Source organism: Coregonus clupeaformis, chromosome 29 (genome assembly GCF_020615455.1).
Source record: "Coregonus clupeaformis isolate EN_2021a chromosome 29, ASM2061545v1, whole genome shotgun sequence".
Taxonomy (NCBI): Eukaryota; Metazoa; Chordata; class Actinopteri; order Salmoniformes; family Salmonidae; genus Coregonus; species Coregonus clupeaformis.
In genome coordinates this window covers 34753018-34897196 of record NC_059220.1, presented here as the reverse complement: position 1 = coordinate 34897196, position 144179 = coordinate 34753018, and the positions used below count along the sequence as shown (strand labels likewise).

The following is a 144179-nucleotide window of genomic DNA, read 5'->3' as shown; positions in this document are numbered from 1 at the left end:
TAGAGTCCTTGGGCACGGGGACTATGGTGGTCTGCTTGAAACATGTTGGTATTACAGACTCAGTCAGGGACATGTTGAAAATGTCAGTGAAGACACTTGCCAGTTGGTCAGCACATGCTCGGAGTACACGTCCTGGTAATCCGTCTGGCCCTGCGGCCTTGTGAATGTTGACCTGCTTAAAAGTCTTACTCACATCGGCTACGGAGAGCGTGATCACATAGTCATCCGGAACAGATGGTGCTCTCATGCATGCTTCAGTGTTGCTTGCCTCGAGCGAGCATAGAAGTGGTTTAGCTCGTCTGGTAGGCTTGTGTCACTGGGCAGCTCGCGGCTGTGCTTCCCTTTGTAGTCTGTAATAGTTTTCAAGCCCTGCCACATCCGACGAGCCGTCAGAGCCAGTGTAGTACGATTCAATCTTAGTCCTGTATTGACTCTTTGCCTGTTTGATGGTTCGTCGGAGGTCATAGCGGGATTTCTTATAAGCGTCCGGGTTAGAGTCCCGTTCCTTGAAAGCGGCAGCTCTACCCTTTAGCTCAGTGCGGATGTTTCCTGTAATCCATGGCTTCTGGTTGGGGTATGTACGTACGGTCACTGTGGGGGACGACATCATTGATGCACTTATTGATGAAGCCAGTGACTGATGTGGTGTACTCCTCAATGCTGTCTGAAGAATCCCGAACATGTTCCAGTCTGTGCTAGCAAAACAGTCCTGTAGCTTAGCATCTGCGTCATCTGACCACTTTTTTATTAACCGAGTCACTGGTGCTTCCTGCTTTAGTTTTTGCTTATAAGCAGGAATCAGGAGGATAGAGTTATGGTCAGATTTGCCAAATGGAGGGCGAGGGAGAGCTTTGTATGCGTCTCTGTGTGTGGAAGGTGGTCTAGAGTTTTTTTTCCTCTGGTTGCACATTTAACATGCTGGTAGAAATTAGGTAGAACGGATTTAAGTTTCCCTGCATTAAAGTCCCCGGCCACTAGGAGCGCTGCATCTGGATGAGCGTTTTCCTGTTGATTTATGGCCTTGTACAACTCATTCAGTGCAATCTTAATGCCAGCATTGGTTTGTGGTGGTAAATAGACAGCTATGAAAAATATAGATGAAAACTCTCTTGGTAAATAGTGTGGTCTACAGCTTATCATAAGATACTCTACCTCAGGCGAGCAAAACCTCGAGACTTACTTAGTATTTGATTTTGTGCACCAGCTGTTGTTTACAAATATACACAGACCGCCACCCCTTGTCTTACCGGAGTCAGCCGTTCTATCCTGCCGATGTAGCGTATAGCCCGCTAGCTGTATGATATCCATGTCGTCGTTCAGCCACGACTCGGTGAAACATAAGATATTACAGTTTTTAATGTCCCGTTGGTAGGATAACCGTAATCTTAGGTCATCCAATTTATTTTCAAATGATTGAACGTTGGCTAATAGGATTGATGGAAGAGGCAGTTTACTCGCTCGCCGTCGGATCCTTACAAGGCACCCCGATCTACGTCCACGATATCTCTGTCTCTTCCTCACGCGAATGACGGGGATTTGGGCCTTGTCGGGTGTCTGTATGATATCCTTCGCGGCCGCCTCGTTGAAGAAAAAATCTTCGTCCAATACGAGGTGAGTAATCGCTGTCCTGATATCCAGAAGCTCTTTTTGGTTATAAGAGACGATGGCAGAAACATTATGTACAAAATAAATTACAAATAACGCGGAAAAACACACATAATAGTACAATTGGTTAGAGGGCTGTAAAACGGCAGCCATCTTCTCCGGCGCCATTAGCTGAGTCCAATGGTGTTTAAAACATAGGAAGTTCTGTCAGGGAGGTTCCCCTGGAGGTTTTTGTCTAGACCCCAGCTTGTTCCAGTAAACAAGTTTTTAGGACGTCGCCTGATGGTCCCAAAGAAACATTCAACGGAAAGTGTGTGTCTTTACACACCACCCCTTGTTATTGGTGCCGAGCCCATCAAGGCCCTGATTGGTGAACCACTCAGACGTGTTTGTCTGCTCACACAGGTGAGGGTCGGGATATCGTAGTACAGTAGTAATATTCCCCAGAAACATGCCTGGTGCATCAGTCTAAAGTGTCCCCCTCTGTGTTTCCCTCTCTCAGGATGGAAAGGAACCCAGATGGGCGTTGCCATGGCTACAGTAAACACCATGGTGACAGGGTTCGGCAGCAGCATGTGGGATGTCACCGTGGTGATCGGGCCGTCGGTGGGGGCCTGTTGCTTTACGCTGGAGAGAGAGCAGCCTGCAGAGTTCTACTCTTTCCACCCTGACTGTGTTCCTGGCATGGCCAAGACCAGGCCTCATGTCAACCTACGACTAGCCACCAGGTAAGTGTGGCCAACTGTGCAAAGTATAGACAAAGACTTACCATTGTCTTTCTGTGACGTATTGTCCTTTAATCACTGACAAAAAGCATTGACTCCCAGTTTTTAAAATAAAACCACAGGGTTAATAATGAGGTCACTGTGAGGTCAAACTATGATGTGGTTTTTATGATAGGTGCTGCTAGGCTGGAGAGTCCCCTGATTGATTTCCTACAGGCTGTCGCCTGGTTACCGCTCTCCATGATTCATTACCATAGCATGAGTTACCCCCCAGCCACTCATCTAATTGAATACACAAAGGTCATGACCTGGGAGCGATCCCTGTGATTGGATACTGGTTGTGTGGGGTGATACTGTTAGAGTGAAATTATCATTACTCCCATCAGGTCAATTGATTGCCAATCTAACCAGCAGAAGGATGGAGAGTTAAACTAAAGGGGCAGCATTTCTTCGGAACACATATTTCACCCTCGGGGCGTGCTGCTGACCATTGAATACAGAAAGTAGAATAATCTCCACATTATTTAGGTCAGGGTCTCCTTTCCTGTCCCCCGTGTTTTTAAACCTCCATGTTCTCCATTCCAGAATACTTCTCCAGAGGGGCGGGGTCTTGCCTGAGAGTATCCATGACGACACGGTGAATGACAGGCCGAGCGTGACCCTATGCACATCCTGTCACCCTGAGGCCTTCTTCTCCCACGTCAGGGACGTGCTTAACTTTGGAACGCAGGTGGGCTTCCTGTGGATGGACAAACCGGAACTACTGACTGTTGTGAACACTGAGTAAATGTATATTAGATCTTTATTAAATATACATTCAGCCATATCTGTCTGTTGCACCCAACACAAAAAGGGTATATTCCAGAATACAATGAATATTCACTTCATATTCATACACTTCATGTTCCCGTCATCGTGGAATACGGTAGCAGTAACTCTCAAAGGGTGGCGATAATGCTTTGCTTGTTTATCTTTGTCTCAATCTCTATATTTTAAAGATCTCAGGAATCACGTCATTATGAATAGCCTACGTGGCGTGCACATAAATGAAAACCCAATATAGAACGTTTGATTCAAAGAAACTGAATAGCAAGGCATATAAAGTCACTAGTTCATATCTTGTATCATTTTAGTGTGTGTTTTATGACGCAATGCTCTGTTAAAGCTACTGTTAAACACGTCTTAACTGCATTGTGTAAAATCTACACCAGCTACTTTAATTAAACCTGACTAATTAAGACCAACTGCTGGGCTTAATCTGTCCTAACATAATAACCACACAGAGAGAGAGGGGGGAGAGAGAGGTGGAGGGAGGGAGAAAGAAAGCGTGAGTGAGAGGAGAGAGAGAGCGAGAGAGAGGATGTACTACAGTGTCTACTATAGGTTGCGTTGTTGAAGACAATGGGCACTAGGGGGCAGTGTTAGCTGTGTTATAAGTCCACTAGGTGTGTTTTGCTGGGAGAATGAGACACTGGGAGAGAGAACGTTTTTGTAATGTCCAGTTCTATGTGTGTTGGCAAAAACCTCTTCCATCATTGTTCCAGTCCCGAAAAAACAAAAGGTGTCCTGCCTGAACGACTACAGACCTGTAGCGCTCACCTCGGTCCCATCTCAAAACCATCACTGATGCCTCCCTCCACCCACTGCAGTTTGCCTACAGAGCTAACAGGTCTGTGGACGACACTGTCAACATGGGCCTACACTACATCCTAAAACACTTAGATAACCCAAAGGAGAATTTGTGGACTTTAGCTCTGCGTTCAATACCATCATCCCAGAATTTCTACAAGACAAACTCTCCCAGCTGAACGTGTCCAGCTCCATCAGTCAGCGGATCGCTGACTTCCTGACCAACAGGACGCAACACGTGAAGCTGGGAAAATACCTTTCGAACTCTTTATCACTCTACACCAATGACTGCACCTCCAACAACGCATCTGTCAAACTACTCAAGTTTGCAGATGACACCACTCTGGTCAGTCTCATCACCGACGGCAATGAGTCCATGTACCAGGTTATTGCGACTGCACTAGGCCACTCCACTGGCCTAGTGCAGTCGCAATAACCTGGACCTCAACACAGACAAAACCGTGGAAACAGTGATTGACTTCAGAAAACGCCCCACCATCTCTCCCAAGTTTCTTCCCCCGGCTGTGGCCCTCACCAACCGGCCATCTGGCCCATAGAGACTAAAGGACTATGCACTCTATGCTGCACACTGCATCAAGCCATCTCTGAACTGTGCACAAAGTAACTGCACTATACTGCATTGCACTCTGTCCATCTCTCTGCATATAGATATATTGATACTGTAAATGTGTACATCCACTGTATATCAACCGTATGTATACCCACTGTACATGTGTACATCCACTGTATATTAACCGTATACCCACTGTACATGTGTACATCCACTGTATATCAACTGTATACCCACTGTACATGTGTACATCCACTGTATATCAACCATATACCCACTGTACATGTGTACATCCACTGTATATCAACTGTATACCCACTGTACATGTGTACATCCACTGTATATCAACCGTATACCCACTGTACATGTGTACATCCACTGTATATCAACCGTATACCCACTGTAAATGTGTACATCCACTGTATATCAACCGTATACCCACTGTCCATGTGTACATCCACTGTATATCAACCGTATACCCTACTGTACATGTGTACATCCACTGTATACGAACCGTATACCCACTGTACATGTGTATATCTGCTCATTCTCTTACACTGTAGCTCTATGCTCACTCTACCTAGTTGTGTCAACTTTGTTTAAACTCTGTTGTCTGTATTCTATCTTTAAATGTTGTTTATCACTAGCAGTACCATATCACCAAGTAAAGTTCAGAGTATATGTAAATTAATAAAGGTGATTCTGATTCTAATAACCTATTTAGCATGTTTTTGTGATAGTTAGGAGAGCATTCCCTTAATGTCAAACAGAATTTACCCAGAATGTGGTTACCATTTTCAAAAAATAGACAATATTAATGTTCTAGACATGTTTCATGGGACATTGCAAGAACATTTATGTGTCCAGTTTTCTGATGGTTAGAATATTCCATCAATGTCACACCAAACATACACAGAACATGTTTGCCATGTTCTCAGAATATACTGTAAGATATTAATGTTCTAGACACGTTTCATGGGACGTTGCAAGGATATTACTGTGTCCAAGAATGTTTAAAACATGGGACATTCTGTCATTGTCCCCTGTCTAGTTCCCGGCTTGTTCCAGGGATATCCCTCAACTCTATGAGTCCCGAGACCCCAGCAAAAATCAGCTTTTCATTTATCTGACATGAATTTATCTCCAGCCCTTATATTTAGCCTCACAATTAAGCGTTTTACCATTTTATTTTCAGGACAACCAGGACTAGAAGTAGAACACAAAACAATTTGACAAACAGTTGCATTCATGAGTTTTATTGACAAATGTCAATAAAAAAAAAAAGGTCAGCCAAATCAAAGATCAATGAATTTCTATGAATGCTGTTAGTACAGAAATTGTTTGCTCAGTGGGAAATGAATATCCAACTAGTCAGTGACAACTGTGTGGAGTTTGGAGTTTGTGACAGCAACTATGTGAGCTTATTACAGTATTATAGACACTATGTCCTTGGATTTCCTATGATCTTCTATGTAGAACAGGGATGGGCAACTGGCGGCCCCCCTTTTGAAGGCCCTCGGATGAATTCCCCCCAAAATGATTTTATAGTAGACTACACAAGGTGCAATTTCGAAATTTGGTTGTGCATCAGTTTTACTCTTGTTATGTCATTCACTGATAGTCAGTCAATTAGCCCATGTCTTTTACATTGCTAAGTTAGTTTAGCGGCCAGCTATCTAAACTTGTTATCATGGGGCCCCCCATTGATTTTGTCAGTCAGTCTCAGTCAGATATCATATTAAAAACCGCAAACATTTCTCTCCACCCTATGGCAAAATATGTAAAATTACAGGAAACTAGCTGTAAAACGTATGGAGGGGCATATGGATGTGGGTAAACAGACCCGGGAGCAGCTGCGGCCCCTCATGATGAGTTCAGATTTTTTGTGGCCCCACCTCCATCAAAGTTGCTTACCTTCTAATGACTTTTGGGTATCTTGTGAGCGTCATAGAGGAAAACATGTTACATGTGCGTGAGAGTCTCAGCATTTCATAGATACTGTAGCTTAATAGTTTGTAGCTCAAACCATTCGAACTCTACATACATTTTTGTAGAAAGACCCGGCACTTGTCTCACAAACACCGCTCTAGCTCAGCCCCCGTTAATTACACAGACTAATGGGTGGTCTATTAGGATGGAGAAGAAATAGACAAATCCAATAATACAACCCAGAAGTCTGTAGCTCAAACACAAGATGTTTAAAAAGGGTTAGAATTCCAAATCATGACGGTGTCACGATGGGACTCATTGAGTTAAGACGTTTTTAGGACGTCACTGTCTGTCACCATGTTTTCTCCAATTTGTCTCTCGACCTGTGCACCCACGTTATAAACTTTCATTTGTAGGCTAGGTTGTGGCAACCTCATGATGGGTATAGGGCAAATTGTAGTATTATGTAGTAGTAGCCTGCCTAAACCTATCGATATTACATTGAGCTGGGTGAATGGAATATGAATGACAATCATCCAATATGCTGTAATAGAAATAAGGCCATGCTCATAATTAAATTTTTGCCCTCCCTAATCTTAAACGGCACCGACCACCACTGACATATCTGCACATCTGGCAAAAAAATATAGAAAAGTACCAGAGAATCCCTTTAATATCTTACATTCTGAGAACATGGCAACCATGTTCTTTGTATGTTTGGTGTGACATTGATGAAATATTCTCCTTACCCTCAGAAAACTGGACACATGAATGTTCTTGCAACATTCCCATGAATCGTGTTTAGAACATTAATATCTTAAATTCCGAGAACATGGCAACCATGTTCTGTGTGTGTGTTTGGTGTGACATTGATTAAATATTTTTCTTACCCTCAGAAAACTGGACACATGAATGTTCTTGCAACGTTCCCATAAAATGTGTCTAGAACATTTTTAATATTCTGAAAACATGGTAAACACGTTCTGGTTAAGTTCTGTTTGACATTAAGGGACTGGTCTCTTGGAAACAGTCCTTGCACATCACAGGAACATTCCTATGAAAACGTTAAGTAATGACCTAATTAGACTCTATGGGAACGTTCTCTAAAGTTTTGGGAGCGTTGGTTGTTAGCTGGGATTGGCCTCTAAACATACTGTAGTGTCCTCACAACACCAGCAATCTTATGAACAGGTTCAGACCTTAATGGCTTAGGTGTTGGACTGATCTACGTTATAGGGTTATCACCATGTGATAAGTACCATGGGATCTCTAATAGTCTCTCTGAGAGCCAGGACGTATCTGTACTCACGGTTACACACAAACACACACACACACACGCACTCTGTCTCTCTTACACGCACACACATTGGAGCTGGCAGAAATCAGATGACAGTGTGTAAGTTGAGGTGTGTCAGTGTTAAAGGACCAATGCAGCCATTTTTATATTGATATCAAATCATTTCTGGGTAACAATTGAGTAGCCTACCTTACTGTAATAGATTTCCATTAAAATAGGCGAAAATAGCTTTTAACAAAAAAACTATTTCTCAAGCAAGAATTTTGCTAGGACTTTTTTGCCTGGACTGTCTGGGAGTGAGGAGGGGAAGATTGAAAATTAGGGTTTGGAACTCTTTTTGTTATTGGTCTATTAACCAATTTACCGTTTGTGATGTCACCATGGAAAGCAGAAACTCCCGTCCATGCAAACCTGCTGATTATTAGGTCCCGTGTAGATTGTATTTTCAACCAGCAACTATCAGGAAATAACACGTATCCAATGTTTAAAAAACTTTTACAGCGTTAGTTTCATCAACTGTTGTACAATATGATATAAAACACAGGACAACTGAATTTGACTGCACTGCCCCTTTAATGATATCAGAGTCTATCATACCATCATTCTGCCAGAACAGCATAGGATGCCGCTCTCTCACACAAACACATACAGAGCAGATCCCAGGAAGTGTGTGTGTGTGCGCGTGTGTGTGTATAATGTGCGTGTGACGTGCGAGTGCGACGTGTGTGTATGTGTGTGTGAGACCCGATCAGGCCTTAGCACCTGTGGTGTAATAGGACCTGTCCAGATCTTGAATCATTAATCTGCCAGTGTAATTACTGACTTCATCACCTCGTTCTGACTGACTGGACTAGTGTGTCGTGTATGTGTGTTTGTTGCATGTGTACGTGAATGCATGTAAATCTGTCTACTATAGGAAGAACACATTGTTGCAGTATTCTGCAGACATCAGTGTTAAATACTTGATAGTTAGCATTTAAATTAATAGAGGCCTTTCTTAGGAGAGCCCCTGCCAGGATTCCCCTGTCCTTGTCTCCCGATCTTCTCCTTTATGATTGAACGCTCCTTTCCACAGTGGTGTAAATGACTTAAGTAAAAATACTTTAAAGTACTACTTAAGTAGTTTTTTGGGGTATCTGTACTTTACTATTTATATTTTTGACAACTTTTACTTCACTACATCCCTAAAGAAAATAATGTACTTTTTCCCTGACAATACCTTTTCCCTGACACCCAAAAGTATTAGTTACATTTTAAATGCTTAGCAGGACAGGAAAATTGTCAAATTCACTTATCAAGAGATCATCCTTGGTCATCCCTACTGCCGCTGATCTGGCGGACTCACTAAACACACATGCTTGGTTTGTAAATGATGTCTGAGTGTTGGAGGGTGCCCCTGGCTATCCGTAAATACAGAAAATGGTGCCGTCTGGTTTGCTTAATATAAGGAATTTTAAATTATTTATACTTTAACTTTTACTTTTACTTAAGTATATTTTAGCAATTACATTTACTTTTGATACTTAAGTATATTTAAAACCAAACACTTTTAGACTTTTACTCAAGTAGTATTTTACTGGGTGACTTTCACTTTTACTTGAGTCATTTTCTATTAAGGTATCTTTACTTTTACTTAAGTATGACAATGGGGTACTTTTTCCACTGCTGCCTTTCCAATGCTACGTAGGGAACAAGCACTGACTGTCACGCCCTGACTCAAGGGACTTGTATTTGTTGAGTCAGGGTGTGTATTTTCTGTGTTGTGTTTGGCTATGTTGATTGTCTGTTAGATTCTAGTATGTCTAGATCTATGTTGGCCTGTGTGGTTCCCAATCAGAGGCAGCTGTCGCTCGTTGTCTCTGATTGGGGACAATACTTAGGCAGCCTTTTGGCACCTGTTAGTTGTGGGATCTTGTTCCGTGTAAGGTATGTTGTGTGTATGCTACCTTGGACTGCACGGTTGTTGTTTTGTCGTGGTGTTTATTTGTTAAATAAACATGTATGCTGATCACGCTGCGCCTTGGTCCTTCTCGTTCGTAAACGATCGTGACACTGACCTACAAATTAAACCATTGTTTTGATACAATTGATTGAGTCCAATTCGATCCAGCAACAAAACAATCGTTTTCTCAACCGTTTTTCTCTGATGTCTTGGACTTCACATCACATGGGGATGTAGGCCTACACCTCACCTCACTACTCGGTAGTCAAGTGTGTAGTGAACATTTCTGAGTAATGAAGAGATTACATATTTCTGCTGTGAGGATGTTCAATCTAGGATCTAGGGCGTTTTGGGTCTCTCTTCCTCTGTCTCGCTCTGTGTCTGCATATTTCTCTGTCTCTCTCTTCCTCTGTCTCTCTCTTCCTCTGTCTCTCGCTCTCTCTGTGTCTGCAGATGTCTCTCTCTCTTTGGGTCTGCAGATTTCTCTCTCTCACTCCCTGTCTGCAGATGTCTCTCTCTCTCTCTGTCTGCAGATCTGTCTCTCTCTCTCTCTCTGTCTGCAGATTTCTCTGTGTGGAGAGTAGGGAAAAGGAATATGAACTACCACTTCTAATGTGAACACAGTGATTCTGAATGACCAGTCTCAGTTTAGTTTAGTTTATTAGGATCCCCATTAGCTACTGCACATGCAGCAGCTACTCTTCCTGGGGTCCACATAAAACATACAAATACATGACAAAGTACAGAACAGTTATAGACAGCCAGAGAGCAGCAAGTTCAAGACAAATCCAAACCCTCTGTCTTTTGCTTCCTCTTTTCTCTTTCTCTTTACCTTTATCACACACTCTCTCTACTTTGCTTCCTCTCTCACTATCTCTATCTGTTTTGATCTAGTTTAGGCAGCCAGCAGGGTCGTAGTTGTGTGAGACGGTCAGAGTCTTCTCTTGTGTAAATCTCTCTGTTTCATAACCACCACATATGCACACGTTCTCTCTCCTCTGTTACTCCACACATACAGAGTGCACACACATACAAATAGACATTTACTTACGTACACCATCTTTCATAACCGCCTCCCTTCTCCCTCCTCATTTAATAGTCATAACCAATAAACACTCACAAACTCTGTATACTCTGTCTCCTCTATGGACCCTCAAACAGGCCTCCTGACCCTGGCCATTAGTTTTCAGTGTGTGGTGTGAGAGGACTTGGAAAACCACAAAGTGTTTCCTAAATACCAACCTAGCTGCTTTTGTTTTGGAAAGAATGTGGATTAGGAAGTTAGGATACACACTCACACACAGCCAGCATCTCACAGCACCGGCCTGTGACACGCAAGGCAACACATACACAGACACGCACACACACAAACATCTCAGTGTCACGCAACGCAACATTCATACACTTGAGTGTTTTACTGTAAACAGCCAAGGGGAAGGTCGAGGCCCCAGGGCTCTAATCAGAGGTGAAGGGAATAGGAAGTCCGGGTCATTGAACTGGAACTCAGTCCAGGGGGTTAGAGATTAGGGAATGAGTCTACACTACAGTATAGGTGATATGCATGATCAGGATTGTGCGTTAAGGTGTGCCCTAACCGCAGGAATGAAACAGACATGCCAAGTCTTAAATTAGAGTCTTCTTCTCTTGGTTTATCCCTCTCAGTTTGAGTCTGTTGAGGTGTCTCTCTGTCCCCAGGATCAGTTACATGTATCTTTAAACATACCGACGTGGCATGAGTTATTTATATAAAGATATACTCCCCTATGCCCAGCAACACCTATGTACTGTTTTATGGCTCTGTTCCTAGTACCCTGCTACCTCCCACCCCCTCACAATGTTCTTATTGCACAGCTTTATATAAATAACTCCATCTCCACTCCAACCTCCCACTGCAGTCACAATCACAACCACATAAATATTACTCACCATTTAATGTAACTCTGTCACCCGGTTTCCTGGGATTAGTCATAAACAATACACTACACTATGTGAACACTGCATGTTTGGATCTGTGTATTCAAACAACCCAGCTAGCACATAACATTCTGAGAACCATATGTTTCTTAGAGCTTGGCGAGAGCGTGGTTGTCCTATGTTATTTTGCATACAACCTTCCCACAACTTTCTGGGAAGGGTGCAGGATAGTTGGCTTTGGAACATTCTCAGCACATGTAAGTAATTATGAATTAAGGTCACTAATTAGTAAGGAACTCCCTTCACCTGGTTGTCTAGGGCTTAATTGAAAGGAAAAAACAAAACCCTGCAGACACTCAGCCCTCAGTGGAATAAGTTTGACAACCCTGCTTTAACACAAAGTTTCCTAAAAGTTAAAAAATTACATTTCATTTCAAATTTGGTAATCTTCTATCAACATTTTCCAACTGGTTTGACATTGTGAATGTTCTCAAGTAGTTTAGAGAACGCTAAGAAACAACGTTCTTCTGTGGGAATTTCAGTACTTCAGTGTAACGTTTCCTACAGGTTTCCTCATGGTCTATTTAAAGTCATGTTCTCAAATTGTTCCAAGAACATTAAGACAACTTTCCATGAAAACCACAAGAAAATGTTAGTAACGTTCAGAGAACGTTCTAAGAATGTTATTTAAAAACATATACAGTTGAAGTCGGAAGTTTACATACACTTAGGTTGGAGTCATTAAAACTCGTTTTTCAAACACTCCACAAATTTCTTGTTAACAAACTATAGTTTTGGCAAGTCGGTTAGGACATCTACTTTGTGCATGACACAAGTAATTTTTCCAACAATTGTTTACAGACAGATTATTTCACTTATAATTCACAATTCCAGTGGGTCAGAAGTTTACAAACACTAAGTTGACTGTGCCTTTAAACAGCTTGGAAAATTCCAGAAAATGATGTCATGGCTTTAGAAGCTTCTGATAGGCTAATTTACATCATTTGATTCAATTGGAGGTGTACCTGTGGATGTATTTCAAGGCCACCTTCAAACTCAGTGCCTCTTTGCTTGACATCATGGGAAAATCAAAAGAAATCAGCCAAGACCTCAGAAAAAAAATTGTAGACCTCCACAAGTCTGGTTCATCCTTGGGAGCAATTTCCAAACGCCTGAAGGTACCACGTTCATCTGTACAAACAATAGTACGCAAGTATAAACACCATGGGACCACGCAACCGTCATACCGCTCAGGAAGGAGAAGTGTTCTGTCTCCTAGAGATGAACGTACTTTGGTGCGAAAAGTGAAAATCAATCCCAGAACAACAGCAAAGGACCTTGTGAAGATGCTGGAGGAAACCGGTACAAAAGCATCTATATCCACAGTAAAACGAGTCCAATATCGACATAACCTGAAAGGCTGCTCAGCAAGGAAGAAGCCACTGCTCCAAAACCGCCATAAAAAAAGCCAGACTACAGTTTGCAACTGCACATGGGGACAAAGATCGTACTTTTTGTAGAAATGTCCTCTGGTCTGATGAAACAAAAATAGAACTGTTTGGCCATAATGACCATTGTTATGTTTGGAGGAAGAAGGGGGTTGCTTGCAAGCCGAAGAACACCATCCCAACCGTGAAGCACGGGGGTGGCAGCATCATGCTGTGGGGGTGCTTTGCTGCAGGAGGGACTGGTGCACTTCCCAAAATAGATGGCATCATGAGGAAGGAAAATTATGTAGATATATTGAAGCAACATCTCAAGACATCAGTCAGGAAGTTAAAGCTTGGTCGCAAATGGGTCTTCCAAATGGACAATGACCCCAAGCATACTTCCAAAGTTGTGACAAAATGGCTTAAGGACAACAAAGTCAAGGTATTGGAGTGGCCATCACAAAGCCCTGACCTCAATCCTATAGAAAATGTGTGGGCAGAACTGAAAAAGCGTGTGCGAGCAAGGAGGCATACAAACCTGACTCAGTCACACCAGCTCTGTCAGGAGGAATGGGCCAACATTCACCCAACTTATTGTGGGAAGCTTGTGGAAGGCTACCCAAAATGTTTGACCCAAGTTAAACAATTTAAAGGCAATGCTACGAAATACTAATAGAGTGTATGTAAACTTTTGACCCACTGGGAATGTGATGAAAGAAATAAAAGCTGAAATAAATAATTCTCTCTACTATTATTCTGACATTTCACATTCTGAAAATAAAGTGGTGATCCTAACTGAACTAAGACAGGGAATTTTCTACTAGGATTAAATGTCAGGAATTGTGAAAAACTGAGTTTAAATGTATTTGGCTAAGGTGTATGCAGGGACGGCCTGTTCAATAGGGCGATATGGGCGACGCACTGCCAAACGGGAAAAGGAAGGGATTTTTTTTCTAATCAATTATATCACGGCAACAGTAGTTATCAGTGTTGTAATCTGATCTGACTGCCACTAAATGTCAAATCAGGCTAAAGTCGTGCTTCAAATGGCCCCGCCCGTTTTTGGGGCGATTTCAGTCAGGTTGAAAATCGCCCAGAAGTCTCTCATAGCCTGTCATGTAAAATCTATTTTTTTCAAATTTCAAAGCTTTCAATACATTCTCTATGGGTGTCTGTGGGCTTGCACTTACGCGCTTTCGTCATACGTGACGTAACCATGAAACGTAACTAAGAAAATAGCGGCTAGCAGCGTCTCTGTTGCGACCTGCAGTGTGGCGTTATCTTATGTTTTTAATTTGTACACTTAGTGGCGTTATTTTATGTTTTTAATTTGTAGACTTAGTTTACAAACATTCTGCCAACCATGGATTTCCAGTGGTGGGTTTTGGACTGATCTTGTTGATCGTGTACATACCCGCTACGAACGGACTAAATAATGAAAAACGCTGCTGGCAGCGGAATCCAATACAGCTGGGAGACTTGGCTGGATGACAGAGTCCCGGACAGAGAAGTGGAGCCGGCCGGCTTCACCCTGGTCAGAGCGGACCGCGATCCTGGTAAGAGAGCGACTCTGTACCCCCGACATTGAACTGCTTTCTGTGTCACTGCGACCTTACTATCTGCCCCGTGAGTTCCCCCAATTGTTTGTTACCGTTGTGTACTGTTGATAATCACAAGTTTACTGGAGAACTGAGACCAAGTAGAGACTTTGGACAGGGTGGATATGGTATAATAAAGGCAGTTTATTCAGAGGTAAAGATATCTGGAATCGCGTGCACGGACTCGTTCGTCAAACTCTTAGGGAGCTATCTGAAGAGAGCCCCGAAAACATTGTGTGCAGACATTTTATACAATAAATGATGTAGGTTGAATCTAGTAGTTCTGATCTTCTGATTGGTCCTGATGAGTTGGGCGAGGTCCCCTCCACTGTTGCATTGGCTCTGAGTCGGGTTCTCTGTCTTCAAATGTTCAGCCTAAAGAGAGGGGATTTTTGTGTGTGTGTGTGTGTGTGTGTGTTTAACAGTGATGATGTGTGTGTGTGTGTGTGTTATCAGTGATGATGTGTGTGTGTGTGTGTGTGTGTGTGTCCTCAGAGCAAGAACTCGTGAGTTGGAAGAACTGAGAGACCTATGGCGTGGGTGTTGTCCTTGGCCACCTGCTGACAAGGCTGACAAGATAGGACTCTTTTGTCCATTGTTATAGGATAGGAACAGCATTGATTGAAAACAAACGCCCAACACAAAATGGGTCATGCACAAGATTTTAGTCAGACCAAGCTATAACATTATATATTTACTACGACAGTACATTCAACCAAAAGCTAATATAACAAAGGCATCAGAGATTATTTATAATCTGTCACAGAAACTGGAATCCATCTCCCAGATCAGTCAATAAATGCTTCTGGTATTGACTTATATGCTGCCCCTGTCTTCATGTTGTTGCTGGACATATCTTTTTTTAAATGTGTGTAGGTCACCTAAATCATCAGAAAAATTGCCCCTCCTGAGAATTTTTTCAGGAGCCGCCACTGGGTGTATGTAAACTTCCGACTTCAACTGTACATTCAATTCTCATCATCAACAAAACTCTATCTGTCCTCTATCTTCTTAAATGTGTTCAGATCTTAATGAGTGCTTGTTTCCTTTGAAATGGGGTCTGTTTGAATAGACTAAAATGAACAGCTGTGTACACTACCGGTCAAAAGTTTTAGAACACCTACTCATTCAAGGTCTTTTCTTTATTTTTACTATTTTCTACATTGTAGAATAGTAGGGAAGACATCACAACTATGAAATAACACATATGGAAACAAAAAAAGTGTTAAACAAATCAAAATATATTTTATATTTGAGATTCTTCAAATAGCCACCCTTTGCCTTGATGACAGCTTTGCACACTCTTGGCATTCTCTCAACCAGCTTCATGAGGTAGTCACCTGGAATGCATTTAAATTAACAGGTGTATCTTCTTAAAAGTTAATTTGTGGAATTTCTTTCCTTCTTAATGCATTTGAGCCAATCAATTTTGTTATCACAAGGTAGACAGAAGATAGCCCTATTTGGTGAAAGACCAAGTACATATTATGGCAAGAACAGCTCAAATAAGCAAAGAGAAATGACAGTCCATCATTACTTTAAGACATGAAGGTCAGTCAATACGGAAAATGTCAAGAACTTTGAAAGTTTCTTCAAGTGCAGTCGCAAAAACAATCAAACGCTATGATGAAACTGGCTCTAATGAGGACCGCCACAGGAATGGAAGACCCAGAGTTACCTCTGCTGCAGAGGATAAGTTCATTTGAGTTACCAGCCTCAGAAATTGCAGCCCAAATAAATGATTCACAGAGTTCAAGTAATAGACACATCTCAACATCAACTTTCAGAGGAGACTGTGTGAATCAGGCCTTCATGGTCGAATTGCTGCAAAGAAACCACTACTAAAGGACACCAATAATAAGAAGAGACTTGCTTGGGTCAAGAAACACGAGCAATGGACATTAGACCGGTGGAAATCTGTCCTTTGGTCTGGAGTCCAAATTGGAGATTTTTGGTTCCAACCGCAGTGTCATTGTGAGATGCGGTGTGGGTGAACGGATGATCTCCGCATGTGTATTTCCCACCGTAACGCATGGAGGAGGAGGCGTTATGGTGTGGGGGTGCATTGCTGGTGACACTGTCTGTGATTTATTTAGAATTCAAGGCACACTTAACCAGTATGGCTACCACAGCATTCTGCAGCGATATGCCATCCCATCTGGTTTGGGCTTAGTGGGACTATCATTTGTTTTTCAACAAGACAATGACCCAACACACCTCCAGGCAGTGAAAGGGCTATTTGACCAAGGAGAGTGATGGAGTGCTGCATCAACAATCCCGACCTCAACCAAATTGAGATGGTTTGGGATGAGTCGGACCGCAGAGTGAAGGAAAAGCAAAAAAGTGTTAAACAAATCAAGACCTTACAGTGAAATGCTTACTTACAAGCCTTTAACCAACAATGCAATTTTAAGAAAGACTACCAAAAGAAATACCAAAAAAACATTAAATAAAAAATCTGAAGAAATAAAAGTAACAAATAATTAAAGAGCAGCAGTAAAATAACAATAGCGAGGCTATATACAGGGTGTACCGGCACCGAGTCAATGTGCGGGGGCACCGGTTAGTTGAGGTAATTGAGGTAATAGGTACATGTAGGTAGAGTTATTAAAGAGTCTATGCATAGATAATAAACAGAGAGTAGCAGCGGGGGGGTAGATGTTCAGGATTCTTATGGCTTGGGGGTAGAAGCTGTTTAGAAGCCTCTTGGACCTAGACTTGCCGCTCTGGTACCGCTTGCCGTGCGGTAGAACAGTCTATGACTAGGGTGGCTGGAGTCTTTTACAATTTTTAGGGCCTTCCTCTGACACCGCCTGGTATAGAGGTCCTGGATGGCAGGAAACTTTGCCCCAGTGATGTACTGGGCCGTACGCACTACCCTCTGTAGTGCCTTGCGGTCGGAGGCTGAGCAGTTGCCATACCAGGCAGTGATGCAACCAGTCAGGATGCTCTCGATAGTGCAGCTGTAGAACCTTTTGAGGATCTAAGGACCCATGCCAAATCTTTTCAGTCTCCCTAGGGGAAATAGGTTTTGTCATGCCCTCTTCACGACTGTCTTGGTGTGCTTGGACCATGTTAGTTTGTTGGTGATGTGGACACCAAGAAACTTGAAGCTCACAACCTGCTCCACTACTGCCCCGTCGATGAGAATGGGGGCGTGCTAGGTCCTCTTCTTTTTCCTGTAGTTCACGATCATCTCCTTTGTCTTGATCACGTTGAGGGAGAGGTTGTTATCCTGGCACCATACGGCCAGGTCTCTGACGTCCTCCCTATAGGCTTTCTCGTCGTTGTCGGTGATCAGGCCTACCACTGTTGTGTCATCTGCAAACTTAATGATGGTGTTGGAGTCGTGCCTGGGCATGCAGTCATGAGTGAACAGGGAGTACAGGAGGGGACTGAGCATGCACCCCTGAGGGGCCCCCGTGTTGCGGATCAGCGTGGCGGATGTGTTGTTACCTACCCTTACCACCTGGGGGTGGCCCGTCAGGAAGTCCAGGATCCAGTTGCAGAGGGAGGTGTTTAGTCCCAGGGTCCTTAGCTTAGTGATGAGCTTTGAGGGCACTATGGTGTAGTCAATTAATACATTCTCATAAATATATTTTGATTTGTTTAACCCTTTTTTGGTTACTATATGATTCCATATGCGTTATCTCATAGTTTTGATGTCTTCACTGTTATTCTACAATGTAGAAAATAGTAAAAATAAAGAAAACCCCTTGAATGAGTTGGTGTTCTAAAACTTTTGACTAGTAGTGTATGTGTTGAAAAAACATGGCATACTAGCTCCATCCTGGTGGGGCAGTGGACGAAGTCCATGGATAAGGAACAGAAGATCATAGGTTCAAATCTTACTGACGCCGTGTGACAATAAAAGCAAATGAATTTCCGTGTGTCCTATCTGTGCTTGGAGTTCAAAACAGTTAACCCAAACTAAGCTAGCAGTCTCATTAAAACATGTTGCCAGAACAGGCAATATTTTCACTTCCGTTCTCAGAACTTGTTTTACCGGTCAGGGAACATGTCTTTGTTCCCAGAACCAATGGGAAATCGAAAACGTACGTTCCCACAACTGCCAAGGAACCAAATGTGCTAGCTCCGAAAGCAGTGTTCAAATAACAAAAATGGTCTCATGTAAGAAGTCGTGCCAATGCTGAAACAGATTAAAGAAGTTAGAACTCTTAGATGAAGTTCTAAATTCCTCAACATTCTGCCTGTCTGCACGGTGTAGCCAGGAAACAGTGTCTTTAGAGCATTAGGTATTGTTAGACTTTCAACTTCCTCTTATATAGAACATACTGTCTGCAGCCCTGACTCTATATCCTGGCTAGGCATCATACCCTGGGCTTGGCCTGGCTAGAGAGAGAAGGAGGACCTGGAGCCCAGGATAACACTGCAGTGTGGACCGGTAGAGTCTTGGACCGGGTACAATGGTACAGTGGTATGGATCTGTTGGCTGGGCTGCAGTGTGGATCTTTCCACTTCCCCTATCTAACTAATGCTGAGGCAGTAGCTAGCAGCTTCAACACAGAAGAGCTGTCCTAGTGACACACACACACACACACACACAGACTGAATGTATAGATGGAGAATTTGATGGAGAATTTGAATTTTACTGGCACAGATAAGGCACATATTTGTATTTTCTCTGGATGTCATATATTTAATTGAAGCGATGGCATGTGCTGTCTCTAGTAAGTAGACTATAAGATAAAACAGACACTCTGGCTCTGGTCCCAGAGAGACTCATCATCTATGCACTGCTCACTGTCCTTGTCGAGAAGAAGGAAGGAGAGAGAGGAGAGAAGGAAGGAGAGAGAGGAAAGAGGGAAGCAGAGAGAGGGGAGAAGGAAGGAGAGAGAGGAGAGAAGGAAGGAGAGAGAGAAGAAAGGAGAGAGAGAAGAGAGAAGGAAGGAGAGAGAGGAGAGAAGGAAGGAGAGCGGGGGTACAGGTCATCAAGTTCGTTTTGGCAGACACACACAGTTTGGTCGTAAGCCCAATAACTCAGCTATGTCTCCTCCCTCTAGACTGCAGATAGGAGAGATAGAAAGAGGTGAAGTGTGTAGAGAGAGAGGGAATGCTGAGGTGATGCTGCCAGGGCTTTAAACAGTACCATGCTCTGTTGTGAGAGACTGCAAAAGCGAGAGAGAGCGAGAGAGAAAAAGTGAGAGAGAGGGGGGGGAGAGAGAGAGAGAGAGAGAGAGAGAGAGAGAGAGAGAGAGAGAGAGAGAGAGAGAGAGAGAGAGAGAGAGAGAGAGAGAGAGAGAGAGAGAGAGAGACTGTCTGGTCCGACTCAGTGGCATGGCACACGTCAAACGCCAGGTCTGCAATGTTTTTCTCTCTTCCCTCTCTCCTACCTCTCCTTCTCTCTCCATCTCTCTCTCCATTTCTCTCTCTCTGTGTCAGCAGATCATGCAGCATGAGGCTGATGAAGGGATAAAGGGATGGATGGAGTGAGGCGGTGGTAGGTAGGGATGGAAGAGATGAAGGGACCACAGTGTTCCAGCTCTGTGACCCAGTTACCTGGCCTGACCACCTGGCACACGCTGACACCTGGCATGGCCACATCTGGGTTTGCCCATCTGGCCAGGCACATCCTGTCATCATGTCTCCTCCTTTTCCCCTCCTCATCCTGTCATCATGTCTCCTCTTTTTCCCCTCCTCATCCAGTCATCATGTCTCCTCCTTTTCCCCTCCTCATCCAGTCATCATGTCTCCTCCTTTTCCCCTCCTCATCCTGTCATCATGTCTCCTCCTTTTCCCCTCCTCATCCTGTCATCATGTCTCCTCCTTTTCCCCTCCTCATCCAGTCATCATGTCTCCTCCTTTTCCCCTCCTCATCCTGTCATCATGTCTCCTCCTTTTCCCCTCCTCATCCTGTCATCATGTCTCCTCCTTTTCCCCTCCTCATCCTGTCATCATGTCTCCTCCTTTTCCCCTCCTCATCCTGTCATCATGTCTCCTCCTTTTCCCCTCCTCATCCTGTCATCATGTCTCCTCCTTTTCCCTTCCTCTCTTCACCTCTTCACTTCACTTCCACGAAGAACCCTTTTAGGTTCTAGATAGCATCTTTTTTTCTAAGAGTGTATAATATCTATAAATAGAAGGCAATCTTATTCTTTCCATGATTTTCATTGCATGGATACACCAACAATAAATATGTAACTATTACATCCTTGCCCTACAATCTAAATATAGGATTCTTCTGCAAGGTCTTCAACTCAATTCAAACTGCCAATACATCATCACAGTAAAAACTTCAGAGTGGTACGTGTGCTGTAAACCCCAAAACAAACGTAATTTGGAAAGCAGACCCACACACTGTATTTTTCTTACAGGTGATGTTTTATTTTTGTAATGTAAGGTAAAGCAACTTGAGCCTCCACATTGAGGGTGGGGGTCTGCTCTTCTCTTTCCTGTCCCACGACCCTTATAGCTGCACCCCCTCTACCCCACGCGTGCATGTGTGCGTGTGTGCGTGTGTGTGTGTGTGTGTGTGTGTGTGTGTGTGTAGTGGTCTGTTTAGGAATGTGCAGGTCCAGGTCCCTCACAGAGGGTTGTGTGTGAACAGCACTGTTTGGTTTGGCCCTGCCCTGTATCTGATCTGTCAGTGATGGATGCTCTCCTCAACATACATACACAACACACAACACACAATACACAACACACAACACTCAACACACATACACAACACACAATACACAACACACAACACACAACACACAACACACAACACACAATACACAATACACAACACACAACACACAACACACAACACACATACACAACACACAACACACAACACACAATACACAACACACAACACACAACACACAACACACATACACAACGCACAACGCACAACACACACACACAACACACAATACACAATACACAACACACAACACACAATACACAATACACAATATACAATACACAACACACAACACACAATACACAACACACAACTGACCACAGGCTCTACAGTCAACAGTTCAGTTTGGGCTTTACAACCACCTCTTTCTGACATATGTGAGTGTGTGTGTGTGTGTGTGTGTGTGTGTGTGTGTGTGTGTGTGTGTGTGTGTGTGTGTGTGTGTGTGTGTGTGTGTGTGTGTGTGTGTGTGTGTGTGTGTGTGTGTGTGTGTGTGTGTGTGTGTGTGTGTGTGTGTGTGTGTGTGTGTGTGTGTGTGTGTGTGTGTGTGTGCGTGTGTGAATGTGAATGTGTGTGTGTGTGTGTGTTCGTGCATGTGTGTGTGTACGTTCCAGGGCAGGTCTATATCAATGTCATCTACTGTAATGAGTGAGAGTGTAACTGGAGGGAGAGCCTCTCTGATAAGAAGAGCAATCAGATTGATTCGATTCCACATCATATGAATCACTATCATTACCTTGTTAGAGTGTCCATCTGTCTGCCACACTGGGGAGAATAGCACAGTTACATCACAATTAATTTGGATGTGGAGGACAATAATGTACTTGTGTGTGTATATGTTTGTAAGAGTGAGATTGTATCTATGCAACCAAAGTCAAAACTGTACCAAGGAATTTGACTTTCGATGTAAAGACAAACACTAAATGATGTCATAGTCTCCACAGACACACAGTCCCTAATTTGAATGTTATCAGAGAGAGAAAGAGAGAAAGAGAGAAAGGAAGGAAGGAAGGCAGAGAAAAAGACAGAGAGACAGATAGGTAGGCATGGTTTGATAATGAGGCAAACTCTGCACATACTGTAGATGTAAATCATTGTCTAATGCAGGGAACACTGAATGATGTCACCATTAGTTATATAGTTACATCTACATTCTTCTTCTTAGGAACTCATTGACTACGATAACACCACTATCTCTGTGTAACGCCACAGAGAGGTTATTCACCTTTTCGTTGTGGGTACCAGTTTCTGTTCCAGCCAAAGGCTAACAGGCCTGATTCATCTGACCGTGGTCTAAATAGTGTTATGTACTTGGTTCTCTTCTCAGTAGCTAATATGGGATCCTGGCTATGCTTGTTGGAATCCTCCTCATGGAATTGTGTGTTTGCAGACACAGCAGGTAACAGTCAAGAAAAGGACTGGAAAAAACCTGGCAGAGAGAGGGAGGGAGAGAGGGAGAGAGAGATAGGGCCTTCTATGCCATCAAAAGGAACATAAAATTCGACATACCAATTAGGATCTGGCTAAAAATACTTGAATCAGTTATAGAACCCATTGCCTTTTATGGTTGTGAGGTCTGGGGTCAACTCACCAACCAAGAATTCACAAAATGGGACAAACACCAAATTGAGACTCTGCATGCAGAATTCTGCAAAAATATCCTCAGTGTACAACGAAAAACACCAAATAATGCATGCAGAGCAGAATTAGGCCGATACCCGCTAATTATCAAAATCCAGAAAAGAGCCGTTAAATTATATAACCACTTAAAAGGAAGCGATTCCCAAACCTTCCATAACAAAACCATCACCTACAGAGAGATGAACTTGGAGAAGAGTCCCCTAAGCAAGCTGGTCCTGGGGCTCTGTTCACAAACACAAACAGACAACACAGAGCCCCAGGACAACAACACAATTAGACCCAACCAAATCATGAGAAAACAAAAAGAGAATTACTTGACACATTGGAAAGAATTAACAAAAAAACTGTCAAAGGGGTGATGTGTACGCGGCAGTGAAGTCAGGCGCAGGACACAGAGAATCAGGATGACTACTTTACTTAATGCAAAAACGCACAAACAAAAGTCTCCACAACACTGGAGGAGAAAAACACTCTGTGCGTAAAAAGGCGAAATAGATATGCTGAACATCAACGAGACAAAATTACAATAACACACAAAGGCCAAACGTAAAATAAGGAACTTATATGTTACGCAATCAACACAAATAAGCAACAGGTGTATAAACTAGACAACACAAGACAAACACCGAAAACATCGATCGGCAGTAGCTAGTACTCCGGGGACGACGAACGCCGAAGCCTGCCCGAGCAAGGAGGAGGAGCAGCCTTGGCAGAATCCGTGACAAAAACAGCGCAAACTAGAATGCTATTTGGCCCTAAACAGAGAGTACACAGTGGCAGAATACCTGACCACTGTGACTGACCCAAACTTAAGGAAAGCTATGACTATGTACAGACTCAGTGAGCATAGCCTTGCTTTGAGAAAGGCAGAACTGGCTCTCAAGAGAAGACAGGCTATGTGCACACTGCCCACAAAATGAGGTGGAAACAGCTGCACTTCCTAACCTCCTGCTAAATGTATGACCATATTAGAGACACATATTTTTTATTTTTTTTACGTCATTTAGCAGACGCTCTTATCCAGAGCGACTTACAAATTGGTGCATTCACCTTATAGCCAGTGGGATAACCACTTTACTTTTTTTGGGGGGGGGTGGGGTGGGGTAAGGGGGGGGGGGTAGAAGGATTACTTTATCCTATCCCAGGTATTCCTTAAAGAGGTGGAGTTTCAAATGTCTCCGGAAGGTGGTGAGTGACTCTGCTGTCCTGGCGTCGTGAGGGAGCTTGTTCCACCATTGGGGTGCCAGAGCAGCGAACAGTTTTGACTGGGCTGAGCGGGAACTGTGCTTCAGCAGAGGTAGGGCCCTAACATATTTCCCTCAGATTACACAGATCCACAAAGAATTTGAAAACAAACCCAATTTTGATAAACTCCCTTATCTACTGGGTGAAATATAACAGTGTGCCATCACAGCAGCAAGATGTGTGACCTGTTGCCACAAGAAAAGGGGAACCAGTGAAGAACAAACACCATTGTAAATACAACCCATATTTATGTTGATTTATTTTCCCATTTGTACTTTAACTATTTGCACATTGTTACAACACTGTATATATACATAATATGACATTTGAAATGTATTTATTATTTTGGAACTTCTGAGTGTAATGTTTACTGTTAATATTTATTGTTTATTTCACTTTTGTTTACTATCTACTTCACTTGCTTTGGCAATGTTAACATACGTTTCCCATGCCAATAAAGCCCTTAAATTGAAATTGAAATTGATAGGGAGGAAGGGAGAGAGAGGGAGAGGGAGAGAGAGAGAGAGAGAGAGAGAGAGAGAGAGAGAGAGAGAGAGAGAGAGAGAGAGAGAGAGAGAGAGAGAGAGAGAGAGAGAGAGAGAGAGAGAGAGAGAGAGAGAGAGAGAGAGAGAGAGAGACAGATAGAGATTAGGAGAAAAAAAAGATCAGATGCTGAACAGAACACTTTGTGTTTTAGAAAGAAAGTGAAAGAGAGGGAAAGAGAGACGGATTTATAGAGTGTTTATGTGGGATGGAGATAAAAGAGAAAAAGAGAGAGTTGTAAAGCAGGACAGGTGTGTGGGGGGGTGTTAGTGTTAGTTAATCAGCTGTTCCCACGCACACACAAGCTGAGTCCCCAGGGACCACACATGCACATTATCCCTCACACGGTACTACACACACACCTACAATAGACTACACACACAAACACACACACACACACACTCACACACTATCCCATAAACACACACACAGTGCTACCTAACCCTTGGACTCAGGTGTCAGTAGTGCTACATGATAAGAGCAGTGTGTTGTTTGACTCTGTCACCTATATTGCTAATAACTTAGTAATGCCTTCAGCATTACGCTCCCTCCCAGAGACACATACAGTATATGTCTGGCTATATGGTCCCTCCCCAATCAAATCAAATCATAAATCACATTTTATTGGTCACATACACGTGTTTAGCAGATTTTATTGCGGGTGTAAGCGAAATGCTTGCGTTTCTAGCTCCGACAGTGCAGTAATATCTAACAAGTAATATCTAACAATTTCACAACATTTACCCAATACACACAAATCTAAGTAAAGCAATGAAATTAAGAATATATAAATAAATATATTGTCGAGCAATGTCAGAGTGGCATAGACTAAGATACAGTAGAATAGTATAGAATACAATATATACATATGAGATGAGTAATGCAAGATATGTAAACATTATTAAAGTGACTAATGTTCAATTTATTAAAGTGACCAGTGATTTTATAATCTATGTATATAGGCAGCAGCCTCTAATGTGCTAGGGAAGGCTATTTAACAGTCTGATGGCCTTGAGATTTAAGCTGTTTTTCATTCTCTCGGTCCCAGCTTTGATGCACCTGTACTGACCTCTCCTTCTGGATGATAGCGGGGTGAACAGGCAGTAGCTCGGGTAGTTGTTGTCCTTGATGATCTTTTTGGCCTTCCTGTGACATCGGGTGCTGTAGGTCTCCTGGAGGGCTGGTAGTTTGCCCCCGGTGATGCGTTGCGTTGGGCAGACCACACCAACCTCTGGAGAGCCCTGCGGTTGCGGGCAGTGCAGTTGCCGTACCAGGTGGTGATACAGCCCGACAGGGTGCTCTCAATTGTGTATCTGTAAAAGTGTGTGAGGGTTTTAGGTGCCAAGCCAAATTTCTTCAGCCTCCTGAGGTTGAAGAGGCGCAGTTGCGCCTTCTTCACCACACTGTCTGTGTGGGTGGACCATTTCAGTTTGTCAAGCTTTTCCACCTTCTCCACTGCGGTCCCGTCGACGTGGATAGGCGGGTGCTCCCTCTGCTGTTTCCTGAAGTCCACGATCATCTCCTTTGTTTTGTTGACGTTGAGGGAGAGGTTATTTTCCTGGCACCACACTCCCAGAGCCCTCACCTCCTCCCTGTAGGCGGTCTCGTCATTGTTGGTAATCAAGCCTACTACTGTTGTCGTCTGCAAACTTGTGATTGAGTTGGAGGCGTGCTTGGCCATGCAGTCATGGGTGAACAGGGAGTACAGGAGGGGGCTGAGCACGCACCCTTGTGGGGCCCCAGTGTTGAGGATCAGCGAAGTGGAGATGTTGTTTCCTACCTTCACCACCTGGGAGCGGCCCGTCAGGAAGTCCAGGACCCAGTTGCACAGGGCGGGGTTCAGACCCAGGGCCCCGAGCTTAATGATGAGCTTGGAGGGTACTATGGTGTTGAATGCTGAGCTATAGTCAATTAACAACATTCTTACATAGGTATTGCTCTTGTCCAGATGGGATAGGGCAGTGTGCAGTGTGATGGCGATTGCATCGTCTGTGGATCTATTGGGGCGGTAAGCAAAATTAAGTGGGTCTAGGGTGGCAGGTAAGATAGAGGTGATATGATCCTTGACTAGTCTCTCAAAGCAATTCACGATGATAGAAGTGAGTGCTACGGGGTGATAGTCATTTAGTTCAGTTACCTTTTCTTTCTTGGGTACAGTGACAATGGTGGCCATCTTGAAGCATTTGGGGACAGCAGACTGGGATAGGGAGAGATTGAATATGTCCGTAAACACACCAGCCAGCTGGAATCAATCCCCATTGGACTCCCCGTCTCTATGTGCTTTGTCAGTTAAAGTGAAACTAAAGAGCAGTGGCTGAGCAGGGCAGCGGGAGGGGGAGAGAGATAACTGAGCACAGCAGAGCACAGCAGCGCTACACATACTGCTACAGAGGAGACACACCCTGTAGGTCTGTCTTACCTCTAGGAGGATAATTAGCAGGAAAAAAGGTGTGTGTGTTGTAGCTGGTTGTCAACTGGTTGTCTAGTAATGTGAGTGACATCACCTTCCTGAGAACTATTGACTAGTCATTTACTCTCTAGAATAAACTTTGTTTATTGTGTTTTGAGAATGGTAATCCTGATATGGAATGGTGCATACATGCCACATGTGTGTTCAAGTAGATATATACTTGAATTGTTTTAAGTCTGGTTGTCAGAGAGTTAGGGTGCGGGTGATATGGTTAGAATTGTAGTGTCTGAAAGAGAGGGCTGTGTGAAAAGCCTCTCAGATGACTGAGCAGAGAAGACGATGTTCTGAGCACTCTTCCAGCTCACATACAATTACAATCAAATCCACACTTGGCTGTGTGTGTGTTCTGTTCTGGTTCTGCCTGATACAGCAGTCCATTAGCAGTTATAGCAGATGATGATTCCTTCTGAGGGGAACCAGCAGAGACAGCTCACCCTGTCTCTCCCTGCAGCCATATCAATCCCTGGTGAACATTACCTGGCCATTCATATTCTGGTACATTCCACTACTGTTCATGTGAAAATACTGTACATCACGGCCCTATCATGTATGGCATTCCAGGAGCTGGCAGGCAGGTGTGGGGAGGGGAGTATCACATACCTTTGTCATGTCCCATATACACACATTGGTGCACTGTGTATGGCTCCTCTCTCACACCCCAATGAGGAATGGCCAGTTCAAACATTTCAAACACACACACACATCAAGAGTGAGAGTGACAGAACCTGTCTGTTATGAGCCAGCCCGTGATCACAACCATCCAAACCATCTCATGACATCATCAAGATGAGATGCTGTTTCTCCTGGAGACGTTGTTTTCACACCAATTATTATTCAAAACATGTTTATCAGGTGGAAATAGAAATGTTTTCTTAGAAATGTAATATTGTTTCCAAAACATCTCAAACATGTTTCAGGCAGAAGGCACAGTGAAGAGAGGGTATAGTTCTGTGTTTATGATAGACTTGATTCGGGGAAGGTAAGCTGATCCTAGATCTGCCACTGCATCTACAGGCAACTTCTACCTAGGGCTCTCCGGTACGAAAGATCTGGTCGACTGGTCCAGCAGACAGGATGGTGTGTGTTTTTAAAACAGTCTCTGTTCAGTCTGTGTTACTGAGAATCCTTGAATACAGGGTTAATAAGGGATACCTTTGTAATCAGCTTCCCTTTGTATGTTCTATTTTTAACCCTTAGGCCGTCACAGTCTGTGGACTGTCTGCTTGGAGACATAGCGTGAGAAACCAGGAAAGGAGACAGTAGCCGTCTCACCTTGGCCTTACGTGCAGCAACACACACGGCATTAGGGGTCCGGGTGGGTGCTCCATTCTCCCATAAAACACTAAAGAAAGAAATGGTGGAATGTCGAAATAAACACATCATCTCTCCATGACAACTTCACTGGATGGACATCACCCACTACACACAAAACAGGGAGAATTTCTGCACCTCACCCGTGCAAGACAAGTGTGTATGTGTGTGTGTGTTTGGCCTGTCAGAGTGCGACCCAGTTTCCTTGCTGTGGGTTGGCACCAAGGGTCAGCACTAACGGAGGGACAGCGGGTCATTCACCAAGGCTGGCACACACACATGTGGAAACCTGCCTGGTGTGTTTGTGTATGTGTGTGTGTGTGTGTGTGTGTGTATGTGTGTGTGTGTGTGTGTGTGTGTGTGTGTGTGTGTGTGTGTGTGTGTGTGTGTGTGTGTGTGTGTGTGTGTGTGTGTGTGTGTGTGTGTGTGTGTGTGTGTGTGTGTGTGTGTGTGTGTTGTGGAAACCTGCCTGGTGTGTGCGTGTGTGTGTCTTGTGGAAAACTGCCTGGTGTGTGTGTGTTGACCTTGGCTGCTTGTAAGAGATCCAGCTGCCTTTGAACAGGCCTCAACGTTTTACAGCAGGGCCAGGCCGCGGAGGGAAGTCATTTACCAGCCTGTTTACCTATAACACACTGACACACACACACACACAGGGACTGATTGTAATTATATTGCTCCAATCTGATGCTAATTTTGTTATTGCTGCTATTTCTGCCAGTCTGGTAGAGAGGCTGCCTGTCTGATGTGTCTCTGTGCCAATCTAGGGTTTGTGTGTACTGCCTCATGGCTGCAGAATGATGAGCAGGGTCTTTGAGAACACACACACACGGTGACAAACTCAGACATGGTCACACACATCCATACACACACATACACACATAGAGATTAACTCAGATTTATACACACACACACACACACACACACACACACAGACACACACAGAGTGACAGGATACCGTTGCAGAAATAATGATATTGCTGGCTGCAAGAGAGGGGAGGGAGGTCTGTGTTGAGCTGTTACATATTCATAAGGTCATTAAGACTAGACCATGCCTATAAACAGTTAAGACCATCCATTAACACAGCACAGGAGGGCACTTTAATATCTCAATCAAAGCTTCTTCCTTTACCAGCCATGCCAATTAAGCATATTTGATACAAAATTATTATTAGTATTATTATTAACAGAAGGAATGTTAAACTGAATTCAGTCGTTGGATGCTACTACAGGAGGGAAGGGGGTGGGGTAGAGAGAGGGAAAGAGAGAAGGGATGAGAGATACAGTGAAAACAAAGAGAGGAATGCTGTTGTTAATACAGGTACAAAAGAGGCCATGTCTCGTCTTACTGAGGGAGGAACATCAAAGTAGCAGAGAGCATCCCAGTTATACAGCATTGTCCTGACACACACCCTGGATAGAGCGGAGAACGGCAGGGTGAGAAACGCACACAGTAAGGGCAAGCTTTCTCCTTCTATATAATGCTGCGTTTCAGCATTTAAGTATGTGTGTGTGTGTGTGTGTGTGTGTGTGTCACATCTTGCTGAACTCAGATATTCATATGTGTGTGTGTGTGTGTGTGTGTGTGTGTGTGTGTGTGTGTGTGTGTGTGTGTGCATCAGCGTGTGTGAGCCTTTGCCTATGCACGCTCTGGGCCTGCTACCCCTCATTCTTGCGTTCTCTGGGTTTTTCAGGCCTGTGGTCATTGTGGTTCTATTGTCCAGTGCTGCTTTGTCCCTGTAAAGGTTAGCAGCTAAAATAGAGACCGCAACGCTGGGGTTTTGTCATGCACTGCAGTGTGGACAATATGAGCTGAGCTGTGTGTGTGTGTGTGTGTGTGTGTGTGTGTGTGTGTGTGTGTGTGTGTGTGTGTGTGTGTGTGTGTGTGTGTGTGTGTGTGTGTGTGTGTGTGTGTGTAATCCGCAAAAAAAGCACTGTAGTAAATATTACAGTAATGTCCGCAAAAACACTACACCTTTTTAAATATAGAAAATATTACAGTATTTAATTTGCATATACCCTGCCCATTCCCCTCCCCCAAATCACAAATTGTGCCACCCATAAGTGAGAAACCTACATGCCAAGTATAGACCATACATTCTGTTCTTTACAGGTTATAGATAAAAGCAGAACCACTGAACTACTGTTCAGACCCCAGTCTTACCTACCTACCTACCTACCTACCTACCTACATGTTATGGAAGATTTGCTCTTTTAGTATTTCTCCATTATGTTTCCTGAAGGAGAAAACCTCCACTTCTATGTCAAAGATAATAAAACAAAAACACTATAGTAAATACTACAGTAATGTGTGCAAAAACACTACACTAAACACCACAGTATAGTAAAGTCTGCAAAAAACCTATGTTAATTACTGTAGTATATACTACAGTTTTCTTTTACTAGAGTGTTTATACTATAGTTAACTGTAAATACTACATTATACTACAGTATAGTATAAAAACACTAAAGTGAATACTACAAAAAAATATTTTAAGTATTTTTTCATGTGGGCAGAACAAAGAGAGAAGGGACTGTTAATCACTGGACAAAGAGAGTTAAGCAGAGACACAGGCCCCCCCAAAACCAGGGGGTACCTCTCTCTGTCCTCCTAGGATCCTCTATTTCTCTTCACCTCTGCTACTCTATGCTCTCTCTCTCTCACTCTCTCTGTTAGCTGATTATAGTATCTGAGCCCCTGTTGCTGCTCACATGGAGGACTGCTGCTGCTGCACATTTGAAGATCCTACTGATGCTAACCACTTTTTCTCACCCTCATCTCCTCTCTCTCTCTCTCGCTCTTTCTCTTTCTCTCTCTTTTAGTGGCAGTTTAAAAGCCATCAGTTATTCTGAGTAGCAGCTGCAGACTGAGGCAGTTTTCTCGCCAGTTATTCAATATTGATTCCAGCCGTGTGTGTGTGTGTGAGTTTTATGATCCACTGTGGTTTCACATGGATCATTACAAGCCTGTATTTACTCAGATCAGTTACATGTGAAGAGAAAGAGAGAAAGGGGGGAGAGAGCGAGAGAGAGAGAGAGAGAGAGAGAGAGAGGGAGGGAGAGGGCGGGAGAGAGAGAGACAGAGACAGAGACAGAGACAGAGACAGAGACAGGGACAGAGACAGAGACAGAGACAGAGACAGAGACAGAGACAGAGACAGAGACAGAGACAGAGACAGGGACAGAGACAGAGACAGAGACAGAGACAGAGACAGAGACAGAGACAGGGACAGGGACAGGGACAGGGACAGAGACAGGGACAGGGACAGAGACAGAGACAGAGACAGAGACAGAGACAGAGACAGGGACAGGGACAGGGACAGAGACAGAGACAGGGACAGGGACAGAGACATCTGTGTTGATTCAGCCTCTGACTGGGGGAAGATAGTGAATCAGTAACTTATTAATAAGTAACTGAATCTACTAGAACACTGATCTCCTCTACCCTGCCTGCCTCCATATCGCTGACCTCAATCACCCTCCTAAACACCCCATCCCTCTGTTCCCTCTTTCTCTCTCCCCCTTGTCACCTGCCCTAGGCCTTGTTGCCTGTACCCTCCTTAGTCTTTTTCTTTCTTTTTCCTACCATCTTTCTCCTTTCTCCCCCTTCTCCTCGCTCAAGTCCTTGTGTGACTGGTGTGTGAGCTGAGCTTCAGTCAAAACGTCTGGAGCCACTGGAGGACAAGGGTGTGTATGCATGCCTGTGTATGAGGGGAGGGGTGGCGAGGGGTAGGGTGGGGAAGGGTAGGGTGGGGAAGGGCGGGGTGGGGTGGGTAGGGGCGGGCGGCGAAGGGTAGGGTGGGGAGGGGCGGGGTTGGGTGGGGTGGGGTGGGGAGGGGGTGGCGAAGGGTAGGGTGGGGCGGGGTGGGGTGGGGTGGGGTGGGGTGGGGTGGGGAGGGGTGGGGTGGTGTGGTGTGTTGTGGGGAGGAGGTCTAACAGAAACGCTTGGCCCACTTTCCACTTCTGACCTAAATATCTGCTGCTTCTGCTTGTCTTCTCTTTACTAGCCTGCTGCGTCCCAGATGTAACTGTCAAGAGACAATGGGAGAGAGACTGTGGATTCTCTCTGACTATCTGGCTGTGCCCCTTACAAAAAAAAGAACACATGTTAATGTGAGAAAAAATATGCGGTTTTCGGACAAGCGTGAAGTTTCAAGTGGATTTTTCGCATGTTAATGTTTTCACGTGTACATTTTTCACATGAGAAAAAAGACATGTGGTTTTCAGACGTGTGAAGTTTTCATGTGTTATTTTTTTGTAAGGGCGCAGAAAGGTTTCTAGTTTTCAAGTTAGATGAATATTGAATCAAAGGATGGTGCCACAGTAGATGGCTGTGCCTGCAGGTGCAGAGCAATTAGAAGTGGTGGTCTAGCTCAGGATATTGTTGAGTGTCTTATGAAGAGGGATAATGACAGGTTGTGTCCTGTTCAGAAAGACTGCATGAAGAGAGCAGTAGAACTTCAAAAGCAGGCCCACACCAGAACCAAAACAGTCACTAGCTTCTGTCATACCTGACACACATACATTGTTCCTTTCCCCTTTCTCCCCTCACCTCTCTCTCTGTAGTTCTCTTCAATGCTTCCATGGGGTTAAGTCAGTTCTAAATTAAAAAAAAATCTGAAAATACACAAGTAATAAAAAAATGTGGCATAGTGGGATGCAAAGCCAGTGTGGTAGTGCGGCAGGTTGAACCCAGGACGCCAGAGTACTGAGAGACAGAATTGAACAGCAGCATGTAAAAGCTGGAGCTGCATTTATGTCATCTCTTATTCATCACTAGAGCAGAGTAGCCTACCATACAGGGTCTGGGGAGAGTGGCAGGGAGAGCAGCACACAGAAACATGAGGAAGAAGATTAGCTAAAACAGGACAGCAGGCAGAAGCTGAGAAAGCCTTTCTTCCTTCCCAATGGCAGTGTTGGATAGGAATTGGAAAAGTGAAGGAGAAAAAACCCATTCTCTCTCTCAGATCATCATATAGCGTGTGTGTAGGTGTGTAGGTGTGTGACTGTCACGTCTCCTCCCGTTGCTCCCCTCCAGTGCTCTGATTCGCCGGTCCACTGAGCCACCGGTCTGAGCGCACCACCTCGGCAACACCGGAATGGAAACCCAATGCACCCTGATCACCTCCAGCGCACCTGCACCTCATCTCATCACCACCCCTATTTAGCCCTGGAGTGGTCTGTATGATGTTGTGTGTGATTGTTAAGCTTCGTGTTGTTTACTCTATCGTTGTTATTTCTCTTGATCATTGTTAAGTAAACCTTGACCTTGTTAATTCCTGCGTCTGCGTCCTGCCTCTTCGTATACTCAATACTTGTCACAGTGACATTTAAAGCGGCAGCTGCTATTTACCTTCCTCTCTGATCCTGTACTAAAAACATAAACATGCCTGTAATGTGAACACCTGCGCTTTCCATGATATAGACTGACCAGGTTAATCCAGGTGAAAGCTATGATCCCTTATTGATGTCACTTGTTAAATCCACTTCAATCAGTGTAGATGATGGGGAGGAGACATGTTAAAGAAGGGTTTTTAAGCCTTGAGACAATTGAGACATGGATTGTGTATGTGTGCCATTCAGAGGATGAACGGGCAAGACAAAAGATTGAAGTGCCTTTAAACAGGGTATTGTAGTGCAAGACGCACCGGTTTGTGTCAAGAACTGCAACGCTGCTGGGTTTTTCATGCTCAACAGTTTCCTGTGTGTATCAAGAATGGCCCAAAGGACATCCAGCCAACTTGACACAACTGTGGGAAGCATTTGAGTCAACATGGTCCAGCATCCCTGTGGAATGCTTTTGACACCTTGTAGAGTCCATGCCCTGACAAATTGAGGCTATTCAGAGGGGATCTCAGTATTAGGAAGGTGTTCTTAATGTTTTGTACACTCAGTGTACATATACTGTGCATACATATACACACATGTCTGTAGAGTGGGGGGAGTAATAGCATAATTAGGGGGTAAGTTGGAGGTAAACAGGTCTGAAAGTAGGTCAGATATTCTCTCTGTTTCACTCCAGAAATAGATGGTGTACTGTAGAGGGTGGAATTGTCTTACAATGGACAGGGTTTTACTGTCACAAAGGATGGGGTTGCACTGGAGCCTGAACTGTATAGTGTGTTATTAGCACTGCATGTCAACATTCCTGTTAGTGTATGTGTCTATGGGTCTGGGTGAGTACACTATAATAGGTTACACCTCCTGTCCTGCAGGTATTTTGTTTTCTGTGACAAAGTACCATAACAGAGATGGCCTCATTCCATGGTGTTGAGGGGTTAGAATGGGGTTTAAGCAGTCATAGGGTAAATCAAAGGTCTGACCCTGTCACGTTCGTTGAATGACGGGCAGACCAAGGCGCAGCGTGATATACGTACATGTTTATTAACTGATAAACACCACGACAAAACAACAAATGAAACGAAACGTCCAAGGTAGCACACACAACATACCTTACACGGAACAAGATCCCACAACTCAATAGTGCCCACAGGCTGCCTAAGTATGGTCCCCAATCAGAGACAACGAGCGACAGCTGCCTCTGATTGGGAACCACACCGGCCAACATAGAAATACACATACTAGATAATAAACATAGAAAACGCACAACAAAGAATATACACACCCTGACTCAACATTTAAGCGTCCCCTGAGTCAGTGCGTGACAGTACCCCCCTCCCAAAGGTGCGGACTCCGACCGCACAACATAAACATAACAGGGTAGGGGCCGGGTGGGCATTCCGCCTCGGAGGCGGATCCGGCTCGGGGCGTGACGACCTCTCACTCTCCGCCTCCCTGTTGCGCCCCAGGTCTGGTCTGGACCTCGGCGCACTACTTCCCCTCTCCTTCCTCCCACGATACGCCAGGCCCTGTCTGGACCCTGGTGTGGGAGACCCCGAACCTGGAGAGGGGCTGACGTCATGGTCTGGACTGGAGCCGCTGACCGGAGCTGGACTAGGCACCGGTGGAGCTGCCTGCTCTGGCTCCGGAGTGGAGCCGCTGACCGGAGCTGGATCAGGCACCGGTGGAGCGGACTGCTCTGGCTCTGGAGTGGAGCCGCTGACCGGAGCTGGACTTGACCCCGGTGGAGCGGACTGCTCTGGCTCCAGAGTGGCGCAGCTGACCGAAGCTAGATCAGGCACCGGTGGAGCGGACTGCTCTGGCTCCGGAGTAGAGCAGCTGACCGGAGCTGGACTGGACCCCGGTGGAGCGGACTGCTCTGGCTCCGGAGTGGCGCAGCTGACCGGAGCTGGATCAGGCACCGGTGGAGCGGACTGCTCTGGCTCCGGACTGGACAAACGCACCACTGGTCTGGTATGAGGAGCAGGCACGGGCCGGACTAGGAACACGCACCACTGGCTTGGTGCGAGGGACAGGAACGGGCCGGGCCGGGCTGGCGACGCGCACCACTGGCTTGGTGCGAGGAGCAGGAACGTGCGGGGCCAGACTGTGGAGGCGGACTGGAGGTCTAGAGCGGAGAGCTGGCACAACCCGTCCTGGCTGGCTGCCCACTTTCGCACTACACGTGCGGAGTGCTGGCACAGGGCACACTGGGCTGTGCACGCGCACTGGCGATACAGTTCGTAGAACTGCCGCAGGATATGCGGGACCGAGGAGGCGTACTGGAGACCAGGAGCGTTGAGCCGGCACACCCCGTCCTGGCTGGATGCCCATCTTCGCACGGCACGTGCGTGGTGCAAGCACAGGACGTACAGGACTGTGCCGGCGCACTGGCGACTTGCCCAGTCATACGCCTCTTCGCGTGAGTACGGGGAGTTGGCTCTGCTCTAACCCTAGGCTCCGCCAACCACCCCGTGTGCCCCCCCCCAAAATGTTATTGGGGCTGCTTCTCGGGCTTCCTCCTCGACTGGCCTCCTCCGTGTTGCCGTTGCTCCTCTCCTGCCTGGGCATTTACCTTAGCCCATGGTCCTCTCCCCGCAAATATCTCTTCCCATGACCACGAATTGCCCATCTGTGACATGGCTACTCGCTCCGCCTGGGCACGCTGCTTGGTCCTCGTTTGGTGGGATCTTCTGTCACGTTTGTTGAATGACGGGTCAGACCAAGGCACAGCGTGATATGCGTACATGTTTATTGAACTTAATAAACACACGACAAAACAACAAAGGAAACGAAACGTGAAGTCCAAGGTAGCACACACAACATACCTTACACGGAACAAGATCCCACAACTCAATAGTGCCCATAGGCTACCTAAGTATGGTCCCCAATCAGAGACAACGATTGACAGCTGCCTCTGATTGGGAACCACACCGACCAACATAGAAATACACATACTAGATAATAAACATAGAAAACGCACAACAAAGAATATACACACCCTGACTCAACATTTAAGCGTCCCCTGAGTCAGGGCGTGACAGACCCAGCCATGGATCAGAGACAACAAAGGCTACAGGGAACTACAGGGTGAAAGACGACTCCACTGACTACTAATGAAACTGTCCCAAAACCAGGGTTGAGTTTCTTTTCGCCAACATACCATCAAGCGTTGACAATGTTCAGACTGCCATTGAGATGATTTCCCCAGGCAATGACTCTACTGTATTGTGTGAGTCTGTTAAACCAGGTGAGAGTGTCCTACTAGCACTACAACAACCCAGTATGTTACTGTGAAATCCATCCTCATTCCCATTGATTAGAGCCCAGGGACACAGATATGATGACTTCCCGCCAAAGCATGTTGAATTCATATGGTTCACACTCACAAGCTAAACTCAGAGGGGTCACATTCAGCCTCTCTGTACATGAGAGGAGTCATTGACATGCTCCTCATTGCTGAGGTAGGCTGGGACATGCCTGAGTAGAATAAGCAATATAGTCATGGATCCTCAATAGGAGCAGGCAGGTAGGACCCCAATCTCCAATATTTATCTCTCTCTCTCTCTCTCTCTCTCTCTCTCTCTCTCTCTCTCTCTCTCTCTCTCTCTCTCTCTCTCTCTCTCTCTCTCTCTCTCTCTCTCTCTCTCTCTCGCTTTCTCGCTCTCATCTCTCATTGCTGCCTTTTCTCCTCTACCTTTCCTTGCTCCCTCCTCTCCTCCCCTCTCCTCTCTCTTCCCCTCCCTCCTTTCCCCTGATCTCCTCACCTCTTGTCTCCTGCTCTCCTCTCCTTTTACCCTGTCTTCTGCTTTATGTGTGTCCTTGGGCTGAGACTGCCCTACACATGGTGTGAAGCTTTGAAACACATACAGGAGCAAGGCAGACCACACACACTCATCGCATAGTCACAATAAACACACACAAACACACAAGTGTGTCAAAGCTGAGTTATTCCTACTGGAGGTTGTTGTACTGCAATTTGGCTGAATATAGGCCTAGATACTGTGGGGAAAAGGAGCCAAACTGTTGTTGCAAAGTGAACTGATGTGTTTGGCTTCACAATGTTCAGTGCTGTGCAACGCCAGAACAACACAATTAGTAAAACACTTGCATGAAGTCAACATTACACACTGTGAACACAGAACACACAATTCATTGGTTGAAATTACTGGAAATCTTACATAGGCTGTAACAGACTTTTAATAGATAAAACAATGCTATTAGATGTTTATTAATTGTATATAAATAAAGTAAAGTAAAGAGAATGGAATCCATTCATGGGTTGAGCTTTGTCTGAAGTCCTCCCTGCCCAGTCACAGTGCTGCTGTGAAACGCTGGCTGGCCCACCCCTAGATGCAGTTGCTAGGCAACCACTCATTGCACCATGGGTCCAATTGTAGCAATGCTGACTACACTGAGTTATCTTCTACCCTCTCATCTTCTTCTTCTTCTTCTTCTTCTTCTTCTTCTTCTTCTTCTTCTTCTTCTTCTTCTTCTCTCTCCTCTCTTTCTCAGTACTTAAGCTAATCACATCTAAAGATATTATATAATTTTGTGAGTATTAAAACCCCCAGAAGCTGATAGTTATAAGTGGTGGAGGCAGTTGAAATTCAGACTTAAACTATTCTGTATTTAAAATAAAAAAACAGGTCACTCAAATGTTTCTAACCTAATTTTGCATCATTTTCTAGACCACCACAGTCACTGTCCTGTATGTAAGGTTTGTTCAGATAAACACATGATGCTGTTTCTCCAGACACCCCAGGCATGTGCAGCACATAGGTAAGGCCCTGACAACAGCTTCTTTATGAGAAAGGTAGAAGAACTTAATAGCCCACTGATTGTGTATTGGTGACAACTGAGACTACAGTTAAATGTGTGTTTCTCTGGCAAATGTCATAACTATTAATCCATTACATTTTTAAGAATAAATAGTTTGACTAAATGGCTGGTTAGATTGAGAGATGAGGAAGAAAAAAATCAGTTTAGCAGCGCGCGCGCTCCCCGCTCCATGGAAGCGCACTTCCGTCCACGCATGCGTCAGCAGGTGCAGACAGAGAGAAGTGGGGTCTCGCGGCTTCATCATCACTGCATCAAAATAACGCCAGTGTATAATACTTTTAAATCAATATAACATTCTCAGAAGATGGTAGCAAAACAAAGGATCCGTATGGCAAACGAAAAGCACAGCAAAAACATCACGCAGAGAGGCAACGTTGCAAAGACCCTGGTGAGGCTAAGCTTTTCTTCAGGCTGTGTGGGTTCCATCATCAGACGAAAGGAGGTGCAAGTATGATGACATCGATTCAGTTAATCATCACTGAGAATGGCATAATTTCAATAAATGTGACCCATCCATTTCATAAATGATTGATTGTGTATCTATATCTGATGTTGTTATGTATGTTATGGCTCAAATTGGCTATCGATAACGCCGCTCCATCTCTCTCATCACATCAGACTCGGCATGTTGCTTTTCATATGATTAATTTTAAATCGTTCAGATCAATCACACGACACAGGGCGCAATGAATGAGTGTTCAAGCCTTTCTCCATGTATTGTTATTCATGAGCAATTGGTTAACGTGTTGGCTTGTTGATCATTGAATGCTGTATGTTTCCTTTATGGTCTGGTGGTCTTCATGGTCAAACAGGCGATTTGCCACAAGGTTTACAGCCCGGGATTCTCCTGATCAATAATTTATGAGAAATCAATGCCACGTAGATAACGGTCTAGATTGTCAATATGGATGGTGTCATCATCTGGCTGTTCAGTCCATAAAGAGAGCCTGAGGTTGTTGATGAACTCTATGGTCCATCTGTATCCTGCCCAGGTCCCCCCCCCACACACACACACACATACACATACACACACACACACACACACACACACACAGGATATATGACAGGTAGTGATACTGATTATTATGTAACCCTGGAATGTAGGTTTCACTTCCTCATATGAATAGGTTACACTGGCCTGTATTAGTTTAGATAGAGATACTGTACAGTCGTGGTCAAAGGTTTTGAGAATGACACAAATATTAATTTTCACAGTCTGCTGCCTCAGTTTTTATGATGGCAATTTGCATATACTCCAGAATGTTATGAAGAGTGATCAGATGAATTGCAATTAATTGCAAAGTCCCTCTTTGCCATGAAAATGAACTTAATCCCAAAAAAACATTTCCACTGCATTTCAGCCCTGCCACAAAAGGACCAGCTGACATCATGTCAGTGATTCTCTCGTTAACACAGGTGAGAGTGTTGACGAGGACAAGGCTGGAGATCACTCTGTCATGCTGATTGAGTTAGAATAACAGACTGGAAGTTTTAAAAGGAGGGTGGTGCTTGAAATCATTGTTCTTCCACTGTTAACCATGATTACCTGCAAGGAAACACGTGCCGTCATCATTGCTTTGCACAAAAAGGGCTTCACAGGCAAGGATATTGCTGCTAGTAAGATTGCACCTAAATCAACCATTTATCGGATCATCAAGAACTTCAAGGAGAGAGGTTCAATTGTTGTGAAGAAGGCTTCAGGGCGCCCAAGAAAGCACCAGGACCGTCTCCTAAAGTTGATTCAGCTGCGGGATCAGGGCACCACCAGTGCAGAGCTTGCTCAGGAATGGCAGCAGGCAGGTGTGAGTGCATCTGCACGCACAGTGAGGCGAAGACTTTTGGAGGATGGCCTGGTGTCAAGAAGGGCAGCGAGGAAGCCACTTCTTTCAAGGAAAAACATCAGGGACAGACTGATATTCTGCAAAAGGTACAGGGATTGGACTGCTGAGGACTGGGGTAAAGTCATTTTCTCTGATGAATCCCCTTTCCGATTGTTTGGAGCATCCGGAAAAAAGCTTGTCCGGAGAAGACAAGGTGAGCGCTACCATCAGTCCTGTGTCATGCCAACAGTAAAGCATCCTGAGACCATTCATGTGTGGGGTTGATTCTCAGCCAAGGGAGTGGGCTCACTCACAATTTTGCCTAAGAACACAGCCATGAATAAAGAATGGTACCAACACATCCTCAGAGAGTGTCACGATCGTCGTAATGAACAGACCAAGGCGCAGCGTGATGAACGAACATGTTTAACTTTATTATCTTTAGTGATAATAGAACACAATCAACAAAACAAGAAACGACTCGTGAAGTCCACGGTAACAATGACCGAACACGGAACAAGAACCCACAAACACAAAGGGAAAATAGACAGTATAAATATGGCTCTCAATCAGAGACAACCAACGACAGCTGACACTCGTTGCCTCTGATTGGGAGTCACTCTAGCCAACATAGAAATAAACACAACAGAATTACCAACATAGAAATAAACACATAGAATGAACACACCCTGGCTCAACATATAGAGTCCCAGAGCCAGGGTGTGACAGTACTCCCCCCTAAAGGCGCGGACTGCGACCGCGCCTCAACCTGAACAAAACAGGGGAGGGCTGGGCGGGCATACCTCCTCGGCGGCGGTTCTGGCTCCGGCCTTGACCACCACCCTCCAATAAACCCCCCATAGCGCCCCTGGTCCAGTCTGGCCCCGCCGGCTGGAGCTGAACTGGACTTAGCAGGAGCGGTTAGCTTCAGTTCCATAGTGGAGCAGTTGACCGGTACCTTACCAGGCACCGGTGACCCAGGCACGGGTTGTGCTGGACTGACGACGCGAACCCCTGGCTTGGTGCGTGGAGGAGGAACGGGCCTTACCAGGCTGACGACTCGCACCCCTGGCTTAGTGCGTGGAGGAGGAACGGGCCTTACCAGGCTGACGACTCGCACCCCTGGCTTAGTGCGTGGAGGAGGAACGGGCCTTACCAGGCTGACGACTCGCACCCCTGGCTTGGTGCGTGGAGGAGGGACGGGCCTTACCAGGCTGACGTCTCGCACCCCTGGCTTAGTGCGAGTAGCAGGAACAGGCCTTACCAGGCTGACGTCTCGCACCCCTGGCTTAGTGCGAGTAGCAGGAACAGGCCGGGCCGGGCTGGCGACGCGCACCGTAGACTTGGTGCGAGTGGCAGGAACAGGCCGGGCCGGGCTGGCGACGCGCACCGTAGACTTGGTGCGAGTGGCAGGAACAGGCCGGGCCGGGCTGGCGACGCGCACCGTAGACTTGGTGCGAGTGGCAGGAACAGGCCAGGCCGGGCTGGCGACGCGCACCGTAGACTTGGTGCGAGTGGCAGGAACAGGCCGGGCCGGGCTGGCGACGCGCACCGTAGACTTGGTGCGAGTGGCAGGAACAGGCCGGGCCGGGCTGGCGACGCGCACCGTAGACTTGGTGCGAGTGGCAGGAACAGGCCGGGCCGGGCTGGCGACGCACACCGTAGGCTTAGTGCGTGGAGCAGGGACAGGCCGGACTGAGCTGGCGACGCACACCGTAGGCTTGGTGCGTAGAGCAGGGACAGGCCGGACTGGGCTGGCGACGCACACCGTAGGCTTGGTGCGTAGAGCAGGGACAGGCCGGGCTGGGCTGGCGACGCACACCGTAGACTTGGTGCGAGTGGCAGGAACAGGCCGGGCCGGGCTGGCGACGCACACCGTAGGCTTGGTGCGTAGAGCAGGGACAGGCCGGGCTGGGCTGGCGACGCACACCGTAGGCTTGGTGCGTGGAGCAGGGACAGGCCGAACCGGGCTGTGGAGACGGATAGGAGACCTGGAGTGAAGAGCGGCCACAACCCGTCCTGGCTGAATGCCTACCCTCACACACTCTGTGTGAGGCATCCGCACAGGACGTACAGGGCGGTGTATCCGTAACCTGGTGGCCTTCTGAATCCGCCCCTCTTCTGCCTCCGTCAGCCCCGTCGTCCATGCCGTGTGCCCCCCCCTAAACATTTTCTGGGGTTGCCTCTCGCCTGTCCGACGTTGACCCGTTTGGCGCCGCTGCTCCTCTCTACGGCGCGCCTCCACCGTCTCTTCTCCCGGCGCTTCCTCCCATTGTCCAGCCCAAGAGCTGCCCCTGGACACGCTGCTTGGTCGTTGCATGGTGGGTTCTTCTGTCACGATCGTCGTAATGAACAGACCAAGGCGCAGCGTGATGAACGAACATGTTTAACTTTATTATCTTTAGCGATAATAGAACACAATCAACAAAACAAGAAACGACTCGTGAAGTCCACGGTAACAATGACCGAACACGGAACAAGAACCCACAAACACAAAGGGAAAATAGACAGTATAAATATGGCTCCCAATCAGAGACAACCAACGACAGCTGACACTCGTTGCCTCTGATTGGGAGTCACTCTAGCCAACATAGAAATAAACACAACAGAATTACCAACATAGAAATAAACACATAGAATGAACACACCCTGGCTCAACATATAGAGTCCCAGAGCCAGGGTGTGACAGAGAGCAACTTCTCCCAACCATCCAAGAACAGTTTGGTGACGAACATTGCCTTTTCCAGCATGATGGAGCACCTTGCCATAAGGCAAAAGTGATAACTAAGTGGCTCGGGGAACAAAACATCGTCATTTTGGGTCCATGGCCAGGAAACTCCCCAGACCTTAATCCCATTGAGAACTTGTGGTCAATCCTCAAGAGGCGGGTGGACAAACAAAAACCCACAAATTCTGACAAACTCCAAGCATTGATTATGCAAGAATGGGCTGCCATCAGTCAGGATGTGGCCCAAAAGTTAATTGACAGCATGCCAGGGTGGATTGCAGAGGTCTTGAAAAAGAAGGGTCAACACTGCAAATATTGACTCTTTGCATAAACTTAATGTAATTGTCAATAAAAGCCTTTGACACTTATGGAATGCTTGTAATTATACTTCAGTATACCATAGTAACATCTGACAAAAATATCTAAAAACACTGAAGCAGCAAACTTTGTGAAGACTAATACTTGTGTCATTCTCAAAACTTTTGACCACGACTGTACACTTGTTTAATTGTGTGCTGCAATAGCCTTAGGGAAATGGGAGGTGTTAGTCATTTTATTACATTTTCATAACTGCTGAATATAATGTTACAGTATTTGATTCCCAATCTATCCACCCTCCAACAGATTCCTTTTAAGGCAGGCTGATTTGTTCTATTGGTGCTCCTTGAGATGCCTGCTTTTTTCTGTCAACCTTGAATTATGAAACTATACCTGAAATCTTTACCTGCCTTCAACATGACTGCATTCTGTAAGGTGACACTGTATGGAATAGCTAGCTCACTGTGGGATACAGATTGTTGTCATTGTGTGTATTAGAATAAAGGAATACTTGGGGTTTGCACTGTATATTCTAGATAGCTATTGTGTTATCCACAATAATACCACACCACCATCAGAGAGCATATGGGTGCTGTCCAACTGTATGACGTCACCCAGACCAGACCTTGTGGTTGTAATAGTTTATGTTGGCGAGTCACGTGCTGCAGGTCTAGACAGCCATGCTAACTCTGCATAACTCTGATTATTATTAGATCCACTCAGGCCTATTCTGGTGTGACTGGGTAAAAAACACCCACACAGTGATGAGGGCAGGGTTTAAAACCTGGTCGGAAACTTGTCCTATTCAGCACTTGTTCTTGATGTAAGTCTAGAGATAATAACACTGTAAGAACCTTCCTCCCTTGGATGTTTGTTCAACCTGGTTGGTCTTCCTCCACCAAGTTTCCTGTAGGGCCATATTCTGCCTTGATTTGACCACCCTTAAACAACTGTCTGACCTTGACCGTCGTACTAACTCTAACCTTATGTCCGACCTTATGTTCGGTGTGTGTGGCCAGCCTGTGGAGGATGGGCCCCCCTCAGAGTCTGGTTCCTCTCAAGGTTTCCTCCTCCTACAGGGGAGGTTTCATGGCCATTGTTACACTAGACTTGCTCCCAATCAGGTCCTAAACTGACATCATATCTATAGAACTACCGCAAACAGTTGACTAACAGAATAAATTATTTTACCACGATTCATTCAGAATAATTATCCTAAGGGTCCTATGACAACTAGTGCTGAGCAATTAACCAACATTTTTGTTATTTTTCGGTTTTTAAACAACTAATTGACCGACATAGGTTCAATTATTTGAATTCCATTTTTTATTTTATATGAGCTCAATGCACAGTTTCTATAGAGATAAATCAGATCATGCCTGAACTGTGCGATGTAATAGGGAGTTGTAGTTTCCTACAGGCTAACATTCTACATAGCTTAGCACAGAAAACGTGGTAATTACAGTGAGGGGAAAAAGTTTTTGATCCCCTGCTGATTTTGTACGTTTGCCCACTGACAAAGAAATGATCAGTCTATAATTTTAATGGTAGGTTCATTTGAACAGTGAGAGACAGAATAACAACAACAAAATCCAGAAAAACGCATGTCAAAAATGTTATAAATTGATTTGCATTTTAATGAGGGAAATAAGTATTTGACCCCCTCTCAATCAGAAAGATTTCTGGCTCCCAAGTGTCTTTTATACAGGTAACGAGCTGAGATTAGGAGCACACTCTTAAAGGGAGTGCTCCTAATTTCAGCTTGTTACCTGTATAAAAGACACCTGTCCACAGAAGCAATCAATCAATCAGATTCCAAACTCTCCACCATGGCCAAGACCAAAGAGCTCTCCAAGGATGTCAGGGACAACATTGTAGACCTACACAAGGCTGGAATGGGCTACAAGACCATCGCCAAGCAGCTTGGTGAGAAGGTGACAACAGTTGGTGCGATTATTCGAAAATGGAAGAAACACAAAATAACTGTCAATCTCCCCTCGGCCTGGGGCTCCATGCAAGATCTCACCTCGTGGAGTTGCAATGATCATGAGAACGGTGAGGAATCAGCCCAGAACTACACAGGAGGATCTTGTCAATGATCTCAAGGCAGCTGGGACCATAGTCACCAAGAAAACAATTGGTAACACACTACGCCGTGAAGGACTGAAATCCTGCAGCGCCCGCAAGGTCCCCCTGCTCAAGAAAGCACATATACAGGCCCGTCTGAAGTTTGCCAATGAACATCTGAATGATTCAGAGGAGAACTGGGTGAAAGTGTTGTGGTCAGATGAGACCAAAATCGAGCTCTTTGGCATCAACTCAACTCGCCGTGTTTGGAGGAGGAGGAATGCTGCCTATGACCCCAAGAACACCATCCCCACCGTCAAACATGGAGGTGGAAACATTATGCTTTGGGGGTGTTTTTCTGCTAAGGGGACAGGACAACTTCACCGCATCAAAGGGACGATGGACGGGGCCATGTGTACCGTCAAATCTTGGGTGAGAACCTCCTTCCCTCAGCCAGGGCATTGAAAATGGGTCGTGGATGGGTATTCCAGCATGACAATGACCCAAAACACACGGCCAAGGCAACAAAGGAGTGGCTCAAGAAGAAGCACATTAAGGTCCTGGAGTGGCCTAGCCAGTCTCCAGACCTTAATCCCATAGAAAATCTGTGGATGGAGCTGAAGGTTCAAGTTGACAAACGTCAGCCTCAAAACCTTAATGACTTGGAGAAGATCTGCAAAGAGGAGTGGAACAAAATCCCTCCTGAGATGTGTGCAAACCTGATGACCAACTACAAGAAATGTCTGAACTCTGTGATTGCCAACAAGGGTTTTCCACCAAGTACTAAGTCATGTTTTGCAGAGGGGTCAAATACTTATTTCCCTCATTAAAATGCAAATCAATTTATAACATTTTCGACATGCGTTTTTTTGGATTTTTTTGTTGTTATTCTGTCTCTCACTGTTCAAATAAACCTACCATTAAAATTATAGACTGATCATGTCTTTGTCAGTGGAAAAACGTACAAAATCAGCAGGGGATCAAATACTTTTTTCCCTCAATGTAACTACAATGACCATAATCCATTGCACGCCTACTTGTCCAGTCTGTGGGCGCGTTTGACATTGCAGCCGACTTTAAAGGTGAATTGAGACTGACTGATCTACAAGTCACCTTGCATCCTAAATAACTACTCAATATTATTTGTTGATTAGTCAGTCTGTCACAATTTACCCATGATACGTCACAGTTTTGAAGCTCTCGAACACGTCCCACATGTTTATTTTATGCCTGCTACATTAGGTTAGTGTGGGGAAGACAGAGAGAGAGGAGATAGAAGAAAGTGTGATTGAGAGCAGTTGCTTGGCAAGGTGTCTCTACCTGAAAATACTTGATCTAAGTGATTGATAGTTGGTATTTAGCAGTGATAAAAGTATGCCTTATTTACTTTGAAGAACTACTAAAATAGTGATTTTGTCAGACAGCATAGGCAGCGGCTCTATAGAGATAAGATGATGAGAAGCACCACAGGAGAAGCTTCAGTAGCAGGTTCATCCTGCCCAGAAGTTCCACAGAGAGGTTTAGATGGTCATTTTTACCCACAGCCATGAGGCTTTTTTAACGAGTGTAACTGATTAACAGTTTTATTGTGAAGTGTTTTTGCTTGTTTTTCCTCCAGAGTAGGATAGAAAACAGCACTTGAAATGGACTTTATTCTTTTACGGATACTAAGGTGCATGTACAGTGGGGGAAAAAAGTATTTAGTCAGCCACCAATTGTGCAAGTTCTCCCACTTAAAAAGATGAGAGAGGCCTGTAATTTTCATCATAGGTACACGTCAACTATGACAGACAAAATGAGAAAAAAAATCCAGAAAATCACATTGTAGGATTTTTAATGAATTTATTTCCAAATTATGGTGGAAAATAAGTATTTGGTCAATAACAAAAGTTTCTCAATACTTTGTTATATACCCTTTGTTGGCAATGACACAGGTCAAACGTTTTCTGTAAGTCTTCACAAGGTTTTCACACACTGTTGCTGGTATTTTGGCCCATTCCTCCATGCAGATCTCCTCTAGAGCAGTGATGTTTTGGGGCTGTCGATGGGCAACACGGACTTTCAACTCCCTACAAAGATTTTCTATGGGGTTGAGATCTGGAGACTGGCTAGGCCACTCCAGGACCTTGAAATGCTTCTTACGAAGCCACTCCTTCGTTGCCCGGGCGGTGTGTTTGGGATCATTGTCATGCTGAAAGACCCAGCCACGTTTTATCTTCAATGCCCTTGCTGAAGGAAGGAGGTTTTCACTCAAAATCTCACAATACATGGCCCCATTCATTCTTTCCTTTACATGGATCAGTCGTCCTGGTCCCTTTGCAGAAAAACAGCCCCAAAGCATGATGTTTCCACCCCCATGCTTCACAGTAGGTATGGTGTTCTTTGGATGCAACTCAGCATTCTTTGTCCTCCAAACACGACGAGTTGAGTTTTTACCAAAAAGTTATATTTTGGTTTCATCTGACCATATGACATTCTCCCAATCCTCTTCTGGATCATCCAAATGCATTCTAGCAAACTTCAGACGGGCCTGGACATGTACTGGCTTAAGCAGGGGGACACGTCTGCCACTGCAGGATTTGAGTCCCTGGCGGCGTAGTGTGTTACTGATGGTAGGCTTTGTTACTTTGGTCCCAGCTCTCTGCAGGTCATTCACTAGGTCCCCCCGTGTGGTTCTGGGATTTTTGCTGATCATTTTGACCCCACGGGGTGAGATCTTGCGTGGAGCCCCAGATCGAGGGAGATTATCAGTGGTCTTGTATGTCTTCCATTTCCTAATAATTGCTCCCACAGTTGATTTCTTCAAACCAAGCTGCTTACCTATTGCAGATTCAGTCTTCCCAGCCTGGTGCAGGTCTACAATTTTGTTTCTGGTGTCCTTTGACAGCTCTTTGGTCTTGGCCATAGTGGAGTTTGGAGTGTGACTGTTTGAGGTTGTGGACAGGTGTCTTTTATACTGATAACAAGTTCAAACAGGTGCCATTAATACAGGTAACGAGTGGAGGACAGAGGAGCCTCTTAAAGAAGAAGTTACAGGTCTGTGAGAGCCAGAAATCTTGCTTGTTTGTAGGTGACCAAATACTTATTTTCCACCATAATTTGCAAATAAATTCATTACAAATCCTACAATGTGATTTTCTGGAGAAAAAAAATCTCAATTTGTCTGTCATAGTTGACGTGTACCTATGATGAAAATTACAGGCCTCTTTCATCTTTTAAAGTGGGAGAACTTGCACAATTGGTGGCTGACTAAATACTTTTTTCCCCCACTGTACCTTCATGTGTCTTAATATGTTGTTTTTTTGTGTGTCTGTCATTGTTACGTATCCTGTCCTTGGAAGTTATTGATGATGCATGCTGTGATAAAACAATTTCCCAAGTTGGGATTAATAAAGTAATACTCTACTCTACCATCATGGTACTTTTATTAATTGTTTTATTCTGTGTTGTTACAGCATTCAACCCACATAATTCATAGTGCATTTAATGTATTAAAAAGTTATTGAAATTTAAATCGGAAACCGTGATTATTTTGTAATAATCGAATCGAAACGCCCTCAAATGGCACTAATCACTCAGCACTAAAGACAACACATATCAAATAGTGACGTTTTAATGACATTTGACCTATACATCTCATTGGTTGAACATTGTTGTTTTCTCTCCCCACTCCCTCTCAGCGACCTCAGGAGGAGAAGTACCCCGTGGGGCCGTGGCTCCTGGCTCTGTTCGTCTTCGTCGTCTGTGGATCAGGTGAGGCCCAGATTCTGTGGAGATGTGTGAGAGAACTGTGGAAACTCATTCATTCAATCAGGAGTTCAACTTTCTGTTTCACATTAGTCTTGATATTACTCACCTAGGAAACTAACCAGATTTCAGTTTCACTTCAGTTTTCTGTTCAGTGACTTCGCCTGACTGGATGTTGTTCAGTGTTAACAACAGCCACTTTCTCTCTCAGCCATTTTTCAGATCATCCAGAGCATCAGGATGGGAATGTGATCCAGAGGCTCCACCAGACTTCCCTTTCCCCCTCACACCCCCTCACCAGACCTGGGGCTGCTCGCCACCCTACGTCCCTAACACCTCCAGGAGGCCTGACTCAGGACAGCTCTTTGTCCATCAGGGAAGGCCTGGGAGAGGAATGGACCACTCCCCTTCCCCCCTCGCCGTCCTCGATCACGTTTACAGAGTTTCAGGCCGAGAAGATGAAAGCTTTTCTACTGACAGTCTGAACCACAACAACTGGCTGGATGAACCCTGTACAGTGTGTCTTACACCTGCTCATGTGTGAGTCTGTGAGTGTATGTGTGAGTCTGTGAGTGTATGTGTGAGTCTGTGAGTGTATGTGTGTGTGTGAGAGAGTGTGTGCAGTCCAAGATGTGACTTGCTGCTGACAATGTGCCATACTGCTGTGTTTATATATTTATCTGTGTTGCGTGAGAACCTTTTTTTTAAATAAATGTGACTCGTTTGGGAAATGTTTGTTTGTCTGGTTTCAATTCCACTTTGGCTGCTCCGATCCCAGTTCATGTTGTCTGCAAATTAAGCCTGTTTACAGTGTGGTTAATTTGGGGATTCCTAGCTCTTTGTTTCCTGGTGTGTGTGTGTGTGTGTGTGTGTGTGTGTGTGTGTGTTTTATATACAGTGCATTCGGAAAGACCCCTTGACTTTTTCCACATTTTGTTACTTTATAGCCTTATTCTAAAATATATTAAATAAATAAAAATCCTCATCAATCTACACACAATACCCCATACTGACAAAGCAAAAACTGGTTTTAAGAAATAAGTATTCAGACCCTTTGCTATGAGACTCGAAATTGAGCGCAGATGCATCCTGTTTCCATTGACCATCCTTGAGATGTTTCTACAACTTGATTGGAGACCACCTGTGGTAAATTCAATTGATTGAATATGATTTGGAAAGGCACACAACTGTCTATATAAGGTCCCACAGTTGACAGTGCATGTCAGAGCAAAAACCAAGCGATGAGGTCGAAGGAATTGTCCGTAGAGCTCTGAGACAGGATTGTGTCGAGGCACAGATCTGCGGAAGGGTACCAAAACATTTCTGCAGCATTGGAGGTCCCCAAGAAAACAGTGGCCTCAATCATTCTATATATATATTTTTTTACTTTTACCCCATTTTCGTGATATCCAATTGGTAGTTACAGTCTTGTCCCATCGCTGCAAGAGAGGCGAAGGTCGAGAGCCATGCGTCCTCCAAAACACGACCCTGCCAAGCCGCTCTGCTTCTTGACATACTGCTCGCTTAACCCGGAAGCCAGCCGCACCAATGTGTCGGAGGAAACACCATACAACTGGTGACCGAAGTCAGCTTGCAGTTACCCAGCCCACCACAAGGAGTCTCTAGAGCGCGATCGGACAAGGACATCCCGGCCGGCCAAACCCTCCCCTAACCCGGACAACGCTGGTCCAATTGTGCGCCGCCTCATGGGTCTCCCGGTCACGGCAGGTTGTTATACAGCCTGGGATCGAACCTGGGGCTGTAGTGACGCCTCAAGCACTGTGGTGCAGTGCCTTAGACCGCTGTGCCACTTGGGAGGCCTCTGCCTCCATCATTCTTAAATGGAAGAAGTTTGGAACCACCAAGACTCTTCCTATAGCTGGCAGCCTGGCCAAACTGAGCAATCGGGGGAGAAGGGCCTTGGTCAGGGAGGTGACCAAGAACACGATGGTCACTCTGACAGAGCTCCAGAGTTCCTCTGTGGAGATGGAAGAACCTTCCAGAAGGACAACCATCTCTGCAGCACTCCACCAATCAGGCCTTTATGGTAGAGTGGCCAGACAGAAGCCACTCCTCAGTAAAAGGCACATGACAGCCCTCTTGGAGTTTGCCAAAACACACCTAAAGGACTTTCAGATCATGAGAAACAAGATTCTCTGATCTGATGAAACCAAGATTGAACTATTTGGCCTGAATGCCAAGCGTCACGTCTGGAGGAAACCTGGCACAATCTCTACGGTGAAGCATGGTGGTGGCAGCATTATGCTGTGGGGATGTTTTTTAGAGGCAGGGAGTGGGAGACTAGTCAGGGTCGAGGGAAAGATGAACGGAGCAAAGTACAGACAGATCCTTGATGAAAACCTACTCCAGAGCGCTCAGGACCTCGGACTGGGGCGAAGGTTCACCTTCCAACAGGACAACGACCCTAAGAACACAGCCAAAACAACGCAGGAGCTGCTTCGGGACAAGTCTCTGAATGTTCTTGAGTGGCCCAGCCAGAGCCCGGACTTGAACCCGATCGAACATCTCTGGAGAGACCTGAAAATAGCTGTGCAGTGACGCTCCCCATACAACCTGACAGAGCTTGAGAGGATCTGCAGAGAAGAATGGGAGAAACTCCCCAAATACAGGTGTGCCAAGCTTGTAGCGTCATAACAAAGAAGTCTCTAGGCTGTAATTGTCACGTTCGTTCATAAACGGGACGGACCAAGGCGCAGCTTGATATGCATACATGTTTATTAAATGAATAAACACTCGACAAAACAATAAACGAAACGAAACGTGAAGTCCAAGGTAGACACAAACAACATACCTTTCACGGAACAAGATCCCTCAACCCACTAGTGCCAATAGGCTGCCTAAGTATGGTCCCCAATCAGAGACAACGAGCGACAGTTGCCTCTGAACCACACCGGCCAACATAGATCTAGACATACTAGACTATAAACATAGATCTACACCACATAGAAAATAACACCCTGACTCAACAAATAAGAGTCCCCAGAGTCAGGGCATGACAGTACCCCCAAAGGTGCGGACTCCGCCCGCACAACCTTTACTTAACAGGGTAGGGGCCGGGTGGGCATTCCGCCTCGGAGGCGGATCCGGCACCGGGCGTGACAACCACCTATTCTCCGCCTCCCTGTTGCGCCCCTGGTCTGGTCTGGACCTCGGCGCGCTGCTTCCCCTCTCCTTCCTCCCACTATACTCCAAGCCCTGTCTGGACCCTGGTGTGGGAGACCCCGAACCTGGAGAGGGGCTGACGTCTGGGTCTGGACTGGAGCCGCTGACCGGAGCTGGACTGGGCACCGGTGGAGCGGACTGCTCTGGCTCCGGAGTGGAGCCGCTGACCGGATCTGGACTTGACCCTGGTGGAGCGGACTGCTCTGGCTCCGGAGTGGAGCCGCTGACCGGAGCTGGATCAGGCACCGGTGGAGCGGACTGCTCTGGCTCCGGACTGGAGCAGCTGACCGGAACTGGATCAGGCACCGGTGGAGCGGACTGCTCTGGCTCCGGAGTGGAGCAGCTGACCGGTGCCGGACCAGGTACCGGTGGAACGGGCACGGGCCGTGCCGGACTGGACAAACTCACCACTGGTCTGGTGCGAGGAGCAGGCACGGGCCGAACCGGACTAGGAACCTGCTCCACTGGCTTGGTGCGAGGAGCAGGAACAGGCCGGGCCGGGCTGGCGACGCGCACCACTGGCTTGGTGCGAGGAGCAGGAACAGGCCGGGCCGGGCTGGCGACGCGTACCACTGGCTTGGTGCGAGGAGCAGGAACAGGCCGGGCCGGGCTGGGAACGCGCACCACTGGTTTGGTGCGAGGAGCAGGAACAGGCCGGGCCAGGCTGGCGACGCGCACCACTGCCTTGGTGCGAGGAGCAGGAACAGGCCGGGCCGGGCCGGGCTGGCGACGCGCACCACTGGCTTGGTGCGAGGAGCAGGAACAGGCCGGGCCGGGCTGGGAACACGCACCACTGGTTTGGTGCGAGGAGCAGGAACAGGCCGGGCCAGGCTGGTTGACGCGCACCACTGGCATGGTGCAAGGAGCAGGAACAGGCCGGGCCGGGCTGGCGACGCGCACCACTGGCTTGGTGCGAGGTGCAGGAACAGGCCGGGCCGGACCTGCGACGCGCACCACTGGCTTGGTGCGAGGAGCAGGAACAGGCCGGACCGGGCTGGCGACGCGCACCACTGGCTTGGTGCGAGGGGCAGGAACAGGCTGGACCGGGCTGGCGACGCGCACCACTGGCTTGGTGCGAGGGGCAGGAACAGGCTGGACCGGGCTGGCGACGCGCACCACTGGCTTGGTGCGAAGAGCAGGAACGGGTCGGGCCGTACTGGGAACACGCACCACTGGCTTAGTGCGGGGAGCAGGAACGGGCCGGACCGGACTGGCGACACGCACCACTTGCTTGGTGCGAGGAGCGGGACTGGGTTCCTTTATTAACCCCCACTCCTTCTGCTGCCTAACCAGCTCCTCTCGCCATGCCTCTACACTTTCCTTCTCCCTTTTAGCCTCCTGTAGCGCCTCCCTTTGACTGAATAACTCCTGCTCCCCCTGAACCAATAGCCCCCGTAACATGGTGGCCTCCTCTCCTAACCTGCAGATTCGCCCTTCCACGGCCTCCTGCTGCCTCGTCATCCACCCTGTGTGCCCCCCCCCAAAAAATGTTCTTGGGGTTGCCTCTCGGGTCTCCGTCGTCGGCACTCCTCTTCCCGTGAGGACTCCTCCGGGAGCCCCCACGAGTTAGGGAACAGAAACTCGTCGTCGTCGTCATCCTCCGACTCCTCAGTATAATACTGTTCCCACTCCTCTTCCCATGGTCGTAGGGACCCAATCTGAAAACCAACCGGGTGCAGTGGTCGGGGCTCTTCCCTCTCGCTCCCCGACCACCCCTTTAGCCCCCCCAAAATGTTTTATTGGGGCTGCTTCTCGGGCCTCCTCCTCGGCCGGCTTCCGTGTTGCCGTTGCTCCTCCTGCCTGGGCTTCCTTCTTCGCCCAGGGTCCTTTTCCCGAAAATATCTCCTCCCATGACCACCAATTGCCCACCTGTGACATGGCTACTCTCTCCGCCTGGGCACGCTGCTTGGTCCTCGTTTGGTGGGATCTTCTGTCACGTTCATTCATAAACGGGACGGACCAAGGCGCAGCGTGATATGCATACATGTTTATTAAATGAATAAACACTCGATAAAACAATAAACGAAACGTGAAGTCCAAGGTAGACACAAACAACATACCTTTCACGGAACAAGATCCCACAACCCACTAGTGCCAATAGGCTGCCTAAGTAATGGCCCCAATCAGAGACAACGAGCGACAGCTGCCTCTGATTGGGAACCACACCGGCCAACATAGATCTAGACATACTAGACTATAAACATAGATCTACACCACATAGAAAATCACACCCTGACTCAACAAATAAGAGTCCCCAGAGTCAGGGCGTGACAGTAATCGCTGTCAATGGTGCTTCAACAAAGTCCTGAGTAAAGGGTCTGAATACTTATGTAAATGTGATATTTCAGTTATGTATTTTTTATAAATTTGCAAAAATCTCTAAAAACCCATTTTTGCTTTGTCATTATGGGGTATTGTGTGTAGATTGATGAGGGGGAAAAGCAATTTAATAAATTTTAGAATAAGGCTGTAACGTAACAAAAATGTGGTAAAAGTCATAGGGTCTGAATACTTTCCGAATGCACTGTAACTTATCACTAAGGAACCACGCCCTTGCGGAATTCCAGGTGTCTAAATGTCTTAATTCCAGGTGCTAAAGTACCATGACTAATTACCAGGATTCTAATGTCATGTCCTTTCTCCAACTAACATACAGTACCTGTATGAAACAAGGGTTATGTCTTATTACTCAGCCTCTCAACCTTATGTCTCCCCCAGTGTTGGAAAAAGTACCCAATTGTCATAGTTTAGTAAAAGTAAAGATACCTTAATAAAAAATGACTCAAGTAAAAGTGAGTCACCCAGTAAAATACTACTTGAGTAAAAGTTTTAAAGTATTTGGTTTTAAAATTTACTTTTGATACTTAAGCATATGTAATTGCTAAAATATACTTAACTATCAAAAGTAAAAGTATAAATCATTTCAAATTCCTTATTTTAAGCAAACCAGACGGCACAATTATCTTGTTTTTTTCATTTACAGATAGCCAGGGGCACACGCCAACACTCAGACATCATTTACAAAGGAAGCATTTGTGTTTAGTGAGTCCGCCAGATCAGAGGCAGTAGGGATGACCAGAGATGTTCTCTTGATAAGTGTGTGAATTGGACCATTTTCCTGTCCTGCTAAGCATTCAAAATGAAACTAGTACTTTGGGTGTCTGGGAAAATGTATGGAGTAAAGAGTACATTATTTTCTTTAGGAATGTTGTGAAGTAAAAGTTGTGAAAAATAGAAATAGTAAAGTACAGATACCCCCAAAAAACTACTTAAGTAGTACTTTAAAGTATTTTTACTTAAGTACTTTACACCATTGGTCTTCCCAAACCATCCTACTTCAAGGCAGATGGCAGATGAACTTCAGTTTAATGGAATGCTGTTCAGTGAGGTGTGGAGTAAAACAATCATTGTTTGTTCATGTGAATCATCAGCCTGAGCAAGGCGCTTTTCATGCCCAGTTGTTCGGAAGTTGGGGTGATTTGTGGACCATGTAATTTACGCAGCTGCTAGCTAAGGCTGACTCTGGTGAAAAGCAGGAAGCGAGGAAGAGCTCAACCAACAGCTCGCAGTATACAGGCAGTGCAGCAGCCGGTTTCATATGTTCTTTCTTCAGTGTACAGTAGGATGATTTTGCTCTAGTCCAGACACTGATCTAAGGCCAGTTTTACATTTCCCCTCCATAATGTTTAAAGGGTGACTTCCTGATTTGGCCTCGTTTTAGATTTGGTTCATGCTAGCATCCATGACTGAATTCAAATGTGAGTTGGTTTTGGGGTGTGGTTTGACGTGGGTGTCTCATGTGTGTTCGCAGCTGGGAATAGTTAGCCAAATCATTTAGCCAATTAGCTTCAGCCAGGCTGGTGTGCGACCGTGGCAAAGTTGGTTCGACTTTGGATAGCCTATCTCTAGGGATAGTTAGGGACCGTCAATACATTACACAATGTAAATGGGACAATATTTTCATGTTACACATCTTTTAGTTGTATCATTAAACACTTTCAATATTTTGATATTAATTTCTACAATTTATAGTTGGTTTAAGGTTTTTAAGTTACTGAAATTTGGAAATATTGACCTTTTAAAATATTGTCCCATGTAAATTGTATAATTTACAACTAGCCCCATAAGGATTTCAAATGTCAAACCAAATTGACCATGGGTATTACCATGGCTGCGCTCCTAATTGATTACTTGGGTGCTGCCAGCTGTGGGCAGGATTAAAATAAACCCAAGACAAACTGTTACGGTACCCTTCATTCCGTGACATACCATTTTTTCAGATCATCTCGCAAATCTCAGTTTTGGACGAGACTGACTTTATGACCAAAAATATCCTACAGATTAAATAAGGTACATTATTTAAACTACAGAAGTAAATTAAGGTTATCTATTTAACTATAGAAGTACGCATGACGAGCAAGAAGAGACATGAACAAGAGGATTCTGATTCCTTTATCATTTTTATTGAAATTTGTGAAGCGCAACTGTCAAGTGCAATTGTGTTATGTATGTTTACAATACCTCATCTGGTTTGAGGAAACATGCACAGAACATGAGCATACAACTTATACATAGAATGCAAAAAATCAATTTGTTTTTCTTTATGATATTTAGAGTACGGTGTTTGTTAAGTTAGAGAGTTGATCGTGAAGTACTTCACTGTCAAAAAATGAGAAATGAAAAAAAAAATTCACGAGGGGTGCAATACTTCAAATAATTTCAAGTGAACGATGGTTTACAGTAGGCGTTAATGTTGTAGCCCAGGATATGGATACAGTTGTCTGTTTGTCTGTCAGTTAAATAACCTCCACAGCTCTCCATACTCCTGAATTACAGCATTAAAAAGAGACGGCACAAATCTTCAGGCCAGCCCATTACTAGCTCCCTCTTCATTTGTACTTCACCTAAATAGCATCTGGTCTTCGCTCCTTATTTCACTATATTACACAGTACTTACACTAAATATACAGAGATATACATCATGTAGAAAGACCATCAACTCCTCTTTGAAAATGCAGCTTAGCCCAACATCTCTACCCCACAGCATCTTTACATGAGAAGAGAAGCCGCCAAGATAACAGGGTACAGGGCTGAGGGGCTAAAACTTAAATACAGGGGAAAAACCCTCATCATCATCATCCCTCCTTTAATAAGCAAATGCAGGCTACTACTACCTTCAACTTCACAGTTAAAATGATGACGTCAACAGAAGTGTTGTGTTCTCCCTCTAGACCTCCTCTCCTCTCGCCCCATGCCAGATGGGGACGATCACACGATGATAAATCCTCACAGATTATTCAAGTTGTCACCATGAGATGCTCTATTCTCGGTCTGTCCCTCTCTGTATCGCGCAGGCAGAAGAGAACCGCTGTATTTATTTACATTATCAGGATTCAGCTAAGCATGGTGACTCCCATTACTATCTCCCTCCATCATTGTTACCACTGAAGTCAACATCACTTGAAATCCATTGACACAGGCACAGTGATTCTTTGAGTCACGTTCACTTTTTTTGTTTATGTTTTTCTTCCATGTATTTTTGGGCAATGTTCATTCTCCTATAACAGCCCCCATCCCTCCTCTCCTAGGCAGATTGTCTTTGATAGTGTGTTTTAAAGCGCCTTGAAACGACAACACCACCCGCCGCCGCTCCCAGAGTTAAATATGTGCAAATTCTTGTCTTAACAGCATAGCCTCCTGCAGTGGAGGCCTGGTTGTTCTGCAGTGTTAGAACAGAATCTGTCTGAGGACACTCAGTCAGACCCTGGTTGGTTGATAGGTTGGTTCATCCACCCCTCTCCCGGGGTAGAGGGTGATGCTATGCGGAGGGTCCAGAGTTGTGTGAGGTTGGCTGGGGTTGGGCTGGGGGTAGGGCAGGTGCCTGGGTCTGGGCTGGTGGCTGTGTGGAGGTGGGAGGGGAGCCCGTCTGGGTCTGGGCCTGGAACTGAGCCATCTGCTCTGGGCTGGCTAGGGTCTTCAGAAGGCTGTTCTCCTGCTCAAGCTGAGAGTTCCTCTCGATCAGCTCCTTGATCTGCTCCTTCAGAACCTCCACCTCCTCCCTCACTGCGTACATCAGGTGGCTCTTCACCAGGTCCTAAAGGGACAGAGAGAGGAACAGAGAACACAGAGACATTAGTGTTGAGTTTAACATGACAATAATTATACATACAAAAGAAGATAAAGATAGTGTTTAGTGTTTTGCTCAAATACTTCAAATGGTCCTGTATGGCTCAGTTGGTAGAGCATAGTGCTTTAAACACCAGGATTATGGGTTTGATTCCCGGGGCCACCCATACGTGAAATGTATTCACACAACTTTCACTTTGGATAAAAGTGTCTGCTAAATGGCATATATTATATTATGACCATAATGACATTCAAAACAATTTTAAGTTTGTGTTCTGTTTTTCAAAATACCATAAAAGTATAGCATACTCTTGATATGATGATAATAATGTAAGCATAGCATTACTACTGCCCTTTCTGTGGGAATTACGATTACTATTTAATACAACACATATTGTTTATTATTGTAGCTAGCTTCTGTGGTCTGTTTTAATATAAGAAGTGAGTCTGAGCATGTGGTGAAAATCAAAACAAAGATTCTATAGATTATGGGCCAAATAGTCCTAGGGTCTAACCCTCCCCTTCCTCTGAAGCCAGGACGCAACGTCACCAAACACACAAAATGGCCGGCCCATATATAGGCTTTAGCCAATCGGAGCCCGCGATATTTATATCCAGGTGTCGAAGATTTTCTGTTTGCCTAGCAACAACGACAAGGCAAGCACAGGATGGCGTGGGAGAGAGCGTCCTGAGCAGGCAGGGATCCAGGGAAAATAAAACACTGGAACCATGAGGAACTGAAAATAAAAGTCTGCACGCAAGCTCATCTCCCTGTGTCAACGTGTTTATTCAAATAAATGGTAGCTTCAGGTAGAAATCGAAACAGTGTTTTACAGAACTGGATCCTTACTACACATTACATAAGAAGTTTAAATAAGGCGATTGTGCTACCACAGTAAATTGCATGTCATATTGATACCACTTTCAATGATGAGATACCTTGCTAACGTTTAGGCCCCATAGACACACTTTGGCAAACGAAATATTAAACTGACGTCAAGGCACATAACACCATATGCTGCTACATTGTTGCCAGAGCATCAAGCTATTCACGATCTATCATCTATGTAACAGCGCCAAACTGAATTGGTTACAAAGTAACGCGGAAATCGAGAGTGATATGTTTTTTCAACTGCAGTAGTAGGCATATTGGAAAGAGAATCAGCAATAAATCGGTATTTTGCGTGACTTCCCAGTTCTGGTCGGTTACGTGGTTATGTAATCCATTCATTTAACTGACTGATGCAACGTTTTCTTCTGAACTGATCATTCTCCGAATGTATTCTTCGAAATACTTACATATATATATATTTGCATGTGATTTATGTATTATAGATAGCAGATAAGAAAGTTGAGTTAATATAATATATAAACTTACCATAGCCTGTTCGATTTTGTTGTCTATGGCCACCACACTGGCTCCTGACGAGCTGGAAGAATGAAAATAAAAAAGTCTTAACATACTACATCGGTAAGAATGAATGATTAAAAGGTAGGCATACTGTCGATGTTGCAGATCTAATACCAGCCATTTCAATGCCCAGTGAAATACAGTATAAATATCCTTATACAGGTGACTTCACTTCCGCTAAAGACCATTCTAGAGCAAAGTGTTCAGGGTGTATTGAAAAGACTGTAGACAATATTCCTCTCAAATAATCCGTACATGTTATTTCACTGTCATCAATGTAAAAATTAACCAAGGGTGATGTGTACATTTAAACTACAGCATCTCCTGAGCCAACAGTAAGCAAAGCCAACCTTGTAATGCATAATGACGACGAGTCACATTTTCTCTTACTGAACCCAATCAAAATGGCAGCATCAGCATAAATGTCCTTAGGCTATACTTGTATTTCAATTATACAGTTCTCTATAATAGATTGACTCAGTGTATAAACCAGCGCTTCTTTCAGCATACATACTATTAACTGACCACACTAGGCATCCTCCTTGCAGCACATAATGTCCTTCTCAGAAACACTGCTATATTTACCTATTGTCGAGCCTGACAGGCGAACTATCCGCGCTCAGCAACGAAGATAAAAACGAAATAGAAAAATTCCTTAGCTGGCAAACACCAAGATCCATCGCCACTGTTGTATAGCACGGAGTATCCATGCTATATCACAGATATAAACTAAGCTTTAACCAACGAAAAACTCCTCTCTCGACGATGACCGTGTATCACAAATCACATTCTCTAATTCCTTGGTTCGGAGAAGCGGTATTAGGCACTTTGTGTCCCGTCAGAAAATCATCCTATCGCGGGGAACCTGAACATCTATCTACCGCTACACCACAAAGAATCTCCAAGGTCAGCTCATCTCCGCTCCGCTGAAAATCTGCAGCCTGGGTCATTTGCATAATGTATCTAAGAAAAACAGCACCCCGATGGGGTATTGGTGGAGGGATACTGATATTAGCATAAACTATGTAGGAACGCCCCTACCTGCGGCTCAGCCGATACTATTATCATAAATTATTCAGAGATGCACCCTCACCCGCCGAAAAAGGGAAAAACCGGATGAGATGAGGAGGAACACAACTTCCAAGACACAAAGGGATGTTAACTTGTCGAGAATTAGTCTGCAAGAATTGGCTAAATATAAGGAATTACTGGCAGCCACAACACGAGAAAGGTGACAATGAACTGATGTATTTTGTGCATTTACAACTACCAAAATGACTGTAAACCTGATGAAAGTGGGTACTATAAACAAAAATAAATAAATAATTCACATATAGTAGAAAATAACCTTTCAAGACCCTTGCAGGTGCAAAAACAAAAGACTTGAACGTTAACATACCGCCCCCTGGCGGTTACTATGAGAACAAGAGCCCCACACAAGACAAGGATCAAATCAAATTGTCACATGCACAGAATACAACAGGTGTAGACTTTACCGTGAAATGCTTACTTTCCAGCCCTTTCCCAACAATGCAGTTAAAATGTATGAAAAGGATAACAACACTCCAGTGACAGTCCACACAGGGTTTACTCAAATCAATTAAGAAAATACCCAATAACAACAAGTAAACAGATGCATTCAGATCTCTTCCAGCACAAGTTTTGTATGTGTGCCTGGGACACAGGATGGCCAGACCCTCAGACTATAGATGAGTCAGACACTAACCCAATTCACGTGAGGGAAGCCCTCCTTCCAGCATGCCTCAAATTACTGAGACAAGCCAGAGATGCATGTGCTAAATTTTTCTGTGCTTCAGAAATTAGGAGAAGAGATGCCGTGCGTCAGTCTCCAAACAAAAACAATGTAGCCTCACAAAAGACCTATTGACTGTGAGCAAAACACTAAGGAGTGGGTAAGTGAATTGACTGGCAAGATGGATAGTGGATAATTTTATAAATGTTCTGGTAAAGACAATGCTAGAAAAACTTAGAGACCGTGGACCAGTGTTTTCCAAACATCTCCTTGAGCACCCCCAGCCTGTACACTTATTTGATGTATTCCAGAACTAGCAAAGCTGATTCAAAATGGTCACCTAATCATCAATCTGGAACAAAAAGGGGCTTAGGTGGTGGGTGTGGCAGGGGGCAGCTGCATTTTAGAGAACATTTTCAAAAATTTATCCATGGAGCTGAGATACATTTTTGCAGTTTTAAAGCAAATTTCCTGCAATTCTACACATTTTGCCATGCAGCTGAGAGAAAATGTTGCAGTTTGAAAACAAATTTCATGCAATTCTACTAATGGAGCTAATTTCTGTTTCTCTGCTCACTTCCTCGTGTTTACAGACTCAGAAATGATGCTATTGGTTGGTGCCTGTGGCTTCTCCCTGACCCCAAGCTACAGCTAGCCTTTAGATATTTTCAGTCTGAAGTAAGAGATATCCATTCTCAATTAAGGGGTTGGTTTTAAATAACACTTGTTCAGATGCTCCAAGCACTTTTTATTGTATGGGGCAAAGAAACACACCTCAGTGTAGCATGCAACTGGGTGATGCCATGGCAGCCATTATAAAACTGGTTGTTTGGATCCTGGATGCTGATTGGACAAGCAGCGTTCCAAGCCGTGGTGTATTGGCTGTCACAGACACACCTATGCCTGCTAACAGCTCCATCTGAAAATGATAATTGCGCCTCCATAAGAATATCATGTTTATGTTACCGTCCCAATCATCTCTTGTATTTATCTTAACTCGCACATTATATCCCCTTGCTTCCAGCCTAGCATTTTGTTTGTTACAGCGGGGGTTAATATAAGCCTCGCTGTCTGCCTGTCCAACCTCAGAAACAATGTTTCACTTTTGAATTTCAATCTCTGTAGTACCATACATAGTGAACGGTGCCCAGACAAGACAACTTTTTCTGAGCCATTCGAAATCACGCATCAACGTAATTTTTATGGACATATCCAAATAAATGCCAATATAAAAAAAGCTAAAACAAACGAAAATGCAACTAGTGTATACCGTCATTCCAGGTTCAATCTTTGACGTGACTGAGTTAGCTGAAGTTGGCTGGCTGGCTAGCTAGCAAGTGACAAGAACGTTATCCAGCCTGCATAGCAACCATTTTGTTTAGAACCGACGACCAGTCCTTTTGCATAGCCACTATGCAAAAATAATTAGCGGCTGGGTCGCATCTGTAGCAACATGACCAAAATAACTAATTACCAGATTTTTGTCCGGACTATATATTCTGGTGGAAGAATTAAATGTTATTAACTAATTTATTAACGTTTTAATAAAAATATGCAATTCATTGTTATTTTAATATGTTAACAGTTTTATTAAAGCAATAAGGCTATCACGTCGGGCTGAATAACGCCATTTACCTGTGATTGTATTGATGATACAACACTGCCTCATGCCTTATTGGTTAATTTTACGCCAGAGAAAGCTCATCTCACACATCAGCCATCATAGGCCGATATCTGTTCAGTGCTGCTGATACAGTGGATTCTTAACTACACCAAACTATAGGTAGAAATATACACTCAGTTTATTAGGTACACCACCCGTTCACGAAAATGGTTCGCTCCTACAGACAGTGAGTCACGTGGACGTGGCTTCCTATATAAAGTAGGCAGACAGGCATCGAGGCATTCAGTTACTGTTCGATTGAACGTTAGAATGGGCAAAATGAGTGGTATGATCGTCAGTGCCAGGCGGTATCTTAGAATCGACCAGTCTCCTGGGCTTTTCACGCACAACAGTGTCTAGGATTTACCAGGAATGGTGCGACAAATAAAAAACATCCAGTCAGCGGCAGTCCTGTGGGCAAAAACAGATACAGTGAGGGAAAAAAGTATTTGATCCCCTGCTGATTTTGTACGTTTGCCCACTGACAAAGACATGATCAGTCTATAATTTTAATGGTAGGTTTATTTGAACAGTGAGAGACAGAATAACAACAAAAAAATCCAGAAAAACGCATGTCAAAAATTTTATAAATTCATTTGCATTTTAATGAGGGAAATAAGTATTTGACCCCTCTGCAAAACATGACTTAGTACTTGGTGGCAAAACCCTTGTTGGCAATCACAGAGGTCAGACGTTTCTTGTAGTTGGCCAACAGGTTTGCACACATCTCAGGAGGGATTTTGTCCCACTCCTCTTTGCAGATCTTCTCCAAGTCATTAAGGTTTCGAGCCTGACGTTTGGCAACTCAAACCTTCAGCTCCCTCCACAGATTTTCTATGGGATTAAGGTCTGGAGACTGGCTAGGCCACTCCAGGACCTTAATGTGCTTCTTCTTGAGCCACTCTTTTGTTGCCTTGGCCGTGTGTTTTGGGTCATTGTCATGCTGGAATACCCATCCACGACCTTGGCTGAGGGAAGGAGGTTCTCACCCAAGATTTGACGGTACATGGCCCCGTCCATCGTCCCTTTGATGCGGTGAAGTTGTCCTGTCCCCTTAGCAGAAAAACAAACCCCAAACCATAATGTTTCCACCTCCATGTTTGACGGTGGGGATGGTGTTCTTGGGATCATAGGCAGCATTCCTCCTCCTCCAAACACGGCGAGTTGAGTTGATGCCAAAGAGCTCGATTTTGGTCTCATCTGACCACAACACTTTCACCCAGTTCTCCTCTGAATCATTCAGATGTTCATTGGCAAACTTCAGACGGGCCTGTATATGTGCTTTCTTGAGCAGGGGGACCTTGCGGGCGCTGCAGGATTTCAGTCCTTCACGGCGTAGTGTGTTACCAATTGTTTTCTTGGTGACTATGGTCCCAGCTGCCTTGAGATCATTGACAAGATCCATGTAGTTCTGGGATGATTCCTCACCGTTCTCATGATCATTGCAACTCCACGAGGTGAGATCTTGCATGGAGCCCCAGGCCGAGGGAGATTGACAGTGTTTTGTGTTTCTTCCATTTGCGAATAATCGCACCAACTGTTGTCACCTTCTCACCAAGCTGCTTGGCGATGGTCTTGTAGCCCATTCCAGCCTTGTGTAGGTCTACAATCTTGTCCCTGACATCCTTGGAGAGCTCTTTGGTCTTGGCCATGGTGGAGAGTTTGGAATCTGATTGATTGATTGCTTCTGTGGACAGGTGTCTTTTATACAGGTAACAAACTGAGATTAGGAACACTCCCTTTAAGAGTGTGTTCCTAATCTCAGCTCGTTACCTGTATAAAAAGACACCTGGGAGCCAGATATCTTTCTGATTGAGAGGGGGTCAAATACTTATTTCCCTCATTAAAATGCAAATCAATTTATAACATTTTTTACATGCGTTTTTCTGGATTTTGTTGTTGTTATTCTGTCTCTCACTGTTCAAATAAACCTACCATTAAAATTATAGACTGATCATTTCTTTGTCAGTGGGCAAACGTACAAAATCAGCAGGGGATCAAATACTTTTTTCCCTCACTGTAGTTGATGAGAGGTCGAAGGAGAATGGCAAGAATCATGCAAGCTAACAGGCATGCCCCAGACAGGCAAATAACGGCACAGTACAACAGTGGTGTGCAAAGCGGCATCTCGGAACACACAACTCGTCGGTCTTGGGCTATTGCGGCAGACGACCACACCAGGTTCCACTACTACCAGCTAAAAACAAGAGGAAGCTGCGCCAGTGGGCACGTGATCACCAACACTGGACAATTGAGGTGGAAAAACATTGCCTGGTCCGACGAATCCTGGTTCCTGTTGCGTCATGCTGATGGCAGTGTCAGGATTTGGTGTAAGCAGCGTGATTCCCATGGCCCCATCCTGCCTGGTGTCAGTAAAGGCCTAAAGGTTGTCTTTAAATATGACATTTGTGGTAATCCATCTACAGTCAGTAAAATAGCCTGGAGTTAGTCAAAGAAAAAGCTTTGGTTCGTTTGCTAAAAGTTTTGGCTGAGAAAATGATTGAGTGAACCATATAACTGTAGTGTAGAAATCATAGTTTCTATATTAATTTGAATGCAAACCAAACTATAAAATGACAATGATGTGGATGAGCATTCTGGCTGGCCTACATATGTGCAGCAGACAAGGCCGTCAAGGCTTGAGTGTTGCCATCTTAGCACTACTGGGGGGGAAGAATGGACCACTGTGGTCAACACTCAGCCACATCTCCAAGACACACCTAAAACACAACATGCATCATATGCATACACACCACAAACACCCCCTAAACATACCTCAAAAACACACATTACCCCTACATGCAGCCATAACACTTCTCATCCATAGATTCCATTCACACCTTAACCCAACCCCCCTCTTACATTCCACACACACCAGAAATCTGACTTCGCTGTGTACAGGCTGAGCTGGGGTGATTCATGTGTGTGCCCTCATTTACCTACCCTACCTGGGAGGAAAGGAGGGAGAGAGGAAAGGTGGGGTACAGGGAGGGAAAGGGTGTAGGGATTAATACCAAACAGAGACACAGAGAGTTAGAGGCACACTAAAGCCAGAGCCTTGCACACAGAGAAAAGGAGAATATGTAGGCCTAGTAGGGTTGTGTGGTTTCATAGGAAAGACAAAGGCTCAAGTGTGTTTGGGCATGCACAGAGGTGGTGCAATATAATCACAGGATATTAAAGGTCCAATACAGCAGTTTTGATCTCAATATCAAATTATTTCTGGGTAACAATTAAGTACCGTACTGTGATTGTTTTCAATTAGTATGGTAAAAAATAAATAAAAATAGCTTCTTAGCAAAGAGCAATTTTCAAGCAAGAATTTTGCTAGGACTGTCTGGGAGTGGTCTGGAGGGGAAAACTGAAAACTCGCTGTTATTGGCAGGGGGGTTTGGAACGCTCTTTGTTATTGGTCTATTAACGAATTTAACGCCTGGTGATGCCACCAGGCTGGCAAAAACTCCATCCCACCAAACTACATGATCATTTTAACAGTATTATTTCAACCTCAGTGTGGAAATATACACTACCGGTCAAAAGTTTTAGAACACCTACTCATTCAAGGGTTTTTCTTTATTTTTACTATTTTCTACATTGTAGAATAATGGTGAAGACATCAAAACTATGAAATAACACAAATGGAATCATGTAGTAACCAAAAAGTTGTTAAACAAATCAAAATATATTTATATTTGAGATTCTTCAAATAGCCACCCTTTGCCTTGATGACAGCTTTGCACACACTTGATATTCTCTCAACCAGCTTCATGAGGTAGTGACCTGGAATGCATTTCAATTAACAGGTGTGCCTTCTTAAAAGTTACTTTTTGGAATTGCTTTCCTTCTTCATGTGTTTGAGCCAATCAGTTGTGTTGTGACAAGGTATACAGAAGATATCCCTATTTGGTAAAAGACCAAGTCCATATTATGGCAAGAACAGCTCAAACGACAGTCCATCATTACTTTAAGACATGAAGGACAGTCAATACGGAACATTTCAAGAACTTTGAAAGTTTCTTCAAGTGCAGTCGCAAAAACCATCAAGTGCTGTGATGAAACTGGCACTCATGACGACCGCCACAGGAATGGAAGACCCAGAGTTACCTCTGCTGCAGAGGATAAGTTCATTATAATATATAATAATATAATATGCCATTTAGCAGACGTTTTTATCCAAAGCGACTTACAGTCATGCGTGCATATTTTTTTTTTTGTGTATGGGTGGTCCCGGGGATCGAACCCACTACCTTGGTGTTACAAACGCCGTGCTCTACCAGCTGAGCTACAGAGGACCACTTTAGAGTTACCAGCCTCAGAAATAGCAGCACAAATAAATGCTTCACAGAGTTCAAGTAACAGACATCTCAACATCAACTGTTCAGAGGAGACTGTGTGAATCAGGCCTTCATGGTAGAATTGCTGCAAAGAAACCACTACTAAAGGACACCAATAAGAAGACAATACTTGCTTGGGCCAAGAAACACGAGCAATGGACATTAGACCGGTGGAAATCTGTCCTTTGTTTTGGAGTACAAATTTGAGATTTTTGGTTCCAACCGTCGTGTCTTTGTGAGACGTGGTGTGGGTGAACGGATGATCTACACATGTGTATTTCCCACCGTAAAGCATGGAGGAGGAGGTGTTATAGTGTGGGGGTGCTTTGCTGGTGACACTGTCTGTGATTTATTTAGAATTCAAGGCACATTTAACCAGCATGGCTACCACAGCATTCTGCAGCGATATACCATCCCATCTGGTTTGGGTTTAGTGGGACTATAATTTGTTTTTCAACAGGACAAGGACCCAACACACCTCCAGGCTGTGTAAGGGCTATATGACCAAGAAAAAGAGTGATGGAGTGCTGCATCAGATGACCTGGCCTCCACAATCCACCGACCTCAACCAAATTGAGATGGTTTGGGATGAGTCGGACAGCAGAGTGAAGGAAAAGCAGCTAACAAGTGCTCAGCATATGTGGGAATTCCTTCAAGACATGTGGGAATTCCTTCAAGACAGTTGGAAAAGCATTTCAGGTGAAGCTGGTTGAGAGAATGCCAAGAGTGTGCAAAGCTGTCATCAAGGCAAAGGGTGGCTATTTGAAGAATCTCTAATATAAAACATATTTGGATTTGTTTAACACTTTTTTGGCTACTACATGATTCCATGTGTGTTATTTCATAGTTTTGATGTCTTCGCTATTATTCTACAATGTAGTAAAATATGTAAAAAAAAAAGAAAAACCCTTGAATGAGTAGGTGTTCTACAACTTTTGACCGGTAGTGTATATAAAACACAGGACAATCAAGTTTGACTGCACTAAGATCCGATACTAAATGCTTAATATGCATTATTAACGATAAACACAAAATAGGCTACGACTTAGTAAGGCCACCATTTCATCCAGTTATTCACATATCTATCAGTCATAGGAAAGGCCCATCTTTACACACAATTCACAAAACGTTATCTAGTTCTGCAGAACTTGGCTTGGCGTTAGCCTGAGTTGCTCAGTACTGTACTGAGTCCATCCAACAGTGATCCTAATTACAGCAGCACTGTTCCCACTGAGGCCCTGCAGCTCAGTAAGAGGCTCAATGCGCTGTTATCTCTTCCTGTCCTCTTTGACTGGAGGTGGCTTTAACCTATTAGACAGACCCAAATATATACCTGGGAAGTGCACAGCCTGACCTCAGTGCGCACACACACACCACGGTGACACTGTGACCAAAGCTACTTAGCCCTGAGCTATACTGGGCTCCATTCATAAAGTACTAGGGCCATACTAGGACAGGCTTCCAGGAAGCTGTGCTTAACTAATGTTCTGTACCTTCTCAGTGTCACTGACCTGTCGGTCCCCAGCCAATGATAAGCAGCATATAACGGAGGTCAACCCTACCCTTTACAAAAAGAAAATAATAATAATAATACAGCAAAAATAAGCAGTTCATGTACATGGGCCATTCTGTCCGAGGGACAAGGCTTACTACTAACTTAGCTCATGTACTTGCGCACCAATTCTGACAATATTGCTTCTTTTGTCCATTCAATGTGATGATGGCATGGTAGATGTAGAGGTCCATTAAACACAGATCTAAGATAAGCTAACCTACATGTTGACTACGTACTTTGTAGCAGGGCCTTTCATGTCATATTGCTGTATCATACATGGTTAGGAAGGAGACCTGCTGAAGTCACAGTGAAGATCTGATCTGGCCCCAATCCAAATAAAGTGACACCATCAGTCCCCTAAACCATGCAACTACTAAAACAACTGAACAGTCACAACTATCAACACACAAAAGCATACACAGTCTCTGCCCTGCCTAAGTTCATTTTGTTCTGTAATAAACAAGACAAACAATTAACCCTTACCCTATAAAATCTTTACTATGTACCATACATAACACATTTTCCTAACACTGTATCATACAGTCCATTTTTAAATACTGACATGCACATTCCAATTCTACATCTGTATTAAAACTAATCACCATCCAAGTTTTAAATGAAACAAGTAATACCAATCATTAGACCAATAGTTAGACTGACCAAGCCAAGAGCAAAAGAGACAATGCAGCTTAGTGTGTTCCTTCCAATGGCTAATAGTTTCCAGACTCCTGTACAGTTAGAGCAGACAGAGTCTATACCTCTTCAGTTATAGTATTAAGAAACTAACCCTGTTGTTAGCAGACACGGTAGGCGAAGAGACTAGGTCAGTATTGTCAACAGTAGACTAGCTCCAGTAAGGGAGGACTAGGTCAGCATTGTCAACAGTAGACTAGCTCCAGTAAGGGAGGACTAGGTCAGTATTGTCAACAGTAGACTAGCTCCAGTAAGGGAGGACTAGGTCAGTATTGTCAACAGTAGACTAGCTCCAGTAAGGGAGGACTAGGTCAGTATTGTCAACAGTAGACTAGCTCCAGTAAGGGAGGGCTAGGTCAGTATTGTCAACAGTAGACTAGCTCCAGTAAGGGAGGGCTAGGTCAGCATTGTCAACAGTAGACTAGCTCCAGTAAGGGAGGGCTAGGTCAGTATTGTCAACAGTAGACTAGCTCCAGTAAGGGAGGGCTAGGTCAGTATTGTCAACAGTAGACTAGCTCCAGTAAGGGAGGGCTAGGTCAGCATTGTCAACAGTAGACTAGCTCCAGTAAGGGAGGACTAGGTCAGCATTGTTTAGCTCCAGTATGAGTCTTAGTTTACCTCTTGAGGTGTTGCTCCAGTTCCCTGAACAACAGCTTCATGGCCATCTCGTCCCGGCTTTGCACCCGGACCACCAGCTCTCTCATCGGGCTGTCCGTCAACTCTCCTCCAATAGAATTAGATATATTCCTATTTTCTAGTCCCTTGCTCCCTTTCTCGGCCTTAAAATCACCGTATATTCATTCTCTGAGCACCACTGAAGTCTGGAGAGCATTGGTGGAGATGTGGGGACAAGCCAGGGCTGTGTGTGTGTGTGTATATGTCTCTAGCATCTGTGTGCTTCTCCAAGGCAGGCAAACTAGCGACTGATTGAGCAAAAACAAGAGGAGGGCGCCTGTGACATCACAGCACTGCGCGCGGTCATGTGACCTAGTGTTACGTAAACCATCAAAATAGATGAGCTTCTTCCCTGATGAGCATTGCTTCTCCACCTCCTATCCTCTCCCTTTCCCTCTCTCCTCCCTGGTGAGCCCTGGGTCTACTACCCTCCAACAGACAAGAGAGGTTACCATCCTCACGCTACTCCTCCGTCCTCCAAACCTTTGCCTCTTCTCCCTCGCCCTCTCCAGGGTGGTTTTGGACCCCTCTCTGTGTTTAAGAGTGACCCCTGGCCTCCCCCTTCCCCCCTAAGGCAGGGTATGTTAGGAGGGCAGAGTCTGGCCCCTGTACTTGAGCCAGGTCTTATCCTGTCACTTCTCATCAGCAGGGTGGGCTAATGGAGGGCTTAACGCCTGCACACAGAGAAAGAGTACAACACACACACGCGTCTGCAGACTTAGTCAGTCAGCGGCCTGGGTTAGGGGAACAACAACACAGGCAAGGACAAAGCAGGGGGCTTTACCTGTTCAAATACACAGAGGCCTGAGTCAGAGGGGGCTTTCTGTTGTTCAGATGTCCAACTGGGGCAGTTTACATTAGCCTGAAGAATACGGACTTGACCCATGATGGAACATCAAACTCTTTCACACGCAACTGACCACACACTTAATAACCCATCTAATAACTTATAATAACATATTGATTATGACATATTTTAGGTCTACAAGTGCTCTGATTGGTTGGTAAACTCTCAAGTGAAGGCCCACAGATGGTGATGGGGTGGAACACCGTACGTTGTAGAGCAACATCATACTGTATTGTAATTGTGCTGCTGATTATGCCTGGCTAAATTAACCCTGAGGGGACTGATCCAGTCATATTGTATTGTTTGGTAAATTTGGGATTTGGGAAATAGTGGGTTAAAGATGCTACCCGTTATGCCAGACTGATCCCTACCATATGTGTGTGTGTGTGTGTGTGTCAGCCAAACGTTTATGAATGTGTAGCCTACTTCTTACACAACCACCAGTTTATAAATAGAAAGTCATAAACCATTCACTGACTGTATGATGGTGATGCCATGTATTTTGTGAATGAGCGATGTGGAGAATATCCCTCAGCTTATGCATGAGAGAGAGAGGTAGAAAGGGAGAGGGAGAGAGAGGTGCCATTTGAACATTTGGACTGACAGCAACACGTCACAACAGAGTTGAGTCTCACTCTCAACAGAGAAGAATGGACCAGATACACCGCCTCAGCACGTTACACCATCTTAGAGAGAGATACAGTGGCTTGCGAAAGTATTCACCCCCTTTGGCATTTTTCCTATTTTGTTGCCTTACAACCTGGAATTTAAATGGATTTTTGGGGGGTTTGTATCATTTGATTTACACAACATGCCTACCAATTTGAAGACGCAAAATATATTTTTTTCTGAAACAAACAAGAAATAAGACAAAAAAAAAACATTAAACTTGAGCGTGCATAACTATTCACCCACGCAAAGTCAATACTTTGTAGAGCCACCTATTGCAGCAATTACAGCTGCAAGTCTCTTGGGGTATGTCTCTATAAGCTTGGCACATCTAGCCACTGGGATTTTTGCCCATTCTTCAAGGCAAAACTGCTCCAGCTCCTTCAAGTGCTGACTATTTAACAGTCTGATGGCCTGGAGATAGAAGATGTTTCTCAGTCTCTCGGGCCCAGCTTTGATGCACATGTACTGTCTCCACCTTCTAGATGGTAGCGGGGTGAACAGGCCATGGCCCGGGTGGCCGAGTTCCTTGATGATTTTATTGGCCTTCCTGTGACACCGGGTGCTGGAGATGTCCTGGAGGGCAGGCAGTGTGCCCCCTGTGATGCGTTGGGCTGACCGCACCACCCTCTGGAGAGCCCTGCAGTTGCGGATGGTGCAATTGCCGTACCAGGCGGTGATACAGCCCGACAGGATGCTCTCAATGGTGCATCTGTAGAAGTTTGTGAGGGTCATAGGAGCCAAGCTGAATTTCTTCAGCCTCCTGAGGTTGAAGAGGCGCTGTTGCGCCTTCTTCACAACGCTGTCTGTGTGAAGGCACCATTTCAGGTTGTCAGTGATGTGCACGCCGAGGAACTTGAAGCTTTGACCCTCTCCACTGCGGCACCATCGATGTGGATGGGGCGTGCTCTCTCTGCTATCACCTGTAGTCCACGATCAGCTCCTTTATTTTGTTGACGTTGAGGGAGAGGTCATTTTCTTGGCACCACTCCACCAGGGCTCTCACCTCCTCCCTGTAGGCTGTCTCATCATTGTTGGTAATCAGACCTACCACTATGGTGTCATAATCACCCACTGATTAAATTGTCATTTTTGCAGATCGAAAATGTTTTGAGCTAGTACTACAGTATGTCAATATTTATTATTTCGAAATTAGCATGGCAATTAGCCAATTAATATAATGCACCTTTGGATTTTACCCCGGTCTCGAAAGCGAATAATTTAGACCGTTTGGACATTTAGGAGAGCTTGTCCCGTGAATGCAAAATGATTGCTGTCCTTTATGAAACTACCCTGTTCATGTATGAAAACATACATACAGTTGCACCCCTTCTCAAAAAACCAACACTCGATCCCACTGATGTCAACAACTACAGACCAGTATCCCTTCTTTCTTTTCTTTCCAAAACTATTGAGCGTGCCGTCTTTAGCCAACTCTCTTGCTATCTCTCTCAGAATGACCTTCTTGATCCAAACAAGTCAGGTTTCAGGACTGGTCATTCAACTGAGACTGCTCTTCTCTGTGTCACGGAGGCTCTCCGCACTGCTAAAGCTAACTCTCTCTCCTCTGCTCTTGTCCTTCTAGACCTGTCTGCTGCCTTTGATACAGTGAACCATCAGATCCTCCTCTCCACCCTCTCCGAGCTGGGCATCTCCGGCGCGGCTCACTCCTGGATTGCGTCCTACCTGACCGGTCGCTCCTACCAAGTGGCGTGGCGAAGCTGTCTCCGCACCACGTGCTCTCATCACTGGTGTCCCCCAGGGCTCAGTTCCTAGGCCCTCTCCTTTTCTCCCTATACACCAAGTCACTTGGCTCTGTCATATCCTCACATGGCCTCTCCTATCATTGCTACGCTGACGATACACAACTAATCTTCTCCTTTCCCCCTTTTGATAACCAGGTGGCGAATCGCATCTCTGCATGTCTGGCCGACATATCAGTATGGATGACGGATCACCACCTCAAGCTGAACCCTGGCAAGACGGAGCTGCTCTTCCTCCCGGGGAAGGACTGCCCGTTCCATGATCTCGCCATCACGGTTGACAACTCCGTTGTGTCCTCCTCCCAGAGTGCGAAGAGCCTTGGCGTGACCCTGGACAACACCCTGTCGTTCTCCGCTAACATCAAGGCGGTGACCCGATCCTGCAGGTTCATGCTCTACAACATTCGGAGAGTACGACCCTGCCTTACACAGGAAGCGGCACAGGTCCTAATCCAGGCACTTGTCATCTCCCGTCTGGATTACTGCAACTCGCTGTTGGCTGGGCTCCCTGCCTGTGCCATTAAACCCCTACAACTCATCCAGAATGCCGCAGCCCGTCTGGTGTTCAACCTTCCCAAGTTCTCTCACGTCACCCCCCTCCTCCGCACACTCCACTGGCTTCCAGTTGAAGCTCGCATCCGTTACAAGACCATGGTGCTTGCCTATGGAGCAGTGAGGGGAACGGCACCTCCGTACCTTCAGGCTCTGATCAGTCCCTACACCCAAACGAGGGCATTGCGTTCATCCACCTCTGGCCTGCTGGCTCCCCTTCCTCTGCGGAAGCATAGTTCCCGCTCAGCCCAGTCAAAACTGTTCGCTGCTCTGGCACCCCAATGGTGGAACAAGCTCCCTCACGACGCCAGGACAGCGGAGTCACTCACCACCTTCCGGAGACATTTGAAACCCCACCTCTTTAAGGAACACCTGGGATAGGATAAAGTAATCCTTCTACCCCCCCCAAAAAAATAAATAAATAAATAAAATAAAATAATTTAAAAAAGAAGGTAGCATAAGCTAGCGCTATTTGGCTGTACCTGCACAAAAACGCTGGTATTTTTCATCCTATAGCATGTTCTCCAGCTTGTTCTCCAACATGTTTTCAGCACTTTTATTCACTTAAAACTATTTACAAAACTATTTTTCTCATGCTCTCTCGTCTCTCTGCAGCAGACATATAGTGAGCAATATGTTTAGATAATCAAATCGCAATATCGAATCACAATACATACAGAATTGTGAGAATCACAATACATATTGTATTGGCACCCAAGTATCGTGATAATATCGTATCGTGAGGTCCCTAGCAATTCTCAGCCCTATGAGTGAGGTGTCTGACAAAACGCCTGCTGATCCACACAACGGCCATTACATAGATGTGTGTAAGAAAAACAAGGGCAGCAGGTATGTCTAATGTGGAGTGAAACCTGGCATTAGCAGGTCTAACACACATAAAACACTCCCCCACATCGTTCTGGGGCACGATGCACCACTCAGACATTTTGAATATGCTCAAAGAGAAAGGTGCAGAAAGACTAGATTCTTATATGAACCATGAAGAGGGGGCAAAAGAGAGAAGAGAAAGCAGAGAGAGAGGGGACAGAAAGGGAGATAGGGAATGAGAGGGGGACAGAGAGAAAGAGGGGGAAAGAGAGAGAGAGTCAGTCGTGCCTGCGGCTGTAACAGTAGGTCTCCCTCGTCAGTCTTTGTGTGGAGCCATTGGGCTGTTGATGAGAAGTGACACATGAGTGGGTGTGATGTTAGAAGCCTTTACTGGAGCTTAGAACCAACTGATATTCTGCTCCACACGCAACCACCAACACGGCTAGACCACTCCCGTATGTGTGTGTGTTTGTGCGGACACTGCGGTGTGAACCGGGGCTTATCCCCAGAGACAATGGCAGAGCTGTCCAATTTGGGGCGATGGAAGAGAGAGAGGGGGCGATGAGGATAGAGGAGGAGAGCGAAAGAAGGAAGAGAGGAGGGGGATCTGTACATTGGCCTAGAACATGATGTTCTAGCTCCAGACGGCTAGTCAAGCCAGAACATTACTTCCACTCCAGCAGCTGAATGGATTGGGAGGGCTGAGCTGGATGTATGATACTGTACACTCACCAGTGGTGTTTGGGTCAATCACAGTCACGTTATAGTGCGTTATAGGGACCCCCGGCGTGATCGTCTTAATCAAACAGGATTGGTTGGTTGGCCCTTTCACACTATTAACCTCAGCACACACACACGCTTATCTTCAGGACCCTTACGCACATACCCACAAGCACAGATGGGTGGTTTGTGATTGTATCCAAACAGACTAACTCCAGACCAGGACTTCACACTACCAGATAATAGATCTTAATCCATCATCTAGTACACATTGTACACTACCAATTGTTTTTATTTTCTGGAATATAAGAGCTGAAATGTCATCAAAAAAGCACACAGCATTTGGAAGTGATGTAACCTAGTACAGGTCCTCATCAATATACTGTCAGTAATCAACTGATAGGATTCAACACACACAGGCTCTCTCACACACATATCCCTTACATTCATACTGCCACAGAAGGGTTAATCGGAGGGCAGATGTGTACAGTTTGTGTAGAGCGTAAACCAGCCACCTGCTTTACCCACATCCACTGAAATGCAATGGAGACGCGTCAAATGTCTTACAAATTGGGGACATTGTGTTCCTGCATAAGGACTGTTGCTCTGTTAGATGAGGTGTGTGTTCATGCGTGTGTGTTCATGCATGCATGCGTGTATGTGTGTGTTAATGCGTTTGTACGCATGTGTTCATTTGCGTGTGTGCATGTTTGTATGATGTGCTGTGTACTCCTGTGCAGCTCATGTTCTACTGAACAAGAGTAATCCCTCTTGGTAACAGAGAGCAGCTTTTACCTGGCATCGACAAGGAGACTTCAGAGCATAAATACTGCAATAAAATACACAACCCATCCCCAACTCACATACACGAGAGAAGACGGAATAGTGAAGTGAGTGAAGTACACTCACTGTAAAGTCCAAACTGTGATATTTCAGAGAAGTGAGGCCAGTCCTTCCAGAAGGTTCTAGTGCTGATCTGTAACCTCTTCAAATAGAACGTCCCCATTCTAATCCCTATTGTCCCAACACTTACTACACTACCAGATGATTGTTGTTTTCCCACAACCACTCAACAAACTCCCCCTGCTGCCCTCCCACCCTTCCCCCTCGTCCCTCCATCCCGCTCTTCATCTGTCCATCTGTCCATCTGTCTGGTCAGCTGATGACTGCTCTGTCCTACTTCTGACTGGAACAGTCGTGGGGAACTGGTACAATCCAGTTTGGATGGAGAGAGGGAGAGAGAGAGAGAGAAAGACACAGCCAAAGAGCTTTCCAACCTACAGCACCATGACACAGCAGAGAGCTGAGATCAGAGGGTAGAGAGGACCTAGCTTCTGCCCACTGCCAGCTTATCAGCCAGCCCTACCCATCCATGCCCTCTCACAGAGACGCATGAACTACTGGGTCTCAGTGATATACCCCCTTATGGCTCTATCAGACTCTATACTCATGTACACACAGAGAGAACACATGGGCTACTGCCCAGAGCCATAAACACACATCCTATAATGTGCAGATAAAAAGCCATAGCACGCAGAGCATGAGCGCACGCACACACACACACACACACACACACACACACACACACACACACACGACTCTCTTCTGAGAGGATTTGAATATGGCTTTTTCCTCACTGCTTCTCTGACTTGCTACAGTATAGCCTAATAATGAGTGTCTATCTGCACATTATAGGACAGGGACTTCACATGAAGTGGTTTAACTAAAGGGCCTAATTCTAGCAGCCCATAGTGTACAGTAATGAAATAAGCAGTGATCCATGTTATAAAATAGAGCTTAGCTCCCTTAACGAGCCTACTGATTACACGCTCCAATACCCCCGTCTCCATAGGTGTCTGTCTGTCATCCCAGAATATAGGAGAAATTACATCATTTCCACATTAGAGTTGTTACTGCTCTCTCAAATCCGCCCGTATTCCCTGTGTGTGTAACTGGACGTGTAAACCTATACATTTACATTTTAGTCATTTAGCAGACGCTCTTATCCAGAGCGACTTACAGTTAGTGAGTGCATACATTATTAATTTTTTATTTATTTTATTTTTCATACTGGCCCCCCGTGGGAATCGAACCCACAACCCTGGCGTTGCAAACGCCATGTTCTACCAACTGAGCTACATCCCTGCCGGCCATTCCCTCCCCTACCCTGGACGACGCTGGGCCAATTGTGCACCGCCCCATGGGTCTCCCGGTCGCGGCCGGCTATGACAGAGCCTGGATTCGAACCAGGATCTCTAGTGGCACAGCTAGCACTGCGATGCAGTGCCTTAGACCACTGCGCCACTCGGTTGACTAGTTGGAAGATTGACAACTGGTACACTTTCACTTAAACACCAACTAAACACTTGAATAGCCCTTTCAGGACATTGGATGACTGATGCTAGCTACAAAGGTCTGTGTGTACTACAGACCTCTAACCAATATCCTTTCTCTCAGATTCTGATTCTGGTCTTGAGTTAAAGAGATGAGTTGACCAACACCTGAGTTTTGTTAATCTGCCGCTTCAGAGAAGTTGATCATGGAAGTTCATTCTGGGCACCTGTACAGCTAAACCCTGGCCTGTAGGACTATAGGCCCTGACCCCTCTTCTTCCTTCCCGTGTGTGTTGTTGTATCTTATTAGATGTTCAGAGAGAGACGAAGACGCGAGTGGATTAAGTGTAGAGACTGCATCAGGCCAAAGGCAGTGACGACAGAGGGCTAACATAAACACCACTTAATCCTACATACACAGAACACACACGGCTCAGTGGCTGCAGCGCCATACATGGACTGGTATATATCCCTTGAGTGTGTACAGTGCATTCGGAAAGTATTCAGACCCCTTGATTTTTTACACATTTTGTTACGTTACAGCCTTATTCTATAATGGATTAAATAGTTTTTTCCACCATTCATCAATCTACACACAATACCCCATAATGACGAAACAAATATAGGCTTTTAGAAATGTTTGCACATTTATTAAAAATGGAAATATCACATTTACTTTTTTGAAGCACCTTTGGCAGCGATTACAGCCTCGATTCTTCTTGGGTATGACGCTATAAGCTTGGCACACCTGTATGAGGAGTTTCTCCCATTCTTCTCTGCAGATCTGCTCAAGCTCTGTCAGGTTGGATGGGGAGCATCGCTGCACAGCTATTTTCAGGTCTCTCCAGAGATGTTCGATCGGGTTAAAGTCTGGGCTCTGGCTGGGCAACTCAAGGACATTAAGAGACTTGTCCTGAAGCCACTCCTGCTTTGTCTTGGCTGTGTGCTTAGGGTCATTGTCCTGTTGGAAGGTGAACCTTCACCCCAGTCTGAGGTCCTGAGCACTCTGGAGGAGGTTTTCATCAACAATCTCTCTGTACTTTGCTCCGTTCATCTTTCCCTCGATCCTGACTAGTCTCCCAGTCCCTGCCCCTGAAAAACATCCCTACAGCATGATGCTGCCACCACCATGCTTCACCGTAGGGATGGTGCCAGGTTTCCTCCAGACGTGACGCTTGGCATTCAGGCCAAAGAGTTCAATCTTGGTTTCATCAGACCATCAGGTCCTTTAGGTGCCTTTTTGGCATACTCCAAGCGGGCTGTCATGTGTCTTTTACTGAGGAGTGGCTTCCGTTTGGCCACTCTACCATAAAGGCCTGATTGGTGGAGTGCTGCAGAGATGGTTGTCCTTCTGGAAGGTTCTCCCATCTCCACAGAGGAACTCTGAAGCTCTGTCAGAGTGACCATCGGGTTCTTAGTCACCTCCCTGACCAAGGCCCTTCTCCCCCGATTGCTCAGTTTGGCCAGGCGGCCAGCTCTAGGAAGAGTCTTGGTGGTTCCAAACTTCTTCCATTTAAGAATGATGGAAGCCACTGTGTTCTTGGGGACCTTCAATGCTGCAGAAATGTTTTGGTACCCTTCCCCAGATTGTGCCTCAACACAATCCTGTCTCGGAGCTCTTCGGACAATTCCTTCGACCTCATGGCTTGGTTTTTGCTCTGACATGCACTGTAAACTGTGGGACCTTATATATTATCACAGGTGGACTCCAATCAAGTTGTAGAAACATCAAGGATGATCAATGGAAACAGGATGCACCTGAGCTCAATTTCGAGTCTCATAGCATAGGGTCTGAATACTTATGTAAGTTAGTTATTTCTGTTTTTTTTATTTTTAATACATTAGCAAAAATTTCTAAAAACCTGTTTTCGCTTTGTCATTATGGGTTATTGTGGGTAGATTGATGAGGACATTTTTATTTATTTAATCAATTTTAGAATAAGGCTGTAACCAAACAAAATGTGGCAAAAGTCAAGGGGTCTGAACACTCTACGAATGCACTGTATTTATGGGCCACTAACACAGAGAGAGTGAGTCCATCTCCCGGTATGCTACTTTCACAGAAACCCACAAAAGGTCTTCCTGTGCTAGTTAACTCAAATACACTGTCCTGTGTCCTGTGTCCTGGGCAGTAACACACTCACAGATACAACCTCTAGCCTAGATACTACTGTTGAGGCCAATGGAGACACTGTGCGCATTTGAGTGTGTGTTTATATTATGACATTGAGAGCCCAGAGGTCAAAGGGACAGAGAAAGAGAGTAACAGAGAAAGAGAAAGCTAGAAGGATGGAGAGAGATGTAGCTGTGGTGCGGGGGCGGATGCAGAGCAGAACAGGTTTGAACCGGTCGGCTGTGACTGACTGTTCTAAAGGACAGCCCCTAATACAGCATCACATCACTGCAGGACAGTTAGGATGCTTTAACCAGAGGCCCGCAGCAGTAAGTAACAGCACAGGGCTGAATGGGGCCTGGGGCTATTTGGGGCCCACCATCTAATGCCATCACTGGTCAACCCTGCCAAACTGATGTCAAGTGGTCAGAGTGAGGTCTTAACATTACTGGGTCGTTTCACCAATTTGCGGTCTTTTGAGAAGTGTAAAAAATATATATTTGATTTCACCTAATTTTAACATTGTCATAAAGACACGAGCTGTGTTTGAATACCCATACTAACATACTGTATACTACATACTATTAGTTCATTCTAGTATACTGTAAACGAACGGTATCCTTTCAGTTGAGTGTACTAGCACTTCGCCTGTCTACCGGAAGTTGAAGCTTGTTAACATAACAAATTACTAGCTAGACATCTTACGACCTCATTAACAATGTTCATTGAGAACGCACAACGACTATACAAACTTAGCTAAGCTAAGAGTGACGTGAATAATCAACTCAATAAACGTTGGGTAGTTAGTTAGATAGCATATAGTTAATATTCTGGCAAGTTTGATGTATTAGTAGCTAACTAACTTTAGGTAGCTAGCTAACGTACCAGTACATACAAGCAACTGCCGTAATTATATGCTATGCGGTTCGTAAGGCTAGCGTAGCTAACAAATTGTCAGTCAAATACTAACTGTAAGTCGCTCTGGATAAGAGCGTCTACTAAATGACTAAAATGTCAAATGTAACATAACGTGTAATGTAACTTATTTGAAAAGTCATTACTTTATTATATTGCTCAACATTTTCTTAACATTTGTCATAGTTAGTTAAAGCAATGACTTTGTATCCACTCACATCGTACTTCGGCTGCATATTTTCTGCCATTTTCTTCAAATCTGAAAATGTTGTGAAGCCACGCCCATTGTCTGAAGAATTGCATTATGGGCCCTAAGAGCACGGAAATATAGTGTCCACTGCTTGTATATGGAGTACGACATCCGGGAACTATTGGCATACTTACTATATCCATACTATGACCAATAAGCATACTACCTACTAAATTTATGTCACAAATAGTACGGTTAGTATGAGTATTCGAACACAGCTATGGTCAACTTCATAAAAAACTACTTCTCCCCATCTCAAGAGGTTAAATAAAAAAAAGTAAGTGCCTATTGAGTGTCAAATAAACTAACAGGGTTGACCGTAACAGGTTTGACTAACAGAGTTGACCATTTATTTTTTTAATCTGCCATAAATCCTCTTGTGACAGGGGGAATGGAAGCTTGTTGCGTGCAACAGGGAGTGGCAATTGAATGCAAGCTTCACAAAAAAATGAAATTGTTAAAACATTTCTAGCCTGTCTATCTATGGGCAACAGATTTGATGTGTTACGCTCGACCCGCTCAGTTTTCCACCACAAAACACCAGAAAATTGCCAAAAAGCATAGAGCTCACCTGCTTTTACTCTATGATTAGACTATAATATGTTCAATGTTTGTTTTTATTTTTTAATTTTTTATGTATAGTTTCACCATATTAAAACGAGAGTTCAGTTCACATAACAGGGTTGACCTTAAAATGAGGGACAGATGTAAATGAATCACTAATCACATGAAATAAATAATAATCTTTAGAAATGACTGTCAAAGCAACAAAATAACTTTACAATGATGGTCAAACTTGGAGACATTTGGGGATTAAGTGGATTAAAATCTTTCTAGAAGAAGTGACACAGGGTTGACGGAGGGACATGTGAAAATGCTGAATTTTTTGCACTTCAGCAAGCTTTTATTAATATATTGAATATTGAATTATCCATGTGGTCTATATTAAAAGGGCACTATTTAATAACAGGCTTTTGAAATGTTTATTGGTGCACAATTTCTACTTATAATATCAAAGGAACACAAATGGCACACATGATTCACAAAGTTCTACAAGGGTGGGGCTGTGCCACGAGTCACTTCTGAACAGCATTTGGCATACAGTGCATTTGGAAAATATTCGGTCCCTTTCCCTTTTTCCACTTTGTTACGTTACAGCCTTATTCTAAAATTGATTAAATCAATCTACAGGTTTTTAGGAATGTTTGCAAATGTATATTTTATGCTATGAGACTCGAAATTGAGCTCAGGTGCATCCTGTTTCCATTGAACATCCTTGAGATGTTTCTACAACTTGGAGTCCACCTGTGGTAAATTCAAATTGATTGGACATGATTTGGAAAGGCACACGCCTGTCTATATAAGGTCCCACAGTTGACAGTGCATGTTAGAGCAAAAACCAAGCCATGAGTTTAAAGGAATTGTCCATAGAGCGCCGAGACAGGATTGTGTCGAGGCACAGATCTGGGGAAGAGCACCAAAAAATGTCTGCAGCATTGAAGGTCCCCAAGAACACAGCGGCCTCCATCATTCTTAAATGGAAGAAGTTTGAAACCACCCGGCCAAACTGAGGAATCGGGGGAGAAGGGCCTTGGTCAGGGAGGTGACCAAGAACCCGATGGTCACTCTGACAGAGCTCCAGAGTTCCTCTGTGGAGATGGGAGAACCTTCCAGAACGACAACCATCTCTGCAGCACCAATCAGGCCTTTATGGTAGAGTGGCCAGACAGAAGCCACTCCTCAGTAAAAAGTCACATGACAGCCCACTTGGAGTTTGCCAAAAGGCACCTAAAGACTCTCAGACCATGAGAAACAAGATTATCTGGTCTAATGAAACCAAGATTGAACTATTTGGCCTGAATGCCAAGCGTCACGTCTGGAGGAAACCTGGCACTATCCCTACGGTGAAGCATGATGGTGGCAGCATCATGCTGTGGGGATGTTTTTCAGCGGCAGGGACTAGGAGACTAGTCAGGATCGAGGGAAAGATGAACGGAGCAAAGTACAGAGCGATCCTGCCCCAGAGCGCTCAGGGCCTCAGACTGGGGCGAAGGTTCACCTTCCAACAGGACAACAACCCTAAGAACACAGCCAAGACAACACATGAGTGGCTTCGGCACAAGTCTCTGAATGTCCTTGAGTGGCCCAGCCAGAGCCCGGATTTGAACCCGATCAAACCTCTCTGGAGAGACCTGAAAATAGCTGTGCAGCGACGCTCCCCATCCAACCTGACAGAGCTTGAGAGGATCTGCAGAGAAGAATGGGAGAAACAGGTGTGCCAAGCTTGTAGTGTCATACCCAAGAAGACTCAAGGCTGTAATCGCTACCAAAGGTGCTTCAACAAAGTACTGAGTAAAGAGTCTGAATACTTATGTAAATGTGATATTTCCGTTTTTTATTTTTCATACATTTCCAAACATTTCTAAAAACCTATTTTTGCTTTGTCTTATGGGGTATTGTGTGTAGATTGATGAGGGGGAAAAACAATTTAATCAATTTTAGTATATGGCTGTAACGTAACAAATTGTGGAAAAAGTAAAGGGGTCTGAATACTTTCCGAATACACTGTTGGTTTACAGTGAATTTAGGCTGTGTGTGTGTGTGTGTGTGTGTGTGTGTGTGTATATAATACACAGGTAAATAGCGTGTAGGTGTTGATGTGTGAGGGTTTTCGAGTTAGGGAAGGTTAAGTTAGGGCAGGACCAGTGACTAGGCCAAAGGGGAGGGTAGAGCAAAACAATTAAATGTTAGATCCTGTGTGTAGGCTACTTTATACGGTTACACAACAGAAAATAGCTTCCTAATAAATGCCCATAGTAGTATACATACCCGTGCCACAAGTCACCCCACACACGCACACACATACACCCTCTTGCTCTCTCTCTCTGTTTCTCTATAGTCACCAAGCCTGCTGACTCATTCAACCCAGAGCGATAGGGAGTATCCTCACCCAGCCTAATCTACATCAACACTACACCATAGCCATAAATAGGCCTATACCTCTAGGCCATGACTAGGTAAGGCTATGTGTTCCATACATTCAGAGGCAGACAGAGGCCGGGGTGTGGTTTTGTAATGGTTACTCAAAGTCCATGTGCTGACATCATTATGTAACCGTCCACTGGTCTCCTCCCAGTTCACACCAGTACAGCACATCTCTACCCATACTTAAAGAAAAAAATTTATGCACACGACTAAGTCGCTTAAAAGACTCTGCTAAATGGCATTTATTTATTACTATAAACCACTTCAACAGACCCAGTTGGAAATATTTACACAGTATAAGGCTACGGTTTGTCCTCTCGCTCTCTGTCTCTCTCCACCCTTTCTAACTCTCTCTCTCCTCTTCCAAAACCAGCAGGCAAACTCAACCCAACAGGGAGATTTTCCAGTGAACAGGTAGGAGGCTGATTAAAGGAGTGATACTGACATCAGGTGGACGTTAGAGGTAAAAGCACAGTTTAAGGTTCTCAGATGACAGCAATGACTGTATATAGATGGGATAGCTGACAGCTCAATGAAAACGATGTGCACGCTTCAATGGGGAAGAAGTCTGTGTTGAGTGACTGTTGCTAGCCATCTGGCCATCCAGAATGACAAGAAGCTGCCATATGGGGAATCGTAGGTGGCTTGTTTCAGCTAGTTTGATCTTGTCCTTGATACCAGGGTGTGTTTGTATATTCAATCTGGAGTGCTAGAGTGCGCTCAGAGCGTTCGTAAATTCAGAGCGTTGTCAGATTGTCCGTTCGTAAATTGAGCGTTTCGCTCTCGGAGTGTTCAGAGCGCACACTGGACACTCTGGCCGAGGTGTAGGGTTGATCCCAGCCTTCTGACCTCACAATGGCAGTCAAGCACCCAAGCTAACTGGCTAACGTTGGCTAGCTTGCAAGCTACTTCCAGACACAAATGAGAGAACACCTCACTCTGACCATTTTACTCCCCCTAACAGAGCTGATTAGGCTGTTTTCATGATATATAGAGCGTTGGTGCCTGTAACTGTGCTGCTGGCAACAATTTAATTACGTTTTATTGCCGACTTTACTGACATCAGCCATATTCAACTGGTGTTGAGTGTTCGTAAATTCATCAGTTATTCTGCGCTCTGGCACACTCAGACGAGGGTGCTCTGAAATCGGAGTAGATAGCCAGAGCGAATTTGTTTTGAATGATGTCAGGTCTATGCCAACATGGTTCAAATTTGTTAGCTAGCTAACCAACAACTGTAATGTATTTATTTGAGACAACAAGTGCTTATTGTGCACATTTATTTACGTTTTCAATAAACATTGGAGACTAAATATAGTTTACATGTTGACAACAATCTGAGCCAACCCAGTCTGTTTTGCCCCGTAGTTGCGAACGCGTCGTTTTTGTTGCTAAACAACCAACCCGTCTATATGAATGCACAAAGCCATCGATCACGTGACACAATTTATTCCTGTGAAGATTCAACAGCGCATTGAAGCCAAATTAAATTCATCAGTTATTCTTTGCTCTGGCACAATCAGATGAGTGCTCTGGAATCGGAGTAGATACCCAGAGCGAATTAAGGGTGCCTAAATCGGTTAAGGTGTGTCATGGAGACATAACATGCGCAGTTTGAGCTACTCCAGGAAGTGACGTTGCAGGCTAGCTCAGTGCTGCCCACTATCATTGAATATCTCAAGTTGAAGACCGACCAGGGTACTGCAGGCTGCCATTAGCAATAAATTATCCGTATAACTTCTCCTGTGTGCGATTTTTTAATAAATCGGTTCAAGGACATACAGTTGAAGTCGGAAGTTTACATACATCTTAGCCAAATACATTTAAACTCAGTTTTTCACAATTCCTGACATTTAATCCTAGTAAAAATTCCCTGTCTTAGGTCAGTTAGGATCACCACTTTATTTTAAGAATGTGAAATGTCAGAATAATAGTAGAGAGAATTATTTATTTCAGCTTTTATTTCTTTCATCACATTCCCAGTGGGTCAGAAGTTTACATACACTCAATTAGTATTTGGTAGCATTGCCTTTAAATTGTTTACCTTGGGTCAAACGTTTGGGGTAGTCTTCCACAAGCTTCCCACAATAAATTGGGTGAATTTTGGCCCATCCCTCCTGACAGAGCTGGTGTAACTGAGTCAGGTTTGTAGGCCTCCTTGCTCGCATATGCTTTTTCAGTTCTGCCCACACATTTTTTCTATAGGATTGAGGTCAGTGCTTTGTGATGGCCACTCCAATACCTTGACTTTGTTGTCCTTAAGCCATTTTGCCACAACTTTGGAAGTATGCTTGGGGTCATTGTCCATTTGGAAGACCCATTTGCGACCAAGCTTTAACTTCCTGACTGATGTCTTGAGATGTTGCTTCAATATATCCACATAATTTTCCTCCCTCATGATGCCATCTATTATGTGAAGTGCACCAGTCCCTCCTGCAGCAAAGCACCCCCACAGCATGATGCTGCCACCCCCGTGCTTCACGGTTGGGATGGTGTTCTTCGGCTTGCAAGCAACCCCCTTTTTCCTCCAAACATAACAATGGTCATTATGGCCAAACAGTTCTATTTTTGTTTCATCAGACCAGAGGACATTTCTCCAAAAAGTACGATCTTTGTCCCCATGTGCAGTTGCAAACCGTAGTCTGGCTTTTTTATGGCGGTTTTGGAGCAGGTGCTTCTTCCTTGCTGAGCGGCCTTTCGGGTTATGTCAATATAGGACTCGTTTTACTGTGGATATAGATACCTTTGTACCTGTTTCCTCCAGCATCTTCACAAGGTCCTTTGCTGTTGTTCTGGGATTGATTTGCACTTTTCGTACCAAACTACGTTCATCTCTAGGAGACAGAACACGTCTCTTTCCTGAGCGGTATGACGGCTGCGTGATCCCATGGTGTTTATACTTGCGTACTATTGTTTGTACAGATGAATGTGGTACCTTCAGGCGTTTGGAAATTGCTCCCAAGGATGAACCAGACTTGTGGAGGACTACAATTATTTTTCTGAGGTCTTGGCTGATTTATTTTGATTTTCCCATGATGTCAAGCAAAGAGGCACTGAGTTTGAAGGTAGGCCTTGAAATACATCCACAGGTACACCTCCAATTGACTCAAATTATGTCAATTAGCCTATCAGAAGCTTCTAAAGCCATGACATAATTTTCTGGAATTTTCCAAGCTGTTTAAAGGCACAGTCAACTTAGTGTATGTAAACTTCTGACCCACTGGAATTGTGATAGTGAATTATAAGTGAAATAATCTTGTCTGTAAACAATTGTTGGAAACATTACTTGTGTCATGCACAAAGTAGATGTCCTAACCGACTTGCCAAAACTATAGGTTTGTTAATAAGAAATGTGTGGAGTGGTTGAAAAACAAGTTTTAATGACTCCAACCTAAGTGTATGTAAACTTCCGACTTCAACTGTACATCTGGTGTATTGGAAGCAATTATTGGTACCATGATCGTCTTTAAAAAAAAATATATATATTTACATGACGATTGCCATTTTTCCATTCACTATACTGTTGGAATCTGTTTTCTGCTAACAATGCTTGCAGTACCGCTCGGCCTTGAACCTCCGTGGCTTCAATGAGAGGGGGCTTTCGTTCTCCCCTAGATGACAGTGACACACGATGGTTGTCTTGCCAACATTAATTTGATCTCTCAAGCCATATCCAGAAATAGACTAAGGCCCTACTAGATTTCTGCCAATGATAAAAACAGAGGTTTTAGAGGACAATGGAAAACAAAATAATCATATAGGTTTAGTTATCTAAGATAACATGATCAATTCACATTAAAAATGACAAATGCCCCGGGTAACAATTCCTATCACTTGTACAAACAGTAATAGTGTTTGAACACCAGTCACTGATTCATTCTGGTGGTGAGTCATTTATGGCTTCAAGCTTTGACTAGGAACATTAGATGAGTCACAATGCCGAAAGGTTAGAGGCCACTAACTTCAGCCAACAATGTATTTTGCTTGCTTAGAAAAAAAAACTAATTATGACAGCCAATTAACCACTAGATGGCACCAGAGACTACCAAACATGTTTCAGTAGAGAAGTGACTGTCATGGCTGAATCAAGACCCATTACCTCTGTCTCTCCTCAGTCCTGCCCTGTCATAGATCCATTACCTTCCGAGTCTCTCCTGAGTCCTGCCGAGTCTGCAGATAATACTGACCCTGTACCTAAAAGCTCTGTTGACCCTACAGACCCAGTCCCCTCTACACATTAGCAAAAATGCTCCTCTCTCCAAACAGACATTTTGTGAACCATTGATACATTTTACCCAACCTTTATCAAATCAAATCTATTTGTCACATGCTTTGTAAAAAAACAGGTGTAGACTAACAGTGAAATGCTTACTTATGGGTCCTTCCCAACAATACAGAGAAATATATATACACTGAACAAAAATACACTTCTCAAAAAAAGAAAGGTGTATGACCTCCCTACAACGCCTGGGCATGCTCCTGATGAGGTGGCGGATGGTCTCCCGAGGGATCTCCTCCCAGACCTGGACTAAAGCATCCGCCAACTCCTGGACAGTCTGTGGTGCAACGTGGCGTTGGTGGATGGAGCGAGACATTTTTTATTTATTTATTTCACCTTTATTTAACCAGGTAAGCCAATTGAGAACAAGTTCTCATTTACAACTGCGACCTGGTGAAATACATGATGTCCCAGATGTGCTCAATTGGATTCAGGTCTGGGGAACGGGCGGGCCAGTCCATAGCATCAATGCCTTCCTCTTGCAGGAACTGCTGACACACTCCAGCCACATGAGGTCTAGCATTGTCTTGCATTAGGAGGAACCCAGGGCCAACCGCACCAGCATATGGTCTCTCAAGGGGTCTGAGGATCTCATCTCGGTACCTAATGGCAGTCAGGCTACCTCTGGCGAGCACATGGAGGGCTGTGCGGCCCCCAAAGAAATGCCACCCCACACCATGACTGACCCACCGCCAAACCGGTCATGCTGGAGGATGTTGCAGGCAGCAGAACGTTCTCCATGGCGTCTCCAGACTCTGTCACGTCTGTCACATGTGCTCAGTGTGAACCTGCTTTCATCTGTGAAGAGCACAGGGCCCCGTGGCGAATATGCCAATCTTGGTGTTCTCTGGCAAATGCCAAACGTCCTGCACGGTGTTGGGCTGTAAGCACAACCCCCACCTGTGGACGTCGGCCCCTCATACCACCCTCATGGAGTCTGTTTCTGACCGTTTGAGCAGACACATGCACATTTGTGGCCTGCTAGAGGTCATTTTGCAGGGCTCTGGCAGTGCTCCTCCTGCTCCTCCTTGCACAAAGGCGGAGGTAGCGGTCCTGCTGCTGGGTTGTTGCCCTCCTACGGCCTCCTCCACATCTCCTGATGTACTGGCCTGTCTCCTGGTAGCGCCTCCATGCTCTGGACACTACGCTGACAGACACAGCAAACCTTCTTGCCACAGCTCGCATTGATGTGCCATCCTGGATGAGCTGCACTACCTGAGCCACTTGTGTAGGTTGTAGACTCCGTCTCATGCTACCACTAGAGTGAAAGCACCGCCAGCATTCAAAAGTGACCAAAACATCAGCCAGGAAGCATAGGAACTGAGAAGTGGTCTGTGGTCACCACCTGCAAAACCAGTCCTTTATTGGGGGTGTCTTGCTAATTGCCTATAATTTCCACCTGTTGTCTATTCCATTTGCACAACAGCATGTGACATTTATTGTCAATCAGTGTTGATCAGTGTTCCTAAGTGGACAGTTTGATTTCACAGAAGTGTGATTGACTTGGAGTTACATTGTGTTGTTTAAGTGTTCCCTTTATTTTTTTGAGCAGTGTATGAACGCAACATGCAACAATTTCAAAGATTTTACTGAGTTACAGTTCATATAAGGAAATCAGTCAATTGAAATAAATTCATTAGGTCCTAATCTATGGATTTCACATGACTGGGAATACAGATATGCATCTGTTGGTCACAGATAGCTTTTTAAAAAATGGTCCTCACAATGGGCCTCAGGATCTCGTCACGGTATCTCTGTGCATTCAAATTGGCATCGATAAAATGCAATTCTGTTCGTTGTCCGTAGTTTATGCCTGCCCATACCATAATCCCACCGGCACCATGGGGCATTCTGTTCACAACATTGACATCAGCAAGAGTCGGCAAGGTAATGCATCTGCGTGCCTTTATTAAACTCAATCAATAGTTTAGAGTTGTTGTGCATTTACACATTTACACTGAGTGTACAAAACATTAGGAACACCTTCCTGATATTGAGTTGCACGCACCCCCCCCCTTAAAAATCCTTCTTTAACCCATCTCCTCCCCTTCATCTACACTGATTGAAGTGGATTTAACAGGTGACATCAATAAGGGATCATAGCTTTGACCTGCTAAATGACTAAAATGTAAATGTGTTCCTAATGTTTTGTGTACTCAGTGTAGGCAATGCATGAATGTTTTGAAGAACTATCATTTCACTGACTATTCATGTGAGCATGACTAAGTAAAGGATGATGTAATGTAACCTGAACTAGCTGCTCCCAAAACAGAAAGAACAAAGTAATAGGGCTGTGACGATACCAGTATCGCAATATTTTTTCCATGGCAAAAATGAAAACACGAAGCAGACCTCAATCTTTTGCCCATTAAAAACCTGCTGTATGTAAAATATTGTGTGCTATAGCTTGGAAAATAAATAAATGTGACTCTGGATGACAACATGATGTTTGTTTCCAACATTAGGACTGTTTTCCTAAAGAAGTTAAATCTGCTTCGTGATTTGTTTCCTTGCCACGATACCAACAAGTATCGTGATTGCTGGTACCGTCCCGGCCCTAAAAAGTCAGTTATGTTAAAACGTCTCCTTCCTGTTCTGAACATAACACATCCATCAGATACATGACAGAGGGGGAATCCGAGACATGAGAGAGGGGGGAATCCTGTTCCTTTTTTTTTTTTTTTTTTCACCTTTATTTAACCAGGTAAGCCAGTTGAGAACAGGTTCTCATTTACAACTGCGACCTGGCCAAGATAAAGCAAACTACATACACCGCTCTATCACTGCAGGGCTGTGTGGATGTAGCTAGGTGAGTGTGTGTGTCCAGTCCATGCAGCTTTAGAAAAGAACCCAGTGCCTTCAGTACGCTCTATGCCTGTGAGTGTGTTCTGTCAACTGAAAAGACATGAACAAACCCAATCTCACTCACACCACCACGAATGAACCAGGTTGGGATCTGAACCAGGATCTGTGTAATATTAGGACTTAACGAGCTCGGACTGAAGTCAGCATGACTCACTGCCAATGATGTCAGTGTGTGTTTGAGACTAAACAGTAGCTTTAAGAAAACAACCTGTATTGTGGTTATTGCAGGACATAGCCTACATACACCCTGTTCGTAGTCATGTGTTTTTGATGCAACACTAAACAGTTGTGAAAAAGCAGCCCTGAGTTGAGGTGATGTATATTTTATATCTGTTGATATTTTCATCTGTCAACTTAATGGCAAAATCAATACTGCATGATACTGGCACTGGAGCTCAGAATGTGAGCGTGTCTGCGTATGTATGTATGTGTACGATGTGGCACAAGAGACTGGGTACCATAAAAACTAGTCTTTTTTATTTTTTGTCATTTAGCAGACGCTCTTATCCAGAGCGACTTACATACTATCCCCCCATGGGAAACGAACCCACAACCCTGGCGTTGCAAGCGCCATGCTCTACCAACTGAGCTACAGGGGACTCATCATAACAATAAACTGCTAGTAAAATAACAGAACTAATCTGTGATTTTCCCCCCAACTTTATTTAACCAGGTAAGCCAGTTTAGAACAAGTTCTCATTTACAACTGCGACCTGGCCAAGATAAAGCAAAGCAGTGCGATAAAAACAACAACACAGAGTTACATATGGGGTAAAAAAACATAAAGTCAAAAAAAAAATACTACAGAAAATATATATACAGTGTGTGAAAAATACAAAAAAAACAGGGTATTTACAGGCTATTTACAGACACACGACAAAAACAGGACTGCACTACTACACCATCTTGGATTGAGTGTTGAGTTAGACAACACCTGCTATGGAACCAGAAACGATGACAACTGATTTAAAGGTTCCCATCTCAATTTTTGACCTAGCACACACACACACACACACACACACACACACACACACACACACACACACCCTGCAGTGCAAAGATCAGAATGACTGTCATTATTATTCAGAAGCAGTCACCACCCTCTTAATTTAGATAATAACTCAAAGCAGTTGCGGTTGCAGCGGTGGAAAGCACCCGAGTGAAAGAATAAACAAATAAAAAGGTAATTATAGGATGGGAGTAAGTATGAGAGGAACAAATTGGGCAAAGCGCCCAGATAAGCAGGTACGGTAAGATGTACCCGGGGTAACACTACAGTAAATGGCACCTGTCAGAGAGACCTATACCTACATAGATAGACAGAACAGCCCTGTCATCATCAGAGGCTGGTTAGACCTGCTGACTGACTGAACAGGCTTCTGAGAGGTTGGGGTTTAGATGGGGGTCAGATGGCTGACTGAAGCCTCAATCCCCAGGCGATTTAAGATATATTGTAGAAGATTAGAAGCTGCGGCACTTTTAAACTTTGAACATGTTATGGCAGAACACACAGACAGGTTCCCCTGCCTTCTTATGAGGACGGGCAGCCAACAACAACTCTCTGAAGCACCTCTCTCGTGCTCCCCCACTCCGTAACAATGTATTTGAGACAACAAGTGATCGTTGTGCAAATGCATTTATGTTTTCAATACAGATTTGGAGAGGAAATATAGTTTACATGTTGACAACAGTCCTTTAGTTTTAAGCTAACCCCGCCTGTTTTGCTCCACTGTTGCGAACGCATCGGTTTTGTTGCTAAACAACCCACCCGTCTATACACTATGCATAAACATAATCCAGAAGATTTTCCATTCTGCATGAAGTGTGATTGGGACATTGAGAGGTGGTGCTGCTGCCTCTGTGTGTGTGTACGTGTGTGTGTGTATAGAGGCTTGTTGAGGGTGATGCAGTCACTCTTGGCTGGAGAACAGCTGTGCTAGGGGCTTTAGGCCAGCCTGTCTGTCTGTCCCGCTGCCATCTTACCCCGTTCAGAAAGACAGGCTGAAAAACCTCATAATGACTAGCTATCCCCCATATAGTGCACCATTTTTTTTGCCCTATGTGGCTCTGGTCAAAAGTAGTGCACTATATGTGGAATAGGGTGTCATTGGAGACACAGAAAAAGGGGTATGGAGCAGTACTGCTGGCCAGCCAGAGAGAGAGAGGGGGCAGTCAGTGATGTGGTGAGGGTTGAGGACATGGCAGGCAGCCACAGCACCGACACTAAAACAATGACTCAATGCTAAGCTAAGGGCTAGAACAAGAGCTACTCCATGCTGAAAGCTAGAACAAGGGATGAGCACGCTACAGAGGGGCTATTGCTAAGCTAAAGGCTAACGTAGAGGAGGGTTGTGCTGTATGCTAATGCTAACATGCTAGCCCCAAGCTCTCATTCAGCTCTGTCACCATAGAAAAGGGGATTGGCTCACACAAAGTGAGGGGGAACAGCTATCAAATCCAGCAAGACAGATCATATGTGGAGTAGAATCCCATCTAATGATTAGGAGACATTTAAATAGCAAGATTGTTTTAGGAAGATTGTTTTAGGCTGTAAATTAACCTGCACGTCCAACATCAAATCAAGCTTTATTTATACAGCACATTTCAGACATGGAATGCAACACAATGTGCTTCACAGGAAAAAAACAAATAAAAACAAATGAAAACACACTGAAATATTTACTACACAACATAAGAGGATAAAAAACAAAGGAGTAAAAAAATTGAACAACTAAAAAGCAGAGCTAAAAAGGCGTGTTTTAAGATCTCTTTTAAATATGTCCACAGTTTTGGACCCCCTCAGGTTCTCTGGCAGGCTATTCCAGAGGCTGGGGGCATAGTAACTAAAGGCTGCCTCTCCATGCCTCTTGGTCCTAGGCTTTGGGATAGTTAAAAGGCCAGTGCCAGAGGACCTGAGGGACCTACTGGGTACATAATTCAAAAGCATGTCTGACATGTATTGGGGTGCACAATTGTGGATTTATTTAAAAACCAATAGAAGAATCTTAAAATTAATTCTAAAACTCACAGGTAGCCAGTGCAGAGACCTTAAAACCGGTGTAATGTGTGCTCTCCATCTGATCTTGGTCAGTACCCATGCTGCAGCATTCTGTACGTTTTGCAGTTGACCAGACAGGAGAGCATTACAGTGGTCAAGCCTGCTTGTAATAAAAGCATGGATATGTCTCTCTGTATCAGCCTGAGAGAGAAATGGCCGCACCTTGGCAATGTTCCTCAGGTGGTAAAAAGCTATTTTTGGTCAAATTCCTAATGTGGGATTCGAAAAATAGAGTTCAGAATCAAAAATAACGTCTAGGTTTCTTACCTGGTGTTTTATCTTTATTGCCCGTGAATTAAAAATGTGAGGCCAGAATCTCTCTCTGTGCTTTGGCTCCAACAGTAAGTACCTCGGTCTTGTCTTGATTTAGCTATAGGAAGTTGTGAGCCATCCAAGTATTTAAATCACTAACACAGTCTAATAATTTATCAGTGCCGTTAAAATCCACTGGTGACACAGAAATATAAAGTTGTGTATCGTCTGCGTAGCAGTGAAAATCAATGCTGTGCTTTCTGACAATGCTGCCAAGGGGTAACATATAAACTGAACAGTACCGGACCCAAAATCGAACCTCGTGGAACGCCACATGTGATATATATTCTCTCTGAGTTATGTTCACCAAGGGTGACAAAAAAATAAATAAATAAATACCTTAACCGGTTATAGGTCCTAAACCAATTTAGAACTGGACCGGAAGGACCAACAAACCTGTCCAGTCTGTCCAGAAGGACATCATGGTCAACAGTATCGAATGCAGCACTTAAATCCAAGGGTACAAGGACAGAGAGCTGTTAGGCATCTGAGTTGGCTCTAAGATAATTTACCACTTTAACTAAGGCTGTCTCTGTGCTGTGGTGGGCACGAAAACCAGATCAAAAATTTTCTAAAATACAGTTGCCACTTAATTTTGCTTAAGAATGGAAGGTTGGAGATTGGCCGGAAATTTCTAAGAGCTGAGGAATCTAGATTACTTTTCTTCAGAAGGGGTTTCACCATTGCCGTTTTTAGTGCAGTGGGGAAAGTGCCAGTGAACAGGGTGTGATTAACAATAGCTTGCACTTCTTCAGATATACAATTAAAAACTGTTTTGAAGAAGGTGGTGGGGATAGAATCGAGAAGGCAGGTAGAAGGCTTAAGTTGTGATATCACTTTCCTGAGCATGTCTGTGTCAACCAGGGAAAATCAATCCATAGTGCCTTTGTGTGGTAGGCTAGGGCACATATCTGGGTCCCGTGTAGCTCAGTTGGTAGAGCACGGCGCTTGCAACGCCAGGGTTTTGGGTTCAATTCCCACGGGGGGCCAGTATGAAAAATTAATAAAAATAAAATGTATGCACTCACTCTGGATAAGAGCGTCTGCTAAATTACTAAAAAATATCAAACTTCTCATCAGGTCTTGCTTGACTGATACCCAGCCTAATGTTTGTTATCTTATCTCTGAAATATGCCGCAAAATCATCACATTTAGATGTGGAGAAAAGTTCACATAGGTTTGCGGGGGTAGGATTTATCAGGCCATCAAGTTAGAATAATTAGCCCATCTGGTATTTCTAATTGCCTTGTTATATATGTCAAGTTGCTCTCTCAGAATATCATAATGGACCTGCAACTTTGACTTTCTCCACTTCCGCTCTGCCTTTCTGCAATTTCTCTTGAATTTATTAGTTTACCTCACTCATCCAAGGGGCTCTCCGTTTGGATGTGGCCTTTTTCAACTTTACTGGAGCTATGGCATTAATGGTTGCCCTTAATTTTCTATTACAGTTATCAACTAAATCATCACAAGAGGAAAGCAGAATAGGTGATGGAGTATTGTTCATACACTCAAAAAAATCTGTAGCAACTTCAGAGGTAAGATAGCGATTCTTAATAATGCGTTCAGTATTACCCTGTGCTATGTGCAACAAGCTAGTAAACAAAATACAGAGGTGATCAGATAAAGCAACATCAACACTAGAGGATATGTCAATAGAAAGAACCTTGGTAATAACCAGGTCTAGAGTATGGCCGCGGTTATGGGTGGGCCCAGTAACATGTTGGATAAAGTCCATAGAGCTCAAAAGAGTCATACATTCAATGGCCTTGGAGTCAGTCTCTTTGTAAACATGAATATTAAAATCGCCCAACACAATTCTTTTATAACAGAATTCAAGGACAATAGCCAATAGTTTAGAGAAATCACTAAAGAAAGTGGGGCAGTGCTTTGGTGGCCTATACAGGGTTATGGCCAGCAATGGTGGCTGACATTTAAACAGTTTAGCATTATGCTCAAAATATCAAAAGTCGCCAAATGAAATGTCCTTAAAGCAGAGCGCATTAGTAAAAATAGAGGCTTGTCCCCCCACCCTTTTTCAACTTTTCTTATAGAGTATGAAAAGCTGTAGTCCGGGGGGCTGCAACAAGAGCGGCACTACAGTCTGAATACAGACATGTTTCAGTTAGAAACATGCAATCAACTTTGCGCTCAGTAATGAGGTTATTCACGAGAAAGGTTTTACTAGTGATTGCTCTAACATTTAAAAGTGTAGATGCCACTCTGCCTCTGTGGCATCTACCTAGAGGTAACCAATGGATTAATAACCAAATTATTAACGTTACAAGCACGTTTTCTGACAGTCTTCAATCTATCAGAATGGTAGGAGATGACAGTTTGTATAAACTCACTAGAAGGCGGCATTAAAAGGAACATAAATTAGGTTACTCACAATAACCATAGTGCCATTTCTATAGGAGTTGATATGTTTTCCAAGTCCTCTGTTGCTTATTCTGACAGAGAGAACTGTAGCACTCCCAAACCCTGTCTGTCCGTCTCTAAAACAGTTTGCGATGTTGCTGGAAATAATCTGGGAACCCCTGCGGTTAGGGTGAATCCCATCTTTTAAAAAGTGCTGGGTGCTCCCACAGCAAATCAAAGTTGTCACAAAAAGAGACATTCCTATCATTGCAAAGTTTCTTCAGGTACTCATTTAGGGCAAAGAGTCGGCTAAAGCTTTCCGAACCCCTTCGGTAGCACGAGAGGGGGCCAGAGATAATTATTATCTTCCCTGTGCTAGCGAGGGGTCTTTTAAAAAAATGGTAGTCCTCCCTCAATTCCTCAGATCGCCTACAACAAAGGTCGCTAAAACCTACGTGAGGGGAGGGTGCCACTGGGAGGCCGTGGGGGAGGGTGCCACTGGGCGGCCGGCGGCTGGTGGTATACACCCAGGATCTGTGCCGACTCCCGGGGCTGGTAGATTCGTCTCAACGGGGCAAAGCTGTTTGATAGCTAGATCGGATCTTCTCGGATAGATGGGTGGCCAGACTGCCTCCCCGATCTCCTACGCCTTGAGAGTGTCCAGTCTCCCATGGCTTAACATCTGTCTGTCTGATTGGGACAGGGCAACGCCGCCAGACTCAAAAGCTTTGCTATAGGAGGCATTTAAAACTGAGATTCGGTTTGCCTGGGTTACAGCAAGGTCGGTGTACTTAGAAAGCAGGTTTTCCTTTTATCGCAGCCAAGCTAACAGCCGGAGGATCTCTTTCCTAAGATGCTTGATGATGCTGCATTTAGGGCAGACAAATTAATGTCCATTTTCCAGTTCCACCTTATCTTCATCTTGTGATTGTGTGGAAATCATCTCACACCTGAAGCATTTGTGCCCAGCCGTGGATAAAAACACCGGTGGGCTGGCACAGCTGGCATTAGCCTGCTCCATTTTCATGATGGCTAGCAGCTAACTGCTACTTAACAGGAATCCCGGACACAAACCTACGGTCCCAGCCGTAAAAGGCTGACCGCGTCACGGAACCAGTAGCAATACAAACTTTAGCTATGATTAAAAAAATATTTAATGAAAAATATTTCATAAAAACAACAAGCCGAGTGTAGACAGTACACTGTTCTGTTGCGCGATGATGTGGCAACTAATATCTAAATGGCAGTTAAACCCAAACATGTCCTTCAAGAATGTGTGACTATGTACTACTGAGCAGGAAGGTATAGCCTAGGTTGAAATTTGCGGCAGCTCATTTAGGAGAGAGAATATGGGAGTTTGCAAGTTCAGAAGAACTTTCTTGGATTTTAGGTTAGGAAATGAGAGACGGGAGTGAGAGAGAAAGAAAGAGGGGGATAAAATCCTTTTGTGCCAGACCGAGGCATTGTCTCCCCATGACCTCATTTCACACAGCTGGGCCGGGCTGGGCCGGGCAGGCCGTTAAGGAGAGCTCCCTGGCTTGGTTAGACTGGGCCTGTCCAGCCAGTGACACAAGGAGGGGAATGTCATTGTGTCTGCTCACCAGAGCAGCAGAGCCACATGACCACTCACTCAAGGCTGCAGCACACTCACAAAGACAGAGAGGAGGGGGGTGACGGAGAAGCAGAGAGAGGGGGGTGGGGGAGGTTTCAGGCAGATCGAGACAGTGTGTGCTGTGCAAAGAGCGAGACAGACAGAGCGAGAGCGGGACAGACAGAGAGCGAGGCCGAGAGCGGGACAGACAGAGAGCGAGGCCGAGAGCGGGACAGACAGAGAGCGAGGCCGAGAGCGGGACAGACAGAGAGCGAGGCCGAGAGCGGGACAGACAGAGAGCGAGGCCGAGAGCGGGACAGACAAAGAGCGAGGCCGAGAGCGGGACAGACAAAGAGCGAGGCCGAGAGCGGGACAGACAAAGAGCGAGAGCAGGACAGACAGAGAGACAGAGAGAGAGAGACCAACAGAGACCGAGAGAGGGACAGACTTACACATGAGCTTGTGACTTAAGTTTAAATGAAACGCTGCTCAAATTAGAAGAGCTCCAATACAATGTGATCAAATCCCTCCAAGGAGGTAAAAGGCTTAAAAGGAGGACCTGTGCCTGTTGAAAAGCTTGACTCTAAAATAGTGTCCCACATCTACTTGCTATAAAGGTGGTTCCTCCTACTCCTATCTATTGGTGAAGGAGGGTGTTATGCTTATGCTATCTAATGCTCTAAGGCCTCTGAGATGAAAGGTAAACTACAAACACAGGCCATTATTGTCCATTATAATCCATTAGCAATAACAAGGCCTACACGCGCACATGCACACACCAATTGATCCCCTTAATGGCTAGAATAAAAACAGAAATCATCAAACGAGAGAGATAAAACGTCAGAAAGAAAAGGCACATCTGCACCTGGATCAAATAGTGGTAATAATTGTCCACTAATACTTTGCAACACACACACGTTGCTGCTCTGCTGTGTTCTAGTATTCTCTAGGCTCTGTTGTTTGGAAGAAGAGCGAGAGAGAGACAGAGAGAGACGGCGAGAGGGGGAGAGTGTAATGTTTACTGTTAATATTTATTGTTTATTTCACTTTTTTTTTTACTATCTACTTCACTTGCTTTGGCAATGTTAACATACGTTTCCCATGCCAATAAAGCCCTTAAAATTGAAAATTGAAATTGAATTGATTGGGAGAGAGAGAGAGGCTTCAGCATAATACATGTTGTTTACATTGAAGCTCTTTCCAAAGAGAGAGCTAGGTGTGATTATATTAACAGAGCCCCTGCAGCAGCACAGACAGTGGAGTATTATAACAGTACTTAGGCCTCAGACACACCAATAGAGTTTCCTGGCTGAGAGTACTTAGTAGGGTTGGGCGGTTTCCAGAGTTTCATACCGTTTCTGTACCATACCAGGGTATACGGTATTACCGAATGTGCACACAAGGGGCCGTGAAATACATCCACAGGTACACCTCCAATTGACTCAAATTATGTCAATTAGCCTATCAGAAGCTTCTAAAGCCATGACATCATTTTCTGGAATTTTCCAAGCTGTTTAAAAGAACAGTCAACTTAGTGTATGTAAACTTCTGACCCACTGGAATTGTGATACAGTGAATTATAAGTGAAATAATCTGTCTGTAAACAATTGTTGGAAAAATCACTTGTGGCATGCACAAAGTTGATGTACAGTGGGGAAAAAAAGTATTTAGTCAGCCACCAATTGTGCAAGTTCTCCCACTTAAAAAGATGAGAGAGGTCTGTAATTTTCATCATAGGTAAACATCAACTATGACAGACAAATTGAGAAAGAAAAATCCAGAAAATCACATTGTAGGATTTTTAATAAAATTATGGTGGAAAATAAGTATTTGGTCACCTACAAACAAGCAAGATTTCTGGCTCTCACAGACCTGTAGCTTCTTCTTTAAGAGGCTCCTCTGTCCTCCACTCGTTACCTGTATTAATGGCACCTGTTTGAACTTGTTATCAGTATAATAGACACCTGTCCACAACCTCAAACAGTCACACTCCAAACTCCACTATGGCCAAGACCAATGAGCTGTCAAAGGACACCAGAAACAAAATTGTAGACCTGCACCAGGCTGGGAAGACTGAATCTGCAATAGGTAAGCAGCTTGGTTTGAAGAAATCAACTGTGGGAGCAATTATTAGGAAATGGAAGACATACAAGACCACTGATAATCTCCCTCAATCTGGGGCTCCACGCAAGATCTCACCCCGTGGGGTCAAAATGATCACAAGAACGGTGAGCAAAAATCCCAGAACCACACGGGGGGACCTAGTGAATGACCTGCAGAGAGCTGGGACCAAAAAAACAAAACCTACCATCAGTAACACAGTACGCCGCCAGGGACTCAAATCCTGCAGTGCCAGACGTGTCCCCCTGCTTAAGCCAGTACATGTCCAGGCCCGTCTGAAGTTTGCTAGAGTGCATTTGGATGATCCAGAAGAGGATTGGGAGAATGTCATATGGTCAGATGAAACCAAAATAGAACTTTTTGGTAAAAACTCAACTCGTTGTGTTTGGAGGACAAAAAATGCTGAGTTGCATCCAAAGAACACCATACCTACTGTGACGCATGGGGGTGGAAACATCATGCTCTGGGGCTGTTTTTCTGCAAAGGGACCAGGACGACTGATCCGTGCAAAGGAAAGAATGAATGGGGCCATGTATCGTGAGATTTTGAGTGAAAACCTCCTTCCATCAGCAAGGGCATTGAAGATGAAACGTGGCTGGGTCTTTCAGCATGACAATGATCCCAAACACACCGCCCGGGCAACGAAGGAGTGGCTTCGTAAGAAGCATTTCAAGGTCCTGGAGTGGCCTAGCCAGTCTCCAGATCTCAACCCCATAGAAAATCTTTGGAGGGAGTTGAAAGTCCATGTTGCCCAGCGACAGCCCCAAAACATCACTGCTCTAGAGGAGATCTGCATGGAGGAATGGGCTAAAATACCAGCAACAGTGTGTGAAAACCTTGTGAAAACTTACAGAAAACGTTTGACCTGTGTCATTGCCAACAAAAGGTATATAACAAAGTATTGAGAAACTTTTGTTATTGACCAAATACTTTATTTTCCACCATAATTTGCAAATAAATTCATAAAAATACCTACAATTTGATTTTCTGGAAAAAAAAATCTCATTTTGTCTGTCATAGTTGACGTGTACCTATGATGAAAATTACAGGCCTCTCTCATCTTTTTAAGTGGGAGAACATGCACAATTGGTGGCTGACTAAATACTTTTTTTCCCCACTGTACTAACCGACTTGCCAAAACTATAGTTTGATAACAAGACATTTGTGGAGTGGTTGAAAAACGAGTTTTATTGACTCCAACCTAAGTGTATGTAAACTTCCGACTTCTACTGTATTTTGTGGTCAGCATGTGAGGCGGTCGTGAGGGCAAGGGGGGGGGGGGTTTAGAAAGAGATCTAATAATAAATTACTTTGAAGCAAGGTAAGACATGCCTCATAATATGTATTAAAACGTGCAGGTTTCAAACAATTAAGTATACTTTTTCAAAAATGCATAGCCTACTGCCTCCAGCTCATTGCAAAAACTATTTCCCAACTAAGACCATAAATATAGCATCATGGTGTCTCTCTCTACTCCACCCTGTATTACAAAGCACAATGTGCATGCTGCTATGGTAGTCTAGTAGGGAGGCCTATAATCAATGCTTGCAGACGACGACAAGTTTTTTAGTATCCAATAAAGCAGAGGAAATAATTAGTATAAAGCCAGGGATCTAAACACAAGCGGTAAACATAAATCAGCTTATAAAATCCAATACTGCAGTCCACCCACACACACACACAGCTGGGGTTGTTTAAGGACAGGACAAGACAGGCAGGGCAGGTGACAGTCAGACAGACTCTGCTGATGCCGTTTCGGGTCCCAGATCGTGTTTCAGTCCTGCTAAAGCAGTCATTTGTCTTAGAGCTCCAGGAACAAAGACACACACAGCGACACGCACACAGACAGACACAGACCATGGGTTGCGTTAGACTAACTCAGGATTCTGTATTTTTCAAGCAGAAAAGGAAAGATAAATCATAGGGGAAAAGATCTTGCTGCGTTTTGTAAACGCAGACCTAAAATATTGTAATTTCTACTTGGCTTCAGTCAGGGTTCGCTCCAAATCATAAATGTAAAAGGACTAATTTCATGCTTCAGTTGCACTTTTCCACTCAGATGAAATATATTTGCTCTCGTCATTGGATCACCAGACAGCGCTCTGACTGATGTGTAGGCTAGTTTTCTCCGGTAGCAAGATAAATTGCAAGATTAACTTCAAGCGAAACATTAGGACATGGAGCTGGCTAATTTTTTTCTATGATAACTATTAGAAATATGATGGCCATGCGCCGTTCTTGCAAAGAAACCTTGCTTTTTCATTGTAAGCTAACTTATATGTGGCTGGCTAGCTAAATAGCATTGCACTTCTGTTGTCATCTGATAAATGATTTTCTGTCAAATGTGTTTCACTAATGTATTTTGTGTTTAGAAAAACTAGCATTGCATGCCCCTTATCACTCTATTGAAGCAACAACAAAAAAACACGTGACTTTCAATACGAAATGCATGTGACATTTTTTATAAAGCAGATTTTATGATGGTCTGCGTTTGGAAATATTCTGATTTCTGAAAGCTAAAGGCGCGCACACACACAAACCTCAGAGCAGCGGGAACAAAAGACACCAGGAAGAGATGGATCTAATCCCAATGACATCATTGAAAAGCAAAGGCTCCTGGGAAAGCAGAGAGAGGAAGCTCCTTTCAGACCCACAGAGATCACAGATCCCACGGGAAGAGTTTCTCTGTAGCGGAGATGACATCAACATGGACACAAACATTCAGACAGTCACAGACACACATGCAGGCACGCACACACAGTCACATGTGTATCATTGGGAGATGACTTCAACCCCCTGAGTGAAACAGATGTGAATAATGACTGAATATAACATTTACATTTACATTTTAGTAATTTAGCAGACGCTCTTATCCAGAGCGACTTACAGTTAAGTGAGTGAATACATTTTCATACTGGTCCCCCGTGGGAATCGAACCTACAACCCTGGCGTTGCAAGCGCCATGCTCTACCAACTGAGCCACACGGGACTACTATAACTGACGTAATTCCCACTGACTGAAATAAGATGGCGCTGCAGAGCTGGATAGCAGCAGTTTTATGGGCTCCTGACCAATTCTACTATTTTGCGTGTTTTTTTACACGGATCAACTTATTTGTACATAATATTTTCTATGACCAAAAACAGCTACTGGACATCAGATCAGCGATTGCTAACCTCGATTTGGTTTCTACTTAAATGAGTCGGGAGCTGTTGATGTACTGCTCATCCTGGACCAGGCCCTAATCCCTTGGACTCTAAAGAGAAAGAGACGACGCGAACAAGCGGGCTCCCTGACGAGACTACGTTGAGTAAATAAATCGCCTCTACCCTCCGTTCTACTGGTGAACATACAATCACTAGAGAACACAGTGGACGAGCTCCGTTCAAGACTATCCTATCAACGGGACGCTGAAGAACTGTAATATCCAATGTTTCTCAGAGTCGTGGCTGAACAAGGAAAAGGATAATACACATCTAGCTGGTTTTTCTATGTCTCGCATACAAAGCTCTCCCTCGCCCTCCATTTGGCAAATCTGACCATAACTCTATCCTCCTGATTCCTGCTTACTAGCAAAAACTCAAACCGGAAGTCCCAGTGACGCGATCAATACGGAAGTGGTCCGATGAAGTGGATGCTAAGCTATAGGACTGTTTCGCTAGCACAGACTGGAATATGTTCCGGGATTCATCCGATAACATTGAGAAGTATACCAAATAAGTCACCGGCTTCATTAATAAGTGCATCGACCCACAGTGACAATACGTACATATCCCAAACAGAAGCCATGGATTACAGGTAACATCCGCACTGAGCTAAAGGCTAGGGCTGCCGCTTTCAAGGAGCAGGACACTAATACGGAGGACGCTTATAAAATCTGCTACGACTTTTGACGAGCCATCAAACCGTCAAAACGACAATACAGGACTAAGATCGACTCCTACTACGCCGGCTCTTATGTTCGTCCGATGTGGCAGGGCTTGCAAACTATCATGGATTACAAAGGGAAACCAAGAGCTGCCCAGTGAACTGCCCAGTGACGCGATCCTACCAGACGAGCTAAATTCCTTCTATGCTCGCTTCGAGGCAAGCAACACTGACCCATGCATGAGAGCACCAGCTTTAAACAAGGCCGCAGGGCCAGATGGATTACCAGTTCACGTACTCAGAGCATGCGCTGACCAGCTGGCAAGTGTCTTTATTGACATTTCAACCTCTCCCTGACCAAGTCTGTAATACCTACATGTTACAAGCAGACCGCCATAGTCCCTGTGCCCAAGAACACCAAGGTAAACTGTCTAAATTACTATCACCCCATTGCACTCACATCTGTAGCCATGAAATGCTTTGGAAGGCTGGTCATGGCTCACATCAACACCATCATCCCAGACACCCTGGACCCACTCCAATTCGCATACTGCCCCAACAGATCCAAATGACGCAATCTCTATTGCACTCCACACTGCCCTCTCCCACCTGGACAAGAGGAACACTAAGATACGCTCAGGACCCTGGGACTAAACACCTCCCTCTGCAACTGGATCCTGGCCTTCCTGACAGGCCGCCCCCAGGTGGTGAGGGTAGGCAACAACACATCCGCCACGCTGACCCTCAACACGGGGCCCCTTAGGGGTGCGTTCTTAGTCCTTCCTGTACTTCCTTGTTCACCCACGACTCTGTGGCTGTGCCCGACTCCAACACCATCATTAAGTTTGTTGACGACACGACGGTGGTTGGCCTAATCACCAACAATGATGAGACAGCCTATAGGTAGGAGGTCAGTGACCTGACAGTGTCGTGCCAGGACAACAACCTCTCTCTCAACGTCAGCAAGACAAAGGAACTGATCGTGGACTACAGGAAACGGAGGGGCGCGCACACACACCGATCCACATCAATGGGTCTGTAGTTGAGCGGGTCGAGAGATTCAAGTTCCTCAGTGTCCACATCACTAAGGAATTAACATGGCCCACACACCCACAAAGTTGTGAAGAGGGCACGACAGAGCCTCTTCCCCCTCAGGAGGCTGAAAAGATTTGGTATGAGCCCTCAGATCATCAAAAGGTTCTACAGCTGCACCACGCTGCTACTACTGTTTATTATCTATCCTGTTGCCTAGTCACTTTATACCTACCTATATGTACATATCTACCTCAATTACCTCGTACCGCTGTACATCGACTCGGTACTGGTACCTCTTGTATATACCTTTTTCTTACTCTGTGTATTTATTCCTTGTGTTATTATTTTTCTATTATTTCTCATTTTTTCTCTTCCATCAATGTTAGTCTACACCTGTTGTTTTACGAAGCATATGAAAAATACAAATACATTTGATCAATCAGCATTCCATAGGGAAACAGATGAGGATGTAGCCTCAGTCAGACAATTACTGCCGATTCAGATCATCTATTCTCATCTGATGAATGACAGATTGGAACAGTGATTCAGAGCTAGGTATAGTATTTGTATTTATTATGGATCCCCATTAGCTGATGCCAAAGCAGCTGCTACTCTTCCTGGTGTCCAGCAAAATTAAGGCAGTTATACATTTTAAAAACATTACAATACATTCATAACAGATTTCACAACGTATTAAGTGTGTGCCCTCAGGCCTCTACTCTACTACCACATATCTATAACACAAAATCCATGTGTACATGTGTGTATAGTGCATATGTTATCGTGTGTTTGTATGCATGTGTCTATGTTTGTGTTGCTTCACAGTCCCCACTGTTCCATAAGGTGTATTTTTATCTGTTTTTTTAAATCTAATTTTACTGCTGGCATGAGTTACTTGATGTGGAAAAGAGTTCCATGTAGTACTGTGCGCCTCCCATAGTCTGTTCTTGACTTGGGGAGTGTGAAGAGACATCTGGTGGCATGTCTTGTGGGATATGCATGGGTGTCCCTTGCTGTGTGCCAGTAGTTCAAAACAGACAGCTCGGTGCATTCAACATGTCAATACCTCTCACAAATACAAGTAGTGATGAAGTCAATCTCTCCTCCACTTTGAGCCAGGAGAGATTGACATGTATATTATTAATGTTAGCTCTCTGTGTACATCCAAGGGCCAGCCGTGCTGCCCTGTTCTGAGCGAATTGCAATTTTCCTAAGTCCCTCTTTGTGTCACCTGACTACACGACTGAACAGTAGTCAAGGTGCAACAAAACTAGGGCCTGTAGGACCTGTCTTGTTGATAGTGCTGTTAAGAATGCAGAGCAGCGCTTTATTATAGACAGACTTCTCCCCATCCTAGCTACTGTTGTATCAATATGTTTTGACCATGAGTTTACATTCCAATAATAATATTTAGGACTAACTTATTCCTTGCCACCCATTCTGAAACTAACTGCAGCTCTTTGTTAAGCGTTGCTGTCATTTCAGTCGCTGTGGTGGCTGACGTGTATAGTGTTGAGTCATCCGCATACATAGACACACTGGCTTTACTCAAAGCATGTCACTAGTAAAGATTGAAAAAAGTAAAGGGGCCTAGACAGCTGCCCTGGGGAATTCCTGATTCTACCTGGCTTCCATTAAAGAACATTTTTCACCTCTTCCACACTTACTTTACGGAATTCAAAATTACAACGTTTGTCTTTCATAATTTGGTCAGATATACTTGGATGTGTTAGTGTCAGCGTTTGTTGCTGGCATGTCATGTCTAAGTTCGCTAATCTTGCCAATGAAAAAATAATTAAAGTAGTTGGCAATATCAGTGGGTTTTGTGATGAATGAGCCATCTGATTCAATGAATGATGGAGCAGAGTTTGCCTTTTTGCCCAAAATTTCATTTAAGGTGCTCCAAAGCTTTTTATTATCATTCTTTATGTCATTTATCTTTGTTTCAAAGTGTAGTTTCTTCTTTTTATTCAGTTTAGTCACATTACTTCTCAATTTGCAATACATTTGCAAATCGGTTGTGCAGCCAGATCTATTTGCCATCTCTTTTGCCTCATCCCTCTCAACCATACACTTTTTCAATTCCTCATCAATCCACAGGGATTTAACAGTTTCTACAGTTATTGTCTTAATGGGTGCATGCTTATTAGTAACTGGGATAAGCAATTTCATAAATGTGTCAAGTGCAGCGTCTGGTTGCTCGCCATTACACACCACAGACCAACAAATATTATTCACATCAACAACATAGGAATCACTACAAAACTTATTGTATGACATCTTATACACAATATTAGGCCCAGCCTTTGGAACTTTGGTTTTCCTAGATATGGCTACTATATTGTGATCACTACATCCGATGGATTTGGATACTGCTATCAAACAAATTTCTGCAGCATTAGGAAAGATATGATCAATACATGTTGATGATTTCATTCCTGGCGAAGCCGCTAAGCTTGATGGTAGGCGACACCCCAACTAGTAGGCTAATAGTAGCTTGGCCAGATAGAGACCGGTGACATGCTCCAACATGTTTTCTCTGTCATAACTTAAACATTCTCACACACCTGCATAAAGAATCATTGGATGTCCGAGTGCTTTTCATATTTCAGTTAGTGACCATCTGATGACATGCTCCCCAGTCACTCCAGTCCAGTCTGTTCCTAGTTCTCAGTACTGGTCTAAACTGGTCCAAACTGGGTTGACCCGAGCCACTTCCTCTATGTCCCTGGTGTTAATTTGGGAGCTAATCTAGATGATCTCCACACAATGACAGCCTCACACAGACTCACTGCTATGGCTCCATGCCCTACTGCCACATACATCACTTTCACAACAGAGACAACAGATAACCATCTCCCTATTCAAGACCATAGTCCCCTCCAAATTCATCACCAAGCTAGTGACCCTGGGACTTCATGACGGGCCGGACCCAGGTGGTAAGGGTAGGCCACAACACCTCTGCCATGCTGACCCTTAACACGGGGGTCCCTCAGGGGTGTGTGCTTAGTCACCTCCTGTAGTCCCTGTTCACCCACGACTGCATGGCCACGCAGTGCTGATGGCGATGAGTAAGCCTACAGGGATGAGGTCAGAGACAACAACCTCTCCCTCAACGTCATTAAGACAAACGAGCTGATCGTGGACTATAGGAGAAAGAGGGGAGAACACGCACCCATCCACATCAACGGGTCTGTTGTGGAGCAGGTGTAGGGCTTAAAGTTTATTTGTGTCCACATCACTAAGGACTTAACATGGTCCACACACACTGCACACTCACGAAGAAGGCATTTTTTTTTTATGAAACATTGTGAGCTACTTATTTGTATCTAGCGTTCAAATAGGCACATTATTCTCTTCTCCCCTGCAACTCTTCCCAGGTCCTTAATGTACAAGAGAAAGTAGCACACACACACACAGACCGAAACAACACAAGTACATTACACACACTTTCACAGTCATCATTTGCTGCTGCTACAGTTCTTTATTATGATCTATTCTAATGCCTAGTCACTTTACCCTGCCTTCATGTACATATCTACCTCATACCTCCGCACATTGATCTGGTACTGGTACTCCCTGTATATAGCTCTATTCTTGTGTATTTTATTTATCTTGTGTTACTATTATATCTGCATTGTTGGGAATGGCTTGTAAACAAGCATTTCATGGTAAAATCGACACCAGTTGTATTCAGCGCATGTGACAAATACATTTTGATTTGATTTTGATTGATACCCGCCTGCCAGTACACTACACACCCTGACCTGAGAAGCTGACAGGTGCACATGGACGCACACAGAACACACACACAGCATACAGGCGCGCATGTACACATTAGTCAGTACCGCCTCTCAATCTTCTAAAGTAGCCATATTGCCATTAACAGCCTTTTAGCGTTGCAGTCAATCAGTGTGACCTTCAGTCTACAACATCTTCCATTAAACACCTCTTAGGGTAGTATTAAGAGTCACACACACATCATGCGACACTCACAAATCTACGTAGCCCTCCTCTGAGCCACTAAGATGGCATGTATCCTGCTGCCTCCCGAAAGTAATTGAGAGAGAGAGGAGAGAGATCCCCACAGGAAGACAAGACACTGACAGTGGACTGTAGATGAGCCACATAGTGAGGTTAGAGCAGGCCATTAAAACAGACATACCAAGCTGCCTGCCCTGTCCTGCATGGCTGTCTAGCGGTCATTAATCTGTTGGACCGGACAAAGACCGAATGGCCTGGCTCTGCTCATTAGAACAAAGAGGAGTCCTGGCCTACGACACAGTGTTGCTGGCTGCTCTACGACAGTAATTTATAGTCTACATGGAGAAAGACTTGCATCACAGAGGACTTCTTCAGGTGACCTTTTGTTCTTATGCCCTGATTGGTTTTCCCAGCACCATTAGCCTACATGGAAGAGGAGTGACATGTCCTTTACAACACACTGACTGCCACTTGTATCAGTCATGGTTAACTAGAAGTACCTCCAAAACAGCCCAACCAAACGACACCGCAATACACTGTGAGAGGTTATCATCATTATATCCAACAACATCAAAGCTAAGGCTGTGAATGTTGTGAAAAAACTCCTGGCCCTAATAAAGAGATGCATATCAGTGAAATTGAGAAATCTGCCAGCACAAGAACAACCCAATGTGTCTCTTATTGACAAAGGACAAGAGCCGTGGGTACTTGCAGGTTTTGCAACCAAAAAGATGATATCGCGATGAAACCTTAAAGGTTTTGAATGGGATACAACTAAACAGAAAACGACATCAGCAATATGACTCCATATGCCTTGCATTTCACGGCTGTAAAAATCAGGCCACTATCAGCATTATGAGGACTAGAGGGAAAACGGTGGAAGGCATGATGTCAATTAGCCTACTACAATATAGGCCGAACTTCAGAAGGCAGTAGGCAGTCATTAGCTATCTCTCTAATTTACATTACATTTACATTTGTCATTTAGCAGACGCTCTTATCCAGAGCGACTTACAAATTGGTGCATTCACCTTATAGCCAGTGGGATAACCACTTTACAATATTTTTTTTATTTTTTTGGGGGGTGGGGGGGGGGGGGGGGGGTAGAAGGATTACTTTATCCTATCCCAGGTATTCCTTAAAGAGGTGGGGTTTCAAGTGTCTCCGGAAGGTGGTGAGTGACTCCGCTGTCCTGGCGTCGTGAGGGAGCTTGTTCCACCATTGGGGTGCCAGAGCAGCGAACAGTTTTGACTGGGCTGAGCGGGAACTGTGCTTCCGCAGAGGTAGGGGGGCCAGCAGGCCAGAGGTAGATGAACGCAATGCCCTCGTTTGGGTGTAGGGACTGATCAGAGCCTGAAGGTACAGAGGTGCCGTTCCCCTCACAGCTCCGTAGGTAAGCACCTCCTAACACTAACACCCTGGTTGAGTGTGCAGCACTCAACCAGTTAGGGTTGGGTGATATTATGATAGATTCGGATATCAAAGATGATTGACAACCATCGTTGATGGTGACGACATTGTGATGTGACAGACGATGTATAGCCTACTTCAACTTGACTGGCACCACGCAGTAAACTTGCTGTTGCGAACCAAATGCCATACTAATTAAAATAGCCTATCAAAAGCATTAAGACAAGGTAAAGTTATGAAAAGCATTACCCAAATAGGCTATTATATTAAAGTGTTTAGTATCTTAAAGTTGCAGCTTTCAAATGGGAACAATTGTGAAATTCAGAGTCTATAGTGGCGCAGTGGTCTAAAGCACTGCATTGCAGTGGTAGCTGTGCCACTAGAGATCCTGGTTCGAATCCAGGCTCTGTCGTAGCCGGCCGTGACCGGGAGACCCATGGGGCGGCGCACAATTGGCCAAGCGTCGTCCAGGGTAGGGGAGGGAATGGCCGGCAGGGATGTAGCTCAGTTGGTAGAGCATGGCGTTTGCAATGCCAGGGTTGTGGGTTCGATTCCCACGGGGGGCCAGTATGAAAAAAAATAAAAATAATAATAATAATAATAATAATAATGTATGCACTCACTAACTGTAAGTCGCTCTGGATAAGAGCATCTGCTAAATGACTAAAATGTAAATGTAAATGTATAGGCGATTCTAATCTAATGAGAAGTCAAAAGAAAAGCTTTGCTCAGCTGTAGGTTATGAAGCAAAGCTTAGACTATAATAAAAAATAAAAAATTAGGCATTTAAAATAATTAGACTATGGAGTGTCCACTATAAAATAAAATAATTAGGTTTCAGCTATATGGCCCAGATCAACAGACATCGAGAGAGATAAAACATTTTCTAAACATTCGCAAGGCCGCGGGGCCAGACGGAATACCAGGATGGGTACTCAAAGCATGCGCTGACCAGCTTGCAAGTGTCTTCACTGACATTTTCAACCTATCCTTGACCCGGTCTGTAATACCAACTTGTTTAAAGCAGACCACCATAGTCCCCGTGTCCAAGAACGCCAAGGTAACCTGCCTAAATGACTATCGCCCCATATCGATCACATTTTTTTTTACCATGAAATGCTTTGAAAGGCTGGTCATGGCTCACATCAACACCATCATCCTAGACACCCAGAACCCACTCCAATTCGCATACCGCCCCAACAGATCCACAGATGATGCAATCTCTTGCACTCCACATGCCTTCAGCCACCTGGACAAAAGGAATACCTATGCAAGAATCCTGTTCATTGACTACAGCTCAGCATCCAACACCATAGTCCCATCCAAGTTCATCACCAAGCTCAGGACCCTGGGACTGAAAATCCTCCTCAGGGGTGTGTGCGCTTAGTCCCCTCCTGTACTCCCTGTTCACCCACAACAGTGTGGCGACACACGACTCCAACGCCCTCATCAAGTTTGCTGACGACAAGACTGTGGTAGGACTGATCACTGACGACGATGAGGCAGCCTATAGGGAGGAGGTCAGAGACCTGGCAGTGTGGTGCCAGGACAACAACCTTTCCCTCAACGTCAGCAAGACAAAGGAGCTGATCGTGGACTATAGGAAACGGAGGGGCGAGCACACACCCATCCACATCAATGGGGCTGTAGTGGAGTGGGTCGAGCGCTTCAAGTGTCCACATCACTAAGGTTCACACACACACCCACAAAGTTGTGAAGAGGGCACGACTGCGCCTCTTCCCCCTCAGGAGGCTGGAAATATTTGGTATGGGCCCTCAGATCATCAAAACGTTCTACAGCTGCATCATTGAGAGCATCTTGACTGGCTGCATCACCACTTGGTATGGCAACTGCAAGGCACCTGACTGCAAGAAGCTACAGAGGGTGGTGAGTACGGCCCAGTAAATCACTGGGGCAGAGCTTCCTGCCATCCAGGACCTCTATACCAGGCGATGTAAGAGATTGTCAAAGACTCCAGTAGTGCTGGGCGATACGGCCTTAAAACCATATCTCGATTAGTTCAAACGTATGTGCAATTCACGATATATACAGTGCCTTCCAAAAGTATTCACACCCCTTGACTTGTTCCACATTTTGTTGTGTTATAGCCTGAATTTAAAATGGATTAAAATAGATCCCTTTGAGCATGGTGACATTATTAATTACACTTTGGATGGTGTGTCAATACACCCAGTTACTACAAAGATACAGGCGTCCTTCCTAACTCAGTTGCCGGAGAGGAAGGAAACCGCACAGGGATTTCACCATGAGGCCAATGGTGACTTTAAAACAGTTACAGAGTTTAATGGCTGTGATAGGAGAAAACAGAGGATGGATCAACAACATTGTAGTTACTCCACAATATTAACCTAATTGACAGAGTGAAAAGAAGGCCTATACAGAATACATACATTCCAAACATGCATCCTGTTTGCAACAAGGCACTAAAGTAATACTGTGGCAAACCAATTACCTTTTTGTCCTGAATACAAAGTGTTATGTTTGGGGCCAGTACCACTCTCCACATTTTCAAGCATAGTGGTGGCTGCATCATGTCATGGGTATGCTTGCAATTGTTAAGGACAGGAGAGTTTTTCAGGATAAAAAAGAAACAGAATGGAGCTAAGCACAGGCAAACTCCTAGAGGAAAACCTGGTTTAGTCTGCTTTCTACCAGACACTGGGAGGTGAATTCACCTTTCAGCAGGCCAATAACCTAAAACACGAGGCCAAATCTACACTGGAGTTGCTTACCAAGAAGACAGTGAATCTTCCTGAGTGGCCGAGTTACAGTTTTTGACTTAAATCTGCATGAAAATCTATGGCAATACTTGAAAATGATCAATGATCAACTACCAATTTGACAGCGCTTGAAGAATTTAGAAATTAATAAATGGGCAAATATTGTACAATCCAGGTGTGCAAAGCTCTTAAGAGACTTAGCCAGAAAGAGTCACAGCTGTAATCGCTACCAAATGTGATACTAACATGTATTAACTCAGGGGTGTGAATACTTATGTAAATGAGATATTTATTTATTTATTTCATTTTCAACAAATTAGCTAACATTTCTAAAAAAAAACATGTTTTCACTTTGTCCTTATGGGGTATTGTGTGTAGATGGGTGAGAAAACTAATAAATGTAATCCATTTTGAATTCAGGCTGTAACAACAAAATGTGGAATAAGTCAAGGGGTATGAATACTTTCTGAAGGCACTGTATCTAGATTTTTTCAACGTTCGCTCCAAATAAGCTTTGATGCACAGTTAAAGGTCAATACACTGCATTTCAAACAGCCAGGAATAATGTAATGAATTCAGGGCTTGTAAAATTATACCTAGGCTAAATATAAGCCTTCTACAACCATAAGGCCCACTAATAATTTAATTATTTTATCAAAATAGATTAACCTGCTTTTTTGCAATAAATCACTGATCTATGAAAATGACAATTTTCCAAATGTAACCAGAACCATGAACATCCACTAATAATAACCAACTTCTGGTAGCAGGCATTATAGAAAATGGACACAGGTCTCAAACAATCTCTCAACCACAAGCCCACGTGCTAGTGAGTAGCCAGCTAATCTTTATATTTAAAATCTAGCCAACTTGGATCTATTTGCTTGCTAATAAGGTAGAACAGTTGAACTGTTATGACTAGGCCTACACCCTCCTGTCCGTCTCCAACTGTTTGAACAACATAGCCTGTTCACTTTGTTTAGACATTGAAATCAAGTGGCCTACCTGGATAAGAAGATGCTTATTCCTCAGAATGAGAACAGATTGCCAATTCCTGATATAAATTAGTATTTTCATGCTCATTGCCCATTTATAAAACACAGACTAGACAGCTAGCACATAACAGTCTGTGACTAAAATGCTGCTAGCGGTACGTGGTACTGCAATGCCACGCGCAACAGAAACTGAGCATTAATTTTCCACAATAAAGTTATTTGATATTTTCATTTTGGTATGGTCTGCTGTGTTCTACATAAAAAGGGTATCGTTAGAAAGGTTAAGTTATCCTCTATTACAGTAAAATAATGTCTCTAAATGTTTCGGTGTCCATATGACCGATTCTGTTAGACCAAACCTCAAATGCAAATAGAGAGTTGAAACTACTTGTTGTCAGAGAGGAAGAAGTGATCTTTCATCGTTGTTGTCGTGAGTGACAGGGTAATAGGCTTGGTGTCTGTGTGCGAGTGGGAAGGTGCACCGTGCAAATTAATTCAATATCACCCAGCCATAGACTCCAGCCACCCAAGCCATAGACTTCTCTCTGCTACCGCACGGCAAGCGGTACCAGTGTACGAAGTCTGGAACCAACAGGACCCTGAAAAGCTTCTACCCCCAAGCCAAAAGACTGCTAAACGAGACTGCTAAAGAGCTAATCAAATGGCTACCCGGAATACCTGCATTGAAACAAGTAACATGCGCACTGATATCACACACACATTCACCACATATGCTGCTGCTACGGTCTATTATCTACAGCGCCTTCGGAAAGTATTCTGACCCCTTGATATTTTTTTACTTTGTTACGTTACAGCCTTATTCTGAAATGGATTCAATTGTTTTTTTCCCCTCAACAACACACAATACCCCATAATGACAAAGCAAAAACTGGTTTTTATAAATTTTTGCAAATGTATTCTAAATAAAAAGCGGAAAAATCACAACCTTCGCCCCAGTCTGAGGTCCTGAGCAGGTTTTCATCAAGGATCTCTCTGTACTTTGCTCCGTTCATCTTTGCTTTGATCGATCCTGACTAGTCTCCCAGTCCCTGCCGCTGAAAAACATCCCCACAGCATGATGCTCCACCACCATGCTTCACTGTAGGGATGGTGCCAGGTTTCCTCCAGACATGACACTTGGCATTCAGGTCAAAGAGTTCAATCTTGGTTTCATCAGACCAGAGAATCTTGTTTCTCATGGTCTGAGACTCTTTAGGTGGCTTTTGGCAAATTCCAAGCGGGCTGTCATGTGTCTTTTACTGAGGAGTGGCTTCCGTCTGGCCACTCTACCATAAAGGCCTAATTGGTGGAGTGCTGCAGAAATGGAACTCTGGAGCTCTGTCGGAGTGACCATCAGGTTCTTGGTCAACTCCCTGACCAAGGCCCTTCTCCCCCTATTGCTCAGTTTGGCCGGGCTGTAATCACTGCCAAAGGTGGTTCAACTAAGGACTGAGTAAAGTGTCTGAATACTTATGTAAATATGATATCAATTTTTTTTTAATAAATTAGCAAAAATGATTAAAAACACTTTTTTGCTTTGTCATTATAGGGTATTGAGTGTAGATTGATGAGGGGAAAAAACCATTTAATCCATTTTAGAATAAGGCTGTAACCTAACAAAATGTGAAAAAAGTAAAGGGGTCTGAATACTTTCTGAATGCACTGTATGTACATAGGTACAGTTGAAGTCTGAGGTTTACATACACTTTAGCCAAATACATTTAAACTCAGTTTTTCACAATTCCTGACATTTAATCCTCTGTCTTAGGTCAGTTAGGATCACCACTTTATTTTAAGAATGTGAAATGTCAGAATAATAGTAGAGAGAATTATTTATTTAAGCATTTATTTATTTCATCACATTCCCAGTGGGTCAGAAGTTTACATACACTCAATTAGTATTTGGTAGCATTTCCTTTCAATTGTTTAACTTGGGTCAAACGTTTCGGGTAGCCTTCCACAAGCTTCCCACAATAAGTTGGGTGAATATTGGCCCATTCCTCCTGACAGAGCTGGTGTAACGGAGTCAGGTTTGTAGGCCTCTTTGCTCGCACACGCTTTTTCAGTTCTGCCCACAAATGTTCTATAGGGTTGAGGTCAGGGCTTTGTGATGGCCACTCCAATACCTTGACTTTGATGTCCTTAAGCCATTTTGCCACAACTTTGGAAGTATGCTTGGGGTCATTGTCTATTTGGAAAACCCATTTGCGACCAAGCTTTAACTTCCTGACTGATGTCTTGAGATGTTGCTTCAATATATCCACATAATTTTCCTTCCTCATGATACCATCTATTTTGTGAAGTGCACCAGTCCCTCCTGCAGCAAAGCACCCCCACAACATGATGCTGCCACCCCCGTGCTTCACGGTTGGGATGGTGTTCTTCGGCTTGCTAGTAACCCCTTTTTCCTCCAAACATAACGATGGTCATTATGGCCAAACAGTTCTATTTTTGTTTCATCAGACCAGAGGACATTTCTCCAAAAAGTACAATCTTTGTCCCCATGTGCAGTTGCAAACCGTAGTCTGGCTTTTTTATGGCAGTTTTGGAACAGTGGCTTCTTCCTTGCTGAGCAGCCTTTCAGGTCATGTCGATATAGGACTCGTTTTACTGTGGATATAGATACTTTTGTACCCGTTTCCTCCAGCATCTTCACAAGGTCCTTTGCTGTTGTTCTGGGATTGATTTGCACTTTTCGCACCAAAGTACGTTCATCTCTAAGAGACAGAACGCGTCTCCTTCCTTTTTTTTCTCTGAGGTCTTGGCTGATTTCTTTTGATTTTCCCATGATGTCAAGCAAAGAGGCACTGAGTTTGAAGGTAGGCCTTGAAATACATCCACAGGTACACCTCCAATTGACTCAAATTATGTCAATTAGCCTATCAGAAGCTTCTAAAGCCATGACATCATTTTCTGGAATTTTCCAAGCTGTTTAAAGGCACAGTCAACTTAGTGTATGTAAACTTCTGACCCACTGGAATTGTGATACAGTGAATTATAAGTGAAATAATCTGTCTGTAAACAATTGTTGGAAAAATGACTTGTGTCATGCACAAAGTAAATGTCCTAACCGACTTGCCAAAACTATAGTTTGTTAACAAGACATTTGTGGAGTGGTTGAAAGACTAGTTTTAATGACTCAACCTAAGTGTATGTAAACTTCCGACTTCACTGTACCTCAATTACCTCGTACTCCTGCACATCGACTCGGTACTGGTACTCCCTGTATATGACCATATTGTTTTGACTCGTTATTGCTATTCGTTATTCACTGTGTATTTATTCCTCGTGTCACTATTTATATTATTTTTATCTTTACCTGCATTGTTGGAAATTGACCCGTAAGTAAGCATTTCACTGTTAGTCTACACCTGTTGTTTACGAAGCATGTGACAAAAAATGTGATTTGATGAAATAAAGGCCTACTCTACACAGCCTATTTCCATAGCCTTTTATTAGCAATATAGGCTACAACCTACCTACCACATATAGAATTAGGCAATAAGGCCTGATAAGAGGAAGATTAGGCAAAAATGCAAATCATTGAATAATTATCCAGTTTTGGGGAAAGCAGAGTTGTTTGCCTGCAGCCGGGCCCTTGATGATTTACAACCAATAACACAATGCACAGCCAGCTAGGCTCCTTGACTGTCACTTGCGGGTTGGCACACACAGACACACACCTCTTTCATGCCACAACTCTAAAAGAAAGGAATAGGCTAATAAAAAAGATTTGGCTCCAAAATATATTTTGTCATGATTCCTCGTCCCTCCCGTAGCATGCGAGCTTGCGCTAGCAGTCCTTTTTAGCTGTCTTTTTCTGTTTTGTTTTTTACCAAACAAATATTGCTCAATATGGGGCGATACCTTCATACATCAATGTTTTATGGGTACTTAATCACGATAAGACAAAGTTTGACATAGCCCAACCCTACACTGAGTGAGCATTCATTCATTCATTCATTCATTCATTCCTGCTGCCTGCGCTGGTTGGTTGTGCTGTGCTGATTAACTCTGACAGTGGAGCTGCCTGGGCTGTTTAGGCGTGTCACTGACACAGCCAGTCATCATTATCATCATCCTACTGACATCTGTTACAGCACGCTCTTTCAGGTAATGGAAAAAAAACTAGGGCTACACATCTACATCTAACCAACATCAATGATCATACTACCCCCATTTGCAGAAAATGTAATTGTATTTATTGTCACAAACTCCTAGATTATCCTGAGGTGTCTAAGGCTAAACACCATACAAGTCAATGTAAAGTTTTAAATTCTTCATACAGAAGGTAAACCGCTGGTTAGGAGGCTAATTCACCAAGACAATCTGCTCATTTGTGAAAAGGGCTTTGGGCTGCGAGCTCAAATGCTGCGTTTATTAAAGACTATAATCCACATTATCCTCCTAGATTACACATTCCTCAGAGTACACCATCATGTGACAACAGTAGCCATCCCTCAGGTCCAATATAGCCGCGGCCCTGGAGTTTCCAACAGTAGCAAAGACCGCTATATGACCACGTCTAGCTGGCTGTAGAATATTCAAAACGATTAACACAAAGTTCTTGTTGGTCCATATCCCTGGTTCACTACACTTTGTCTGAAACATTCTCTACAAAGTTGGCGTGCTCTAAATTGATCACACGGTGGCACCATATTCCAGAACCATCACAAACTCCAGTTCTAGACAAAGTAAAAAGGTTTAAGAAAGTTTGTAACCTAAAAGCTGTTCAATTTCAGATCAACAAGTTAACAGTTCATTATTTAGCATAACATAAGTATCAAGTTTTCCTCCAGTATTGCATCCACCTGCATTATCCTACCTCTATCAGATCATTAAATAGCTTGTATCAGATTATTAAATGTTCATGGACTCTAAACCACCTTTTCCCTGCAGTAAGACATCAAAGTGCTGAGTGTGTGTAGGGCAATCCAGCCTCTCTTTGATTCCCCTCATCTGCACTGATTGGAAAGGGTGTAAACAATATGGTGGAAGCAGAAAGTGGTCTGTGCAGTAGACAGGGATGGAGCTGTCTGTGACGTCTGTCAAAAGCTAACGCGATGGGGCAGTATGAGTGTGTACTAAATGCAGTCACTGCAGTCTGAAGTAGTCAAAATGTCACCTCCAGCTGAGCACTGCACTGTCTAGTGTCTAAAGTGGAGGAAGCAGACTAGCATAGAGCTCTCTCAGACAGTGAGTGCGCACACACACGGTTTTGTCTGCCATCTCACACACAGTCTGGCATCCCACTCACCCACACCCAGTGCTGCCGTGGCGACCTGGATTCACCCAATCCAAACCTGACTAGCGCTACCACCACAGCACAAGTCCTAGCAACCACAGACACTCAGCGGGCTGTACCATTCCACTAGGAAGTACCCAATGATGTACAGTGCATTCAGAAAGTATTCAGACCCCTTGACTTACGTTACAGCCTTATTCTAAAATGTATTTATTTTTATCCTCAAACTACACCCCAAAGAAAAATCAGGTTTAGAAAATGTTGCACATTTATTAAAAATAAAAATAAACAGAAATACCTTTACATAAGTATTCAGACCCTTTGCTATAAGACTCAAAACCAAGCCATGAGGTCAAAGGAATTGTCCGTAGAGCTCCGAGACAGGATTGTGTAGAGGCACAGATCTGGGGAAGTGTACCAGAAAATGTCTGCAGCATTGAAGGTCCCCAAGTACGCAGTGGCCTCCATCATTCTTAAATGGAAGAAGTTTGGAACCACCAAGACTCTTCCTAAAGCTGGCCGCCCGGCCAAACTGAGCAATCGGGGGAGAAGGGCCTTGGTCAGGGAGGTGACCAAGAACCCGACGGTCACTCTGACAGAGCTCCAGAGTTCCTCTGTGGAGATGGGAGAACCTTCCAGAAGGACAACCATCTCTGCAGAACTCCACCAATTAGGCCTTTATGGTAGAGTGGCCAGACGGAAGCCACTCCTCATTAAAAGGCACTTGACAGCCCGCTTGGAGTTTGCCAAAAGGCACCTTAAGGACTCAACAAGATTCTCTGGTCTGATGAAACCAAGATTTAACTTTTTGGCTTGAATGCCAAGCGTCACGCCTGGAGGAAACCTGGCACCATCCCTATGGTGAAGCATGGTGGTGGCAGCATCATGTTGTGGGGATGTTTTTCAGTGGCAGGGACTGGGAGACCAGCCATGAGTATGAAAAATGTATGCACTCACTAACTGTAAGTCGCTCTGGATAAGAGCGTCTGCTAAATGACTAAAATGTCAAATGTAAATGATCGAGTGAAAGATGAACGGAGCAAAGTACAGAGAGATCCTTGATGAAAACCTGCTCCAGAGCACTCAGGTCCTCAGACTGGGGCGAAGGTTCAGCTTCCAACAGGACAACGACCCTAAGCACACAGCCAAGACAACGCAGGAGTGGCTTCAGGACAAGTCTCTGAATGTCCTTGAGTGGCCCAGCCAGAGCCCGGACTTGAACCCGATCTAACATCTCTGGAGAGACCTGAAAATAGCTGTGCAGCGACGCTTTCCATCCAACCTGACAGAGCTTGAGAGGATCTGCAGAGAAAAATGGGAGTAACTCCCCAAATACAGGTGTGCCAAGCTTGTAGCGTCATACCAAAGAAGACTTGAGGCTGTAATCGCTGCCTAAGGTGCTTCAACAAAGTACTGAGTAAAGGGTCTGGATACTTATGTAAATGTCATATTTCATTTATTTTATTTTAATCATTTTTAGAATAAGGCTGTAATGTAACAAAATGTGGAAAAAGTCAAGGGGTCTGAATACTTTCCGAATGTACTGTATATAAACCCTGGATCGTTGATGCTATGTATTGGCCATTGAGAGGCTTTGACGCCACCGGTCGGCCATATTGACACTCCCCAGTAGTAGCAGTCCTCCATAGGAATGAATGGAATTCTACAGTATTTCAGTTAAATGTTTAGAGGACAAAATTACATGAATTTAAGTATTTTTGTTGTTGTATTGGGGATAGTAACAGCAATAAAACAAATAAACTTTAAGGAAAATGTTTTTATATTTCTAAATGTTTTATTTGATGTTAAGCTCACATTATATAATTTTAAAGTATGAATTAAGGTGTCTGTAATATAATAAATGTGGCAAAAACTAATGTAAACATTAATAATTACATTTCTAATCGACAAAAATATTTTTTTTTACAAATGCTGGGGGAGTGCCAAGATGGAGGCATGGTGGCTTCACCCCCCATCAGTCATGTAGTGTATATATAAATAATTGGCAGTATCCAGGTTCCCCCGATTTCTCCCTAAGAAGTGCACTCACTGCTACAAGGCTAGAATGCAAGGTCATGTTCAGGACACTGTGTTTTAAGACCAACACTGACTAAACATTTCATGGTCTGAATGCCATTCAGCACATCAGAAACAACATTAGGGAACAAACTGTTTGCTGAGGATAAAGGAGACAACATGGGACCATCTCTTTAGTTATAGTGTCTGTCTCAGCAGGCCTACTAGTGTAGTGGATATGTTTAAGAAATATTTTTATATACCCCAAAATCAATCAAGCAATCAATCGATCAAAAACCTATACTAAAGGCTTAGATTTCGGACTCACCCATCATCGTCTCCGTCCACAGCTTTGAAGAGTCCGGCAGAGGCGGTTAAGGCACTGACCGCGGTGGCGGCAGGGTTACTTTCAGTCCCCAGCCCCAGGCCTGTGCCTATCGCAGAGCCACCCTCCCCAGCCAGCTTGGGCAGGGCCTGTGCCAGCAGGGCAGACTGGTGCTGGAAGAGCAGGCGCTGGGCATCCTCCAGCTGGGTGGTGGTGAAGGAGGGCAGGCTGGCGTACAGGGCACTGGCCTGGGCAGCCACAGCCTGGGGCATGCTGACCCTGGGTGGCTCGGACTGGGTGTGAGATTGGGCCAGTCCACTGCTGTTCTGGGGCTGGGTCTGGGGGTCGCTCTGGGGGTTAGAAGGAGGCACAATGGAGGCTAGGCAGCCCTGGTTAGGGGGGACAGGCAGCTGGGTGGCAAGTCCTTGGGCTTGGACTTGGCCTGGGAGTGACTGCTGCTGTTGCTGTTGGTCCAGGGGGAGAGGGTGTCCTTGTGGCTGCTGCCCAAACCCGGTCACTCCTCCTGGGCCCATCTGAGGCATTAGCCCCGCTCCTACCGCAGCGGCCTGGAGAGAGGTCTGCTGGGGCTGCTGTTGGAGAAGACCCTGGGGTTGGAGCTGGGGCATGGAGCCAACCACCTGCTGCTGCGGGACTCCCATCATCTGCCCGGGTCCAGGCAGGGCCTGTGGGAGAGCAGGTTGGGGTAGGCCTGCCTGGGGCTGAGGGTAGTCTGGAGGCATACCCCCTACCTGGCTCAGCCTGTGCACTGGGGCTGCATGGGAAGGGACTTTAGGCTGCTGGGGAAGAGCATAGCTCATCTGCTGCTGGTGCACCCCCACTAGTCCCTGAGCTGAGCCTGGGGCTGGGATAGAGGAGGCTGCCTGGGCGTAGGTGAGCGGCTGTTGGGGCATGGGAGTGGTAGGGTGGCCTAGGGTGGTCTTGAGGCCAGCCATGTTGATGGGGGCAGGCTGATGAGCACTGGCAGGGACTGAGGGAGCCATGGTGGTCAGCAGGTGAGGCTGGGGGTGGGACACCCCCATGGGGAGGCTGGGGTGGGAGATCTGGAAGGCCTTAGGGGGGTTGGAGTAGTCCTGGTAGTGAGGCTGGGGCTGGAGTAATGGGGGGCCTCCGGCCTCTCCACTGCCAACGTTATCTGTGTAGTGACTCAGTGTGCTGACTGTGCTGTTCACTGAACTCCCACTGGTGCCCTCTCTCTCCGACCCCACTGTCACACTCTCAGGACCGCACACTCGCATGCTCTCCGCACCCCGGCCACTAGGAAGAGTAGCCTCAGAGAACGAGGGGGCAGGGGCCGAAGCTGGGGTCTCCTTGTCACAGTACTCAGTACATGTCCATCTGCCCTTCTTAAATGGCTCCGAGCTGGAGTCAAGCTTGACCACTCTGAAACGGGAGCTGGTGGTGGCAGGAGCTGGTGTTGGGGCTGGCTGGGAGGAGGGGACTGAGGCTGGAGCCATGCCAGAGGAGCTCTTCCCTGGCTGGGGCATGGCAGCTCCTCCACCCTGGGCGCCACTGGAGGGCCCCAACACCACAGAGGCACTGGCAGCAGCAGAAATCATAGTGATGCTCGAGTTCACAGTTCCAGAGCTTTGGTGTATCAAATTGATATTGGGGTTGGTGTTGCCAAAGTTACTCCCCATCGAACCTCCAACCCCACCACTGCTACTCATCACACTGGGGGGGAAGCCACCATCACTGCTGCTAGCGCTGGTGCTAACACCCCCAATCACAGGCACATTGGAAGAGATATACATATCCACATTACTAACATTGCTGGTCAGGGGATTAGCTATGCTAACGGTAGCGCCAGCAGCAGAGCCGTGCATTCCAGGGAGAGGGACAGCTGCTACAGACTGAGCAGCAACACTGGCAGAACCCACTGAAACATTCTCCAGAAGGACCCCCATGGTAGAAGGCATCTTTGGGCCACCACCAGCTCCTCCAGATGTTGGGGTAGAGTGGGGGGCAGAGGAAGGAGGCTGAGCCAGGGCCTGGTGAGGATGATTATGTTGCCCCTGGTGATGGTGGTGATGATGATGATGGTGGTGCATATTCCCATTCACCATCCCTCCGTGCTGGGGTCCCTGGGTTAAGGAGTGGGGGGGCTGGTTGGGGGAGACCGCCCCGGGTGTGACCGCCTCATGGAAGTTATTCAGTGTCTCCTCAGAGGAGCTCCTCTCACCCCCAGCCATGTCATTGGCCTTAGAGAGGGAGACATCCAGGATCTCTGAAGAGGACATATCCTCCGTATGAGACTCATCCAGATCATCATAGCTCTCTGTGTCCTCCGCTATGCTGTTGTTGGTGCTCACAGAGATCTGGGCTGGGGTCACACTGGTGATCTGGAAGCCGCTTTTCTTCTTCACCTGTGACCCAGAGGAGGGAGCCTGGGGCTGTGGCTGGGAGTGCAGGTTCAGGCTGTGGGGAGGGTGCTGAGGCCCGGGGGAGGATGATCCAACAAGAGGTTGAGACTGCATCAGGAGGGGGGATTGGTAGTCTTCAGCGGGGACGTGGCTGTTGTTAACAGCCGAACTAGCTGGTGTTGACAACATGGGGCCACTCCCGACGCCAGTGTTAATGTTATTACCCCTTCTAGGAAAATTCGCCGGGTGCGCCATCTTTCTGACGCTGCCAGAGTCTCCTGCAGAATCCGTATGATGCATTTTAAAAGATTCCAGGGGGTAGCAGTTAGCCTCTGATAGTTTCGTGTAACGTTACAATTCGTTGGGGCCGCCGTTTTGACAAAGATAAGGTCAAAAGACTGATATTTAACAATATAATATCAACTGACAATAAATAAATCCGTCTTAAAGACAAGGTTCGATTATTTAGCTTTTATGGGTATATAAACGTCCCCTCTCGTGACGGAGAATGCTCGCGTTTGACAGTCGATTGGTGAGCCGAAATGCTAACAAACTAGTTAGCTGGGCTAACGTCAGCTGATGGGCTTGTTAGCCAGTCAAAGACGCGTATGTTCTCACACACAAGCCAGCATTTCGTCGTTTAATATCTTATCTCAATAGGTAACTAGCTAAAATAAATTGCTATAACACAAACAGAGTAAGCAGTACACATCCAAAGCGAGAGCTGAGACAGAAGTGTAACGTTAGCTCGCTCCATCACTATCCACACACTGTGGACAGTCGCATTGTTTAATTTCTCAGAAGCAAAACATGAAAACAAGCAATCCTTTACCGATATAACGTTGTCCTTAGGATAATAAATACACTTAAATGTCTCGCAAAACAGTTGAATCCATTCCAACAAGTCTTTGTTATAGTCCAATGTTTGCTGTATCACTCCCTCTTCGAAAAGCTATCTAGAGCCAGTCCGCCTTCTTGCACTGTGCCTCGAGCTGTTGGAGTGTGACGACATCGAAGGGGGAGGAGAGAACTTGCTAACATGGCGACCGCGCATGCTCACTGACGCCCAGACTAGCCAGACATAAAGCAGTCTGGGGATAAGAGGGTGGGGAGAGCAGGGGAGAGACAGGCAGGTAACCCGCAAAAACGAGCTTCGGAAGGCCTAGAATAGATAATGTTCCGGAAAATACCGAGGGACACAGACGGTGGGACAAAATTACTCTTACAGAATATTCACATTATCCTTGTGCAACTCTACTGGATAAAATGATATGTGCTTGAAATAATTTCAAATGGGTTTATGAGATGCATAGGGAAATGTGTTATTATCCGTGTCATCATGCCAATCACATTATTTTCATGAACAGTAGACACGAGTATCAACATGAGGTGATCAATCACTCAAAGTATATACGTATTCCACAGATTTCTGTTTTCCCATTAACGTCTGACCAAAATAACAAAAGGTAATGTTTTGGTCTGAACAAAACATCAACAACACAAACATCAAGATCAGTTGTGTTTTTACTGTGAAACAAAGGCATGCAGAGAGGTGCTGGACTATTCTGCAGACAGAATGGAGCTGCCAGACACGTGTTCACTGCACTGAGGATTATTCTACATGCAGGGTTGCAACCTGGTGTCAGAGCATTTCGTATTATTCTGTACGTAAATCCGAGAGATACCATTTAGTATGATATGTTACGTTTCATATTGTATGTATTAATTTGTGGATGTCCATCACCCATTTCAAAGAATATGTTATGAATCACAATTCGTATTATATGTTACGAATTTCCAAAACGTACAATATGCTACAAATTAGCAAAAGTACTATATGTTACACATTTTCTAAAAGTATGATATGTTACGAATTCTAGCTAGGTGGATAGGTTGCTAACGTTAGCTAGCTTGGTAATGTTAGCTAGGCTAGGGGTTAGAGTTAGGGGTTAGGGATAAGGTTAAGGTTAAGTTTATGAGTTAGGTTAAAGGGTTAAGGTTAGGGTTAGGGGAATGGTTAGCTAAAAGGGTTGAGGTTAGGGTTAGGGGAAGGGTTAGCTAACATGTAGTCGCAAAAGTCGCAAGTAGTTGAAAAGTCGCAAAAAAGTAGTAAGTAATTGAAAAGTTGCTAATTAGCTAAAATGCTAAAGTTGTCCATGATGAGATTCACACTCGTAACCATATGTCTTATGTAACAAAACCAAATGTAACATATACAGTGGGGGGGAAAAGTATTTAGTCAGCCACCAATTGTGAAAGTTCTCCCACTTAAAAAGATGAGAGAGGCCTGTAATTTTCATCATAGGTACACGTCAACTATGACAGACAAAATGAGAAAAAAAATCCAGAAAATCACATTGTAGGATTTTTAATGAATTTATTTGCAAATTATGGTGGAAAATAAGTATTTGGTCAATAACAAAAGTTTCTCAATACTTTGTAATATACCCTTTGTTGGCAATGACACAGGTCAAACGTTTTCTGTAAGTCTTCACAAGGTTTTCACACACTGTTGCTGGTATTTTGGCCCATTCCTCCATGCAGATCTCCTCTAGAGCAGTGATGTTTTGGGGCTGTCGCTGGGCAACACAGACTTTCAACTCCCTCCAAAGATTTTCTATGGGGTTGAGATCTGGAGACTGGCTAGGCCACTCCAGGACCTTGAAATGCTTCTTACGAAGCCACTCCTTCGTTGCCCGGGCGGTGTGTTTGGGATCATTGTCATGCTGAAAGACCCAGCCACGTTTCATCTTCAATGCCCTTGCTGATGGAAGGAGGTTTTCACTCAAAATCTCACGATACATGTCCCCATTCATTCTTTCCTTTACACGGATCAGTCGTCCTGGTCCCTTTGCAGAAAAACAGCCCCAAAGCATGATGTTTCCACCCCCCATGCTTCACAGTAGGTATGGTGTTCTTTGGATGCAACTCAGCATTCTTTGTCCTCCAAACACGACGAGTTGAGTTTTAACCAAAAAGTTATATTTTGGTTTCATCTGACCATATGACATTCTCCCAATCCTCTTCTGGATCATCCAAATGCACTCTAGCAAACTTCAGACGGGCCTGGACATGTACTGGCTTAAGCAGGGGGACACGTCTGGCACTGCAGGATTTGAGTCCCTGGCGGCGTAGTGTGTTACTGATGGTAGGCTTTGTTACTTTGGTCCCAGCTCTCTGCAGGTCATTCACTAGGTCCCCCCGTGTGGTTCTGGGATTTTTGCTCACCGTTCTTGTGATCATTTTGACCCCACGGGGTGAGATCTTGCGTGGAGCCCCAGATCGAGGGAGATTATCAGTGGTCTTGTATGTCTTCCATTTCCTAATAATTGCTCCCACAGTTGATTTCTTCAAACCAAGCTGCTTACCTATTGCAGATTCAGTCTTCCCAGCCTGGTGCAGGTCTACAATTTTGTTTCTGGTGTCCTTTGACAGCTCTTTGGTCTTGGCCATAGTGGAGTTTGGAGTGTGACTGTTTGAGGTTGTGGACAGGTGTCTTTTATACTGATAACAAGTTCAAACAGGTGCCATTAATACAGGTAACGAGTGGAGGACAGAGGAGCCTCTTAAAGAAGAAGTTACAGGTCTGTGAGAGCCAGAAATCTTGCTTGTTTGTAGGTGACCAAATACTTATTTTCCACCATAATTTGCAAATAAATTCATAAAAAATCCTACAATGTGATTTTCTGGAGAAAAAAAATCTCAATTTGTCTGTCATAGTTGACGTGTACCTATGATGAAAATTACAGGCCTCTCTCAATCTTTTTAAGTGGGAGAACTTGCACAATTGGTGGCTGACTAAATACTTTTTTTCCCCACTGTACATAAGTATAATTTAATATAATTGAATCCATTTTAGAATAAGGCTGTAACGTAACAAAATGTGGAAAAAGTCAAGGGGTCTGAATACTTTCCAAATGCACTGTAAATAAGGTATTTCCGTTTTTTATGTTTATTTTTATTTTTTCAAAATATTCTACAAACCTGTCTTCGCTTTGTCATTATGGGGTATTGTGTGTAGATTGATGAGGATATTTTATTTATTTCATCAATTTTAGAATAAGGCTGTAACGTAACAAAATTTAGAAAAAGTCAAGGGGTCTGAATACTTTCCGAATGCACTATATATTTGGGGCAAATCCAACACAACACATCACTGAGTACCACTCTTCATATTTTCAAGCATGGTGATGGCTGCATCATCTTATGGATATATTGTACAAATAAAATCATTAAAAATCCTACAATGTGATTTTCTGGATTTATTTCTTCTCAATTTCTCTGTCATAGTTGACGTGTACCTATGATGAAAATTACAGGCCTCTCTCATCTTTTTAAGTGGGAGAACTTGCACAATTGGTGGCTGACTAAATACTTTTTTCCCCCACTGTACTAATCTGGGCATCTCGGATTTACATTTACTATATTAAGTCTGGTCTATGAGACCAGGCTGAGGTATTGTGTGTGTGTGTGTTGTGTATTGTGGTGGTACTCCAGGTCAACAACCCCTCCCTTTGCCAGGAAGTGTGTTCTGGATGTGTGTGTGTTTGTGCATGCGTGCATGTGTTTGTGTGTGTCTCAACCTCCCTGTGTTCCGGTGCTTTCTGCTTTATCAGACCAGACCCACCTGTTGTTGTGAATGTCTTAGTGAATAACAGCAGATAGTCTGGTCCCATCTGGATGTGCTTTGTTTGGCCAACTTCTCTGACTATTGTTTCGTCAAGGCATTCTCCTCTCCTCCTATTCCCTCTCCTCTCCTCCTATTCCCTCTCCTTTCCTCCTCCCATTCTCTTTCCTCTCACCTCCCATCCCTAACTCCTTGGCTCAGTCACAGCCACCAACTAGTTAATTAAAACACCAGAAGGCCTTTCGGACTGTTACACTGTTGGACGCTTTATGGAGCATATGAGAGAGTTGTGGAGAGAGAGAGATATGTGTTTGGAGGGGAGAGAAGAGAGAGGAAGATTAAGTGAGTGAATGAAATACAGAGAGAATCAGAGAAATTGGATATGGGGAGAGAGAGACAGAGACAGAGACAAAGAGAGAGAGAGAGAGAGAGAGAGAGAGAGAGAGAGAGCATGTGCCTATTGTGGGTGACTGGCAGGCAGCTGCAGGCTGTGACCAGACCATGCAGGCAGACAGACTGTGTCCATCCATACAAATGATGGAGGGAGAGAGACAGCCAGTGAGAGGCGAGTGCAATGTAAGCGTCTGGTGCAGTCAGCAGCTTTAAATCACACTGGCACTCCACAACAAAACACACTGAGCACTATTGTCCTGCCCTAACAATAATGCTCAATGTATACACCTGGCACGTCTTTCATTTTGTAAACACTAATTTCTCTGATAGGAATGACAACGGTGTTCCTTTGCTGTACATGTATGATCTCTCTGTGATGTATTACTCAACATGCAACACAACAGTAGGCCTACTGTAAATTGGGCACCTCTGTAACCCAGGTTTTCAACCTTCACAGGACAGTCAGTCAGTCAACACATTTTTAGACACAGGAAATAACACCTCAATGTGTTCAAAGGCAAACCAATAGGCTATACTGCATTTTACAGCTCTTGATATTAGGGAGGCTGTTGTGGTTGTAGCTCAGCTCAGCATGCGGGTGACTGGTGAATAGAAGAGGAATTCCTGAAACAACAGGGGCTTAGGGTCGGGAGAAGAGCGGGCCATGCCCAGTGATGCGGGCTGGAGTGTCAGTGCCAGTCCCAGGCCGTCTGTCTGGGCCTTGTGTCCACTCAGCCTCCTCTGTGTGTGTGTGTGTGTGTGTGTGTGTGTGTGTGTGTGTGTGTGTGAATGGGAACCAATGGCTTATTTGTTGGACAGTCCGCCTACCAGAAAATGTGTCTGTTGAACTCAGTACTTTAAATACCCTGTGGCCCCGCATATTCATTCATTAGTTTTTCTTCTCATGTAGGCTATAGCCCTGGCTAGTGTATTATATTGAGCCCCACTGCTACAGAATAGAATATAATATAATATTCAGTATCTTTATCAATTATTTTGTTGAATAGGACAGGGGCGGACTGGGACAAGAATTCAGCATTTTATCCACACCATCCCACATCACTGTGTGCACCGTCAACTCACCCCCCCACCCCATACCCCCGGTGGGCCACCAGCCAAACACAAACACCCCATCCCCACACATACACCCTGACCCTACACACCCTTAGACACGGGTAGTAGTGTTGACACATAACATTGGAAGTACAGTACAGTGTATCTCAACCATTTCTTTACCAGTGACCTCCACTTTTTTAACCAGCTCATGTTTAAAACAAGTACAATATGTAAAAACACCACTGGTGATACAACTCACCACTATAACTGTGCCTCTGCTCTAGACATTTTCTTTGCCTTCCTGTTGTGCTGTCTATCTGTCTCAGCATATTATCTGCTTTCACTATGTGCTTCTTCTTGTTCTCTGCCTGTCTGCTTAAACCTGATACGTTATAAACGGCAAGCTAACGACTTGGGCTATATTGCAAATGAGTGCCTGTCATATGTGTTCACCTGAATCAACAGTAATTCATAGTGCTTTAAAGGCCCAATATCTCAATATCAAATCATTACACAGTATTATTCCAACCTCATAGTGTGGAGGGGGGGTTCTACTAAGCTAACATATGGAATTGTTTTAAGATGGTCATACCATGGATAATTTAGCTATTTGATTTGGAATTGTAGGACCCCTGTAGGAATAAAAAATATATATTTACTACTATAGCCGATAGAAACACATTGAATAACACATTCATAAATGGAATAACAGACAGTCCAAAAAAAATCATAAGGAATTGAAAATGGATCAAATAAAAAAAGTCTCACCCATCTACACACAATACCCCATAATGACAATGTGAAACATGTTTTTAGAAAATTTGCAAATGTATTGAAAATTAAATAAATAAATATCTCATTTACATAAGTATTCACACCCCTGAGTCAATACTTTGTAGAAGCACCGTTGGCAGCGATTACTGCTATGAGTCTTTCTGGGTAAGTCTCTAAGAGCTTTCCACACCTGGATTGTACAATATTTGCCCATTATTCTTTTCAAACTTCTTCAAGCTCTGTCAAATTGGTTGTTGATCATTGCTAGACAACCATTTTCAGGTCTTGACATAGATTTTTATGTAGATTCAAGTCAAAACTGTAACTCAGCCACTCAGGAACATTCACTGTCTTCTTGGTAAGCAACTCCAGTGTAGATTATTAGATTTGGCCTTGTGTTTAAGGTTATTGTCCCGCCCAGTGTCTGGTGGAATGAAGACTGAAACAGGTTTTCCTCTGGAATTTACCTGTCCATTCTGTTTCTTTTTTATCCTGAAAAACTCCCCAGTCCTTAACGATTACAAGCATACCCATAACAAACTGTATTATGTGACTTGTTAAGCAAAGTTTTACTCCTGAACTTATTTCGGCTTGCCATAACAAAGGGTTGAATACTTATTGACTCAAGACATTTCAGCTTTCCATTTTTAATTAACTTGTAAACATTTTGAAAAACATACAGTGACAAAAATCTCAATTCAATCCATTTTAAATTCAGGCTGTAACACAACAAAATGTGGAAAAAGTCAAGGGGTGTGAATACTTTCTGAAGGCACTGTATTTAACCCATTTTCTTGTTGGCACAAAACTACCTCCATACTTCCATTCATTTTTTTGTTGTTGCCGGTACCAGGTTACCTTCAGACGAGTCCCGCGACAGTTGTGGGGGTCGTAGAGCAAAACAGAGAACACAATCGTATTCCTGAGAGCCTCCCCTGTCCATAGTGGGGTCATATTATACTGAACAAAAATATAAATGCAACACATAAAGTGTTGGTCCCATGTTTCATGAGCTGAAATAAAAGACCCAAGAAATTTCCCAAAGACACAAAAAGCTTATTGCTCTCAAATTTTGGTCACATATTTGTTTACATCCCTGTTAGTGAGCATTTCTCCTTTGCCAAGATAATCAATCCACCTGACAGGTGTGGCATATCAAGTTTTGATGGAGCGTGCAATTGGCATGCTGACTGCAGGAATGTCCACCAGAGCTGTTGCCAGAGAATTTAATGTTAATTTCTCTACCATAAGCCACCTCCAACGCCATTTTAGAGAATTTGGCAGTACATCCAACCGGCCTCACAACTGCAGACCACGTGTAACCACTTTTGTGCGCTCCGAGGTCCACCCAAGGCTACGCCCCTGCCCAGTCATATGAAATACATAAATTAGGGCCTAATGAAATCTTTGAAATTATTGCATGTTCCATTTATATTTTTGTTCAGTGTAGTATGTAGGCCAAACCGTTTGGATGCTACAGACATTTTCTGACAAACAGCACGGTGACTCTGCCACTTTCCATCGCAGATGCGGAAGGACGACATAGGCAGATGCGGTGGATTGAGACAAAGATATCTCTAGCTTAAACTGAATGATTTTGATGGGGATTTTTTTATTATGTTGATTCGATTAATGCACGGGTGCGTCAATAGACTCTTAAGGATTATATCCCTTTGAGCACGGTGAAGTTATTAATTACGCTTTGGGTGGTGTATCAATACACCTAGTCACTACAAAGATACAGGCGTTTTTTCTAACTCAGTTGCAGGAGAGGAAGGACACCGCACAGGGATTTCACTCTGAGGCCATTGGTGATTTTGAAAAAGTTCAAGAATTTAATGGCTATGATAGGAGAAAACTCAGGATGGATCAACAGCATTGTAGTTACTTCACAATACTAACCTAAATGACGGCGTGAAAAGAAGGAAGTCTGTACAGAATAAAAATATTCCAAAACATGCATCCTGTTTGCAATAAGGCACTAAAGTAATACTGCAAAAAATGTGACAAAATGTTTACTTTTTGTTCTGAATACAAAGCATTACAGTGCATTCGGAAAGTATTCAGACCCCTTGACTTTTTCCACATTTTGTTACGTTACAACTTTATTCTAAAATGAATTAAATAGTTTTTGAAAATGTTTGCAAATTTATTTAAAGTAAAAACGGAAAAATTATATTTACAGTGGGGAAAAAAAGTATTTAGTCAGCCACCAAGTGTGCAAGTTCTCCCACTTAAAAAGATGAGAGAGGCCTGTAATTTTCATCATAGGTACATGTCAACTATGACAGACAAAATGAGAAAAAAATTCCAGAAAATCACATTGTAGGATTTTTAATGAATTTATTTTTAAATTATGGTGGAAAATAAGTATTTGGTCAATAACAAAAGTTTCTCAATACTTTGTTATATACCCTTTGTTGGCAATGACACAGGTCAAACGTTTTCTGTAAGTCTTCACAAGGTTTTCACACACTGTTGCTGGTATTTTGGCCCATTCCTCCATGCAGATCTCCTCTAGAGCAGTGATGTTTTGGGGCTGTCGCTGGGCAACACAGACTTTCAACTCCCTCCAAAGATTTTCTATGGGGTTGAGATCTGGAGACTGGCTAGGCCACTCCAGGACCTTGAAATGCTTCTTGCGAAGCCACTCCTTCATTGCCCGGGCGGTGTGTTTGGGATCATTGTCATGCTGAAAGACCCAGCCACGTTTAATCTTCAATGCCCTTGCTGATGGAAGGAGGTTTTCGCTCAAAATCTCACGATACCTGGCCCCATTCATTCTTTCCTTTACACGGATCAGTCGTCCTGGTCCCTTTGCAGAAAAACAGCCCCAAAGCATGATGTTTCCACCCCCATGCTTCACAGTAGGTATGGTGTTCTTTGGATGCAACTCAGCATTCTTTGTCCTCCAAACACGACGAGTTGAGTTTTTACCAAAAAGTTATATTTTGGTTTCATCTGACCATATGACATTCTCCCAATCCTCTTCTGGATCATCCAAATGCACTCTAGCAAACTTCAGACGGGCCTGGACATGTACTGGCTTAAGCAGGGGGACACGTCTGGCACTGCAGGATTTGAGTCCCTGGCGGCGTAGTGTGTTACTGATGGTAGGCTTTGTTACTTTGGTCCCAGCTCTCTGCAGGTCATTCACTAGGTCCCCCCGTGTGGTTCTGGGATTTTTGCTCTCCGTTCTTGTGATCATTTTGACCCCACGGGGTGAAATCTTGCGTGGAGCCCCAGATTGAGGGAGATTATCAGTGGTCTTGTATGTCTTCCATTTCCTAATAATTGCTCCCACAGTTGATTTCTTCAAACCAAGCTGCTTACCTATTGCAGATTCAGTCTTCCCAGCCTGGTGCAGGTCTACAATTGTGTTTCTGGTGTCCTTTGACAGCTCTTTGGTCTTGGCCATAGTGGAGTTTGGAGTGTGACTGTTTGAGGTTGTGGACAGGTGTGTTTTATACTGATAACTAGTTCAAACAGGTGCCATTAATACGGGTAACGAGTGGAGGACAGGGGAGCCTCTTAAAGAAGAAGTTACAGGTCTGTGAGAGCCAGAAATCTTGCTTGTTTGTAGGTGACCAAATACTTATTTTCCACCATAATTTGCAAATAAATTCATAAAAAATCCTACAATGTGATTTTCTGGAGAAAAAAAATCTCAATTTGTCTGTCATAGTTGACGTGTACCTATGATGAAAATTACAGGCCTCTCTCAATCTTTTTTAAGTGGGAGAACTTGCACAATTGGTGGCTGACTAAATACTTTTTTTCCCCACTGTACATAAGTATAATTTAATATAATTGAATCCATTTTAGAATAAGGCTGTAACGTAACAAAATGTGGAAAAAGTCAAGGGGTCTGAATACTTTCCAAATGCACTGTAAATAAGGTATTTCCGTTTTTTATGTTTATTTTAATTTTTTCAAAATATTCTACAAACCTGTCTTCGCTTTGTCATTATGGGGTATTGTGTGTAGATTGATGAGGATATTTTATTTATTTCATCAATTTTAGAATAAGGCTGTAACGTAACAAAATTTAGAAAAAGTCAAGGGGTCTGAATACTTTCCGAATACACTATATATTTGGGGCAAATCCAACACAACACATCACTGAGTACCACTCTTCATATTTTCAAGCATGGTGATGGCTGCATCATCTTATGGATATATTGTACAATCCAGATGTGCAAAGCTCTTAGAGACTTACCCAGAAAGACACACAGCTGTACTCACTGCCAAAGCTGCTTCTACAAAGTAGTGACTCAGGGGTGTGAATACTTATGTAAACGAAATATTTCTGTATTTTCGATAAATGTGCAAAAAAGTCTAAAAACATGTTTTCACTTTGTCATTATGGGGTATTGTGTGTAGATGGGTGAGAAAAATATATTTAATCAATTTTGAATTCAGGCTGTAACACAACAAAATGTGGAATAAGTCAAAGGGTATGAATACTTTCTGAAGGCAGTGTAAAACACAGGAAAATCATGTTTCTGACTGCAGATAATAAATAGACTACTTGTTTCATGTAACACGTCCAAGCAGGAATCCATGATTCAAGATATTTTGATGTGCAACCTAATCCGTGGTCCTCTGTAGCTCAGCTGGTAGAGCATGGCGCTTGTATATAATATAATTGGTCATTTAGCAGACGCTCTTATCCAGAGCGACTTACAGGAGCAATTAGGGTTAAGTGCCTTGCTCAAGGGCACATCGACAGATTTTTCACCTAGTCGGCTCGGGGATTAGAACCAGCGACCTTTCGGTTACTGGCACAACGCTCTTAACCACTAAGCTACCTAAGCCACTAAGCTACCTGCCGCCCTTGTAACGCCAAGGTAGTGGGTTCGATCCCCGGGACCACCCATACACAAAAATGTAAGCACACATGACTGTAAGTCGCTTTGGATAAAAGCGTCTGCTAAATGGCATATTATTATTATTATTATAATCCAGTGATTGTCATGAATTTTGGGTTAATAATTAGACTATAGTTGCTATATTTTACTGTCAAAATAGGACTAGGGTTTTTTTTTGTATGTGTGGGGTACAGAGATGAAGTAGTCATTCAAAAATCATGTTTAACACTATTATTGCACACAGAGTGAGTCCATGCAACTTGAACTTATTTAGGCTTTCCATAACAAAGGGGTTGAATACTTATTGACTCAAGACATTTCAGCTTTTCATTTTTAATTAATTTGTAAAAATGTCTGAAAACATAATTCCACTTTGACATTATGGGGTATTGTGTGTAGGCCAGTGACAAAAAAACTCATTTTAAATTCAGGATGTAACACAACAAAATGTGGAAAAAGTCAAGGGGTGTGAGAATTCTTTCTGAAGGCAGTCATTTACACATACTGCTCTGCTCCTGGTCCTGTCTCTCTAGCCCAGAGGAGGAAGAAGGGCAGAAGCTGATCTGAGTGACAGAGACAGGGAGATATTACATCTCTGTTAGATGATCCATGAACAGAGGTAAATTGAACACACATGAAACAACCTGTTAAATCTCCTCTATGGTGCCACTTCATAAACACACATCTCCATCTCTTACAGCTAACAGAGCAGCACTTATACATTTCACAGATATCACTGACTTGTCACATACAGCCCACTGTATGTCTGTCAAGGAGCAAGGAAAAATAAACAATATCTGACTGATAGTCTTTAAAATAACAAGACTATTACAGTATACAAAACCAAGCAGCGTACTACACAAATACAGTGCCTTGCAAAAGTATTAATCCCCCTTGGCGTTTTTCCTATTTTGTTGCATTACAACTTGTAATTTAAATTGATTTTTATTTGGATTTCATGTAATGGATATACAAAAATTATAAAAAATAAATAACGGAAAAGTGGTGCGTGTATATGTATTCACTCCCTTTGCTATGAAGCCCCTAAATAAGATCTGGTGCAACCAATTACCTTCAGAAGTCACATAATTAGTTAAATAAAGTCCACCTGTGTGCAATCTAAGTGTCACATGATCTGTCACATGATCCCAGTATATATACACCTGTTCTGAAAGGCCCCAGAGTCTGCAACACCACTAAGCAAGGGGACCACCAAGCAGGAGGCACCATGAAGATCAAGGAGCTCTCCAAACAGGTCAGGTACAAAGTTGTGGAGAAGTACAGATCAGGGTTGGCTTATAAAAAAATATCCCTAACTTTGAACATCCCACGAAGCACCATTAAATCCTTTATTAAAAAATTGAAAGAATATGGCACCACAACAAACCTGCCAAGAGAGGGCCGCCCACCAAAACTCACGGACCAGGCAAGGAGGGCATTAATCAGAGAGGCAACAAAAGACACCAAAGATAACCCTGAAGGAGCTGATTGGAGTATCTGTCCATAGGACCACTTTAAGCCGTACACTCCACAGAGCTGGGCTTTATGAAGAGTGGCCAGAAAAAAGCCATTGCTTAAAGACAAAAATAAGCAAACACGTTTGGTGTTCGCCAAAAGGCATGTGGGAGACTCCCCAAATATATGGAAGAAGGTACTCTGGTCAGATTAGACTAAAATTGAGCTTTTTGGCCATCAAGGAAAACGCTATGTCTGGCGCAAACCCAACACCTCTCATCACCCCGAGAGCACCATCCCCACAGTGAAGCATGGTGGTGGCAGCAGCATGCGGTGGGGATGTTTTTCATCGGCAGGGACTAGAAAACTGGTCAGAATTGAAGGAATGATGGATGGCGCTAAATACAGGGAAATTCTTGAGGGAAACCTGTTTCAGTCTTCCAGAAATCTGAGACTGGGACAGAGGTTCACCTTCCAGCAGGACAATGACCCTAAGCATACTGCTAAAGCAACACTTGAGTGGTTTAAGGGGAAACATTTAAATGTCTTGGAATGGCCTAGTCAAAGCCCAGACCTCAATCCAATTGAGAATCTGTGGTATGACTTAAAGATTGCTGTACACCAGCGGAACCCATCCAACTTGAAGGAGCTGGAGAAGTTTTGCCTTGAAGAATGCCAAGCTTATAGAGACATACCCCAAGAGACTTGCAGCTGTAATTGCAGCAAAAGGTGGCTCTACAAAGTATTGACTTTGGGGGGAGTGAATAGTTATGCACGCTCAAGTTTTCTGTTTTTTTGTCTTATTTCTTGTTTGTTTCACAAAAAAAAATATTTTACATCTTCAAAGTGGTAGGCATGTTGTGTAAATCAAATGATACAAACCCCCCAAAAATCCATTTTAATTCCAGGTTGTAAGGCAACAAAATAGGAAAAATGGGGGGTGAATACTTTCGCAAGCCACTGTACCTAGTTCTGTGTAAAACAACACTGCTCTCCTTTTAACAGTAAGTTAAGTGGCCATAGCATGATTCAATGTGGCCCCTTCTCTATAGATTTATGAGACTGGGAAGTATTGCATCATGCTGTTACGCTGCATAGCTAACTGAATCGAATAATGTTTATGAATGCTCCATCCTTCTACTGGGTGCTGGGTAGTGTGTGATAGGACAGAGAGAGTTTATGAACCGAAGCAACAATAGAGTGGTGAATTATCTGTTATTTCTCCTTCTATCCATACTTCTCTCTCGCAATTCAATTCAGGAGCTTTATTGGCATGGGAAACATGTTTATATTGCCAAAGCAAGTGAAATAAACAATTACATAAATGCAAAACCTCAAAGTAATGTTGACCTTGACAGGAGAATCAAAGCCCTATGTCATAGCCATGACAGTGTTAATTTAGCTCATGATGAAAAATGGGATAGAGGATCTTTCAGCTATTTCTGACGTTATGCAAGAGGCCTGTCAACACTTCTCTCAGGTCTGAGGAAAAACCACTGAGATGCAGTCAGAGTGAAATCTGAGCCCTGAGAAAAGTGTGTGGGGAATCTACTGAATAGGAACTCAGAGTACACCAGGGATTCTCCATAGTGCTAATCACTCTCTGATGTATCGACCCGACTGGTCCTGAAAGCATGTGTATGCGTGTGTGCGTGCATACATTCATGTGTGTGTGCTCGAGCTTGAGTGAGTGCCTATGTGGATACTACTGTACAGTAACCGCATGAGCTGCTGGCCTCTGCTGATCTGCTGTCCTTGTTCATAGCCTTTCGACACTTTCCCATAAAGAAGATAAGTCTTGCCAGGCTGAGGGAAGTCTATGGGTGAAGTGCCCTGATGTGATGAAGGGTTCTGATGTAAATGTGAAGGTGATGAACCGTAGGCAGGCTGAGAGGCTCTGAGAGCAGTCGTTTAGGAATCAGAGGTCTGTGTGGACCAGGACATGGTGCTGCTGGGTCACAATATGGTGAGATCACTGAGGAAAAATAGGAAATGTGCCTAGTCAACAACATGAGGAGCAACAGGGGACAACGTTTTGACCTGGTGGTCTGACCTCAAACATTTGTTATATTTGAGAACTGAAAATGTTACTACATGTAGACTAGGCCTACATACTGTATCTGCCTCATCACCCCAATTGTGATTGAAGTTGTTCCCTTGATCTAGTCATGTGGAAAAGCTCTATTTAGTGGTAGATTAGCTAATGTCAATAAATCATTGAGTGAACAGAACTCATCACATCTAGAGTTAAACTCTGTATTTACTGTAATCAAATACCCTGGTCCATGTATAGTTACAACTTTATCAATAGGCTAAGAGCTAGTGTGCTCTTTAAAATAAAATTGACCAAATTCACCATAAAAGTATTTCACACTTGCACAATAGTCCGGCACAGTGGACACGTCATAATGCCAATAAAACCTAGTGGTAAAACCCGGTAATTATTTTAGAACTACTATACATATACTTCATATATGATGAATGTGTATGGCTATAATAACAACAACCAAAACCTTAAAAGGGTTATATCCTGCAGAGAATATAATTGTTGGGGGTGATTTCAACATGGCCCCAGATGAGTCAACTAATAGATATCCCCCCCAGATATTATGTGCATCATTATAATAGTTTTATCTCCAACTTTTGTGAATCTTATGCATTAATGGATGTTTGAATAGTTCAGAACCCAGCTCTTAAGCAATTTTCATTGTTCAAACCCAATGGTCCCAGTAAATCAAGAATTGATTATTGGCTTATTTCAAATAATTTAGCCACTTATGTCTATAACACTTCAATTTCAGCTTCCCCTCTCACTGATCATTGTGTCATATCTCTAGATTTGAAACCTACCATTTATACATCTCTTAATAAGGGTTATTGGACATTTAATGCTTATCTTCTTAAGGATGAATCTTACTGTAAAGAGATTAGAAATATGATTGAGAAAATTCCAAACAACACCGAGTTATGCGTGTACAGAAGTAAATGGGATTATCTCACATTTAAGAAATGTGAATTTTCAGTTTTTTTTAGTATTAAGGTTTGTCAGTGTAAAATACAGTCAGTGTTTGATTTGGTTAATGAGTAACAAGTCAGATTTGTCTGTTGATTACAAAAATAAGATACTAATTTTACAATCCAAATTGGATGATGTTTACATAAAGAAGGCCAACAGATCAAAGGCAAAGTGGACAGAAGAAGGAGAAACAAGCACTTACTTTAGCAGACTTTAAAAAATGCATCAGGAAAGGAATGCTATTAATTCATTGCATATTAATGGAATTGAAAGGTCTGAACCAAAGTTGATTGCTACAGAAATGTGATATATTTATATTCCTCATCCTACTCCCCCAATAACTGCAATGATTTGTTTGAGAAAATTAAAAGCCATATTCCTACAATAGACTTAGAATTTAAAGAGTTTTGTGAGGCAGAGCTTCAAATAGAGGAATTGGATATAGCTGTAAAGAAACTAGCCTTAGATAAATCGCCTGGCTGTGACGGCCTAACATCCAATTTTTACATTACATTACTGCCCAAACCTGGAAAAGACTAGATATATTGATAACCATAGACCTATAACTTTACTAAATAATGATTATAAACTATTTTCACACGTCTTTACCAACACAATAAAATAAGGCATAACTCAGATTGTACAGTGGGGGAAAAAAGCATTTAGTCAGCCACCAATTGTGCAAGTTCTCCCACTTAAAAAGATGAGAGAGGCCTGTAATTTTCATCATAGGTACACGTCAACTATGACAGACAAAATGAGAGAAAAAAAATCCAGAAAATCACATTGTAGGATTTTTAATGAATTTATTTGCAAATTATGGTGGAAAATAAGTATTTGGTCAATAACAAAAGTTTCTCAATACTTTGTTATATACCCTTTTTTGGCAATGACACAGGTCAAACGTTTTCTGTAAGTCTTCACAAGGTTTTCACACACTGTTGCTGGTATTTTGGCCCATTCCTTGAAGAATAAATATATTTTGATTTGTTTAACACTTTTTTGGTTACTACATGATTCCATATGTGTTATTTCATAGTTTTGATGTCTTCACTATTATTCTACAATGTAAAAAATAGTAAAAATAAAGAAAAACCCTTGAATGAGTAGGTGTCCAAACTTTTGACTGGTAGTGTATGTATAATTGAATGTACAGTATACCGTATAAGACCTCTGTGACGTTTGTAAGTGTTTTATTTATTTATATATATTTGTTATTTATTATGATTATATATATTTTTCTTATTTTTTCTTAAACCTGTGTGCTTGGTTATGTTCTTTACTAAATATGCATTTTGAATGTATAATTCAAGTTTCGTATATGTATGTACAATTTGAACAGTTTAATAAAAAATAATAAAAATAAAATAAAATATAAAATCATTTTTTTAAACTCTCGATCACGGCTGTGGTAGTGTCGCGGCAGTAGCGTCATTTATCAAATGTATATTTCAGCGTTTTTTTCCCTCTGGTCGTCGACTGTCTGTGACCCCACTGTTATCAACTGCACGTGAAGAACATCATCAAAGGATTTGCTGCTATGTCTGAAAAAACGGAGGTTGATTTAACCGGAGCTAAGCAAAACACCGGCGTATGGCTAGTAAAGGTTTGTTTCCTAAAATGTATTTGAACGACAAGTCATATCCATACACATATTGGTCACACTTGTCAGTTTTGTTGAGGACCTAGCCTTTAGCTAGCTAAACTAACGTTACCATCTCTGCCCCGGTGTCTTTTTCACTTTTGTTTTACCTGATCAGGTTCCCAAGTACCTAGCGCAGCAGTGGGCCAAAGCGTCAGGAAAAGGAGAGGTTGGAAAGCTCAATATTGAAAAGTAAGAACTGGCCTTTAGCTATAACTCCAAATGTGTTCTTTACTGAAAACATGACGTATTTTCAGAGGGGTCCAACATTGCCCAAAATATAAATGTTTACTTCTGCAGTGGACATCATGCTCAATTGGGTAGTTGGTGATGTTGCATATAAATAGGCCGCAATGTCCTAGTTGACTAATCTCATCTCCATGGTGAAGGACGTTTCTGGTGGAGTTCATCAGAAACTTACATAACCATGGAGTTGAGTTTAGTCAGCTATCAATGTCCTAAATTCTGTAACATGTGTTTTCAGGAATCAGTTGTCTAATGAGAAAATGTGTGTAGCATTTGTTGTAGTTTCCTTTTTTTTGGGTATGTTGTCCAATAGGAAACAAGGAAAAGCAGATGTAAGTCTGATACTTGCCACATGGTGTCACTGTAAACCCATACGCTGTTCCTCATCCCCGAATATCTCCAACTTTTGGAAGTATTCTAGAAAACAGTAGCTGTATTATTGGGTATAAGGTTAATTATTGGAAGTCATGTTTATAGATTCATAGAATATGATTAGTTGAATCAGACGTGTTACTGCTTGGTTGGAACAAAAGCCTGCACCCATGCTGAGATGTTAGCTGATCCATGGGTCTGTGGTGTGTCCCTCAGGTGTCGTTCACCCTGAATGAGGATCTGACCAGCCTGTCTGCACTTGGGGAGAAGGCAGCGTCGGTACGAGCCCCCCGGGACCATCCAATGACCATGTGCAGTGTAGGGGGACAGACCCTGGCTGTGTTCACTGAAACCTCTGAAGGTAACAGACAACTGCCCTGCTCTAATACTGCTAAAACACCATGGAGGTAT

At 44.1% G+C, this 144179-nt stretch overlaps 2 protein-coding genes across 5 annotated transcripts; one reads left to right on the top strand and one right to left on the bottom strand.

The window, feature by feature from the left end:
- The first annotated feature begins 38867 nt into the window (after positions 1–38867).
- On the top strand, positions 38868–50092 carry LOC121571726 (stress-associated endoplasmic reticulum protein 2). Of its 2 annotated transcripts, none has more exons than XM_041883370.1 (3): positions 38868–39069; positions 49295–49367; positions 49573–50092. In XM_041883370.1, the coding sequence occupies exons 1-3, from the start codon at positions 38986–38988 to the stop codon at positions 49611–49613; spliced, it is 198 nt and encodes a 65-aa protein (XP_041739304.1). In that variant the 5' UTR covers positions 38868–38985; the 3' UTR covers positions 49614–50092. The 2 variants fall into 2 exon arrangements, with proteins under 2 accessions (XP_041739304.1, XP_041739303.1); XM_041883369.1 differs by having other exon boundaries at positions 38868–39129.
- Positions 50093–56985: 6893 nt separating this feature from the next.
- LOC121571725 (TSC22 domain family protein 1) lies at positions 56986–126302 on the bottom strand. 3 transcript variants are annotated; one of them, XM_041883365.1, is made up of 3 exons: positions 122939–126302; positions 60049–60100; positions 56986–58638 (listed from the first exon to the last, which is right to left on the bottom strand). In XM_041883365.1, the coding sequence occupies exons 1-3, from the start codon at positions 125614–125616 to the stop codon at positions 58363–58365; spliced, it is 3006 nt and encodes a 1001-aa protein (XP_041739299.1). In that variant the 5' UTR covers positions 125617–126302; the 3' UTR covers positions 56986–58362. The 3 variants fall into 3 exon arrangements, with proteins under 3 accessions (XP_041739299.1, XP_041739302.1, XP_041739301.1); XM_041883368.1 differs by lacking the exon at positions 122939–126302 and adding an exon at positions 70698–70798; XM_041883367.2 differs by lacking the exon at positions 122939–126302 and adding an exon at positions 60667–61051.
- Positions 126303–144179: the final 17877 nt, after the last annotated feature.

Bases quoted from the DNA above. Each gene is read 5' to 3' on its own strand.
- LOC121571726 (XM_041883369.1), top strand. From the start codon at position 38,986: ATGGTAGCAAAACAAAGGATCCGTATGGCAAACGAAAAGCACAGCAAA. The intron at 39,130-49,294 runs GTATGATGACAT...ACTCCCTCTCAG, and splicing joins TCAGACGAAAGGAGGTGCAA to CGACCTCAGGAGGAGAAGTA. The intron at 49,368-49,572 runs GTGAGGCCCAGA...TTTCTCTCTCAG, and splicing joins CTTCGTCGTCTGTGGATCAG to CCATTTTTCAGATCATCCAG.
- LOC121571725 (XM_041883365.1), bottom strand. From the start codon at position 125,616: ATGCATCATACGGATTCTGCAGGAGACTCTGGCAGCGTCAGAAAGATG. The intron at 60,101-122,938 runs GTGAGTCCGAAA...TCATTCTTCCAG, and splicing joins GTGGACGGAGACGATGATGG to CTCGTCAGGAGCCAGTGTGG. The intron at 58,639-60,048 runs GTAAGTTTATAT...CTGTCCCTTTAG, and splicing joins ACAAAATCGAACAGGCTATG to GACCTGGTGAAGAGCCACCT.